Below are 144,179 nucleotides of genomic sequence, written 5' to 3'. Positions count from 1 at the left end.
ACATGCTCTGATTTCTCACTGTCCAAGAGTAGTCATCAAACTCTGACTTTTTCTTGGACAAGGCCGAGGAACACCAGGTCAAGCTTCCTGACTGTCCCAAGCCTTCCAATTCACTTTCCAATCTAGGGAAGTGCCTTGATCTCCGGCAAGTAGCCGGACTTTGTGGTCTACACTCTGAATTTAGTCATGGTCAAAGTGAAACCCACCCTCAAACCTATCCACCCTACCCACCCCACAGCCGAGCTAGGGAGTAGTCAATCCACTACAGTTCATGAAATAATGTTTTGTTTTGTTTTGTTTTTGTTTTTAGCGAGAGAGAGACAGAGCGTGAGCAGGGGGAGGGGGCAGAGAGAGAGGAAGACACAGAAGTTGATGCAGGCTCCTGGCTCTGAGCTGTCAGCACAGAGCCCGACCACGAGATCACAACCCGAGTCACCTGAAATAATGTTTTTTTTTTTTTTTTAATTTTTTTTTTTTTAATGTTTATTTATTTTGGGGACAGAGAGAGACAGAGCATGAACAGGGGAGGGGCAGAGAGAGAGGGAGACACAGAATCGGAAACAGGCTCCAGGCTCCGAGCCATCAGCCCAGAGCCCGACGCGGGGCTCGAACTCACGGACCGCGAGATCGTGACCTGGCTGAAGTCGGACGCTTAACCGACTGCGCCACCCAGGCGCCCCTGAAATAATGTTTTAAAGATGTAATAATCTGAGCTTTCAAAATTAAACACTCGAACCCATAGTATAGTCCCAACATTGTGCAAGAATCGGGTTGAATGGTAGAGTTGAGGTGTCTTTAGAAGTCACCAGATTCAACTTCTCCGTTTCCATTTTAGTCAAATGAGGGCCAGAGAGGCTGATGTTGTCCCCAGTTTCATACATCGAAAGGATCAGGGGGTGCCTGGGTGGCTCAGTCAGTTATTGGACCGACTCTTGACTGCTCACGATTCCTGAGATGGGGTCCCATCGGGCTCTGTGCCAACAGTGCAGGCTGCTTGGGATTCTTTCTCTGCCTCTTTCTGCCCCTCCCCCACTCATGCTGTGTCTCTCTCTTTCTCTCTCTCTCTCTCTCTCCCTCTCCTTCCCCCTCTCTCTCAAATAAGATAAACATTAAAGAAATAATAAAGGAGGGGCGCCTGGGTGGCTCAGTCGATTGAGCGTCCGACTTTCAGCTCAGGTCATGATCTCGCGGTTTGTGGGTTCAAGCCCCACGTCGGGCTCTGTGCTGACCGCTCAGAGCCTGGAGCCTGCTTCCGATTCTGTGTCTCCTTCTCTCTCTCTGCCCCTCCCCCACTTGTGCTCTGTCTCTCAAAAATAAAGGTAAAAAAAAATATTTTTAAATAATAATAAAGGATCAGAAACAGATTGACAGCTTGCATTTTCTAACCGTTCGTGGAGATTCCTGATGCTTCACAATGCAAAGGAAAGAGTCCCCTATTCTGGTTCCCTTGTCTTATTAGATCTGTTTTTCAGTAAGTTCTATTCACCGGAGAACTCTGGAGGAGGGCCATGGTGAAATAGAAGTAGCCAAAATGATCCTATCTCTTTTATCTTGAATATATCTGTGCATTCTTTCTTAATTCTTGTTTCATCGCTCCTTTAGAGCCCATGTTTTAATTGGACATAGTTATTTTTGTTATAATGAAGGCATACATTTTATTTAAAAGTAGCCATCTTAACAGCTGAATCAGCGGTCCGTTGCAGCCAATTTTGATTACACTTTACCTCACTTCTCTTTACTTACCGAGATCTTTCTGGGGTTTGGATGGCTGGCCTGCAAACCAAAAAGCAGAACATCATACGCCATTTCTCTGAAAGCCAAGTTCACCTAAATCGAATAATTATCCACACAGGGTATCATCTATTTTTATACTTTTATAAATAAATAACCTTCCTTTGAATAAAAATCATTCGCTTCTTGATTACTTATTATTCATAATGTTGCCGAACTTTAATATGTTCAAATTATGACTTAAAGAGGCATCATCCCTAAGCTGTCAGTCTTATAATTGCTATCTCATTGAGGGACTTAATTCAGTGCGTATTCAGTAAGTGCTTGTAACAAGTCATAAAATAGGGGCACCTGGGTGGCTCGGCACATTAGGCGGCCGACTTTTGATTTCAGCTAACATTACGATCTCACGGTTCGCGGGATTGATCCCCACGTCGGGATCTGTGCTGACAGTGCAGAGCCTGCTTGGGATTCTCTTTCTTCATTTCTCTCTGCCCCTCCCCTGCTCTCTCTTTCTCTCCCTCTCTGTCTCTCAATCAAAATAAAGAAATAAACATTGTTTTTAAAGTCATAAAATAGAGGACATGATATGATTTCCGTCTTCGTGATGTCTCTCACCAAGCTGGGCAGTCAAGATGTAGACCCACGTGAATGGAAACATCGTTGGGGAGAAACCGGGTAAATTCGGGGTGGTTTTACAGAGGCGACAGTGAACGTGGGTATGGAAGGAGAGAATCTGCGAAGCTGGGGGGCAAAAAAGCACTCAAAGCGAGAGTAGGCCAGCAACCAGAAATAGAGAGAGGGCAGGCGGGCTATTTGTGAGGCTACAGTCTCTGAGAGAGTAAATAAGACCCACTATTGTCTGACAGTCCTGGAAATCCAAGCACTCTACCTGTGGACCTACTTGATCCTATTTAACTCCCCTGAAGACGAGGTATTAGTTGTCACCTGACTTCAGCAGGAAATGGATGTCATTTCCGCCCCTCTTTCACAGATGAAGAGGTTGAAGTTCGCAGAGGGAAGCGACGGGCCGCAGGTGCCACAGCCAATGGCGACGGGGAAGAGGCGGCAGAATTTGAGATCCAAACGCCTCGTTCCATGGCATGTGCCCGAACCACTGAGCTCTCACACGGCTTCTACAAGCGGGGGATCGGAGACGGCCGGAGCCAAATGTTTGTATCTATTCTTGCGAACCGTGTGAGACCTTGGGGCCGCTTCCGGGGGAGTGGTGTGCAAATTTCACTAAGTGCTGCTATTCCCCGCCTTGCAAACCAGAAGGCGGCGAAGACTTATGCCCACTGAATATACTACATTTCAGTTTCCGCTCGGAGTGGACGTCCTTGGACCAGCCTCACTGCAGGCTCTAGCCTCAGGTCTGCCCTGTGACCCACATTATTTTTTCCTAGAGAGAGAGAGAGAGAGAGAGGGAGGGCACAAGTGAAAGGCGCCCATGACCTATGTTATTTTAAGATTACTATTTAGTTGTAGATAAATTCTTGTCATAGCCATGATTATTATAGCTTCCAATTTCGAGTTTCTAACTACCATCGCAGAGGGGAGGTGAGACGGGGAACAGGTCTTTAAGAAGTCAAGTAGAAGGAGTGATGGGCATCGGAGGCCTGAAGGAAGACCCTCAGCAAATCCTGGGGTTGCACCTGCTACGTGAAAAGTACTTTTGCTGGCATTACATTTCTAGTTTAAAGTACATATTTACATTTCGATTCATATGTGCTGAAAATCATTTCTGCTGAAATGTCAGACTGCCTTGTAGTGGAGTCTGAGTGCCTCCAGCAACACTCTGCTGTTCTATTATTATTAATTATTATTATTTTTTAACTGTTTATTTATTTTTGAGAGAGAGAGAAAGCATGAGTGAGGGAGGGGCAGACAGACAGGGAGACACAGAATCCGAAGCAGGCTTCAGGCTCCAAGCTGTCAGCACAGAGCTCAACGCGGGGCTCGAACCCACAAACCGCGAGATCATGATCTGAGCTGAAGTTGGACGTTTAACTGACTGAGCCACCCAACTGCCCCAGAACTCTGCTGTTCCGCTCTATTCTTTTATGATAAAGAATAAACCCTGATACATAATCACATCTGAATTTCTACCTGTTCTGCAGATATGTCGTGTGTGTGTGTGTGTGTGTGTGTGTAAACATTGAACGTTCAGATGGGATATCTAAGCATAATGAGATTCTCAACACATAATATCACCATAGCAACCAGTATTTCATTAGTCTCCGAACGACAATAGATTGGTTAATGCTTTAATCCACCAAAATTGTGGATATTCACTCATGGAACTAAAATATTCTTACTACTTATTATATGCAAGAGTTAGGAGACTTTTCCTATTGGAAAGTATAAAATAAGAGTATCCTGGGACTAATAACAAGCCAACAACATTTTTTGGGTGCCACACAGTGCTGAGACAGATATTTACATTTAATAGCTGATATAAAATGTTTGCACTAACTCTGGCTTGTTAGACTAGCTCTTCGATGGAAAGTTCTGTTATTTCATTTTCTAACTAGACTGAGCCATGGACCATCTATGTAAGTCAAAGTTTTTAACATACCACATACACACACACACACCCCAGAGAGAGAGAGAGAGAGAGAGAGAGAGAAGGAGCACTAATGAAAAGCTTTAGTCACGGATGCATATTCATTAATTTCTCCCTGAGGAACACTCCATCAATCTTTACATACTAATGCCTGACAGGCCAAGCTGGTTGAAAGTTCTCTTTCAGCCACGAAGTAGTATTTTCCTGTGTTGTAAGACATGACGCATAAGGAACTTTCTTTTGTAAGGCTAAGAGATAGTGTGGTCCCCAAATAATGAAAGAGAAAACCACAGTACTTACGGAGTTATAAACAATGGAAATCTGGAAGGTGACGTGAACCGATGTGTTTCCTTTTCTTCTTGGGAGTGAACTTTTCAGGAGCTCCTCGGTCTGAAAGAAGCGAAACAACATTCTAGTTCTTTCCCGGAGGACTTTTATTCTACTCCACTTCTCGCTCAGATCAAATGCCTTTCCAGAATTGGACTTAAGCAAACTCTGCCTTCTTTTTCTTTTCTTTAACTTAATTCTCGCTTTTTTTCTAAGATAATCATTTATAGAAATTGCAGTGCCTGCAAAAGACTTGCCTCTGATCCCCTGTGGGAGACCTAACAAATAGGACCAAAGAGCGGTGAGAGAATTCTTAGGGACACTTGACATGAATCCTCTAGAGTCGGGGGTATGCAAGCACATGGGGGCTGTTGCCAATGTTTGGTCCAGTGGGGTGTTCTGGCCCAGCAAGTCTTGAACCATGAGAGTGGCCTGGGGAGAGGTGGGGTACAGTCCCAACCTAACCAACTTCTCTGTGCTCCTTGAGAGATGGGCATGGATTCTGCCTAAGCCATCATTAGGAGAAGGGAAAAACCCATTGGACAAATCTCCATGACAGCTGCGGTTGGAGAAAAACAATGTCTGTATCCTCAAAGAATGGAAATTCTTTGGTAAATCATATGCATACGCAATTCATTTTAGAAAGATTGCCATCCGAGGTTGGCTGGGTTCTCTTTGTTTTTAAGTTTGAGACTTTAAAGAAGCCAGCTAACTCTATCCAGAACATGAATGTATGAGTTGCTAGAATTTTTTTTCCGATTATATATACAGTATTATTATACTTCCTATTTCAACCTATGTCTTCAAAAATAGAGGGAAATCACTGTAATCAGGGATGATATTGTCATAAGTGGAAGGAACTCTTTCAATAGAAGACATCTTTCTTTTTTAATTCTTTTTTTTTTCTTTTAAGAGAGAGAGAGTATGTGTGAGCAGGGGAGAGGGGAGAAGGGGGAAAGAGAGAGAATCCCAAGTTAGGCACTACACTCAGTGCAGAGCCCAATGTGGGGTTCAATCCCAAGATCCTGGGACCATGACCTGAGCCAAAATCAAGAGTTGGATGTCCAACGAACTGAGCCACCCTGGCACAGTTTTAAGTACGAAGAAAGTATCACTTGTACTTGGAACAGCAGTTTTTCCAGATGGCAACCTCATGACGAAATGCACTCATGTATCTTTACAAACTTGAGCCACTGAGGACCCCTCAACCTGGAGGACTTGTCCCCAGGTGTCACGAGAGTGGGAAGCAGAGCTGATGAAAAACTTACAGAATGAGAGACAAGAGAACGAGAGACAAAAGTCTTCTTTTGTTTTGTATGAGTTCCTTTGTTTTAATAGTGCAGCCACTTTCTTTTTTTTTTTTTTTAATGTTTATTTATTTTTGAGACAGAGAGAGACAGAGCATGAACGGGGGAGGGTCAGAGAGAGAGGGAGACACAGAATCGGAAGCAGGCTCCAGGCTCTGAGCTGTCAGCACAGAGCCCGACGTGGGGCTCGAACTCACGGACCGTGAGATCATGACCTGAGCCGAAGTCGGACGCTTAACCGACTGAGCCATTCAGGTGCCTGAGTTCCTTTGTTTTAATACAGAGATTAACTTGAGCAGTCCCATGCCCACCACCAAGACCAGAGTGAAAATAAACAAATTTCAATCATGTTAGCATATGAATTACAAGTCTGAGCCTCTGTTTTTGATGGTCATTTGGTGAAATTTTCACCTTGGCTTTGTGACTCTTCTCACAATCTGTATTTTATCCTTATCCCATCTGTATTTGGGATTAAAAACAATCTTTTAGGGGCGCCTGGGTGACTCAGTCAGTTGGGCCTCTGGCTTTGGCTCGGCTCATGACCTAGTGGCTCATGTGTTCGAGCCCCACGTTGGGCTCTCTGCTGTCAGACGGAGGCTGCTTTGGATCCTCTCTCTCTTCACAAATGAACGTTACAAAAATAAAATAAAAACGAATGTTTATTATATTGAACCTTTTAAAATAAGCAATTGACATCATCTCTCTGTGGCTTTAGGAGCAAAGTGTAATGCCTTTTAAAAACTGAGTATACAAAATAAAATTATATTCATTGCCAATGCTCTGCCTTAGACTTGGCTAGATGTGCAGAGCTTTCTTGGGATGCATGTTGGGTTGTACAATGAAGAAAGGACGGTGAGAAAGGACGATGGAGTGAGTTGAGCAAAAAGTAGAAACTGGGACAAATGAACACATGAATGGATTTTTCAGGTCAATCACTGATTTGCTCAAGAGTTTGAACTTGAGAGGGGCTGGAATAAATCAGGGACTGCTCACAGCTCTCCGGGACATAGGCTGGTTTTGAATTCAGAATGTGTGTCGAATGTGTATGGAGAGGGTATCAGTGTGGACCCACAGACTCAGAAGGACATGTGGGAAGGCAGGCATGACCTTTATGGCCAGGAAGGCTAAAGCAATAATAAGGAAAACATGAGGGGCGCCTGGGTGGCTCAGTCAGCTGGGCATCCGGCTTCAGCTCAGGTCATGATCTCACAGTCCGTGAGTTTGAGCCCCGCGTCGGGCTCTGTGCTGACAGTTCAGAGCCTGGAGCCTGCTTCAGATCCTGTGTCTCCCTCTCTCTCTGCCCCTCCCCGTTCATGCTCCGTCTCAAAAATAAATAAACGTTAAAATTTTTTTTTTTTAATTAGAGAAAGTCTTTCTTCTGATGAACTGGTATGTTTTCTTTTGCTAGACAACATGAATTTTGCATTTCTCCTATTTGTCTTTGGCTGCTGAAAAGCCCAGGGCCCAATTTCTGGCCTGGTCTCCCATTCTGGAAATTGCCTGGGACTTTCTGGTCATATCTTCCCATTCCACCCATCTAGTCCCTCAGCTTGACTTCTAATTCACATCCTCTAATTTTTGTTGTTGTTGCAAAAGTAGGATTTATTTTCCAAATTTTTATTTAAATTCTAGTTAGTTAACACATAGTGTAATATTGGCTTCAGGAGTAGAATTTAGTGATTCATCACTTACATCACATTCTCTAATTTAAAGTGACATGCAGGGGTTCCCGGGGTGGCTCAGTCAGTTAAGCGGGTGACTCCTGGTTTCGGCTCAGGTCATGATCGCACGGGTCGTGAGTTCGAGCCCCGCATGGGGCTCTGCGCTGGCAGTGGGGAGCCTGCTTGGGATCCCCTTCCTCCCTCTGTCTCTGCCCCTGTTCCACTCATGTGTGCTCACTCTCTTTCTCTCAAAATAAGCTTTTTTTTTTTTTAAAGTGGCATGCAGATCCTAAGCCTTTCCAAATTATTTGTAGAACAAGGTGGCATGGAAATATATAAACAGCAAAAGAAAGCACACACATCACGTTTGACAGCTTTAGAGTTCCAGAGACAGAACTATCACTCTGATTCCTACAAAACAACACCTAACTGTCTGCCTTTTTACCACCACGCGGGTGAATAACAAGCTCGAGTAGAGCGATGTCGCCAAGCATTCGAGCGCCAGTCCCTGACAAATATTTCATTATAACAGCTGTTCTTTATTGAGTGCCCTGAGCGCAGGGCTGCCCTGTGTAGACGCCAAAAGATGCAATCAGGGTCTTCCGGTTCGGATGGGAAGCGTGGCCCTTTGTCTTCAATGCTGAGGAAATTCCCACTGGGAAGAGCTGTAAGTCCAGACTTTCCAAACGAGCAGCCTATGCTCGGAAGGCGCACCCTCGTCGTGCGGTTGCTTTGTCTGCAGACCCCACACCTTTCCAACCTCCTGCCTCCAGTTCCCACCCCTGTTCCCAGCTCCTGTCCAGTCTTTGCTCCGTGAGGTCTCCCTTCTCGTCATTCCTGGAATGCTGAGATTCCTTCTTCCAGCTCACAGCGCTGAAGTGCAGGACCCCGTACCTCATGACCTCCTTAGACCGTGACACACGCCGTCTTGAAACTCAAGGACACTGTGGCCATCACTCTCGAAAACCCCAGGCTCGCCATCATATGTAAAGAAAGCACACGATGTAATCAAATATGCCGAACAATGTCAAGCTTAGTTGTGAAACTGCAAGACAGAACTTGCAACAGACATCAAAATTTACAACTGAATATTTACAAGCCTAGGATGTGTTCATTCCCTCGGTTTTTTTGTTTTGTTTTGTTTTTAAACAGTCTCATCATGAAGAGTCCTACCCAGGCAGTTATAGAGGTGGCCCTTGCTTTGTGGCCGCCATCATGGACCATGACCATGTTAAATAATCAATGAATGAACATGGGCTGGGGCTAAGCTCTTCACTGAGGGTGTCAAACCTTCCAGGCTGTGACTTCATGAGGCTCACGGTTGACGGCATCTTTCTGGCACAAAGGATTGAGCTAAAACTGCGCTCTGAGTATATAATTACACATTAATTACACATATAATTATACGTTAGCTCGCTTGTATTATCAAGCTACAAATCTACAGGGCTTGGGGCCAGTGAGTCAATGGAGAGTCATTTCGATAGAGATACGGGTAGAATTTGCTCTCTCTCTTCCAATTTAAAAATCCTGTGCTACGGGCTCCCGGGTGGCTCAGCTGGTTGAGAATCCCACTCCTGATTTTGGCTCCGGTCGTGATGCCAGGATCATAGGATCGAGCCCCACATCGGGCTCTGTGCTGAGCGTGGATCCTGTTTAAGAGTCTCCCTCTCTCTCTCTCTCTCTCCCTCTGCCCCTCTCCCCTGCTCATACGTGGTCTTTCTCTCGCTCGCTCTCTCTCAAAAAAAAACAAAAAATCCTGTGCTAAAGTGGGCAGTTTAGAAAATAAAGCTATCGTCTACTTCTAAATCTCCTTCCTTGCTTTTGAATTGCTGCATTTAGATCTTAACTCTTTGCTTTTCATTCTTTGTCCCAGATATCTTAGAGATTCTGCTGACTGGGAAAATATTCGGTGTATAGAAAAGGAGAGAAAACAGTTGAGTGTGACTTTATTTGGCTCAAATGCCCTCAATGTGGTGACAGCTGTTACTGGAAGGCAACCCATTTCAGAATCTAGTATTTTCCTTATTCCCAGTGATAATCTCTCCGGGGCACGAAGAAGGCTAACAGTGGAAACTCCCATAGGTTATAAATGAGGGGTCTCTAGAAATTCTCAGAACTGCCCATCTCCTTCAGTTATAAACCAAGATGCTAGTTACCTCCTCAGGAGAGAGTAGTATCGGCTGTGTGCCTTGGTATGCAAAAGTTGGGAAACAAAAGCTAGCCCGAGGGGCAGATTTCTTTAGATTCTAGGTCAGTGGTTCTCAAAGGGTGGCCCCAGACTGGCAGAGTCAGTAGACCCTGGGAACTTGCTGCAAATTCAGAGTCTCAGGCCTGACCCCAGACCTCCTGAATCGGGCCCTCCGAGAGTGGGGCCGGTCGCGAGCAGAATGCAGGCAGTTCTGATGCCCGCTGAAGTCTGAGACCACCGCGCTCTCAATCCAGTGGGAGAACGAGGGCCTTGAGTAGAATCATGCCGTGCGGGCAACGAACACACTTTAGCTTCCTGTGTCCGAGGCATACCCTGGTTTAGCTAATGCAAGGTGGTAGTTAATGGCGGGGACATTAAAGATTGCTTTTCTTTTAAAGTGGCTTGTGGTTTGGGGGGCATAGCTCCTTAGCCCGGTTAATGGCGTAATTACTTGACTGTTTACAATTAGACAATGATGTCAACAAATTGGGTAGTTGGTAGCTAGTCTTCTGAAGAGATGTCTGAATGTGGGCAGAGCCCACAGCTGGTTACCCAACCATGACCAAGGGCGCATTGGAGAAAAAGAAAAAACTAGATCTACACGGGGTGCATTATTTCTTGAGTTGCAGTCAACGGATACTGCAGACAGCAGTGTTTTTAGCACTCGAATTACCAATCCTTGCCTCCTCTCTCTTTTTCCATGTGCTTGAGACACAGCCTCGATGGCTCTCGTCTTAAATGTACATGCGAGTCTGCGTTTTTTTTTTTTTAATGTTTATTTATTTTTGAGAGAGACAGGGACAGAATGCGAGTGGGTTAGGGGCAGAGAGAGAGGGAGGCACAGAATCCGAGGCAGGCTCCGGGCTCCGAGCTGTCAGCACAGAGCCCGACGCGGGGCTCGAACCCACGAGCCGTGAGATCATGACCTGAGCCGAAGTCGGACGCCCAACCGACCGAGCCACCCGGACGCCCCATGGTCTGCGTTTTACAATGGTTCCTATGAAACTGACAAGAACTTTATACCAGAATGTGCCATTAAAAGCACAGTGCTGGCCTCAGCGTTCTTAAGAGATCTTTCTGGGTTTAAACCACTAGGAATGGCCAGGAGAGTGTATATACTCGGCCCGACCGGGAAAGAGTCTTTTCCTTTCGTTGAGTTTTCTTCGGCTAATGAGATGGGTAACTACTGAGGAAAAGGTTGGTGCCAAAGCATAGGAGTCCCTGCCCACCTGCCCCCAGTTCCTCCCTGTGCCTCAAGCAGCCGTCACCACCATATCCTAACCGCGCCCTGGTCTTCCTCTGGAACATGTGTGGGAACTGTTCTTTCTCGGGAAATGTCATTATGCATTCCTCCTAACTTCCCTGCTATCACTGTAAGACCCGGGGACCTCAAATCAAATCAGTTCGCACAAGGTAGGAATTAGCATGTGTCAGATAAGACCAAGGGGTAATCACTGCCTGCGTGAACCTGTTAAAAAAACAGTCGCACTGGTCACATATTTATGTCCTGCCAATTGTCAGGAACCTCCACGTGTCTACGAATGTTACCTAAATGGAAATACCATTCCCAGCTGACTGTGAACTTGAGCCTGTAGCTGAGGAGAGGTCTCTCCAATCTCCCAGAACAAGCAGACAGTTATTAATGGAGAGGTTCTCCGAGCTTATGTGTGTACTGAGATCTGTTAAAATTGCATTTGCCCCGGAATGCATGAATGATTGATACAAGGACATATCAGTTGGCTAAACACAAGCTTTATGATTTCATGATGATGTCTCCTAGAGTCCCAGGTTATGACAAGCTGACTTTAAAAGTTACAAGTTAGAGGACCCTGGGTGGCTCAGTCGGTTGAGCGTCTGTCTGACTTCCGCTCAGGTCATGATCTCAGGGTTCGTGGGTTCGAGCCCCGCGTCGGGCTCTGTGCTGACAGCTCAGAGCCTGGAGCCTGCTTCGGATTCTGTGTCTCCGGCTCTCTCCGCCCCTCCCCAATCACACTCTGTCTCTCTCAAACATGAATACACGTTAAGAAACAAATTTTAAGTTACAGGTTAGCGCAATCTGCTTCGATCCTGGGCTAACTGTACAGGAGGGATTTTTTCAGTGGGAACAATCTGCCATTTAAAGAGAATGGGGGCGGGGACGCCTGGGTGGCTCCGTGGGTCAAGCGTCTTGACTCTCGACTTCGGCTCAGGTCATGGTCTCACGCAGGGGTTGGTGGGTTCGAACCCGCGTGGGCTCCGTGCTGATAGCTTGGCGCCTGCTTAGGATTCCGTCTCCCTCTCTCTGTCTGCCCCTCTCCTGCTTGTGCGTGCAGGCGCGCGCTCTCTTCCAAAATAAATAAATAACCTTTAAGAAATATAAAGAGAACGGGGTCTCAGCAATGGGGAGAGCAGAGTCTGGGGCCGGGAGTCCTCTGGGACCTCCGGGGGTGGGTGTGGGGCCTGGCACAGTGTGGTTCCTCAAAGGGGGTGTGTTAAGCTCAGAGCAGAGAAATGTTCCCTATCGGGGTCGGGTCGTAGGTACTGCCTGGGGTGGGCAACCGCGGGCGGGGAAGCGGGATGCCCAGCGAACAGTGACCGGCTCGCTTGCACCCCCCCCCCCCACAAGGGCCCCCTCCGCGCCCCTGCCCTCACATCTGGGTGTAAACCAGCAGGCTCGGAGCGCCCAGGAGTCAAACCCCAGCCACCGCCGGAGCCACGTGACTCCGGCCGGTGGCTCCTTCCAGGCGCGTCCCCGCGTCGCGCTTTGACTCCGCGGCTGGCGTTTCGCTGTGTTTTCGTGCGGGGGAGCCTTCCCAGGTGCCCTGGACAAACGGAAGGCTGCAGGAAACCGCGCGAGCTCCCGGCCTGACAACTTTCCGCTTGGCGCCGCCGTGTACCTTCTTAGCAAACTGTTTTGGCGCGGGAGGGAGCAGAGGTGGTTTTGTCGTGGGATTAGAACGGGATCCGTATCCTCTGAACCTTCTTTCCCCGGAGGGAAGGCGTCTTTCCCCTCGGGAGAGCGGGGTTGTGGTGTCTGCGGGGTTGGCGCAACGAAGGGCCCACTAGGGGGCGCCCAGCGCCTCGGAATGGCTCACCTTTCTGCAAGGAGCCGGCCCCGGCTGCCAGCCCCGGTGTTGGGATGCCCCCCACCCCTGGAGGCTCTGGAACTGTTCCTGGAAGGCCTTCATCTGGCGGTGAATGGGTTTGACAGAGAAGAGCCCCGCCAGCCCGCGGATGGGAGGGTGAGGAGGGGGATCAGGGAGAAGGGAGTGGTAGCTGGCAAGCTAGTGAGGGGGAAAGGACAGGAGGAGGAGGAGAAGGAGGAGGGAGAGGAGGAGGAGGATGGGGGGGGGAGAGGACAAAGGAGGGGAAAGGAGGGAAGGCTGCATGCTGTGGGACTGGGGAGCTCCAGGGCCATTGGGATATGGTGTTTTTGTGGAGCGAATGGAGGGGCAGTGGGGGCGGGGAGGTTCAGGGAAGGAGCCAGGGTTGGCCTTTATTAGGGGAGCAGGATGTCTCCAGGCCCAGAGGTTGTGGGCATCCGGTGGGCCTGGCCGCCTGGGCCTCTCAGGTCCTCCCAGGCCCCTGTGTCAACCGCAACCTCACGATTTTTCTCTTGCCTTGGAGTCACGTGTCTTCCTCACATCCTCTTTCGGGAAAACAGCGATGATCCATTTCGCCTTCAGGGCCGGACCTGATGGAAGCAGGAGGTGGTGATGGTGCGGAAGGCCAGTTCTGCAGTGGCTTCCAGTCTTTTGGAGTCCCACGTCGTGACTGACAATGTGGAACCGTGAGCTCATGAAAGAGGAAGGAACTTTTCCTGTTGGAAGGTGTTTCAGACGAACAAATCGCGGCTGGCTTTGACGGGGCTCTTGCTACCCTCTGGGAACAGGTGTAAACACTTGGAAAGGATCGTGCAGTGTAATCCTCAGAGCTATCTGATGAACCAGCATTCTAGTTACCTGGGTTTACCAAAGTGAAACGACTCGGCCAAGGTCACACTGCCAGCACGGGTGGAGCCACATTACGACCCCACACAGTCTGACTCCTACCTCCCTTAGGTATCTTTCCTAAAATCAAATTCAGAGAAGTGACAAAACTGGAACTCGGATTCAGAATCCCCACCTCCAAACCCTGTGGTGCCTTTTTGTCACCATTCCCAAATCCTCCTGTCTCAGGACCCCTTTATATTCTAATATTTTTTATTTAAAAAAATTTTTTTTTAACGTTTATTTATTTTTGAGACAGAGAGAGACAGAGCATGAACGGGGAAGGGGCAGAGAGAGAGGGAGACACAGAATCGGAAGCAGGCTCCAGGCTCTGAGCCACCAGCCCAGAGCCCGACGTGGGGCTCGAACTCATGGACCGCGAGATAGTGACCTGAGCTGAAGTCGGACGCTTAACTGACTGAGCCACCCAGGCGCCCCATATTTTTTAAATGTTTCTGTATTTTTGGGAGCGTGCAAGCAGGGGAAGGGCAGACAGAGAGGGGGACAGAGGATCTGAGGCGGGCTCTGCACTGACAGCAACGAGCCCGACGTGGGGCTTGAACTCACCAGCCTCGAGATCAGGACCTGAGCCAGAGCTGGACGCTCAACCAACTGAGTCCCCCGGGTGCCCCTACATTCTATTATGAAGGACACCGAAGAGTATTGTTTCTGTAAGACATTATTATGATTTACTGTATTCGAAATTAAAATGGGGTGCCTGGGTGGCTCAGTCGGCTAAGCGTCTGACTTCGGCTCTCGAAGTTTCTGAGTTCGAGCCCCACGTCAGGCTCTGTGCTGACAGCTCAGAGCCTGGAGCCTGCTTCGGGTTGTGTGTCTCCCTTTTTCCCTGCCCCCCGCCCACTCACACTCTGTCTCTCAAAAATAAAAATATTTAAAATAAACATTAAAGGGGCGCCTGGGTGGCTCAGTCGGTTAAGTTCAGTCGGTTAAGCGTCCAACTTCAGCTCAGGTCACGATCTCGCGGTCCATGAGTTCGAGCCCCGCGTCGGGCTCTGGGCTGATGGCTCAGAGCCTGGAGCCTGCTTCCGATTCTGTGTCTCCCTCTCTCTCTGCCCCTCCCCTGTTCATGCTCCGTCTCTCTCTGTCTCAAAAATAAATAAAACGTTAAAAAAAAATTAAAAAAATAATAAAATAAAAATAAAATAAAAAAACATTAAAAACATTAAAAAAAGAAATTAAAACTGAGGAAGTTAAATGTCTGTTAATACATTAAAAATAACAGCAATAAACCCACTCTGTGTTCATAAGCAACACATTTTTATGAAAAATAACTACTTTCCAAAATAATAAAAAATGAACGAGAAAAAGTGTCATTTTTCTACTCAATGTAAATGTAATATTATTTGATACAGAAAAGCACAAAGAAAAGTAGAAACAAAAATCACCTGAAATCCCACTACCTAAGAGAGAACCACTGTGAATATTTGTGTATATTGGTCCAGCCTCCTAGAAAAACTGTATCTCTCAGATGTTGTGCCTTCCAGACACTAAAATAGTAACCTTAAATTGTAGCAATTTACAAATTCCTGTGAAATTAGTGTAGGAGACCTCGAGGCTCAGCTAAGACCTGGAGGGGAAAGTGAGAGACTCTTGACCACATATTTCTGGATGGAATCAAGGACCCTCCCCTCCCCCCTGCCATTCATTATCCAAGTAACCCTGGGCTTGGACAAGTTCTCCAAATTTCCAGCCTCAGGTTTCATCTCTAAAAGGAAAATAATAATAGCATCGTCAAAGGATTGTAGAGAGAATTAAATGAGCTGTGAATGTGACTACTTGGAACAGTACCTGGAAAGTAAGTATTCAAAATATTATGCTGCCCATTTAAAATGAGTTCTTGGCCCCCTTTATATTCCTTAGTAAATCATATGCCCCCTTTGGCTTTAATATCTATTGTATATTGGTACGTCTAATCTTAAATAATCAGGCAATTCTGGAGACAGAGATAACATCTAACCTGGTACAGTGTTCAACTTCAGAAGATCGTGATTTCTATTCGAACTAGTATCATTTGAGGTTGTCTTCCCATACCCAGAGGCTGCTGTGGAGAAGCTGTCTTCTTTGCAAGGTGTGCATTCAGCGTGGGTGATGCCGGGGGAATGGAACACCTTCCACAAACAATCCATACACCTTGGCAGGCTGGCGAAGATTCCTGCTTGTGACCTACCCGTGAGATGGGGAAAGAGAAAGTGGGTTTCCCAAGGGTCAGTTACTCTACCTACCAGGGCAAGTAACCATTTTTGGCTCTGGGATATGGACGCACACAATAGATCTCAAAGTTTTGAGTGACGTCCCCAAACATTCCATCATTAGCAAGCCGGTCTCTCTCCCTGAGCACATAGTGTGATACCGCGTATCGTTGTCCCCAGACCGTTCCCCCTCTCTACATTCACTCCTTTCGCCCCGTGACTTTGCGATTTTTTTCCACCAAAGGAGCAGAGTACCTTTCCCAACCGCTCGACCTTGTGTTTGGCCATGGAACTTGTCTTGGCCAAAAGAGTGGCGTACAAGTGAGTGTGCAAGTTCCAGACCGAATCTTAAGACACCTTGGGTGTTTCCGCGTGCGGCTCTCGTGAGGTAGCCGTTTCCCGGGGAAGCACAGGCTTGGGCAGGCCCTCTGGGCTGAGAAGGGGCTGAGGGCCACAGAGCACAGCCAGCCCAGGGAAGGCCCGCCTAGATCAGCCGACCTCAGCATGCCCACCGGCCTGTCAGCTCAGTAAGTGCTCAAAGTTACATGCCGCTAGGATTTGTAGTTGCTGGTTACACAGCAATCGCTCGAGGAAACACCAGCTCATCATGGGGCTGGAGTAAAGAAGGCAGACGTGAAAGTCAAAGGAGCGGCCATTTTCTCCACTGGTGGAGGGTGGAAGGTCGGAGAATAAGTAAGATGAGAAGGTCAGATGCCAAGCGTCGTGTTCTTTCAGCTCTTGAGTAGGAGGGACAGGGTAGGCAAGAGGCGTTCTGTAGAGTTTGGAAAACCTGAGCACATCAGGAACCAGCGGCCCGTTTTCCTGGGTACAGGATGGAGGAGGCTGTAAGCCTCCAAAGGACGCCTGCATTTTGCTCAACACCCTGCCAGGCAGCTTTGGAGGTGGGGGGACGCGTGTCTGGGCCAGTGGCCATAGCACTGAGTGCTTCTGGCTTTGCCCAATCTTTTTTTTTTTTTTTTTAACTTTTGTATTGTTCATTCATTTTTGAGAGACTTGGAGACGCAGAGCATGAGTGGGGGAGGGGCAGAGAGAGGGAGGCCCAGAATCCGAAACAGCCGGCTGCAGGCTCCGAGCTGTCAGCACAGAGCCCGACGCGGGGCTCGAACTCACGAGCTGCAAGATCATGACCTGCGCCGAACTTGGATGCTCAGCCGACAGAGCCACTCAGGCGCCCCAAAGCTTTGCCCAGTCTTTACAGAGTTTGTGGGGGGGATCTAGAACCTACCGCATGCTCCAGCAAGAGGGGCCGGAGGGCTCAATGGCTGACAGAGGCTTGGAACAGAGAAGCCAGAGAACACATGGAATTTGTGGCCAGAGGCTAATGGTTGTGACCGCGGTGACAGCTTAGTGTCCCCACCCCCCCTCCCCCTTCCTTGAAAGGCAGGCCGGGAGCCTGCCGTTCTCCATGATCGATCTCACAGACCCGGTGGCTCTGCAGACCACTGACCTCCCGGATGTCATCTTGGGGAGAAGTGGGACGGGAGGGGATGTGGAAGCGAAATCTGTCGCGTCAAGCATTTAACTGAAAGATGCAGGGATTCGCGCCACCCCCCCCCCCGCCCCCCAAAGAGACATCAAATGGCAAGTGGCAAATCTCAGTTGTTTCCTTGCTGCTCCGGGTATTGGGGCGAGTGCTCTTCCGAAGTTCAAACCCACTCCCGAGCGTGGTTTATTCTTTCTCAGAAGCTCTTTCCTTACGATATTGTTTTCTCCAAACGGTAACACATGCCCGGTTTTAGTTTACAAAGAGCGTCGAAAATGCCGTCACCCATCCAAGACCCCAGCACACAAACATCTGCTCGCCAGGACCAGTTGAAACGTCCTCCTTCAGCTGTTGGCTGTCAGCGGCTCTTTGCAGGCTGGGTCAAGTTGGACAGGAACAATTGTAAGGGCGGGCCGCGAGGTATTACCCATATGCCATGTAACCCAAACTGTATTTTCACGGCAGAGAGAACAGAAGCAGGGCTCCAAGCGGATTTCAGACCCGTTCCTGATTCTCATGCCCGTGTCCCATATCCAGTTTCCCCCGCCTCGTTTTACGTTTCGACAAAAGGCAGCGCCTTGCAATCCCAGAGTTTATTTGGCCCGTGTCATCTAAGAATGCAACAAGCTGATTTGTGGTGGCAGCGATGCGTTCACGGGGCCCCAGCCGCTATCCAACACCACCCCCAACGTAAACCTCTTCCTGGGGGCTGAAAGAGGAGCTGGGCCTTTTCGGCCAGTTTACCTTTCATTTTCTGAGGCCTTCCAGTGGCTTGATCGCAGCTGGATGTGCTCTCAGAGCAGAGGAGATGTTCTGGGAAAGAAGAGATTTCCCGGGTGGCGCAGCCCGGCTGGGGGCAGCGAGAACCGGAGCCTTCCCGGGAGGTAGGGGGGGGGGGGGGGGACAGTGAGCCTCCGTCCCAGCTTGGCCGCCCACGGAGCCCAGGGGCTCAGCCCGACGTGAAAGAATCCCGGGTTTGATTGGATTGAAAGAATCCTGGGTTTGAGGCTCCAGGAAGAGCCTCACACAACAAAATCACCTCATACAACACGATTACCTTTCCACTCCTACGTGTTTTATTTTCCCAGCCAAGCACCCTTCCCCAGGCATTTATTAAGCATGAGGCAGACACCGTGCTCAGAACTCAGGACCCGTGGGCCGGTGATTCCTTCAGAAATAGCTTTCGGGCAAAATGAGATGGTTGATGATTAGCAGCAACCCTTCCTTCTGGACTGTGCTTCTTGACTTGTGATCAGCTCTCGTTTGAAAACTAGTTTTGTGACTTTCAAACCGACACCCGGGGTTCACAGGTCATGAGTAGAGTGCTTGCTGTGTGTTCCAAATACACTTGAGGGCTGAAGGGATTTGTGGGAAACGTAGCTTCTACTTCTTTAAAAAATATATTTTTTAATGTTTAGTTTGGAGACAGAGAGAGAGAGAGAGAGAGAGAGAGACAGAGTGTGAACAGGGGAGGGGCAGAGAGAGAGAGAGAGGGAGACACAGAATCCAAAGCAGGTTCCAGGCTCTGAGCTGTCAGCACAGAGCCCGATGCGGGGCTCGAACCCAGGAACCGTGAGATGGTGACCTGAGCCGAAGTCAGATGCTTAACCAGCCACCCAGGAGCCCCAAAACTATTCTTTTTTTTTTTTAATGTTTATTTATTTTTGAGAGAGACAGAGCATGAGCAGGGAGAAGGGCAGAAACAGAGGGAGACACAGAATCTGAAGCAGGCTCCAGGCTCTGAGCTGTCAGTGCAGAGCCCGATGCGGGGCTCCAACCTGCAAACCATGAGATCACGACCTGAGCTGAAGTCGGACGCTTAACCAATTTAACTACTGAGCCAGGCGCCCCTGTAGTTTCTACTTTCGATGCTTCCTTCCCCTCGATAACTGGGAAGAAGTTACAACTGGCAAGCAGGAGTCTCCCCAACTGGGAAAGAGATTGCTGGAGGTGGGGGTGGGGAACAAGGCCCAGGTCCTGGCACCCGGGCTTCCCGGGAGGCATTTGGATGACTTACAGCGAGGGGTACCCAGCAGCCAGTGGATGGCTGCAAATTTATCTCCCTGAACCACGGCCTCCCCATCTGTTCCAGCCTCTAATTACAAATGCAAAAAATAGCTAATTTGCAATGGCATCATAAAAAGGGAAAATATAAATGATTTAAGAGCTACTCTGCACTATGCTGTTCATGTTTTACACACTCCAGGCAGAGAGAAATCGTTCTCTTCCCACGTCTCGAGAGGGCCCTCACGTCGGCCAGTTTCTGATTCGGCCAGACAGTGGGAGTATTCCCATGAAGTTACCAGGAGGAGGGAGGGGTCCCAGGACGGGACATTCCCCAGGGGATTCTGCCCAGGAGGCGGTGGGTCACTGGGGCTACTGCTCAAGTCGAGGAATGCATCCTGATTTCTGGATTATTTGAACTCCTTGGGGAAATCTATAATGTGGACACAGTCCTAGGAGTCTAACTATGATCACTATAAATTATTATTTTAACTGTACCAGTGATGGAATAAGGAGGGTTTATCATGAATCATTGTGGTAAAAAGATTTAGAAAGGTGACACTCAGTGGTTATGTAAAAACCTCCCCGAGGGGCGCCTGGGTGGCTCAGTCGGTTAAGCGGCTGACTTCGGCTCAGGTCATGATCTCGCGGTTCGTGAGTTCGAGCCCTGAGACGGGCTCTGTGCTGACAGCTCAGAGCCTGGAGCCTGTTTCAGATTCTGTGTCTGCCTCTCTCTGACCCTCCCCCTTTCATGCTCTGTCTCTCTCTATCTCAAAAAAAAAGAAACGTTAAAAAAAAAATTAAAAAAAAAACAAAAACAAAAACAAAAACAAAAAACCTCCCCGATCTGAGGTTCTCTCTTCGCTTCTCTTAGGTGTGGATGGACCTGCCTCCCAGGTGTCTGTGGCCGTCCTGTGGACTCCCATGTGACAGTGCTTGGTAAGCCAGAAAGACCTGGTCCGGCCTTTTCATCTCACAGGTGAGACACGAGTCCTCTGCAGAGCGTAGACAAGAGCCTCACCCTTGCACTTGGGTCTAGCACTGACCTCCTCACCCGAGGTGCATTCAACACTCTCTTGTTTCACACCTCCCTCGGGAATGGAAAGCCAACTTCCCTGGGAGTGTGGAGACCTGTATTCACGACGAGCATTGCCAGGAACTTCTTAAAAACCTTGAGTGAATCACTTTGCTTCTCTGAGTCTTAGTTTTCCCCTGTGAAATGAGAAGGTTGAACAAGATGGTCTCTAGGAATTCTTCAAGCTTTAAATCTCTCTTGTCATTATTGAGTCTAACTAGGGCAGTGGCTTTTATCAAGTGTAGATTTGAAATACTCATTTTCTCTGGCACGCTTTGGTTGCCTTAAAGATGTTACGACTCGTCACTTCCTTTTTTTTTAATTTTTTAATGTTTATTCATTTTTGAGAGAGAGAGAGAGAGAGAGAGAGAGAGAGAGTGGGGGAGGGGCAGAGAAAGAGGGAGACACAGAACCTGAAGCAGGCCTCAGGCTCCGCGCTGTCAGCACAGAGCCCAATGTGGGGGCTTGAACCCACGAACCGCGAGATCATGACCTGAGCCAAAATCGGACACTTAACCAACTGAGCCACCCAGGCGCCCTGACGTCACTTCCTTCTTTAACAATGGCATATGTGCAGCCAGAAGGTAATATATAGAAGTTCTTTCAGAAAGAATAAAAACAGAATATCAATGGACTATTCATATACATAAGGTCTAAATAAGCTTTAAGTACTCAGCTATTTGGGTTGCTAGGAAAAAAATCATTCTGGCATTTGTTAAAAGGATAAGAAAAGGTTTATTCGGGACTATTGCAAGGTGTCAAGGCTATCGCTGAGAGGTAGGGGAGAGAAAATCAGGCTGACCTCCAAATACAGTAAAGACAGCTAGAGATTTATAGCCAAGGAACAGAGTGGGGGGGGGGGTCAATGGATGGCAAATCACTAAGAAGAGACATCAAGGGTAGGGGGTGGTAAAAAGCAAAATTCAAATGCATAACTTTTAAAGATCTTATTGGCTTATTGGCTTAATGCAACGATCCATGAATCACAACGCATCCCATCTAGCAGACAGAAACAATCTCTAAGGAGTTGTACAGAATGAAGACTCTCACAGGTTTAGTGACGTGAGTCTTAGCACAAGCAACTCCATTTTGGACCCACTGTCTTGTTTTTAAGAAGGGATTCTTGCTAAACCCATTTGACCAGATGCTCGATGCAGGCAAGATACCAAGGATGGGAGAATCCTTACCAAACCGACTCGGCAGGATTTTTTGCTACAACTGGACGAGGCAGGTCAAAGACAAGGTCCAAGGATGAGGCCTACTTAAAAGAGGGAGCGGAGGATCCTGTCCCAAGTTAGGTCAAGGAAAGAATCTTCGTCAGCGGGAGCAGATCTATTTTCTAGGACGGTGGAAGCCTTTCTGGGTGAATTTTTAGTATGATTGTTGGATAACAGGTTCTTCACAGTTGTTTTATGAATGAATTAAATGATGGAGGAGGGGAGGACGGTATAGAGGAAAGATAGGTTCCGCTTTGGTTAGGGAGGCACAGTCCTCCGATCACCAGTGTGGTTGACACTCATCTTGGCAGGGGAGCTTCTTATCTTGGGGGGGACACTGAGTCAACCGCCTCTGAACATAGCTGCCATTACATTATGTTTACCATGGAGAGATAACTGCTAGACTCTTTCTTGGATTTCTCATAATATAGAAAAAAAGATTTTAATAACCCGGCGTACTCTTGACTGGTGTTCGGAACGTGCTAAGTAAATATCACGGTGTAGACCCGTAACACATTGTCTACACTGCATGCTTCTACACCCTGCCCTCTTTGTTACTGTTCCACCCCCACGCACCACTGAGGATCCCTGGTTCTGGGAGAACAATGCAAAAAGGTGAACGAGTCTTTTGGGTCCCAATGCATGATTTTAATTCAAGATTTAAAAGCGCAAATAATTTTGAGAGAGAGATTTTGACCTGAGAGGACAAGAAAGTGGGTAACCTGTGTGCTCCATTCAAGTTATGAGGCTGGTTTGGACTCAGGATTAGGAAGGCAGGCACACTGGCCCTGCCTTGCCGGAGGGAGTTTTTGGTGAATGTGGGAGTGCTGCCCCTCTGACACCACTGGTGTGTGAGAGAACATTCCGAACAGGAGAGACATTGGCACAAGTAGAAAACCAAGTCAGAGCATAACACACCACCGAAGACTTAAGAAAAATGTCCTCTTCTATTTGGCGTCCTTGGGGGTTTCAAAACCTTCCAGAAGGAAAACAGAAAGAAAAAATGGCAAAACAAAAGAAACAGGGCATCCTCCCGAGAAGGGAGAAGGAAAAATGTTTCCCACTCCCCTCAAATATATAGAGAATGGAGAAAATTAAGAAAACCAAAAAGCGTTTTGCTTTTCATTTGTATGTATGAACACTTTGTCGTTTCCAGGGGAAGAAAGCAGTTTTCAAATTGTGTTCGCAGATTGGTTTTGCTGAATAGATGCCGCTTCATTTTATTCAATCAGAGAATAATTCTTTTCAATTATCACCCTATTTGAAAACAATGTATTTTTAGCCAGCGAACAGAACCTTTGGAGCTGTGACTGAGTGCTTCTTTGCAGCGGTCTGTGAGTTTTGATGTTTGAGTTCTCTCCTATTCAGGCACACAGACTTTGGAGCCTGGGTGAAAAGGCGTCCCTAGGCTGTAAATGGCACAGAAACAAAAGTGAGCTGTTTGCTGCTCACGGTCAAACCAACTTCGAGAGACCGGTCTCTGGTTCATCTGGACACGACGAATCCAACTCAAGCGGATTCTAGAAATGACTTTGAACATAAATTGTACTCCAGTCGTTTCCATCAAAACCGTTCCCTGTTCCTGGGCTCCTAGAATTCCGACTTAGCATTTCCATAACACCTCGGTGAATTTGAGGGCTTTCTGGGTAATTAGCATGCAAATGTGCATTTCAATGCAAGATCTAGACAAGCTTTCACTCTCCTGCTGAGGGATTGATTTTGTTAGAGGGCCCGAGAAGGTGTGTTTTTCATTTAGACACGCTTGTGTGACTGCGGAAACACAACGGGTAAATCCCACGTAGGCTGGAATGGATAAGGGACCTTACGAGAAATGAGATACATCCCCACAGCAAGTGAAAAACATCCGTGCCCTGTACTGGTCTGCATATACTGGCTGAAAGATGAGGCATCAAGGAGTGTTCATTTCCAGCAATTCCTGCTTTTTCTGGACTCAAAATGTTGTTGCAAAGGGGCTTTAAAGAACGCTTCAGTCATTAACTGAAAAATAACTGTATTAGAGGACTTTATTAAGTCTCTCAATCTGCCTTCATTTATTATTTCTAAGAATGACTCCCGTAGGAGTGAGGGAGCAAAGCCTTTGTTCGATCTTCTTTTCCTCCCAGGAAGGAGCCCCACTGGAGAGAAGGTGTAAAGGTTTTCCCCGGGGACAGTCAGGAGAGCGGCCTGTCATTCTCTCTGGCAAACGTCTCCGCCTGGAGCGCCTAAAATGTGTATCTTTAAGATCAGATTTCCAAGTTTTTTGTTTTCTTTCTTTTCTTTCTTTTTCTTTCTTTCTTTCTTTCTTTCTTTCTTTCTTTCTCTCTCTCTCTTCTTCTTCTCCTTCTTCTTTTTGTAGTGGAATGTTCTTTTCTGCCTGGGTGGACATTTTGGGGGTGGTCTGGCACATCCGGTAGTGTCTGGAATAAGACTGAGCGGGGAGGACTCAGCATGTCAGGCATCAGGGCAGCTCGAAGCTTCTGGAGCCATCTTGGGGCAAGACAGTGAGTGGTTGCCGGACATTTGCACTCCCCGCCGTTTGAAGGAGGGAAAGATGAATTGGCCCCCCGGTTGGTGGGGAGGGGAGGGAAGCTTTGTCCTTGAATGGGTGGTGATGGGGCCAGAGGATGAAAATGCACAGCTTTGTAGCATCCAGGATTATGGGTATACCATTTTTTGTAAGCCTGTAAGGGGACAAAATATTAACAGAGGTTAGTTACCCCTGGTCACGGGATTGTGAGTGACAGTTGCTTCTTTATATATTTGTCCAACCTTTTAACAAGTCTCCACAATGAGACGGTATTACTTCCAGAATCCTGAAACACTAATTCCAAAAAAAATTTTTTTAATGTTGGTTTATTTTTGAGAGAGAGGGAGAGACAGAGCGCGAGCTGGGAAAGGGACAGAGAGAGAGGGAGACACAGAATCCAGAGCAGGCTCCAGGCTCTGAGCCGTCAGCACAGACTCCGACATGGGGCTCAAACCCACAGACGGTGAGATCATGACCTGAGCCGAAGTCGGACGCTTAACCGACTGAGCCACCCTGGTACCCGCTAATTATTTTTAAACTCCCCATGCAGGAGAAGGTCGCGAGAGATCACGGAGGTGACCATAGCAGGAAGGCACCAAGGCAACAACTCAGCCCCATTTGGGCTGGAACCCCTCCTGAGGCCGCACGAACCCTGACCTGGCAGCCGCAGCGTGGCGGGAGCGGGGAGCATCTGCTCCCCATGTAGGAGATCTCCATTCTCCGAAAGGTGCTCCAAAGGGGCCCTGCCTCTGCTCCCCGTCGTCACCTCGCGGGGCTGTGGGGCCTGCATTCACTGAGAGCTGCCCTTGACTGTGGTACCAGCTTCTAGCGCGTTGATTTATGGAGCTATTTGGTGTCAGGTAATTGCCCATCAATATCCTATTTATCACCCAGCTTGTCACGGGTTGTGGCTGCTATTCCACAAAGCCAAGGCCTTTGGGAAGGGGCCAGTGGCTCAAAGCACAGGAAGAGGAGGCAGGAAACGTACCATGGCCAAGTTCTTTTCTCCCCACTTTGCTTATTGCTGGGCTTTCCCTTGAACAAGGGGAGGGACGATGGCAGGTGTCCAGGGCACGGAGCTGCTGACTGTAGCACGACTTCTGGACGCCAGAAGGATCCCTCTTGTTCCAGCCCTTCTCCCCCAGTGTCCTTCCTAAATAACTGTGATCTATGTTGGATAGGAACAAAATCTGCATATTCAGTAGGTCATTAAGGTTTTTAAAAAGTACAGATTAATAGGCTGGAAAGAAATCTATCAAAACACAAATACCCTTCTTGATAGAAAACTTCTTTGCTCCGTTTTCCGTATCCCCTATCACGAGCACGTATTTCTCAAGAACAAAGGAATGCACTTGAGGACATTCACTGAGACTTGAACTTCCACAATTAAGGAGTCACTCATTTGGCCTCAAGTTTTTTATACGTTTAACATGCAGATTCTGGGGCACCTGGGTGGCTCAGTTGGTTAAGCTTTTGACTTCGGCTCAGGTCGTGATCTTGCCGTTCATGGGTTCCGGCCCCGCGTCGGGCTCTGTGCTGACGGCTCGGAGCCTGGAGCCTCCTTCGGGTTCTGTGTCTCCCTCTCTCTCTGCCCCTCTCCCGCTCACACTCTGTCTCTCTCCCTCTCAAAAATAAATCAACATTAAAAAAAAAAAAGTAAAACAATGCAGATTCTGAAGAGTTCATCATTCTAGAAAGAAGGCTTTGGAATTAATGGGCCTCCAGAGAGCAGGCTCTGATGAACCTGAGGGTGTGTGGGGGCGGAGGGGGGTGTGCTGGGAGAAAAGGGTGGAAACTGGGCTGGGAAACCAGCTTTTGCCCCCCCCACGAAGTTTGCCACGGGTGCACCTGGTGAGCCAGCACACTGGGAATCTCAAGTACAGACACGAGGACCCTCCCTGCTTTGCAGGACCGAATTCCTGGAAAGCCCAGCTGTTGTCTGCAGCCCTGGAGATCAGGAAACCCTGGACCTTCCGGGCCCTCCCTTGCCCTTGAGTTTCAAGGGCTCTGCCCAGACGCCCTCGCCTCCTCCCACCCGGGGCTCTGCAGGGGGAGCAAAGGAAGCGGGAGCTCGGGTTATTTCACAACAGAAAGTTCCCCGCTCCTGACACTGAGTGATTAAAAGTGATTTTTCTTTTAAGAAAAAAGAAGCCTTTTATCATACTCCTAGGGCTGTCAGAAACCATTCGGGTAGATTTTCCTAGTCTTGTTTTTTCAGAGGCAGAAGTGGGAGGGAGTAGCTGTCCTCACCCCAACTCGCCCTTACACACCCCCGGGGGAGGAGAGAGAGGTTTTCAGGTTTGGTCAGGGAGGCGATTTGCGCCACGGTTCTCCTTCCATCCAGGGCGGCCCGCACTGAATGAAAGGAGGCTGTGGATTGTTTCAATCCACAGATTCCCCTTTATGCGGATCATGTCTGAAAATCTGGGTCCCCAGGCACGGTGTGAAGGGGCTGAGGAGAGCGGACATTCACCGGGTTCATTCTCTGTGCCAGGCACCGTTGTTGACAGCTTGGCGTTTATTCATCTGTTCGATTCTCACAACAACCTGATGAGAAGGGATTATGGTCATTGCCATCTTCTGGGCAAAGAAACTGAGAGCCAGAGTCGCCTGCCCAAGGCCACTCACTTAGTAGCAGAGCTAGGCAATGAACCTGATGACCGCGGTATCAGCCGATACCCCAACACACGTCTCCCACGATGGTCATTTCGGATTTTGCTTACAGCTGTGCATAGAACTTTAAAAAATTATAATGAGATACCTTTCCAGGCGTTATGCTAATTATAATGTGCTCACAATTTACATCCATAATTAGGAGACTGGGGAGTGAGTGATTCTATTGCTCCAAAAGGGAGGGTACAGATATTACTCCCTGTGGAAACCACATACCCAAGTCCCAAGAATACAAATAGCTTACCAACGGGCACCGGGAGCCCATCATCTAAATATTCTCAGGGTCCAAGGATTTCAGTGATTACGTGTCTCAATGGCATGAATCTAAAAACACAAGGAGGGGTGCCTGGGTGACTTAGTCGGTTGGGTGCCCGACTACTGACTTGGGCTCAGGTCGTGATCTTACCGTTCATGAGATCGAGCTCCGTGTTGGGTCAACAGCGCAGAGCCTGCTTGGGATTCTCTCTCTCTCTCTCTCTCTGTCTCAAAATAAATAACCATTTAAAAACAAATAAACAAAAAGACGAGGAGATGAGTCAACCAACTCAAGCCTGCCCCGGTTCAGTGCAGGGGAGGGAAAGGTCTTTGTCCACCTACCCTCGTACGTTCTCTGGCTGGAGCTCCGTAGATGGGACTCACAAAATTCTGGTTCACCAGACAAAAGGACACAAGTGTATTTAACATAAGCTTTACATGACATGGGAGCTTTCATAAGAAAAAGAAGACCCGAGAAAGGTGAACCCTGCATGTTTTTACACTAGGCTTGGAGGACAGTGGAAAGTTGTGGGAGAACACGATAGGACAAAAGGATACGAGTTAATTGCCCTAAACTTGGAGGAAACCTAGCGAGTCCTCTATGTTTGAATTCCTCTCAGCGCCCTGTTCCGTCTTTGGAGATGAGGATGTTCCTTTCCTCTGGGTATAGGGAGGGCACCTCTCATGTGAGGGTCTCATGACCTGTTTTGGGGGCCACCGGGGAGGTCGGGGAGACCTTCCCGCACCTGCCGTTACTCAAATTCCGTCTGCTAAAAATTTCCAGTGTGCCAAGTTGCTGTGAACCCTGTCATCAGCAAACAACAAAACTGGAATAACAAAATGTTAAAGCCGATGGCACCTTGCAACCTAGGCATTCAGCGTAGCGTGGGTGACAAGTTTCTTAGACAACTTATTTCTTATATTTTTTAAATTGTCTCCTTATGGAAATGAATCCATTCATTAAAAAAAAAAAAGTTTGGGGGAGCCTGGCTGGTTCTGTCAGTAAAGCATGCAACTCACGACCTCTGGGGGGGGGGGCGTGAGTTCAAGCCCCATGTTAACGGTAGAGCGTATTTAACAAAAAAAGTTCCGTTCTTTTGTTTCTCTTTAACTTTGAAGAATGGTAACTTGCAAATCTCTGCTTGGATTAATGTCTTCATATCCACACTTAACCCTTGACATTGAAACCTGAGCTGAGGGAACACTTTGGAACACTTGCTAAAGATCCACTCTGACCTTCTCTGTGGAATTTTCTAGTTCGTAGCTGACCTCTGTGGGTTCTTGTGTCCTTTTTACATGGTGTCTCCGACAGAGATGCCAACTGTACGTGAAAAATGATAACAGAACATGTCCTGGGGGAGGCTACTCTCCGAGTGTCCTCTCCCAGGCTCTGAGGCTCGGCCAGCGACAAGCTAAGGCAAGATTTGGTTTCTTCCCTGGAGTGATTTACTTTACGGCTCTGGACTATGTTCCCAGCCAGACGCCATCCCCCAGATGGGGGGATAGAGAGCCCAGGCCTTCGGGACTCTGTCAATAATGGAACGATGAACCCCAGACTAAGCCTAAAAGGAATCGGATGGCTAGGATTTAAGAGATATACCAAAGCCTTCCTCATTTCTCCATTTGCTTTCTATGGGATTTCATATCTGTGAGCATATTCTCTGAATGGCGCCACATGGCAATCCTGAGTCCCAGGGCACTCATTTAGGAAAGAACATGAGCAAGAAGGGAGCGTTTGAGTTATCCCATAAATGTTTTTAACTCACCAGTAATGTCTACGTAGCTAGTAATCATGGCTCCCGGGCATGGAGAGGGCTTTCCTGATGCTAAATTTTGCGCTAATCCCTAAAGCCTTGCTAGGGTGGGTTCCATATTATTACCTCTGAGTGGGGCACTGACGTCCCTCTCTGGCAATTCTGAGCTCCCTTTTTACGTTTTATTTTATGATTGTCCTACTTAGCCAGGGAAAATTCAAACTGAATAAGGAAAATCTCATCTCATTCAGCCAAGTTTTCTCTCTCATCCTAATTCTTAAAGGAATAAATAATTGCATGGAAGGGATACAAGTCAAGCTTTCTGTTCTGTAAGCGTCTATCCTATGTACCTCTCTTTCCGCATTTCTCTCTTACGTGTATTAAAAAAGTTAAAAGAGGGGCGCCTGGGTGGCTCCGTCGGTTGAATGTCCGACTTCGGCTCAGGTCATGATCTCACGGTCTGTGATTTCGAGCCCCGCGTCAGGCTCTGGGCTGACGGCTCAGAGCCTGGAGCCTGTTTCGCATTCTGTGTCTCCCTCTCTCTCTGACCCTCCCCTGCTCATACTCTGTCTCTGTCTCAAAAATAAATAAACGTTACCAAAAAAAATTAAAAAAATAAATAAATAAAAAATAAATAAAAAAGTTAAAAGAGATTAAAGATTTTTTTTTTCTGGGAAGCCAATAAACGAAATCGCCCAGTGATTTAGCAGATAAATGACTTGATAATATAGATATAAATGCATTCATCTGGGTTTTTCAAGGTTTTTTTTTTTTCCCTCTAAAAGTAAAGACTATGGAATATCAAAAAGGAAAGACAGACATTAAGATTTTTCAAAGAAAGGAACCTATAAATAACTAATTGGACGATCACTTGATTTGTATGTCAGATGTGTAAGTACTTAGAACACTGTTTGGTTCAGCTGTTCTCATCAGTATGATTAATGACTACTTAAAAGTGCTTGATTCCATTTGTATGCCAGCTGTTGTTGTGTAAAACAAACTGGAACTTTCTCAAGATAATCAGAGTCCGACTGTCTGCAGGATTTGGGGGCTGATACCTAGGAGCTGGAAAAGGAAATTGATGGCTCTCAGCTCATCGCCCTGAGGTCAGACCCAGACACTCGTGCCTGAAATAGACCCAAAGCAGATGCCGATTACTGGGGACGTGTAAGAACAAGGGCCTTCTCCTGTGCAGGTTTCCGATGACGGAAAGATCTGAGCCAATCTGGAGCTCTACGCACGGTTGGCAAGTTAACAAGGACCTGAGTGGTCCTCACGACGCAAACGGTACGTTGGAAGGGAAACGTGCGAGATGAATCACTCGCAGTCGCAGAGGAGCTGGGCCAAGCAGCAATACAAAGCCATTAAGCCGTGGAAGCCACGCTCTGTCCTCTCCCAACGAAGCAGCCACGACAGGTTGCATCCTGCGGGTAGGCAAGGGGCGGGTTACGTGGGGATGCACGCATGCGCGATGAGGATGGTGTGGGGGGCGGGGGGGGGGGCGTCCGCTCCAAAGACCGCGAGCCTTTCTGAATTTTCACTTCCTGGTGCACAAATTCACAAGCGGCTGTGCGGCCATCGCCTCCCCTACACCGAAGGGGGGAAGGCATTTTACCTGGAAGTGGGAGTACTTCTCCTGACCGCCCCGCTATTTTCGAAGGTATCCAGGGGAAAATGAAAACGGGTGAAAAGCCCATTTTTAGTTTTTAAAGTCAGCCCGTTTCAGGCATCAAGACAGTCAACAAATATCGCTCACCTCATCTCGTGCTAGTAAATCTGCCAGTAAGGTGTTTGCCAGACGCGAAATAATCTCCCGTTTCGTTGGGAGAGATCAAAGCATAATAGCTAACAGTTGTCTGCTTACCGTGTTTGGCCCTGCAGTGTGCAAGTTACAGGCACTTTCTTACTATTTCTTCCGCAGGGCAACCTGGTGAGGTCGCTGGTGTTATTACATCCTCATTTAAAATTTTTTTTAAGTTTTGGGGCGCCTGGGTGGCGCAGTCGGTTAAGCAGCCGACTTCAGCCAGGTCACGATCTCGCGGTCCGGGAGTTCGAGCCCCGCGTCGGGCTCTGGGCTGATGGCTCGGAGCCTGGAGCCTGTTTCCCATTCTGTGTCTCCCTCTCTCTCTCTCTGCCCCTCCCCCGTTCATGCTCTGTCTCTCTCTGTCCCCAAAATAAATAAAAGTTGAAAACAAAATAAATAAATAAAAAATAAATTTTTTTTAAGTTTATTTATTTTGAGAGAGAGAGGCGGAGCACACAATCGAGGAGGGGCAGATAGAGAGAGAGGGAGAGAGATAGAGAATCCCAAGCAGCCTCCACAGCACTGTCGGGGCAGAGCCTGCTGTGGGGCTCGCACTCATGAAACCTTGCGATTGTGACCTGAGCCCAGACCAAGAGTCGGATGCTTAACCGACTGTGTCGCCCAGGCATCCCTATTACATCCTCATTTTAAAGACAAGAAAACCCAAACATTTGCTCAACATCCCACAGTTGAGAATGGTAGAAGGAGGGCTCGCACCCAAGTTCCTCTGACTCCCAAGTTTCTCTGTTGGTCGGAAACAGTACCTGATGTTTCTTGCTTTACGAAAATGGTGGGCCCAGGCGGTGGGCATACGGGGAAAAGCCAGAGTGAGTGCCAAAGACAGCGTTATAGCGGTCATCAGAAGAGCAAAAGGCATCCGGGGAAGCTCAGGGGAGAAAGTGAGGCTTCTCTGAATTTGAACTTGTAAACAAAAGATTAGGGGGGATGATACGGAGGATAACTACCACCCTCTCTCACCAACACTCCTTTAGAAAGAAAATTGGACTCACGAGTCATCGAGCTGATATATAAGTCATTGAGCTGATATACAATTACGGATACATAATAAAGTTTTCTGTATTGGGGCGCCTGGGTGGCGCAGTCGGTTAAGCGTCCGACTTCAGCTCAGGTCACGATCTCGTCGTCCGGGAGTTCGAGCCCTGCCTCAGGCTTTGGGCTGATGGCTCGGAGCCTGGAGCCTGTTTCCGATTCTGTGTCTCCCTCTCTCTCTGCCCCTCCCCCGTTCATGCTCTGTCTCTCTCTGTCCCAAAAATAAATAAACGTTGAAAAAAAAAAAATAAAAAATAAAAAATAAAATAAAAGTTTTATGTATTTATATAAAATGTCATAAAGGGGTGTATCTCAGGGTGTCTGAGTGGCTCAGTCGGTTAAGTGTCCGATTCTTGGTTTTGGCTCGGGTCACGGTCTCACCGTTCGCGAGTTCAAGCCCCGCATCGGGCTCTGTGCTAACGGAGCCCGCTTGAAATTCTCTCTCTCCCTCTTTCTCTCTCTCTGCCTCTCTCTCTCTCTCTCTCTGCGCCTCCCCCATTTGCACTCTCTCTCTCTCTCAAAAACAAATAAACTTAAAAAAATAAAAAAAAACATTTATATATATATATAAACATAGATATATATATCTCTATATATCTATAGAGATAATGGCTAGGGTAGGTTTCCATAACCATGTGTCCACTATCTCTCTATTTTATAGATAAGAAATTCCATAACGCCTTCTATACCGTAAGAATTGATCAAGTGCCTGGGAGAGAATTCTCCGTGACTCTCCTTTGTTTCTGCATGTCTTACACTCAGAGGCTTCCGGACTGCCTTTGTTCTGCCTTGACTCTCTTTTCAAGGATGTTGGCACACAGCCTGGGAAGATAGAGATAGCGTCTCCCTCTGGTGAAAGGGCGGCTATGCTTACTGCCCATTACAAAAGACTGGGTTCTGTAAGAGCACGGTCCCTCTCCCGACGCACAATCCACTGCACTTGCCGGCATGCGTCTGGGTCTATCCAGGTCGTCCCCACGAGACTTGGGAGCAGAGAGAACGGACACACTGTGCTTGGCTCATGCTGCTTGCTGTGCGGTGAGTAACGAAGTCCTTTGTCTTTGACCCAGGAGTCTCATGTCTGATGCCAGCAGCCAAGAAACTGTGGCAGTTAGCTTGCCCCTGGAGTAAACCCTCAGACCCTTCACCCTCCAGAAGTTAGGAACATTTCTTTCCTAGACGGGCCACGTTTGTCCTCATTCTTGTAGAAAACTAAGGCCACTGCTCTGGGGTCCATTGGATTAACATCGAGTAGGTCCATCTTACAGCCAAGAAACCAAGGAAGACAAAATGCCAGCGTGAGAGTCTCCCCTAAATTTTTAGCCAGGTGCTCGGAGACTAAGTGAGGTAAAGCACAACTGCTTGCCTGTCCATACCCTCAAAATGCACGTCACTGGAAGTGAGGGCTGACGGACCGGCCCGGGAGCCAAATAGAATAAAGAATTCCCTCAAAATGTGCTAAAGGAAGAGGTGTGAACAGAACACTGTGTGAGCAATGTGAGGAAAACGAGCTATAAACACACCCACGTACACACATGCACGCACACACGGGCCTGTACTCCCATATCCACACCCCTTCCTGCCCCTAATCACACACACATCGGTCATTTGCACCATGGTCGCCTTTCATCTGAACAGCGGGATTATTAGGCACATACTATTGGGAGCATAGCCTCTGGAAACAAATCAGGTTCAAATTTAAAACTTTGCTGCTTCTTAGCCGAGTGATTTTTGGATAAGTTACTTAGGAAACAATATGCACATATTTGTTATTGTGTCTCCCCATTTTCCAAAAGAGTAAACTGAGGAACAGAGAGGTTGAGTAACTTTGTCCAGGTCACACAGGTAGAAAAAGTTAGATGCACAACTTAACTTCAGCTCTGACCCGAAAATCTGGGCCTGTACCCCCGCTATTATATTGCTTCTCGATAATAAGGGCCTATTGAATTCATTAGTAAAATCACAGCAGAATTTCTTTACCCTTTCCAACAATACTTAATATTTCAAAAATGGTTATTTGTGGGTTGTTTATTGGCAGATCAGTACAGGTCTCCTGTACTGCCTGAGTTCCGTGAGAGCCTTATTTGAATTCATTATATTAATATATTCCCATCTCACACTTTGATGGCTGTCTTTTGAAGTCAGGTCCACTTTTATTATTAAAATAATTATATTCAGGGTTTTAAGAGTATAAGCCCGAGCAAAGCTTTTGCTAGTTATCAATATAAAAATATTCAGGTAATTTTATTTTTTTTTTTTTAAATTTTTTTCAACGTTTATTTATTTTTGGGACAGAGACAGAGCATGAACGGGGGAGGGGCAGAGAGAGAGGGAGACACAGAATTGGAAACAGGCTCCAGGCTCTGAGCCATCAGCCCAGAGCCTGACGCGGGGCTCAAACTCATGGACCGCGAGATCGTGACCTGGCGGAAGCCGGACGCTCAACCAACTGCGCCACCCAGGCGCCCCTATTCAGGTAATTTTAAAGAAGAGTACTTTTAAATGCTAAATTGTAGATAAGTGATTTGTTACTATTGTATTGCTTTAAGATTACACCCCAAGCAGTGATATTTTCCATGTAATTTTCGTAGAGCCTGTTTATCCTACCTTACTAGTGCTGAGTTAGGAAAAGAAAGAAAGCAACTAGTATATGTATTACAGCGTTTCTTTGAAGAGTTCTAAAGGAGGGGCGCCTGGGTGGCTCAGTGGGTGAAACGTCCGACCTCGGCTCAGGTCATGATCTCACGGTCCAGGAGTTCAGCCCGCATCGGGCTCTGTGCTGATGGCTCAGAGCCTGGAGCCTGCTTTGGATTCTGTTGTCTCCCTCTCTCTCTGCCCCTCTCCTAGTCATGCTCTGTCTCTTTCTCTCTGTGTCTCTGTGTCTCTGTGTCTCTCTTTCCCTCAAAAATAAAAACATTAAAAAATTTAAAATAAATGGAGAGTTCTAAAGGAAAACACACCATCTCCTGATGCATCGTATCTCCAGATTACACCTTCTGCAGAGGAATATCACGGTGATAATCTTGTTGAGAAACAAGTTACCATATTTGAAGAATTCTGTGGCAATAAAAAGAAAAGGTCAGTATCCATTTGACTTCGCATAGTGTTTTGAGCATCTGGAAAAGTATTTTTCATGGACGACAATGGTGCTTCTTTGACAAGGAATTAGTGCATTTGAAATCTGATGTGTACTTCATAAAAGTGCAGTGTAGACTCGAATCCTCATTTAGGATACCTGCTCAAGAGCCGGGGAGGGAAGCCTGGGGAGAGGATTCTATTTACCTGTCCATTTCTGTATTCAATTAATAGCTGCTTTTAAAAGTTAGGTATTAATTTTTTTTTTTTTTTGTTTATTTATTTTTGGGACAGAGAGAGACAGAGCATGAACGGGGGAGGGGCAGAGAGAGAGGGAGACACAGAGTCGGAAACAGGCTCCAGGCTCTGAGCCATCAGCCCAGAGCCGGACGCGGGGCTCGAACTCCCGGACCGCGAGATCGTGACCTGGCTGAAGTCGGACGCTTAACCGACTGCGCCACCCAGGCGCCCCAAAAGTTAGGTATTAATTTTAATGAAATGGTTTGACCTCCAGAAGAGAACAACACACTACTTTATAATACATTGTTCTGAAACCTCACAACCACAACACCTGCGGGGTATTCACAGCTTTTAAGTGACAGAGTAGGATTCCAACTCACATCTCCTTGGTTCCAGATATTTCCCCATGTTTCCTGGGTCTAGTTCTGACCAAATAACCTGTTATTTCAGCCCAAAGCACCTAATTCCCGAAAGAGATCCTCAGCACTTTCTGCCCCCACTGCAGTGGCTTGGACAGTCATGTGTTCCGGGTCATACTGCTATAAAGCAGAAGGGCTGCTGTCAGCGTGGGTCCTTGGGTGACTGTGTGAAAACAGAGCCTCCTTTACTGACCTGTGTTTGACATGTAATACGACAAAGGACAGGCTACTGAGATCTGGCGACTGTTTATTACCACTGTATGGATGTCCCTACTTAAACACCGTTGTCTTTGACTATTCTCCGAGTGGATTATCTTTTGCTCATTGGTTTATAGAAGCTCTTTGTTTGTTAAGGACACTGACATGATGTCTGATACCTACGCTGCAAATATTTTACTCCCTGACTATGATTTTGCTTACATTTTATTTTGCTGAACAGAAATATTTTTGCTGATGCTGTATTTTTCCACACAGGAATTTGAAAGATTTACGGAGCCAAACTTGTCAGATATTTTCTTCTGTGGCTTCTCATTTATCTGTCATTATAGAAAGGATCTTCCCTTGGGAAAATTATTCCCATTGTTGCTTACTGAATAGGCTATCACTGTGCCCTGTTCCTGGCGGAAAAGCGATTTTTATCAATACTAAATCCCTATATATATATATATATATATATATATACACACACATATATATGTATATATGTATATATATATACATATACATACATATATACATATATATATATACATATATATAATATGTATCTGTGTCTGTACTCTTAATATTTTTCTATTTTTATGTCCATACCATACTAATTAATTACTGCCTTTTAATATATGTCCTGATATATGATGAAACCAATTCTTTCTTTTTTTACTTTCAAATATTATTGGCATGCATATGCATTCATTCTTCCAGATACAGTTTACTATTTGTCAGTTTCCAGAAAAGAAAGTGTGTCGGGATTCTAAATGAGATCCTAAATGCATATATTAATATGGGAAGCATTAAAATCTTTGTACTGCTGAGTTTCCATCAAGGAAAATGGCGTGTATCTTCATTAATTCAGATCTCGTTAAAATTTTATAGTTTTCCTTGTGTATTTCTTATTAAATCTATTTCTAGGTATTTTATGCCGTGTGTGGCTATTGTGAATGTATTGTCTCGTGGTAACACAAAATAGATAAACTTCAAAGAACTGTCTGAAAATATAATTGAAACTCATTCCTGTTCAGTAATTACCTAGAGCCTCGCTGAGAGAGACATTATACACAAATGTTTCAAAGATGAAAAAAAGGGGAGAGGGGGGTAACCCTTGGCCTGTACCAGGCTGGAAAATGTAATGTCTACCTGGACCGTGGCACAGGGACTCTGAATGGAATCCATTTTGATGTTAGGCCATCGCCTACGAAAACCCTTTTCAGAACTTACTAGGAGGTTGTTTTTCAAAGATGTTATTTTCTATATTACATTTGTCATCTGTATGAAACTCCCAAAGAGGAAATTCCCTGGTCTTTGTTCCTCCTGAGAAACCGCTTTGTGCTTTTAGCGAGCGGACCCTATTATAAATCATGTAACTGATAGCATTTCCCTCTGCATTGTCTGCTGGAGAGCTTAGCGTCAAATTTTCACCCACTGCTAACAAATGCATGGGATTTTCATGGATGCGTTTGAATTCTAAGCTTATTCCTGGCCCTGGTGAACTTTCTTTCCGACACTTAGGCCTGTTTTTCATTTATTTTTACCTTGTTACATCTTATATATCTCTGTAATCCACTTTAAATGCGTTCTGGATCAAAACAGACTTGAAACTGCTTAGACGGGTTTGCATCCTATAATCTATGCTCCAGTTCATGAAATGGCATGATAAATGTAATTGCCCCACCATTTGATATAAAGAGCTTTATTTTGAAATAAGGAAATACAAATTCTTTGAAGTTACACATCGGTTCATACAGAATCATCGCAGCCTTCACTTCTAAAATCAAGCTGACTTTTAAAAACCTTCGAGTAAAACGGTTACAATAAACGTGAGACTCAAAGCCAGACTAAGATATATATATTTGATGAGAGTCATCCCATTACTAGTTTTTATTCATCATTGGAAATGTGTGTCTGTTCCCCATTTTGTTCTGAATACCGAAAACACAATTTCTGACAAAGATTGACTCGATTTCTACATTTAAAAGTTTCTAAAGAAAGAATTTTTAAGCTAAATACATTTAAAACACTCTTTTCGTGACCCAGCATTAAAACGTGTAAAAGGAAATCAGTATTGTTTTGAACTGGAGGTATAGTTTCAAGTAATCCAAGACAGGACAGAAGACAAACAGTTCACGGCAACAGGTTTGAGAAAGATTTTTGGGTCAGTGAAGGATATTAAATGGGGTTATTAACAGAAATACACTTTAAAAAATATGAACACAAATTTTTAGAAAGGAATTTGTAGTACTAAAATCAATCTAGAAATTTTCGAACTATCAATAATCCTACTGTACAAAAGTGAGACCAGGTGACCGAAGACATTGAATACCATTGAGTGTATTTAGCCAAGTGCTCCTGAAGCATTCTGGGCATGAAGAATGACAGTCATGAGGCCACGGTATTGTCCCGGGAACAGCAGCTGGGTGGTTTTACACATGATTCCCAAAGGGCACAGAGGCTCCTTAGGAAACAGTGGAGAGGATTAATTTTGACAATAATAAACTTTACATGAGGGCCAGGGAGCATAAAATGATCCAATCAGACTGAACTCTTGCCAAGAGACTGAAATCAGAAACACAACCAAGTTCAATCCCAGTGTCCTCATTTCTACGCAGACAGGAAGAACATTTCTCGTACTTTTATTTAAAGAAATAAAACCAATGGGTGAACTTCAGAGAAAGCGTATCTAATGAACTTCTCCCGTGAACCCCTGTTTGGTCATTTGATCGTTTAGAGGTATCTGTAAAGATCTGCCTCTCTACTCCTTAACTTCATCAGCCCGCCTGGATGGAACATGAGGTCAACTATGTAGACCTCAGGAGGAGGGAGAGCCCCGATCAGTCCCTTACGAGATTCATTCATCAACTGAACTTCATTCCAAGCTCTGCCATACTCCCCACGAACCAGAGAGCAGCCGATGCCAATTTTATCAGCCAGAGCCTGTGGGAGAAAACACAAGAGCGACCAAAAGTGAGGAGGGAGAGGAGGGGAGAAAAAAAATCCTGAGCTCTAAGACCCATCTTGTTGAAGGTGAAATCTACAACTCTTGCAAAGAAGTGCTTAGAAAGGAGGCTGGAAGAAAAAAAAAAACAAAAAACACGTGGAATATTGTGATAGGAGCCAATAAAATGTGACAAGTTCCCTTCTTCCTCGAGATCCTGTAGCCTCAAAAATCTCTGTGTAGGTCCTGCTGGGAAGTGACATTTTTCAGGCAGTTACACGGCATTGTATCAGCACAAGATTGATAACGTCATTGGAGAAAAGCTATTCCGCGGGTTTTCAACACTAGTGCATCTATCAATCTTTCCATGCTTCTAGGCTGCTCTGGGGGTGTGATATGCAGTGGGACTGAATGGAGGGATCAAATTGGTGGGAACCTATTTCTTGCCGATTTGTTCTGTGTGATGGAAATCGTGCCGTGAGCAGGAGGAGCTGGTTGGCCGGGGACGGTCCTGCTCTGCTGGGGCTGCCTGCTGCCACTTCCTGAGTTGTGTAATGTTCCTTGGAAGTGGTCTCTTCAGTTCGTCCCGGTTCTGAGGTTATTTACAAAGTACCTTCAAAATAATCTGGAAACTGGGGCGCCCGGGTGACTCAGTCGGTGAAGCATCCGATTCTTGACCAGGTCACGATCTCACCGTAAGGTGGGTACGAGCCCCACGTTGGACCCTGTGCTGACAGCTCAGGGCCTGGAGCCTGTTTCAGATTCTGTGTCTCCCTCTCTCTCTGCTCCTCCCCTGCTCACACTCTCCATCTCTCTCTCTGTCTCTCTCAAATTAATAAGCAAACGTTAAAAAATAATAATCTGAAACTTCTTTGCCACATCATGATGGATTGAGAGAGCTGGCTCAGACTTGCCTGGGTTTGAATTTTGGCTCAGCCGCTCCCTGGCTGCTGTCACCACAAACAAAGGGCTCAGCCTCTCTGTGCCTCCGTTTCTTCGCCTGGGAAATGAGGATAACGGTAGAGCCTCCTGCTTAGCAGGTTATAAGGATGAAGTGGATTAAAACGTGTCAAGCACTTAGGGCTGTGAGCACTTAGGGCACTTAGGGCTGTGTGCGCTTAGGGCACAGAGCAGGTGCTCAATAAATGCTCCTAGCCAGAGGAGGCAGGAATCGCGTTGTTTTAATCACCTGGTTATATATTCATGTGGCTTACTGATTACGTACTGTGTCGTGATGGCACCAGGCAGTCTTGGGTGGACCAAGACGATTAAGACATGGTCGTCATTCTTCGGGCCTTACCTCCTATCTAGGCTGAGCCTGCCTGGGAAACCGTCAACTCTCACGTGACAGTATCCAAATGTATGGCACTCTGTGGTATTGTCATTTATGATACGAAATACACGTTTGGTCTTTGCCCGTTTCCGCACAGAACTCCTAAACCCTTGGGATTTCCTAAGTGATGAGCACCATAAAAGTGTCTTTTCTTAATGAGGTGGCTTTTGGACCATCCCCAAGGGTGGGGCTGGTTTGGCAGGCGAACCAATCTCGAGACTGGAGGGTTAGAACTTTCAGCTCCACCTCCTGACCTCTGGGGAGGGGAGGGGGTTGCAGGTTGAATCAGCCCCCGGTGGCCAATGACTTCATCAATCATGACTATGTAATGAAGCCTCTATAAAAATCCAAAAGGAGAGGTTCTGGAGAAGTGCCAGGTTGGTGACCACATGGAGATTGGGGAGAGTGGTGTGCTTGGAGGGGACACGGAGGCTCCAAGCCCTCTCCCCATACCATTCTTTTTTTTTTTTAATGTTTATTTATTTTTGACAGAGAGAGAGAGAGAGAGACAGAGCATGAGTGGGGGAGGGGTAGAGAGAGAGGGAGACACAGAATCCGAAGCAGGCTCCAGGCTCCGAGCTGTCAGCACAGAGCCCGACACGGGGCTCGACTCACGGACCGTGAGATCATGACCTGAGCGGAAGTCGGATGCTTAACCGACCAAGCCACCCAGGTGCCCCTATATAAGTATTTTTTTTTTAATTTTTTTTTCAACGTTTTTTTTTTTTTATTTATTTTTGAGACAGAGAGAGACAGAGCATGAACGGGGGAGGGGCAGAGAGAGAGGGAGACACAGAATTGGAAACAGGCTCCAGGCTCTGAGCCATCAGCCCAGAGCCTGATGCGGGGCTCGAACTCACGGACCGCGAGATCGTGACCTGGCTGAAGTCGGACGCTTAACCGACTGCGCCACCCAGGCGCCCCTATATAAGTATTTTTTAAATCATGCTCTCCCCTTAACAACTTTCAGCGGCCACTCAGATTTTAGATCAAGTGCAAAGTCACAAGGAGCTTTATACTCTGGCCCTTTAGCTGCATCTGACCCGTCCTCTTTCCTTTTTCCAGACAAACTATGCTACATTCCTCAAGTCGACCATGGACTCTCCTTCCTGTCATCTTGTATAAAGTGTTTGCTTTGTTTAGAATGTTCTTGTCTTCCTTCTTTACCCGATGAAATCCTATGTATTCTCTAATACTCAGGCTACACATCACTTCCTCCCCCGAAACTTTCCCTGACATCACCTGAGAACCCACAAGTCTAGCCCTTGTGTGTATGCAGGGGTTATCGCTTTAGGAGATCCATATTCCCAGACCTTAGAAGAGCCCTTGACCTGTATGTAGTAGGTGTATGATAAATATTGAATGAATATGCTTCCGGTAGTCTGACAAATATAAACGTGTGTGTGCGTGTGTGTGTGTGTGTGTGTGTGTGTGTGTACACACACACACAAATAAGTAGCTCTAGGTGGCAGGATTAATATCAGCCAGTTAAATGTTAGCAAGTGGCTCACACTATTATGAGAAAGACAAACATCTTTACCTAAAGGCAAATGAGGCAAAATATCTCAAGTACCTTGAAAAGCAACGCTCGATGATAGAAGATTCCTTTTTTGATCTGTCCAATTGGCACAACATTGGATTTAAGTTGAAATTTTAGTTCACTGATATGGAGCTCCCAGCTGAAATTATGGAGTTTCTCCTTTGACATTTTACCACCCATTTTTTCTGCCACGTACCTGTGTCAATGACATTGAGATCAAATCGATCGAGTTTCATATCCCATTTTAGATGCTTTGGGTGTAACTCTACGTACAGTTGTATGTGTAAAACCTCCATTTCCTCTGGCTTTCTTATTTGCTTTACTTTTTAAACTTACTATAAGTGGGTTAACATTAGGCTCACTGTATTCAAACTATCATATAGAGACTGAAACTCTCCCCATTTCATTCAACACAAAGGAAGAAATGGATGCTAATCTTCGCAGTATTTATAACAAGAAACAAATCATATCACACAAAGTTCCTATCAACACAGTTTTAAAGCTTTACCTTGCCCCTGACAAAATACTCACAAATGCTTCAATCTGAAATCCAAGGCCTCGTGCTAACATACACGGTCCTTCTTTTAACGAATTTGAACTTAGAGATAACGTGCACACATTGGAAATTTGTCCTTTGGATTCCCAAATATTTTCAAGTTTTCTAACTTTTCCCTGTTAAATTTTATGATTTTGGGGGGCGCCTGGGTGGCTCAGTCGGTCAAGCGTCTGACTCTTAGTTTTCTGCTCAGGTCACGGTCCCACAGTTCATGGGTTTGAGCCCTGCATTGGGCTCTGAGCACTGACAGCGCAGAGCCTGCTTGGGATTCTGTCTCTCTCTCCCTCCCTCTCTCTACCCCTGCCCTGGTGGGGCTCTCTCTCTCTCTCTCCAAATAAAAACATAACCTTAAAAATATAGATATATTTGATTAAATTTTTTTTTGATTTAGAGAAAGATGGCGTTTAGGTAACACTAAAGTGAGAGGAAGAGAGGAAGAAGGCAGAAGGCAAAATAAGTTGGGTGAGGAGTTGGAATGGATGTGCCCGGGGGTTTCTCCTCATTGGAGGCTCTCCCTGAAGAGGTCAGTAAACACGTCTACAAAAATCCTCTGTCAACTAAGGCTATACCGCATCTTGGAGTAGAGGCAGAGTTGCACATTTTAAGAAAAACTTTGGTCTTGCTGTACAGAGAACCAAGCGAGGAAGAACAACGGCCGAAAACAGGAGGAAAGGTGGGGGAGAAAGCTGTCGCACGACCCAGCCAGGCAGACCGTGATCAATGCTGGGGACCAACAGCTCGGGGGCAAATCTCAGCATCCCCGTCTTGGTGTGGGCTCAGGTTTAAAAAAAAAAACAACAACAACAACGAAAACCCCACAATTATTTGGGAATGATGAAAAGTATTCCCGATAGGAACAAAGCACGAGGACGTTTGGCAAATGCTGAGATGAGCTAGATCAGAGTTCTGCTTGAGTCATCGCTTCTCAAGGACACCCGAAAAAACGCCAGCAGCCAAAAATGTTCTCTTCCGGTTCTGGCTGACGAGAAGTCAATGATCTGGCGGCTGTTGTTTCTTGCGGTTGTCACATCCAGGTTTGATGAGTGCAGTGCACTTCAACTTGGAGAGGGTACAAGCTCCCGCGGAGGCCCCAGCTGTTGCAGGATCCACCTGCTCACCTAACTCACCCGCTCCTTCTTGGTGCCAGTGGCGAAGGCCACCCTCCACTTGAAGTGATTCCTAACCCCTCACAGCTACCACGTCAAGTTCTCAGGTTTCTCTTAGCGGACTCACACTAAATGCTCCAATTCAGAAGGCAGGATTGGGGGCGCCTGGGTGGCTCAGCCGATTGGGCGTCCGACTTCGGCGCAGGTCACGATCTCACAGTCCATGGGTTCGAGCCCAGCGCCAGGCTCCGTGCTGACAGCTCGGAGCCTGGAGCCTGCCTCGGATTCTGTGTCTCCCTTGATCTCTGCCCCCTCCCCGCTCCTGCTGTGTGTCTCTCTTTCTCTCAAAAATAAATGAACATTAAAAAAAAATTTTTTTAAGGAAAAGAAGGCAGCCTCACTGCCGTCTGCAGGGTGTTGAGCCTGCCCAAATAGCCATCCCTCAGAACACTCACACCCCCACGTTAGAGCAACGTGCAGTGCAAAATATCAGACATAGGACATAAAAATCAGTGATGGTTGTTTGTATTAGAACATAATTTTTGAGTCTACAAATAATTCACAATACGATTCCTTTAAATTGTGAGCACCCCATCTACCTACGGAGTCATTTAATTTTCACACTTGATTCATTCCTTAGGATCACATTGAAGGATGGCTTTAGTGGTTTCGCTGGAGAAAATGACAAAAGCAAAAGCATTTTTCTTGAAGCAATTTCCAGCGCCTAGCTCTGATTCTTGGTGGAAATAGGACGTAAAATAGAAATGGAGCGTTTTTTCAATTGATTGTGTTTCTGCTTCAGAGTCAGCGGTGGGGTGCAGTTATTATGACGGAGTCGCCTGAAAACTGGCTACAAAATGCAAACCGCTAACATCAGAAACTTTTTCTCCGAAACTGAAAATGTGCATGCATAGACAGAGACAACTGACTTACCTTGCAAGGACCTCAATCTGTTCCTTAATATTGGTTATGGGAAATATTGATTTGGTCACTTCATACACGTAAACACGGAAGTCAGGATCGAAGGGAGGATACCACTCTTTCTCGGGGCTTCCTTCTCCCATCAATTTTGGTAATGTCGAAACCTCTTCTTCCTCCTTCACTTTTTCCTCCTCTTTTTTCCCTCGGCCTTTCCTTTGAGAGTACACGGCAGCAATCAACGTCACAAAATGAACCACACCAACTGTGCTCTGAGTAATCTAAAGAACCCCACAGAAATAGATTATTTTAAACCTCAATGACCATATCATATGCCGTTTTCAAATTTTCGATGACAGGGATGGAGTTTTATAGCCTCTACATTATGCAGGAGAAATTAACTTTCAAGGTAACACTGCCTGATTGGTACATACGAAAATCGTACGTTGGTCTTCCGTATAATTGCTTAGCAAGATGTCTGGTGCACAGTAGGTATGCAAGAAGCATTTATTGAATTGGGAGAAAATAGGTTGCTTCCTCAGGGAGTCGAAGCCAGTCTTACATCGTCTCTTGCTTCAGTTGGGGCCTTCAGCAAGACGAGTTTGGATCACCATTTTTAAGAAAAATTCCCCAGGGGCACCTGGGTGGCCCAGTCCCTTAAGCGTCCGACTTCGGCTCAGGTCATGATCTCACGGTTTGTGAGTTCGAGTCCTGCGTAGGATTCTGTGCTGACAGCTCAGAGCCTAGAGCCTGCTTTGGATTCTATGTCTCCCTCTCTCTCTCCACCCCTCCCCTGTTCACACTCCCGTGTGTGTGTCTCTCTCTCAAAAGTAAATAAACTTTAAAAAAAATTTTTTTTAAATTACCCAAAACATGGAAAAAAGCAAACCAAAATACGGATAGCACAGAATTTCCATGTCATGCAGGGGTGAAGACTTACCTGAAGTTTATCTAAAGAAATGTACTTAGTTCTGCACTTACGAAAACTGAAATGTACTTAATAAACAGTAAAGATACTGCTTAATTAAAATCTACTCTTAATTAATAGTTTCAACCCGAGAGAATTTGCTAGTTAACGTGTGTAGCAGAGATGCAAATGATTCCTGTCAGTGGATAAGGCATTGCCAGCGGTCACAGTTTATTGTCCTGGAGGCTGTTAACCAGTTTTTGAAACGTAATTCTTTGTGTTCCTTCACTGGGGAATGTCTTTACCTCCCCCTCTTCATTGTTAAAGGATAGTTTCGCCCGAGAGAGATCACGTGGTTGATGCCTTTGGCAGTTGAGACACTTTGTGCCACTTCCTTGTGGCCTCCGAGAAATGCACCGTCATTCAAATTGGAATTTCCCGATATGAATTCAGATCCCATGATTCAGGTGCACTTCCTCGGGTGGAGCTACCTCACGAGAAAATTGCAGCCCATGTTATGCTAGCAGAACTGGAGGGGGGGACGAGGAAACCTCCATGTGAACTTCTATAAGCCTTTGCTTACGTCTATTTTTTTCCTGCTGTTTCTGCATTGTATCTTTTACTAAAATAAACCTTAGCCATAATTATATTATTTTATATTATATTATATATTATATTATATTATATTATATTATATTATATATATTATATATAACATATTATATATAACATGTTATATAGAACATATTATATATAACATATTATATATAACATATATATAACATATATATAGACAATATATTACATATTATATATTACATATTATGTATTACATATCACATCGCATATCACATATCATATATCATATATTATATATAGACACACGCAGACACACACCCATCCCCTAGCTAAGAAAATGGGGCCCGGCCTAAATTGTGTCTTTGCAACTATTTTGCATTTTGTTCCACTAGCAGTAAATTAGAAGCAGGAATTATCTTTAAATATTTCTCGAAATATTTAAAGAATGAAGGGGGGGGGGCGGTCAACCAAAGGCCATGTGAGTTTTCTCTTTAATTCATTTGGAGGAAGAAATACAAAAAATAATCTTATTAATTGCTTTTGGAGCATTACACAAAACTCTATAATCACCACAAATACCCAACGTTTTGTATTTTTTAATTCAATATTCTATTTACTGCAGCTAAGTAGAGTCTAAAATGTACTCCCCATATATTATGATAAAATTTCTAAGCAAAAATTAATATTTCCAGCTCTATCATCTGAATACCTTTCTTGGGGTGCCTGGGTGGTTCAATTGGTTAAGCGTTGGACTTTGGCTCAGGCCATGATCTCATGGTTTGTGGCTTTGAGCCCCACGTCCGGCTCTGTGCTGAGAGCTCAGAGCCTGGAGTCCGCTGCAGATTCTGTGTCTCCCTCTCTCTCTCTCTCTCTCTCTCTCTCTCTCTTTGCCCTTCTCACGCTTGCACTATCTCTCTCTCAAAAACAAATAACACAAAAATTTTTGAACACATTTCTTTTTTTGCAAGACAAATAAATAGAACATCTTCACATACATAGTAAGATTTTAGTAAATTGGGAGCCACCACGAGAAAGGTCAATTAGAATGGCGAAAAGCATATTTAGATTTACCTGCTCCTAAAGTTACAGGGTAGCTTTATAAGATTGGACAGCTTGACTCAGAGCACCTATAACACAAAGCAGGTGTATTTCTGAGTGTGCTGAGGTACGAGAGGAGAATCATTTGGTACATAGCAGACGAGAGCCAGCACGCAGGACTTAGCACATCATGGAGGGCAATCCTATTGAGTGATTAAAAAGGGATAATTTACAGGAGCCTCTGAACTGTAGTTTCTGCTGCTACAAACAGAAGTACTTCATTTGGACCTCTTTCCCATGAAGCCTACCTGGGTATGTCAATAAGGGCTTCAATACTTAAATGGATTTTATTTCTTCTTCTTCTTTTTTTTTTTTTTTAACATTTATTTATTTTTGAGAGACAGAGCGCAAGCAGGGGAGGGGCAGAGAGAGAGAGAGGGAGACACAGAGTGTGAAGCAGGCTCCGGGCTCTGCACTGACAGCAGTGAGCCTGATGTGGGGCTCAAACCTACGAACCGTAAGATCATGAACCATGAGATCATGCCCTGAGCTGAAGTCGGACGCTTAACCGACTGAGCCACCCAGGCACCCCAAATGAATTCCATCTCTAAATCACTATGGAGACAAGTGCTAAGAAATTACAAAATTAACTCTCGTAAAATTAACCCTCAGAAAGAACACCGGTTTGCGATTAAGGATAGCGGAACTTTTACCTTTCTTACCAAGACTTTAGCAAAACTACCTCAGAAAACAGAGAGTTACTGTGGGAATCCAAAACAATAAGGATATTTTCTATGTTCATCGGTGGATGAGAAGGCAGGTAGCTAAACAGAAAGAGACATTTGTCTGGCTCCAAACTGTGTACTGACATTTTCAAAGTTTAATCACTTGCTCCTTTTTGATTCCATCAACTATTTGGACATAGGAGTTATAAGGCAAGGCTGCTGGGAGAAATGGAAGTCATGAAGCTGGTCCACGTGGGGTTTCAATTTAGGCAGGAAGATTTTGGTCTATGAAAAATTATCACAATACCAGGGAGTATTCGATAAATTCCACATGAGTGGTAAAAATAAGAAATTCGAGATGTTCCAGAAATCTATCCCAGTTGGGTGTCCTGTTCCCCCCAGTCTATTCCAAAAAGATGAGGAGAGAGTATTGTATAAAGTGGAAACACAATGTATTCCGGGTTTAGAAGGATGTATGTGTGCATACGTGTGTGTGTGTGCGTGTGTGTGGTTTATTTTCTTATTTGTCAGTGTCCCCAGTAGGATGTAAGTTCTATGAAAACAAAGGTTTATGTTCACTGCTGTATCTCTAACGTGGGAACAACTCCTGATACCTAATACGATAACTATTTCCTGAACGAATGAAAAAATTCAAGAAAAGAAGGTGAGAAGGTATTTAAACGTGATTAAGATGTTAAATGTGATTAAGAAACAATATCTATTTCTGAAAGACTTTTGCAGTTAGTCAAGATTTGGGAGGAAGGGGGAAAAAACGGCTAAGCGAAGGTTAAAAAAAAAAGCGGTCGAGGGAAATTCTTCAAAAAATAACAATGTTTTAGGAAGTCGTTATGATGAGGATCAAGATTGAGCGGCAGAAATGTTTAAGTATATGTTGTAAATTTCTAAAAGACTCCAGAGATGAACAGACTGGAAGGAAACAAAATAGAGACAGGAAAGCAATAAACTTTTAAGTGTGTATAATAAACTCATGCGCAATCAACTTAAATATTTATGAAATCTGGTCTGAATACAAAAATATGCTACAGATAGAACTTCTGATACACTCACAAATAGGTATAGTGTTTATTGTGAGGGGAATGGTCTTTATAAAGAAAAGCTTTAGAGGGCATATTAGGTTGGTCGGATTCAGTGAAGGCTAGGAAAGTATCAAGATGGCGGCTGGATAAAGGTGAAACCAATCACGTCTCCTATGAGTGTTTTGCCGTGAAGGAGGGAACAGCTGAACGCTTCGCACAGAAGAACAATACAGTTGCTAGTCACCCAGTGAGAGACTGTCGCTTAAGGATTTTAATTTACATGGTACATGGTGATAATAATATTCATGAGAAGAAAGAGACAAATCTTACTTCCCCTGTCTGTATTGGGCCACCACACACATAACTGGTTTGCCTCTTTCCTGTCCCCTCTCTTCCTTTCAAGACTTTGGCCACTTTGTGGTTCTAGATGTCTCGTCATTTTCGGCAGTACCTCTCAGTAACTTTTTGTTAACATCACACATTCTCTACGACATTATCAGATGGGTAGAGTTCAAATGTGTTACTCTATCGTCAGGGGTCCAAAAGTTCTCATAGGAACAAGACAAGAAGGGCTTACCAAAAGATAGACAACAGGGCAACACGATTACGACCAATCTATCCCCCCAGTGGACCCAGGAATAAGGAGGGGAAAGGGACTGGACGTACATGGGTCACTTAAGTATGCCAGGCAATGGTTTAGGCACTCAACAAACACTGTTTCACTTACTCTTACAGCACCTCTGCGAGGAAGGAATCATCACTTCCATTTTAGAGATGAGAAAACCAAGGACCAGTGCTGACCGAATCCAAACGTGTGTTCTCCTGTATGCTAACAACCTGTCTGAATGTTAGGAGCACGTCAGGGCTTATCTCTCAGTGGAGAGTAAGAGGCAAGAGTATGCAGAGACAAGGAGAAGACCAGAAATGGTGTGAGAAGAAATAATGATCCTCACTTGTTTATACTTATTCTCCCCGGGGCATATTGCCAGGGAGTCAAACCGCTATTCCTTTCAACAACAAGCCTTCAATATTTGAAAGAATTTGTGAGTATTTAATCTATAAATTTTTTTTGGTTGTTATTTTTTATTTTTATTTTTTCAGGCGTTTGCCATGCCTACGCAATTGCTGTTCGGACTTCATCTGGAGGATGATAGGAAATCGTTGTTTTGGGCAGAGTAATATGATCAGCCTTTCACTTTGGGAAGTTAATTTGGGGGGGGGGTGGTCGCATGGAGGATGGGTTTCTGGAGGGCTAAATAAAATGCAGGAGGATCTTACAATAAGGGGGTTAGTGTGCTGAGATATAATACAAAGGCCTGAAGAGGGGAGGTAAAGGTGAAACTGAAGGGAAACAATGACTTAAGAGGCACTGAAGACATCGAGTGCATAGGGCTGAGGCTCATTCAGTGAAGGGGAGTAAGGAGAAGAAGGATTTTAAGATGATGCCAAAGCTTGAGCAATTGCATGGGAGGTAACATTCATCGGCATTGGGAACAGAGGAGGAGAAGGAGGTTTGGGAGTTGGGGGAACAATGAGTTTCGTTAGAAACTCACTGTTTCCAAGCCAGCAGGATAGAGAAGCCAGGACTCAGGAAAGGGGCACATAAATGTCAACGGTAGCTTTATTTAAAAAAAAAAAAATTTTTTTTTTAATTAATAAAAAAAAAGAACCAGACAGGCTGTAAGAAAAATAAGATAGTGCGAAAGAGCCAAGAACAGCAGAATCAGCAAAGATTTAAGCTGATGTGATATCAGAGATATCAGAGGGAAGATACACTTTGATGATGATAGGTACAGTATACGCATAACGGTCACTCATCAGACAAGTGCCTACCCTCCCCGATCAAGGGGGCAGAAAGCTGATTCTTCCCCAGGGCCGTGGCTGGGTAGACCAAAGGGAGACACCTGCCCCAAAGCCAGCCAATGCTTTGGCCACTGAAGAGAAGGTGGTCCCTCTTACAAATTTGCACCTGATAGTTGTTGGGCTTTAGAACGGAAAGTTTGCTTGGAACCGGAGCCAGGTCTGTCCCATGGCAAACGAAAGTCACATACGCTACAGTTATGGGTGAGGCAATAACCAAAAGAGGGTCCAGGATAACAAAGGGTCTGTAAATAAGATACCACGCACGTGGAGAGAGGGAGAGAGAGAAAGAGAGGGAGAAAGCCAGAGAGACCCTACAGTTATGGACTTCATCCCAGCTCCTGTCCTTTTGGGGATGGCTGCATTTCCTACATTGGACCCTGGAGATTCCTCTACGTCCCTTCAAGGGTTGAGTGGATTTGGGCTCCTTGTAACTGTTTCGCACAACAGTACTAGCATTTGTTGAGTGTTTACTTTGTGCCAGGCACTGCTCTATGGACTGTTCATGTGCCAATTTATTTAATCGTCACAACAGCCTAGGTTACGCCCGTTTCACCGATGAGGGGACTCGGGCAAAGAGAAGGTACCCAATTTGTTCAAGACACACGGCTTAGGCGGGTGGACCTTGTCAAAAATAACCCTTTCCTGTCAATTTCAGATTTCTGTTCTCCTGAAAAAACACGGAGGCCTATGTGTGCCAACCAAGCGCTAGGCTAAACACTGGGGATGAAAAGGGAAATACTCCAATCAGCCTATGGTCTTGTCCTCAAGGAGCTGCCTGTGCAGTAGAGGTGAGGCTGAGAAGCCTAAGGAGGAAAGGAAAGCCGGGAAGAAAAGGGAGGGGGGAAAAAGGGAGGGGAAGAGAGGGGAGGGCAAAAAGTATCAGGCCTAGAACGACAGGCGCAGATTAGAAGCAGAGATGAGAAGAATGAGCCACGGAGACTCACAGCAGAGAATGAAGTCCGAAACAGAAAATAAACAGCTCTGAGGTCTGAGGAAGAGAGCAAACCGCTGTCTGCACCTTGGGAGACCTTCGGGGGCCGTCCCCGTTTAGAAAGCGGATGCTGGACATGTGTGCTAGATGGCCTCCAATACCACAGTGGTTCTGAAGGGCTTAAGTCAACAATAATTAAAGGGTCACGGAGCGTGGCAAGAGGTCCACGTGGGTTTTTGAGGAATCCAGGAAAGTGCTCATTAGAGAAATAATATGTTTAAGAATACGTACACATACAGAAAGCATGTTTAAAACACGCCAGGCCTAAAAAGCATGAAACCACACTGTAATCGTTCCATCATGTAAACACTTGATCCAATGTCCCTCTCCCCCCTCTCGCTGCCTCCTGAAGGGTCAGAGGTTTCTCTGGGTGAGCTGGATGGGGAGGGGAGGTGGAGGCATAAGGCAGAGAGAGAGAGAGGAAGACAGAGAGAAAGAGAGAACCACACACCAGCGTGTGTGGCTCACCACCCACAAAGGCAGCCGTGGGGGAGGGCACAGGGTTCATTTTACATCGATCTCTACGCCGGGCTGGACTTGTAAATGAGTCACTTGGACGGCTGTTTCTGTGGTCGTTTTTGAATTAAAGTGCCTGTAGGACTGTATCGTGATCAAAGTGACCCGAGTTCTCACCCAGAGGCAGAAGAAGAAATTCCCTCCGGTTAAGTTTTAAAGAGGTTGCAAGAGACAAAAACGAAGGAAGTTACTTTTTAATTACAGCTCCCGAGTCTCGCTTCGCACAACGTGCCGATTCCAGAAGCAAAGCTTCCTATTTAAAAGCCACCGCTTCCATTCCCCAACTCTGCTGGGGACTCAAAGCCTGACATGATCACAATTAGGAAGAGAACGTAATCACACATCCCCTACCTTGATCCTCTTTCTTTTGTGGTGCCTTTGCTAAGAGCAGTATTTCGTCCAGAAGGAGGCTCGGATTTCTCTTCTGTGGGAGATCCAAATCCGGTACTAAAATGATAACTATTTTTTCTGATTGTATGAAAAAACTCATGATCGATTTCGGTCACATGAAAAATAAGAAAACATTACATGTGCAAGGCGTCTCATAAGTTAGAAGGCATTTGTCACTGCCGTGACATGCCGCGATCCCTTTCCCGTCAAGGCAGGGGTGAAGCGGGGCACGAGGCACTCTTCCATCTACAAATAGTAACACGAAGCCTGCCCACGGCCACTGTGTCCCGTGGTCCAGAGCTCAGTGTGTGTTCATGGCACACAGGACGTAAAGCCAGTGTCACTAGCTACTTTTCCAGAGAGGTTTTCCGTGGCAATTTGAAAAAGCAATTACGAGGGGCACCTGGGTGGCTCAGTCGGTTAGGCATCCGACTCTTGATTTCGGCTCAGGTCGTGAGCCTGGCTCACAGTTCGTGAGTTCGAGCCCTGCACCTGGCTCTGCGCTGACAGTGCAAGCCTGCTTGGGATTCTCTGTCTCCCTCTCTCGGCCCCTCCCCTGCTTGCTCTCTATCTCTCTCTCTCAAAATAAATAAACATTAAAAAAATTTTTTTAAGCAATGATGGAATTATATGACTATAAGGATGAAAAGAATTACGTTGCCAAGATCTAAAACCTAAATTTTTTTTTTTTTTTTTTTTTTTTCTCCCACGTTGAGGGGAGAATTGAGTCCAGACAAAATACCATTTTCTTACTTGGTCTTTTCTTTGCTTGCTCTTCTAAAGGAAGACGAAGAAGAAATGCTCCGACCATAACCAACATCTGATGATTTATCTTCCGTAGATGGAGGCGGAGAGCTAAAATTTTACATATTTGAAATTATACACAAGTTAAAATACTTGATTTGTCAATATTGGATCTGCCTAAAAAAGACAGGGGTTTTTTTTGTGTTTTGTTTTTTTTTTTTTTTGAAAATCATATTTGGAGCTGACTTTTAACAGTGACCTAATAAACGCATAAAGGTAACACAAAGAATATTGTAAAGGTTTTCATGAACTGGAACAGGAAATATTTTTATTAAATGTGTCCCATAAAATATGTAGATATATATAGGTATCCGTGACCATTTTTTAAAATTCTGAAGCCTGCATTTTTAGCTTTATTATTTACTTCTTATTTTATATTTTTTAAAAGCCCCAGGCAGCATTATAGTCCTGCATACAGTTCTGGAGCCCTGTAAACACAACTCGCTTCGGTTTGCTCCTGTCTATTTATACTTTCTTCAATTAACTTCATGTTACCGGGAAGGGAACAGGCACTGACTACAGAAATACATCTGGAATTGAGTGGTAACGGGGAGTCAAAGGAAAAACCACGTTGGTGGTGATTTCATGGTCTTTACTAGGTCAGGCTACAAATTTACGGGCCAGTGTTGATTTTCAGGGTGACGCTAAATACAGGGGACAAAAAGGTGCCATCCTGCGAATCTTTACATATTCACATGATGATGGACAAACAAAAACCATTATGCTTCCCTGCATCCTTCCACCCCCGAGAGACTCACACATCAGATGATTTACTGTTCACTAAAAGTACAGCACGTTGATCACTCGGTTCTTGTAAGCAGAGATCCTTCAAAGGCAAAAGTTTGGTGCCAGGATTTATCTGTAGATAATTTAAGAACTGATCACTCTGGGAGAATTTGTTGTCTGTCAGAGTAACTAATTACTAAAGAGATCACTAAAAATATTGGGAGGATATCTAAAAATAGGCTAGACAAAGTCCTATATTAGCAATTTCACCAGCCTGGTGAGGCGGGTTAGACCACACCATTTTCTGAGGTCTTTTTCCAATCATACTATAATTAGATCCCTCTCTCATCCAAGACACTTTTTAGGATCCTTTAAAGACCAGACAGATCATGGGGCGTCGTGGTGGTTCAGTTGGTTAAGTGTCCGACCTTGGCCCACATCATGATCTCATGGTTCGGGGGTTTGAGCCCCGCATCGAGCTCTGTGCTGATGGCTCAGAGCCTGGAGCCTGCTTCCAATTCTCTGTCTCCTTCTCTCTGCCTCTCCCCCACTCATGCTCTGTCTCTCTCTCTCTCTCTCTCTCTCTTCCTCTCAGAAAGCAAACAAAAACAGATATATATCAGACAGATCATGCCATTTTTCTGCCCAGAACTCTGTCTGCCAAGTTTTCCCACTTCATTCAAAGTAAAAGCCAAAATCCTTCCAATGGTCTACAAGACTTAACACGATCTGGTCTCTCTGTATCTCTCTGATTTAGTCCTCACTATCGTGCTCCTTGGTTCATTCAGCTCTATACTGACCTTGCTGTTTCTCAAATCTGCTAAGCATGTTTACATCTTATGGCTTCTGTACAAGCTGTTTCTTCTGCCTCGAAAGCTCTTCCCCGAGCCATCTCCATGGCTCAATCCCTCACCTTGTAGTTTTTGCTCAAGTATGACCCTCCCTGTGAGGCCTACCTGATCACGATTTCTAAAATTATGAACATCAACCCCAGCAACCCCCAGCACTATAGAGCCCCCTTATCTTGCCTCTGATCTATTTTTGCCCCCAATGCTCTGATCATTTTGATCGTGTGATATAATTTATTTATTTGTTATGTTTCCTATTTATTGACTCTTTCCTCTCACCGGTGCCACGGAAGTAGAGATATGTCTCTTTTATTCACTGACTATTCCAACCTACAATATTAGAAACTTAATATTTACTGAATGAATGAATCAGAGAATTCTCCTTTATTTTTAAAATAAATTTTTTTGAATATTTATTTTTCAGAGAGAGAGAGAGAGAGAGAGAGAGAGAGCATGAGCAGAGGAGGGACAGAGAGAGAGGGAGACACAGAATCTGAAACAGGCTCCAGGCTCCGAGCTGTCAGCACAGAGCCCGACGCGGGGCTCGAACTCGTGAACCGCGAGATCATGATCTGAGCCGAAGTCGGACGCTCAACCAACTGAGCCACCCAGGCACCCCAGGGAATTCTCCTTTATAAAAAATATTGTTTCATTAAATTTTTTTAAAACTCGTGAGCGAATACATTTTGTCACAGTTTTATCTGACCCATGGCAACATTTTCCTGGTAAGTGTTCTCTGTTGGTTTTTCTGCCCATTTCCTCATTTTTCTCAAAGCATCTTTGTACTAATAATGTGCTAGGGGAAGTCAGAAGGAGGATCAAGAGTCCAGTTTTAGGCTAGCCATTTTCATTATTCGAAATGCCTCTAGGGGCACCTGCCTGGTTCAGCCGGTAAAGCACGTGACTCTTTACCTCAGGAGCATGAGTTCGAGCCCCACATTGTAAAGATTACTTTAAAAATAGGGGTGCCTGGGTGGCTTAGTTGATTGAGTGCCCAGCTCTTGGTTTCAGCTCAGGTCATGATCCCATGGTTTGTGAGTTCAAGCCCCACATCGGGCTCTGTGAAGGCAGCGTGGAGCCTGCTTGGGATTCTCTCTCTCCTCTCTCTCTCTCTGCCCTTACCCCACTTGTGTTGTCTCTCAAAATAAATAAACTTAAAATAATTAAAAATTAAATAAAATAATAAAAATAAATAAAATAAAATAAAATAAAATAAAATAAAATAAAATAAAATAAAATACAACTGACTCTAGATTTCTGTTCAGGTCGTGATCTCATGGTTCGTGAGTTCAAACCCCGTATCAGGCTCTGCACTGATGGGATTCTGTCTCCCCTTCTCTCTGGCCCTCCCCTGTTTGCTCCCCTCCCTGCAAAATAAATAAACTTTGAAAAAAATTTAATAAAATAAAATAAAAAATTTTTTAATGTCTCTAGAACTGTTAGCAAGGCAGAGTGTTTCTTGCAAATACAGCTCGGCTATGTGATTCCTTCATGGCCCTGTCTCCTCTGCCTTTTTGAACCACACTGATCCAAGAAGGCTTCCGCTGCCTGCCTTGCTCATCCCAGGTGCTCGGGTCCTGCACCTGCCCGGCAAACACAGCGTTTGGCTTGTGCGCCCCTGAGCTCTCCCATCACCTGAGGCAGTATGGATTGCTGATGGTGCTTTCTGAGGCCTGCCACCGCTGGCTCCCTCGTCCCTCTCTGTGCTTATTTTTTCCCCTTTTCATTTTTCTCCTGCACCCCTTCTGCTTGATCTCGGGGAATTTCAGTAACTCCTACTTTTTTTTTTTTTTTTGTAATTTTAGAGAGAAAGAGAGAGAGTGCCAGCACACACACAGGTGCAAGAGGGGGGCGGGGGGGGGGAGAGAGAATCCAAGTAGCCTCCACACTCAGCACGGAGCCTGACGCGGGGCTCAATCCCATGACCCTGGGATCATGCCTGAGCTGAACACCAACCAAGAGGACAACGCTCAGCTGCCTGAGCCACCCGGCACCCCCTTATGGTTTTTTTTTTTTGAAGTCTGTGGATCATATCTGCTTCCTAGGTTTGCTTAATATGGGATTTGTAGATTTAAAAAAGTTCCCCTATTCTTCTCATTGCTGTTGGCCTCCAGAAGAAAGGAAGATGCTAACTTAAGCCACAATGCCAGAAAGTCCTCAAGATTCTAATTTTCAGCTTCCCATTTCTCTGGACGTCCACCCTGCATTACACTGTATATTGGTTTTAAAATCAGAATCAGAAATGCAGCTTAAATAAATTCTTCTATATTACATTTTAAAATCTGGTAATACACTTTGGTTAATTTCAATTAGATCATGACTAATAAAACAAGGGGTGCCTGAGAGGCTCAGTCGGTTAAGCCTCTGACTTCAGCCCAGGTCCTGATCTCAAGGTTTGTGTGTCCGAGCCCCTCGTCGGGCTCTGTGCCGACAGCTCGGAGCCTGGAGCCTGCTTCCGATTCTGTGCCTCCCTCTCTCTCTGCCCCTCCCCCACTCACGCTCTGTGTCTCTAACTCTCTCAAAAATGAATAAACGTTAAAAAAAATTTTTTTTAATTAAAGCAAAACACTTATACTTCTATTCTTATCGCTGAGCTGAGCCCTGGAAATAACAGAACCCCCACACAGAAAGTGCTCCTTCTTTTATATTTTCTCTGAAACTCGAGAGTAGCAGTAGCAAGCTGATTTCCACTACAGCTAATCAGATTCTAGGTAAAACTGTACATAAATGCAAAACCTTACAGCAGACAGAGTTAAGAGCAAAGCTCTGATTCCCAAGTTTCTGTCTATAAGAATATACATTCTGCTAGGTGGTTATAAAATTGCAACGTAATGGCATCGTGACTAAAGAAACGATCGCACATACTGAAATACAAATTAGTGCTGTCACTTACCCGACCGTAATCATAGAATCCATCACTAATTATGTCACTTGATGACAAGTAGCCAGTCAGGCTATATTTCAGAGACAGGTTGTTGTTGAGCAATTTGTTATAAGCTGCCTCACTGAATTTATTTTTTCGACTTACTGATAGATTAACTTCTTCAAGGATATCTAAAGCCCTGTCAATAAAAGAAAAGAGCATTATTTGCTCTAAACAAGCAATCCAACATTAAATTCCCATGTATATCCGTAGCTAAGACCCTGAGTGAAGAATTGAGATGGAAAGGTTAAAGACACCTCACCCTTTTTTTCTATTTATTTATGTTTTAATGTTTGTTTTTTGAGAGAGGGACAGAGCATGAGTGGGGGAGGGGCAGAGGGAGAGGGGGAGACACAGAATCCGCAACAGGCTCCAGGCTCCGAGCGGTCAGCACAGAGCCCGATGTGGGGCTCGAACACACAAACCTTGAGATCATGACCTGAGCTGAAGTCGGACGCTTAACTGACTGAGCCCCCCAGGCCGCCCCGACATCTCACCCTTTTAGATAAAGTAATGTTGACAGAATTATTAAGACCAATCAGTCCTTTCTGAGAATACATATGCCATGTAGTGCCTCATGTTCAAACAGTTGAAAAGGATACTCTGCAGGGGGAGAAAGGTCTTCATTTAAAGCAAAAGCAGTATCGGGCTCCAATTTCTCCAGCTAAGCAGGCAATATATACATACAAAAATAAAGATGGTTAGGGGGGCACCTGGCTGGCTCCGTCTGTCAAGTGGGTGACTCTTGATCTCAGGATCCTAAGTTTGACGCCCCGTACTGGATGTGGGGGTTACTTAAAAATAAAATGTTTTTTAGGGGTGGCTGGATGGCTCAGTCGGTTAAGCGTCCGACTTCAGCTCAGGTCATGATCTCACAGTCCGTGAGTTCGAGCCCCGCGCCAGGCTCTGGGCTGATGGCTCAGAGTCTGGAGCCTGTTTCCGATTCTGTGTCTCCCTCTCTCTGACCCTCCCCCATTCATGCTCTGTCTCTGTCTCAAAAATAAATAAACGTTAAAAAAATTTTTTTAAAAGATGTTTAAAAAAATAAAAATAAAATGTTTTCAAATAAATATTAAATATAAATATAAATGTAAATATAAATATAAATGTAAATATAAATATAAATACAAACAGAAATATAAATACAAATATAAATAAAGATGGTTAGAAATGGGGAAACCTGTCAGTGGAACCTTAAAAAGCCTGTTTGTCGGTTTGGTTAAACGCAGAATTCTGAGGCGGTCACAGCTCACGAATTTTATTTTGGCTTCCAAAGTGGAGAGACAGGGGCGCCTGGGCGGCTCAGTCCAGTAAGAAACGGACTCTTGGTTTGCTCTTAAGTCATGACCTCACGGGTTGGGAGTTCGAGCCCGGCGTCAGGCTCTGCACCGACGGCGAGGAGCCTGCTCGGGATCCTCTGTCTCCCCCTCTCTCAAAATAAATAAATAAACTTAAAAAGAAAAAGAAACTTAAAAAAAAAAAAAAAAAGTAGCCAGGCAGAGGTGTCGTTTCGCGATTGCAGAGTGGAAGAGAGGTGTTTATCAGGATGAAAAACGGACAGGGAGACAGTCGAGATGGTTTTGTCGCGGAGGGGGGGGCGGGGAGGGAGGTCTCCAGGGGTTGGGAGGAGCCCAGGTGATCCTGCTCCCACCAGGCGGTCCTTTCTGGGAGGAAGGCTCGCGGTGCCCAGCCCAGCTCCCCAGGGCCCTGCCTGCCCTTCTTTGGGCCTGAAGACTGTCCGCCTTCCTCCTCTGCTCTCCATCTGAGCCAGAAACTCGAGGCAGCCCCACTCACCCGAGCTTGCAAAGTTCGACAGCCGTGAGCTCGTCGTTGGCGCAGACCATCACGGCCCAGCTGGCGTGCCTTCTTACTTCATCATGCTTCGAGCGCAGGAGCTCGACCAGCGGCTCCAGGCCACCTGAATTCCTTAACTGAAAGTAGAAACTGCAAGTGTACGCGTTGGGAGGACACAATATAAACATTCGTGGGGGTTTTTGTTTGTTTCTGTAATCGCCTTGTTTGGTGGTGAAGAGATTTTAACTATGTACGAGCATTTTAGGATCTGTGCATAATTGGAATTTTTACATCCCGGGGTGAAAGATCTCCTGTAAAACCTTATAGACAGGAGCCCAGATTTCTGTGCAAGGTCAAGAGGAGGCCCCCAGGGAAATCATGGAGGGAGGGCGTCCTGATCTTTGGTGGGATGGAGACTGGGCGGACAGCCTATTATCTCGCCGCTGTACTTTCATTGACTCTGCTCCTCAACCTGAATGGTCACGTGGCCCTGGGGGAGGTAGGATGATGGTCCCCCAGAGGTGTCCTCTTCCCTGGAAGGGATTTTGCAGATGTGACAAGCTAACAATTTTGAGATGGGGAGACTGTCCCCGATCAACAGGTGGGCCCAATTTAATTACAAGGGTCTTTAGAGGATGGAGAGGAGGGTGCCTGGAGGCAAGAAAGGGGGTGTGGAGAAGCAGCGATTGGACAAATACCCTTTGAAGACGGAGGAAGGGGCCACAGCCCAGCGATGGAGGTGGATGGTAAAAGCTAGAAAGGGCCAGGAGACACATTTCCCCCCAGAGTCTCCCAAAGGAACACGCCCCTGCCAACACCTTGATTTTAACCCTTAAGACCCGGTTTTGGCTTCTGGCTTTGTAAACCGTAAGATGATAGGTTTATATTACTTTAAGCCACAACGTGGTGGTTACAGCGGCAAGAGGAAACTAACACGGTCCCTAAGGCTGGGCAGGGGGAACTGATACACTACGGGCCACCGTATACTACCACCAGACCATCAGTGTGGCCAGGGCAGTGTTGTAGCAATTCCCTAGAAAAAGAGCAATTTTTGTTATCACTGCACAGCGTCTTTTCGTCATTTCTCCAAAGAGTGAAAAAGAGACGAAGAAAAGAATAGAATGAAAATCGGGCAGAACTAATCACGGTATTAAAGGAAATTCAGGTACTGAAGGTAATTACTCATGTATAGAATTAGTCCAAGGAGGGGGGAAAAAAAAAAAAAAGATCCGACAGAGCTCTTATCTACTGCCTGAAATGCAATATTGCATTATCTGAGCCTAGAGGACCAAAGAAAAAGAATAGTCTATCAGTTTCTGTGTGCAGTATCTGAAGACGAGAGCCCTTGTGGGAGAAGAGCTACTTGATTCGGTCATTTTCGGTCAGTGTCCAGTGGTAGTTTCCTCTCAGAGATGATACTTTAGCACGTGCAACATGGACGGCTTAGAAAAGTTTCCCTGAAGCGTCTCACGCAAGTCAAACTTCGGAACATCTTTACTTCCGAGTGTAACACACGATCGTCTGCGTCCGTGTGTTCTTTCGGCAAAGATCTCATTTATGAATTCCTACATTCGTTTCCTCATTCATTCAACTACTGCTTATTAAGCATGCACTCTGCGTCAGATATATGTTAATGACGTCGACACAGGAAAGAAAAACTCTCAGTTCCCTTCCCCACAGCCTCGAGGAGCTTATAGTCTTTCACACAGGAACCACATATGCGCAACAGACAAGGGAAGCATGCATGGGGGTAACGGGAACAATAGCAGAGGATACTCCCGGGTTCGAGGGCTGTCACGGAAGGCAGGATGACGGAGATGGGTTTTGTGGGAAAAGCAGGATTTTAGCAGGCGGACAAAAGTGACACTGGTTTTCCAAAGGGAGAAATCAAAGAGGTGAAACTAGGAGAGCAGAGCATATGGACAGAATTACAAATGGAATGGTGTTTCTGGAGTATGGAGTTCCGCCTGGGAAGAGGCGTTAGGCACAGGTGGGTAGGTGCGGGTCAGTGACCGCCGTTGCACATCCCGGGAAGCAGCTGAACTTTTCCCCCGGGGTGGTGGGGACTTGCAATGAGGCGGTGAGGGTCACAAATTTGAAAGATCAGCCTGGAGGCAGTGTGGGAAGCAGGAGCCCGGAGCGGGGGGGAAGCGGTAGACTGATCTGCGGTATTCCAGGAAATGGATGGACTATTCTGCAGACCGCATGGAGGTGTGACCAATACGCTTTTATCGTTCTGTTGCCGAAGCCCAGCATAGTACCCGGCACACAGTAGACATAAAATAAATATTCGGTAATCTTAGTGCCTTGATGGATGAATACAAATGAACCGAATCAATGGGAACAAAGACACAGGATAGAATAGATACCTAAGGGACTGAGGAGAAAAGATTTGTTAGTTGTCTGGGCAGGGAGCACAGTGCAGCAGCTTGGGGTCTAGATCGCATCCCTGATCTTCCAACTTACGAACTCTGCTTTGAGCCCACTACGTCTTTAAGCCTCGTCTTCCACATCTATAAAATGGGGATTACGAATCAGCCTGTCATGAGGGAGGCTAAATGTCTGTCAAGTGCTGAGCACGGTGCCCACCCCATAGCAAGTGTTAGCTGTTGTTATTTATATTATTGGCAGGAGAGGAACAAAGTCTTAGGCTGTTTGAGTGAGTGCCAGGTGACAAGCAAATATGGGAAAAGCAAGAGAAAAATAAATACGATCCACTTGTAAAAAAATGAAATTCTAGGTTTTACAGCTTTGAAATATACAAGAAACACAAGAGTGTGTGGAATCCATATGTACGATATAAAGCGTCATAGTAAAGGCACACCTGTCTAACACTCAGCTTAAGGAATGACACATTCAGATGACCTTGAGCCCCTGTTTGCTCCTCTGAAGTGCATCCACTCCCTTGAGCCCCCAGGAGGATTTCTTGCATTGGGGGTTAATCATTCTCTAGCTTGTCTCTATAGTTTTAACTTCCGTGTCTGTTTACCTAAACAACGTATTGCTTAGATCTGCGTATTTCCGAATGCCACATAAATAGAATCTGGAACGTGTATTCTTTTGCAATTTGATTTTGCTCGGCATTGTGCTTGAGATGCATCCCTGTTGCTGTCTGTAACTACAGGTCATTCATTCTCACTGACGTGAAATTCCGTTTTGTGAATATACCACAAATTTATTTGACCATTCTCTTCAAAACTGGACAACTGGTGTGTTTCCCGTCGTGTAGATATTATAAACAATGCTTCCTGGCGCCTAGATACTGCCGATTTGTTTTCCAAAGTATTGCCCCGATGTAGCAGATTTTGGTCTTTGTGGAGCAGTTTTAGGTTCACAGCAAAACTGAGCCGCGGGACGGAGATTTCCCACACTCCCCGCCCCACACGTGCGGCTTCCCCATTATCAAGTCCCCTACCGGATTGGGACACTGGTTACCACCGGCGAACATACACTGACACGTTATTATCACCCAGAGTCCATGGTTGAAGGGTTGCACCACTTTTGAAGGACCTAAAGGATGGGTAGGTTCAAACCCTTGAAAGTGTTTCAGAATAATCCACCGATGGGTGGAAAAATGAGAGACTCCAGGTCAGCAAAAGCTCTCACCTCTGTCCGGGCCTCCACATCGCACGCAGTTGCGGCCACGGTGAGAGCCGCTTTGCTCTGCACGACCGTGTTCGCGGAACGCAGCGGGCCCAGGAGGGCGCTCGAGACGCCGTGGCTCTGGAGGCCGGCGCGCAGAGGCTCCTGCATTGCCACGTTCGCTAACACTGTAGCCGCGTTGGCGACGGCTCCGTCCCGTCTGCTCGACAGGATGTTTACTAACGGATCAACACCGTCAGCTTCAGCAACAGCCCTGGGGAAACGGAGGAGAAATGAGCGTCATTCATCCGAGTTCAGGACGTCGTCCTTGGCGTGTACATCTGAACCTCTGCCGCAACTGAGTCCTGATACATACCGTTTGGGAAAGAAATTAATTTGCGCGGCGCTGAACCCGGCATGGAGGTCCTAGTGAAAATGTCGGTTAAGAATGAATTTCAATTACCCCTTTCCCACTTCTGCAGCTTGCAGTTAGAGAAAAAGGCATGACGACATCTTAGAAATCCTCTTACTGCTGTTCATTTTTGAACTCAGTGATACTTGTAAGATCAGGAAGTTCTATTCGGAGAAAGTCGATCAAGATATTCCCATCCGGTAGGAAAGCAAAGCTTTTAATTTTTAATTTTTTTAATGTTTATTGATCTTTGAAAGAGAGAGAGAGAGAGAGAGAGAGAGAGAGAGAGAGAGAGTGTGGGGGAAGGTCAGAGAGAGAGGGAGACACAGAATCCGAAGCAGGATCCAGGCTCTGAGCTGTCGGCACAGAGCCCCATGCGGGGCTCAAACTCATGAAGCACGAGATCATGACCTGAGCTGAAGTCAGATGCTCCAATGACTGACTCACCCAGGTGCCCCGCAAAGCTTTAAATAGTAGGAATGGTCTCACGGTCCATGGGTTCGAGCCCCCCGTCGGGCCCTGTGCTGACAGCTCAGAGCCTGGAGCCTGTTTCGGATTCTGTCTCCCTCTCTCTCTGCCCCTCCCCCGCTCATGCCCTGTCTCTCTTTCAAAAATAAACATGAAGGGGCGCCTGGGTGGCGCAGTCGGTTAAGCGTCCGACTTCAGCCAGGTCACGATCTCGCGGTCCCTGAGTTCGAGCCCCGCGTCGGGCTCTGGGCTGATGGCTCGGAGCCTGGAGCCTGTTTCCGATTCTGTGTCTCCCTCTCTCTCTGCCCCTCCCCCGTTCATGCTCTGTCTCTCTCTGTCCCAAAAATAAATAAACGTTGAAAAAAAAAATTTAAAAAAAAACAAAAAAAACAAAAATAAACATGAAAAAAAAAATAAAAATAAATAAATAGTAGGAATGAGTGTGGAGGGAATGCTCCTGGTTTAAGTTAAGATTCTTTAGTTCATCTTCCCCGTATTTAAATGAGGCTGTTAATTGTGGGCAGAGGGTAACACATTTGGAGCCCGCAAAACATTTTGGAGGTGAATGTTGCTTTTACAGATTAAACATCAAAGATCAAAGTCATACTCCTGACATGATAACTACTAACTACTGTCAGTAATGTTGGCATATTCAGTTGGTAACTTTCCTATTTCTGCTATAAAGAGACCACAGTCATCCGTAACGATATTAACAGTCTGACAAGTAATAAGCCAAAATCTCTTTTTAAGAACGCCATACTTTCTATAGTCTTTGATTTCTAATTACTTAAAAAGCTCATAAAGGAGCAAAAATAAAAAAAGAAATCATTTTAACAAGTGGACGATGATTTAATTATGCTCCTTAATATTCGGAACTGCTTCAGACGAGAGATGTTCCAAACAGTAAGATATACAGAGCATCCTAGTTTCAAAGGAAGACCCCGAATTCTTGTTAAAAATCCGCTTGCATCATCGTGGGAATGGAGGTAATCAAGACAACAAAAAACATACCTGAGACTTCAATAATATGAACATCTCTTTAAGGTTTATATTTGACCCATTCCACTTAGGATCATATTAAGAACCAAAAGTGGAAGGAAAAAAAAAAGTGAGGCTATATGATTCAGCCCATCACCCTGTATTCTGATGAATTAAATTTAATTTGGTCGTCACTTAAATTTGCTGATTGTGAAGAAGTGACAACCTCAAGAATAGGAGTTATCCGGGCACCTGGGTGACTCAGTTAAGCGTCCCGCTCTTGGTTTGGGCTCAGGTCAAGGTCATGATCTCACAGATTGTGAGTTTGAGCCCTGTGTCGCGTTCTGCGCTGACAGTGTGGATCTTGCTTGGGATTTTTCTCCCTCTCTCTCTGCCCCTCCCTAGCTTGCTCTCTCTCTCTCTCTCTCTCTCTCTCTCTCTTCCAATAAATAAATAAATATTTTAAAAAACTAAAAAAAAAAAAAAAAAAAGAATAGAAGTTATCACAATTGCCCAAGAGAGTAACAGAATGTAAATGAAATATCACCGAGGAGAAAAGAAGCTATGATTGTCACACAGACCAGCTCAGAGGTGGACGGAACCGACAGCAACTAGGTGGGGACAAAATGACTAAGGCTCTGGAGAATGCCGGGTCGGTTGGTACTAACCCTCAAGGCACCTCCCACCCCTGATGTGAATAAATCCATCCGGGAAACACACCATATTGATACGAAGGCAAAGTCAAGAGTGTCTGTTTCCACTTCTACCCATGCTCTAGTCCTTGGTACATATTTAATCCTTCTTGTGGTGTCTCCCATTCTTTCTTACTGCCAGCAAGCATTTGAAATTACACACATTTTCTAATCATCAGAGACGTAAACCTGCTCCAAACTCATTTTATTTCTATGAGTTGTTTTTCAGGCACCTAATGCAATCGTTCAGTCCCTTCAGCCGAATTACTTTGTAGTTTTTAATCATTGCAAACTATGCCTTGGTGAGAATGCACAATTCCTTTGCCACTTGGCGATTTTTCCTTTGACGGGATTCACCTTTTAAAACATCCCGGAGAATAGAGGAGGAGCTGACAGTGGAGGTATTTCAATGGCAACCTAGACAGAAGGTACGAGTGTTTTAGGTAAACGCATACCAGTCAATTCTCAAGGGCTTTGTCTTTTGTATGGAAAATTTAAGTAAATACATAGGATCACACTCCATCGTTTCGATTTCTCTTATTTGTTTAAAAAAAAAAAAAAGGGCTACGAGATACAGGAATTTTCATCGGATGTACCTCTGCCCACAGCCTTTGTGTTTCATTTTGGCTTCTTCCTTTTTCCTGGACAAAGGCATATGTTGCCTTGGTTCCTTTGTATCTCTATCTTCTGCTCTTTTCTGTGCTCTTTATGAGCCAGTAAAGAGAAGTACATAAAATCCTAGCTGTTTAAGAAACCAAAGATTCTAGTACACAGTGGAATAGAGCTTTTACTAAATGGAACATAACTGCCAACGCTGAGAGACAAATCGCACGCGTGCAGCTGGGAGAACTACTTGCATTGTGGGTAGATCCCTGCCTGTAATGTGCTGTGTGCACTCCGTTCAAGTGTAAAAAGCGTAACCGAGATCAAATTATTATGGTGAAAAAATAATCCAGCTTATTATTCTTACCTAAAAAAAAAAAAAAAACAACCAAACCTTAATTTCATTTATAGAAATAGAGCACAGAATTTATATTTTTCTTAAAAAAAAAAAGAATGGCATTAATTTTGTGATTCAGACCCAAGACGTTCTGTTTTATTTTTCTGTGTCTAATGTGCACACAAGCTGAAGCCTGTCATATTTTAAAAACACATTTCCGTTTCCTAGATAGTCTATAGCATTCTCCAAATGAATGGGACGGAAGTCAAACTGCTTTGTTACAAAATCCAGAATTGTAGGGCCATATGTCATCATGATAATCGAAAATATTTTGATTCTTACTATCATGAACCTCCACCAGTTGGAGTTTAATCAAGTAAGAGTTGAAAATGGGCATTAAAAAAAATAACTAAAACTCAAATATGGGAATGTATAAAAACATCTGTTTGTATCACTTGATATATGTAAACAGAAGTGAAGTTCGACACGTCATGTGTATCCAATTTATTACCAAGTCCTGACTGGTTTCCTCCCCCATATTTCTCGAACCTCTCTCTTTTCTCCAGCTGTATCTCTCCGATCCAATCCAGTCCACATCCTCTCTTGTGAATTGATGTGCTCTTCTAAGCGGTCTCTCCTCTCCCTCTCCAATCCTTTCTCCAATTTACAGCTAAAGCGAGCTTTTAAAATAATAATCCAGGACACCTGGGTGGCTCGGTCGGTCAAGTGACCAACTTGGACTCGAGTTATCATCTCCCGGTTCCTGAGTTCAAGCCCCCTGGGCTCGCTGCTGTCAGCACAGAGCCTGCTTCGGATCCTCTGCCCTTCTCCCCTCCTCTCCCTCTGGCCCTCACCCACTCACACTATCTCTCTAAAAAATGAATGAACATTTAAAACTAGATAAGTAATCGGATTATTATAATTAAACATGCAGTAATATACATAATACATAAAATCAGAATCAGGTTATTTTTTTTAAATTTTCTTTTTTTAACGTTTATTTATTTTTGAGACAGAGAGAGACAGAGCATGAGTGGGGGAGCGTCAGAGAGAGAGGGAGACACAGAATCTGAAACAGGCTCCAGGCTCTGAACTGTCAGCACAGAGCCCAACACGGGGCTTGAACTCACGGACCGCGAGATCATGACCTGAGCCGAAGTCGGACACCTAACCGACTGAGCCACCAGGCGCCCCAGAATCAGGTTATTATAATTATATATACAGTGAAATATATAGTACATACAATCAGATGTCTCCCCTACTTAAAATGTTTCTGGTTTCCCATTGCTCAGGATGAAGTTCCAAATTTCTCACTTTGCCTCCAAGTCCCTGCAGGAGCCAACCTGCCTCTCCCACCGCTGCCGGAGGCCTCTCACCTCTTCCTGTGGCTCTGTGCTCTGGGCCTCTCTGGGGACCTGCATCAAGCTACCGCCACCGGGCTCTGTCACCCCTCTGGATGTTCCAGAACGCCGTTCTGACTTCCTATCAAACTCTTCCCCCGGAAAATTCCTATTCACCTGCCAACTTCAGCACAAATGCCTCTTCCTCTAGGAAGCATAACCCCCCAACTGGATCAGCACTCTTTTCCACGTGAGCTCAAGATCATTTGTTTGTTAAACATAGACACATTTTTTAAAATGATGTTTTGGTACAAATGGTCACACAGAACAGCAGCAATCTTGAAATACTATTTTATAGAAGCTTGTTGTGGGAAGGAGCTTAGCACAAAGTTTCTCGTTTAAATCCTGGAGCCCTGGGGCGCCTGGGTGGCTCAGTCGGTTGAGCGTCAGGCTTTGGTTCAGGGCACGATTTCACAATTTGTGGGTTCGAGCCCCGCATCGGGCTCTGTGTTGACAGCTTAGAGCCTGGAGCCTGCTTCAAATTCTGTGTCTCCCTCTCTCTCTGCTCCTCCCCTGCTCATGCTCTGTCTCTCTTTCTCCTTCAAAAATAAATAAAAGCATTAAAAATAAAAATTTAAATCCTGGAGCCCCACGATGAAAAAGCACTTACGGGCATGGGCACTAAGAACATTGTGCTCAAATAAGTGTCTCTTTATGGCTCCCTGAAAATACTATGCTATTTCATGTCTGTGTGTCTTTGCACTCATGTTTTCTCTGCCCAAAAGGCGGGTCTCTATCCCTCCACACCTCTGCCTGGGGGACTGTAGCTCACCCTTCAAAACCTGCTCAACTGTCCCTTCCTGTGTGGAGTCGTTCTTGTCCGTTCTTGTCCATCCCTGCCTCCCTTTGTTATTCACTCCCTCCTCTTGCTATGTCTACACCTGGCTCCCCCTTCTTAGAGGCAGGGCTTGAGTCCTATTTATATCCCCAGGGCTGAGAAGATCAATATATCTAAACTGACTTGATTCAGCTCAAGGGGAGCAATGAAGAAAACCTCAGTAGGAGTCGCGAGAGGGTGAGGGGAAAATGCCCGGCTCAGCTTTAAGTTTGCAAGAAGGCATAGGACCCAACCAAGTTGAGGTCTCTGCTCATCACCTACGGCTGCCCTCCCCACCCCCAATGCTACTCTAATTATTTCCGTGAAGTAATTATCATGTGGGGTTTAGCACATGGCATCTTACGCTTTAGACAACCTCTTAGGGATATATCCATTTCATGTGCCAAAGGGTGTCTACGTTTTGTCTTTGCAGACATTGTTGACCTGTTTGCTCGGGTCCCATCATCAGATGACGCTATTTGGTACTTCTCAGAAAACCCTCGCTGCAGTTTGGAGGTTCACGTTTAACCCGTCTGCGAAGGCTGGTTACGTGAATCAAGGGTGACCTTGGGCAGTGCAGAAATCTGTTTAACAGAGCCCACATACAGGGTAATATGTGGAACCCGATGGAACAGATGGTGATATTGGCAATCAGAACCTTGTTTGTTAACAGTGATTACAACCATTCTCACCAGCGTGACTTTTCATATGTCTCTGAGAGGTTCATCACACCAAGGAAGACATATTGGCAACAGACACACCGCAAGTGGTCAGGAGAGGTGCATATGCCGCCGGCTGAGGGCTGGCGCGGTTAAGCCTTGCGGGCTCCCAGTGAGGCTGTACAGGTGCCTGGGGATGGGACGCTGGCCGTTCTGATACACGGGTCTCTCGGGTATCACAGCCAGATCTGGAATGCTGTGAACAGGATTCCTGACTCTGGTTCCAGCCAATTTTTCAACAGAAGTAATGATCCAAGAAGTCGAGCGTATTCGTGAAGTTGATCGATTTCTGAGCGCATCGAAAAGAACTATGACCCCGCTGCAGCCCCACGGTTGCAGGAGAACAAGATACGTGCCCCAGCTCTGGCTGAGCTCCAGGATAGACAAAAGTAGCCAAGAGAGAGTTCTCCTTTTAAAGGAATATTATTTAAAGAAGCTTATCAGCAGTAAGGGAGAGAATCACAACGAATTGTAGGCAAATGCTCAAAGTGAAGGGTTTTTAAGCAACATACAATTATTAAAATAAAACCCAGCCACAAAAACAAACGCACGACGTTTTACACTCCACAGCAAAATAGGAAAAACGCAAAAAAAAAAATTTTTTTTAAAGGATGCGAAACCAAATTGCTTCTATCACGTTGGTGTATCTGAGTGGCATAATTTTGAGACCTTCAGAGTGTGCTTTTCTGCTCTAGTTGCTATGACATCATGGTTTCCAAAGAGATAATGGCTAGTTGCAAAGCACCTAGTGGAGGCTGACCCAGCACCTTCAAAACAGCATGCAGGTTTTTGTTACCAATTACGAGGCAGTCAACCAAAGTCTAGGGATTTCAAATGCAATTTTCTTACGAGTGACATGGAATCCTTATTGACCTATCTGTCCAATCACAATACTTCCTTCCATACATGCCACCTTCTGTTTCAAAAGCTGGAACGGCTGCCAATAATTAACTAGCTGCCATCAGGAAAGAACAACTGTCTTCATTTTACATGGCTGACTTGTCTCCTGATAAAATAGGAATAATGGTCAAGGTGTTCGAATATTCGCAATAAATGGCTTTTGCGGTTACCAAATGTTTCCGTTTAGCCTGGAAATCAGTCTCTTTGCATATCTGCACATGACAAGGGACGCAATCCCAAAGTAATTAGAGGTACCGTGTTGTTGGTTTTCTTAACTAAATCATAAGGACGCTGCGTGCTTTCGTGTGACAGCACTTGCTGGGGCTGCCTTATTCTCATCAGCTCTAATGTCACCTTCTGCTGGAGAGGCCATCTTTGACGAGCATTATGTCATTCCCTCAACCCCTTTCACAACCCTGGTGTCATGTGTGCCCCTCTCTCTGACATTGTGCTGTTTTCTTTAACTGATGCTGTTATCACTTCTGAAATTACCTTCTTAAAGTTACTCGTATATGGTCTCTGTCTCCCATCCAACACATAAGTTTCACGACAGCAGTTTCGTGGAACCTTTGTTGTGTTCCCTACGGTATCCCTGCAGCTAAGAATAGACATAAAGAACACTTGGGTACCGGTGAGAGAATTTCAAAAGAAACCTAAATTCATAAGTAATAACCTCCTTCACCTTTGAGATAAAACAATAAAAGAGGTCAAGAGCAATCCCATCCTTCCTAGTGGAAGCTTTGTTCCAAACGCCCTAGGATACTAGACAGAGGGTAATTATTCAGATACCCAAAATATAATAGGTAATCTAGGCTCACTTTTCTTTGTTTTATAGTTAAGAGAGAGAAAATTTAGAGAGACTAAGACTTAACCACCAGGCAAGTCAATCAACCAACACAGGATTAAAACTATGGTGGTCTGACTTATAGTCTATAACCTTTTATAACCATCGATCTCTGAAGCTTTAAAAAAGTACGGTGGGTTTTTTTTTTCCAGGAAAAAGGAAAAAAAAAGCGCCAAGATCTACCTGGTTCATTTCATCATTCCTCAGGGAATGAGAAATGAGGTGGGCCATGGGCCATTCTGATATGTCGCATAGTGGGAAATTCTCAGTGACCATTGGATATATTTTTTCCCTTTTCTTTATTCCCTTTATAGAAGGAGGGGGAAGAAGAGGAAGTGGAGGGGGGATAATAGGGAAAGGAAGCTGGGAGAAGAGGAAGGAGGGGAGGAAGGAAAGGAGGAAGTGAAAGCTCATGCCTCCCAAGCGCCCTACTGGAGTTCAAGGAGTCATGGCCGTTCCAGTCTGGAAGAATTCAAAGAGATCAGGAAAGCAAAGAAAAGCATTTCAGTGATGATCTGGAAAAGTTCAGACTCAGATACTGAGCAGGAGGCAGAGAGAAAGAGCAGTTGCAGGAGTGCAGACTAGAAGTTTCCACTGCGGCAAACTCCCTAGGGATGTACAGAGCAGTCCGCCTCGGCGTAGCTCGATCCCACCGCCGTGACCCTGAGTGAAGACCGTGCCTCTGTTTCCTCATCTGCAACGTGGACCTAACAATTATCCCTGCCTCATGGCACTGCTTCGAGGATTTAGTAATATATTCCATTTCAGGAACTTAGCTTAATGCCTGGCCCAACGGTCATCACCACCATTGTCTACTCCTGTTCAGTGAGCCTCGGTGCAGGGATTTTCCCATATCCTGTCTCGATTTCTCAGACCACGGAAAAACACCATATTTCCAAATTTAGCCTGTGTGTATGAAATTCTCATTTTCAAACAACTTTTCGGCTAAGTGGTCAAATCTCCAACACTTGCAGGGCTGGAGCTGGGACATTCTCAGGATCCCACCCAAGCCTTTCCCAGTTAGGTGCAGTCAATGATCAAGAAAAGCCATTTCCAGAGAAGAAGAAAACACACAGAAAATGATTAATATGAAACGTCAAGGATAAGTAAAAATGGAATTTATGTAGGTTTTAACTACTGCTTCAAACTGAGAGGGCAAGAGAAAAAAAAATCGCACAATAATTTGATAGTTTCTTAGGAAAATCAGTACTGCTGGGAATTAAACTGGAAAGAGGTACCAGCAACTTTAAAATCAGGTTAATGCAAATGTTAGCGTCTGCTCTCTGGGTAATAAAAGCAGCATAGATAATTTTCTAATTGATCACTTCATGGGATTCACAGAGCTTCTCAAAACTGGTAGCCAATAAAGTTTAAATCGTTTGTGAAAGCTGACTAGACAACAAGGAACACAAAATGGGGATGTGGCATCAACTTGGTTTACTGCAAAATCCAACTTTTCATTCTTTCTTCAAATCCAGTATGATTTTTTTCCGGCCAGAGAAGGAATCAAGGTAGAAAAGAAAAGTATCCATTCAGTAAACTTGGATGGAAATAACACAAGAATAAATTTTAAGGGGCGCCTGGGTGGCTCAGTCAGTTAAGTGTCCAACTCTTGGTTTCAGCTCAGGTCATGATCTCATGGTTCCTGAGATCAAGCCCCGTATTAGGCTCTGTGCTGTCAGCATGGAGGCTGCTTAGGAGTCTCTCTCTCCCTCTCTCTCTCTCTCTCTCTCTGCCCCTTCCCCGCTTGTGTTCTCTCTCTCAAAATAAATAAATAAACTTTTAAAAAAAGAAGAAATTTTAAGTTTACCTCAAAGACTCTTCCCATTTATTTCATCTGTTAACTTCAGAAGTCTTTTAAAATGGTAAATAACACATTTAGTTCTTTGAGGGATCAGCCTTAATACAAAAGTTTAAAACATCCTTATGCACAAAACTGAATTTCCTAAAAGGTTATGAAACTAGCTTATTTATCTTGTAGGTCGCTCATATTGTGAGCATTCTAATTCAAAGGAGGTAGCATCTTACGACAAAGTGATACTAACAGGCATTTTAAAACAAAATATTCTTTTCCAGGGTACACAGTCAAGAGCGAAAAATCAACTCTAGAGTAATTACGATAACGATGCGATTAACTGATGCTGTCCAAGCATATTATATTAATCCTGTGTGGTTATATGGCACGGCACATACTCAGCCACCAGAACTATGAATGTGTCAGAACATTTTTAAACGACTGCCCCTTACAAAGGACCAAAGACAAACTCAAGCATGAACACACTGTTAGTGGTAGAATATTCTCTCTTTAAAAGCAACACAATGAAATGCTTGCCAGATCACAATATTTTAATAATGCTTTAAGCTATTACGTTAGACACACCAGAGGGTGTTTCAAATTAAATTAATGTGTCTTCCACGAAAATACAGAGCAATCTTTCCATTGCCAATTTTTTGCCCCTCCCCCAACTTCCTCCTTAAGCACCACTAGGGGTCAGTATAAAGACACGGTTCCCTTCACTGCTCGGCGGGGAAAACAGAGCCCTGGAAACATTTTCCCAGGGAAAAACCCTCGCGCAATAAAGACAATAACTGTACAGCTGCAGCATTCTTAAGTCTATCTTAGACTGGACACATCGAGTCTATGACATGAGTTTGCATTTTTCGTGAGACCGCATTTTAATTTTGTAAATCACGGTGGATTCGTTCTGTTGTCAATGTTTCTTTAGTAACGAAGCAGTCACCGTGACGAGATTACTTCTTCTAAGTGAACCTGTGTGTATTGGGCACACAGTATGCTCTAGAACAGACGTTAACATTTCAAAGGGTGGGGGGCGCCTGGGTGGCTCAGTCGGTTGAGCGGCCGACTTCAGCTCAGGTTTCGAGCCCCGCGTCGAGCTCGGTCCTGACGGCTCGGAGCCTGGGGCCTGCTTTGGATTCTGTGTCTCCCTCTCTCTCTGCCCCTCCCCCGCTCGCATTCTGTCTCTCTCTCTCTCTCTCTCTCTCTCTCTCTCTCGAAAGTAAATAAACATTAAAAAAAAATTTTTTTTTTTTAATTTCAAAGGGTGGAATGACACAACTCCAGCCATCTCAAAGCCATACATCCCACCTCTTCCCGTAGAAGGGCGGAGATGGAGGTGAACTTTGTGGCGTTTTGCCAACTTTAAGAGAGACTGTTTTTTCTCCTTCAAAAGGACTCTCGTCATTCGGGGCAGCCCCACATGCACAACACAGGCCATTCTAAGAAACAGCGTTGGTCTATACTTGAGTCTACAAATAAAGAGGTATTTATAAAAATAAATATGTATTACCTTCTCCTCACTCTATTTAATGGGATGGGAATGGGAAAAAAAAAAAAGCTTTGAAAGTGCTTTTTATACACACTACAGAGATTTAACATTCCAAGAAGAAAATCACTTCGGGCCAGACTCTTCCCTGATCACGCCAATGCCAAATGACTGACAGGGAGTCGGGTCACTGTGAATAAATGAAGTCCTTTTCTTGAAGTTCTGTGTTAAGTTCTGTCCATGACATACCTTTTAAATGGTTTCTCTACACGTTACATGGCTTTCTTAGGCACGGCACTCCACGAATAATTCTGCTAGGCCTTAGAACTATTCAGTCAATGCTTTATTTCTCCGTTAGTGAAGAGTAATACGAAATGACAGGTTATCCACAGATAATAAAAAAAACATTCAAAAGTTCCCAAACTACTCAAACATACACCCGTACAACTTGGGGGCACTGTGACTCTTTCTGGGATCCCTTTGGGGTATACTCCTTACTTATAGGTCACACAGCAGTAGAAGGGTCCCCACAGAAGAGCTCTTTGACCCTCGTGTCATGGAGACCAGCAGTGGCCCAGTAATCAATCATTTTGGGGGGGGAGGGGTGGGTAACCATTATATGCGCTGTCATTTAGAACTCTCTTAAGTCACTGCTGTTGTGGAAAGCCCAAGAAGGGGTACAAAAAAATTTAAAAAAAGAAAAGAAAAGAAAAGAAATGGAGATAAGAAGGTCTCTAAGCTTAAGGGAAATCACCCGGTTCTTCACGGAGGTAACACAGAATAAGCAGGAAGAATCAGGAGTTAGTATGATCTGTGAACAAACAACGGAGACTAGATTATGTGTTTTCTATGGCAAAACCAGTTATTACCTACTTATCTATGGGTATTAATTGTATTATTACTTTTCATATTTTTTTAAATGTTTTTATTTATTTTTTGAGAGAGAGCGCAAGTGGGGGAGGGACAGAGAGAGAGGGGGACAGAGGATCCTAAGTGGGCTTTGTGATGAGAGCGGAGAGCCGGATGCAGGGCTCAAACCCACGAACTGTGGGACCATGACCTGAGCCAAGGTTGGAGGCTAAACCAACTGAGCCACCCAAGCGCCCCTACTTTTTGTATTTTTATTTTATTCCTTGTCTTATTTCCTAAAATAACTGCATCGTTTGAAAGCTATCCTGCCAACAACCATACTATGTTCTAATCTTTTCCTAGTTTACTAATAGCCAAAATTCACTTCGTGTTGGAAAGGAACATGAAAAACATGAAAGTCTTTTTAGTCTTCAGATAACTCAAAACCTCTAATTCTGATCAGATCCAACAGATGGCAGTGATGTTATAAATTAACAGTTTAAAATATTCTTGTAATGTGTGGAATCTGCTCCTCAGAAGAATGTCAACCACGGGTAATAATTCCCTCACTATTTGCGTAAATCATGTACAACTTTAATATGAATAATTGGACAGGAGAGCGCAAGTAAAGATCACCTGAAATTTCGCTGAGATGCTATTTCCTGGATCAAAAATCAACAACTTTCTCCTTTCCAAGAAGTATTACAAATGGAGAATTGTCAGAAAGATTAGCAGTGAACGAAGCAAGGAGAAGTGCCCAAAGTGACTAAATGGGTTACCTTTTCATATGGAATTCATTATTGCTCTTAGGTTTCTATTTTCATCTATTTCTTCCTACGAGGGTTGTCTTAGCCTTCTCACTTTTTATTTATTCGCTTAAACATGATTTCACTTTTCTTTCTCCTTCTATCACTTTAAATAAGCAAATATGGTTGGGGCGCCTGGGTGGCCCGGTCGGTTAGGCGTCTGACTCTTGGTTTCAGCTCAGGTCATGATCTCACGGACCTTGAGATTGAGGCCCACATCGGGCTCTGGGCTCACAGTTCACAGCCTGTTTGGGATTCTCCCTCCCTTTCCCTCTCTCTCTATGCCACCCCCCAACGTGCTCGCTCATGCTCTCGCTCTCTCTCAAAATAAATAAACATTAAATAAAATAAGTTAATCTGGCTGTTCTTGTCCTTTTTTTCCTATGCCTTCAAATTGTTATTTTTTTTAAATGTTTGTTTATTTTTGAGAGAGAGTGAGAGTGTACGAGTGGGGAATGGGTAGAGAGAGAGGGGGAACAGAGGATCTGAAGCAGGCACTTCACTGTCAGAGCCCGACACAGGGCTTGAATTCGCCAATGGCAAGATCATGATGAGCCCGTCGGCCACTCAACCAACTGAGCCACCCAGGGGCCCCTCAAATTGTTAATTTTATTTGTGTTCATGGCCTTTCCATATTTTTATCCACTTTAAGTGATCTTTACCCTGCAGATAATAAAGAATGAATAGTACAAATAGAAAAGTCTTAGAGGTAAGTTTCCACTGTTGCTTCTGTGATCCAAATCATGTAAAAACACAACAATACAAACGATCACTTTCTGTTCTCAATTACGGGCACTGGTTGATGTCAGACCTGCTGGTTTTTCACTGTCCTTTCACTTTCCGTCGCGTTTTCGGTGTAAGTCCACTTTCCCCCCAAAATCCGTTGTTACATAAAGGAAATTATGCCAGCATTACGTGTAATCATAACATACCAGAGATCACTCAATGCATAGAACGGGCCTCCAATTCCAGAAGGTGCCCTGACTTTAAGAATTAGAAATCCAGGGGCTCCTGGGTGGTTCCGTTGGTTGAGCATGTGACTCTCCACTTCTGGTCAGGTCGTGATCTCACAGTTGGTGAGTTTGAACCCAACATCAGGCTCTGTCTGCACTGGCAGCAGAGAGCCTGCTTGGGATTCTCTTTCTCTCTCTCTCTCTCTCTCTCTCTCTCTACCCCTCCCCTGCTCTCTCTCAAAATAAATAAATAAACTTGAATAATAAAAAAATTAAAAAAAAATAATTAGAAATCCACTTTAGGCACATTGAGATATGAGTGTCAGAGAAGAGGTTGTCTTCTAACAAACAAAATTAGTATTCACAATGCTTAATTGCAAATTTTTCTTTTTAATTAGGCTGGCAATTATCAGGTATCCGAACCGCTACCCAGCGCACCTGGAAGACATTAGCTCTGGGTTTTTGCCTTTTCTTACTACTTAGGTGTGGCAGAAAAGCAACATTCTTTCTACCCCCCAATCTCACCCCCGCAGCAGCAGTCACAGCTCAGTCCTTCCCCTTCCCCACGTGCCCCCCATGCCCCCACGCGGCGCCGCCCCCCCCCCAGCAGCTAGGAAAAGTGATCCAAGGCCCTGCTTCTAAAACGTGATGCCAGAAATATTCACCAATGCAGAGTTTAAGCTAATATGTTTTTAAAGAGAATCTGGGTAGAATACACTTTTGATTAAAAATAATCAATCGTGGTTATTGCCTCTTCTGTTTTGGTTCTAATTAATGCTCTAGGAGGCCTGCTAGAAGGATGGGCAATGTGGTTTATTTGTTTTCATTCCTTGTGGTTGACTGTAGAACCTTTGCCAACTCCAGTCTTCAGCATTTGGCACAAATATGTCAAATCTGACTCCACTTCCTCCCCCAAAACATTCATTTTCAGTATCTTTTAGCTCGAAAAGTCCAAAGTAAAAAGTACCTAGGTCTCAAGAGAGACAGATATCCATAGCCATAAGAGATATCTCAAGAGACGACCATTGTCATTCACATCCCATTTCCCATTCCAAACACATATTGAAAAAAATGATCAGAATGGACAGTGTACAATAGGTTAAAGAAACACCTGCCATGAAAATTTTACAAAAATCAAAATAAATCACAAAAATAAAGAGATGCGTGGCATCGTTTAGTCTTAGTTGACCTTTCTATGTTGACAACATGGAACCATAGAGTCGGATGACAAAGTTCTGTGTTAAGAGATGACTGAATTGCAAGAGGAAGACTGAAGCGGCCTCTTTCAGAAGCTACTTAACATCCTAATTTTCTATGATTTTGTATAAAACTGTGAAATTATATAAGCCAGGCAAACTCACATCAAATTAAGACATCTATACACTCTGGAGGCCTATTAAAGTATTTTAGATAATATATCAATCTAAATGCACCCAAGATAGAAGTGTTTTAATGTCACTGGTAAGACTTTTCACTGGCACCACTATCCTGGAACAATGCTATTTTCAAATTGCTACTTATTATGACTCAATATTCTAGAAATTTGTGTACTTTCACATAGATAATGATGACCCTGAATTTAGGAAATTGCCATGTCAAAGATTGGAGCTATTAAAGGAACACAGTTTTGTTCTGATGCTTATCCTATTTTGGCTGTATTTTAATCGGGCATTGTTAGATTTTTAGTCATTCCATTAAGATCTCATAAAATACTGTGTGGGAGTAGAGAAAGGGAAAGAAAGGGTAGGAAGGGTAAGAAATAGATTAAGTATATGATGGCGGTAGAGGAAGATCGATTTCAAGTTAGAAAAGAGTAATCTCGGCCACAATGCCATAAAGCAATAATACACAAAAGTTAATAACTTACGTATTGTGATGGTGGATTTTATGTGTCGACTTGACGGGGCGAAACAATACCCAGAGAGCTGGTAAAATATTATTTCTGAGTGCATGTGTGAAGGTGTTTCTGGAAGAGGTTAGCATTTGAGTCAGGAGACTGAGTAAAGGTGGCCCTCACCAATGGGGGTGGGCATCATCTAATCCGTTGAGGGTCCGAATGGAATGAAAAGGTGGCAGGGTGAATTGCTCTCTGCCTAAGCTGGAGCATTCATCTTTTCCAGCCTGGGACACTGGCTTCCCCGGCTCTCAGGCTTCCAGATTCACGCTGAATTATACCAAGAGATCATCTTTCCTGGTTCCCCAGTTTACAGATGGCAGATGATGAAACTTCTTGGCCTCCATAATCACATAAGCCAGTTCCTATAATAAACCTTCTCATATGTGTATATTATGTCCTATTGGTTCTGTTTCTCTAGAGAATCCTTAATAATAAACATACCAAATGAGATACAGGGAGGGTAAATAATTATTTTATTTATGAACGTTTCTTTCAAGAAGTTCTCGCTCTTTTATAAGGCAATCTTCTGTGGAGGAAAGAACACAGATTCCAGATTTAATTTCCAGCTCAGCCATTTTAATAAATGTGTGTACCCAGGAAAATTAGGTAACCTTGCAGAGCCTCGGTTTCCTCATCTGCTGACAGATTATCTTGGTAATTGAAGTTTGTGCTGAATACAGATCACACACCACAGTGCTTAGAATATAGAGGGCACTCTTTTCCAATCTTTCCACATAGTGTTTACCCATAAATATATTGTTTTCCATTGACTTTTTTTTTAATTTTTTTTTAATGTTTATTTATTTTTGAGACAGAGAGAGACAGAATATGAATGGGGGAGGGACAGAGAGAGAGGGAGACACAGAATGGGAAGCAGGCTCCAGGCTCTGAGCCATCAGCCCAGAGCCCGACGCGGGACTCGAACTCACGGACCGCAAGATCATGACCTGAGCTGAAGTCGGACGTTTAACCGACTGAGCCACCCAGGTGCCCCTCTACTGACTTTTTAAAATGTTTCTAGATTTACCTAGTATTTACGTCCTTTTAAAATGGGTCTTGTAGGGGCGCCTGGGTGGGTCAGTCGGGTAAGCGTCCAACTGCAGCTCAGGTCATGATCTCACAGCTCGTGAGTTCTAGCCCCCATGTTGGGCCCTGTGCCGACGGCTCAGCCTGGAGCCTGCTTGGGATTTGGATTCTGTGTCTCCCCCTCTTTCTCTCTCTCTCAAAAATAAATAAATAAACTCTAAGAAAGAAAGAAATAAAACGGATCTTTTAAATTTTCTCTAGATTTGTCAAATGTTTCTACAAAGTTGCCTTTAATATTTCCCGTTTTGTTTCTTCTGGAATCGTCCACAAAAGTTAGACTGTGAGCTGAACCAGATGGCTCACCCATTTTCCCAATCGGCCCAGAAGAGTCAAGATTTTGTAGCATCTTTGAAAATCAGGGCCATCTGATGACTGTGACTTTCATAAGGATTCCTGAGGAGTAACCCAAGAGAGAACATCTGAAAGAATATGTAAATTGCCTGGAAAGCCAAAATATTAAAATGAGAACATCTTGGACTGTTAGATACCCCTACACAAGTCAGCGTTGAGTTTCTCCTTACTTTGCATTAGCGGGATGGCATGTGGTTAGATTGGCCAGGGCCAGGGAGGCGGCTTCCCTCACTTCCTCACTGTCACTCTTCAGCAGCAGGATTAACTGTGGAATCCCTACAGAAAAAGAGAGGGAAAGATGTGGTTTTGTGAATACCCAGCTAAACTACAACTGGGGACCGAAAAATGTTCGAAATGGTTTTTTTCTGCTTTGCTTACCCTGGTTATTGAAAAATTCCTTGCTGCCCGTATTCTCACACATTGCCGAGATCGCTTGGGAAGCGGCAATTTTAGTTCCGTCGTTTTCAGAACCCAAAAGGGCTACGAGGCATTTTTCAACCTCTTGTTCGTGAAAAAGTTTTCTATTTTCAGCTTTCATAAACCAAAAGGAAAAAAATTAATCAGGATTTTGCCGCAAAAAAACATGCAAGGGTAACTACTTCCTCATCTAAAATGTGACAGGAGGTTCCAACTGTTTCTTAGCCTCAGTCACAAAGCTCTACACTAAATAAAATATTCCCCCACTCGACCTCTAGAACACAGTGACTATGCAAAGTGACTTATGAATATTAAAACTTAAGCTCCTGTTCCCTTGTATGACATCAGTACTAGGGCAAAGAAAATTCTACGATAAGAAAGAGGCAAGTTTCAGATTCAGCGAAAATTTATTTAACGCCAGTCATGCTGCCTGGCACGGTGCTGTGTTCACACAATGCTGTCTTCTCACTAAGGACAAAACCCTGTTTGGGGCGCCTGGGTGACTCAGTCGGTGAAGCGCCTAATACTAGATTCGGGCTCTGGTCACGATCTCCCAGTTTATGAGTTCGAGCTCGCACGGGGCTCCGTGCTGGCAGGGTGGACCCTGCTTGGGATTCTCTCTCTCCCTCTCTCTGCCCCTCCCCAGCTCTGTCTCTCTCTTTCTCTCAAAGTAAATAAATAAAGACTTTTTTGGGGCGCCTGGGTGGCGAGGCGTCCGACTTCAGCCAGGTCACGATCTCGCGGTCCGTGAGTTCGAGCCCCGCGTCGGGCTCTGGGCTGATGGCTTGGAGCCTGGAGCCTGTTTCCGATTCTGTGTCTCCCTCTCTCTCTGCCCCTCCCCCGTTCATGCTCTGTCTCTCTGTGTCCCAAAAATAAATAAACGTTGAAAAAAAATAAATAAATAAAAAATAAAGACTTTTTTTTTTTTTTTAGAAAGGACAAAACCCTGTTTATTTGATGTTTATTTTAAATACAAAACTCAACATTTGAAGAATGCCTAAGACATACAAACTGGCATGCTGGAGACTCAAGAGAAAAGAAGAGAAGTAGAGACAGTAAAAATGAGTGAAAGAGAATGAGCCCAGGTCTTCGGGATTTATAACCTTATATCAAAAAATCATAATCATTTTTATCTCAAGTTACAATAAATGCTGTTGCAGCAAAAATTACAATAAATATTTAATTGCTAAATTACCATTGATATAACCTAAACATACATTAGCATGGTTTTTTTTTATTTGAAAACAAATAAAATTGTGACTCTAAGAACGTACCATGATATTCACCCCATTATGAAACAATTAAAAATCAAAGTATTTTCAATGTTCTTTCTGTTCCCTACTGTTTTTCTCTTGATTTCCTTTCATTTTTTTAAATAAATGACAACCTCATTACTATACTAAGCAAGCACTGCATTAAACTAAATTAGAACGTTAAAACCTCATTTTTTTGTTTTGTGTTCTCCAGCTATTTTTTAAATTTAATTTTTATTATTTTAATGTTTTTATTTTTAGAGAGAGAGAGACCGCACAAGTGGGAGAGCAGGGCAGAGGGAGAGGGAGAGAGAGAAAGAGAGAGAGAGAGAGAGAGAGAGAGAGAGAGAGAGAGACGGAATCTTAAGACAGAATCTCCATGCTGTCAGGTCAGAGCCCGACGTGAGGCTTGATCTCACAAACCATGAGATCATGACCTGAGCCAAAATCAAGAGTCACATGATCAACCAACTGAGCCATCCAGGCATCCCGTAAGTTACTCTTTATTAAAGGCATGTACTAGAAAAAAGATATATTAAACCAAACTCAATTTTAATGCCGTAAGAGGAATCAGAGACTAGTTTGAAAAGAACCAGCTTACAAATAATTCTTTGCTAATTTGTTTACAGTCCTCCAAAAAGCCTCATCGTAGGTTTGACTTTCCATTAATTACCCTTTGAAGTCAATTTACGTGGTTAAAATAGAAGAACGTGTAAGATATGCTCTTAGGATGTTGATATGCGTAAGAGGAGACTTCTGTTAGAATAAAAAATCTCTGCAAAAACCGCCCTACTCATTTCGATCGTATGTGACTTCTGCACGAGGAACTAATTCATCGTTTACACATATTACAACTAACTTGTGTTTCTAGGAATATTCTCAGAACTTATCATAACTGCTTGTCCACTTTAAAGTTAATAGAGGATCTCTGTCTTCTTTTAACCGTGAGTTTTTTCAAATTGCCCCCTTTTGCACAGAAGCGGAACCACACTCACGTCACCACCTTGGCAATCACTTTTGGCCTTTATTCATTCCAAACACAGCAACCTGGTCACAACTGGCACTGGCTACATCACTAACACTTCTGTTCATTTGTCTTAAACCAATTATGAACCATGTCCTGTAATCCTATCGTTTTAATCCCTTGTTCCTTTCACTTAAACTGAGGATTCAGGCAGGTCATGACTGTTTTACTCTTGTAAATGGTGCGATTAATACTTAAATCTCAAGTATGTGGCTTCTGAAAGGTTTTAAAATATATGTAGTCCTGATTAGTATTCCCTGAATAAAAAAGATCTGAAACTCTTCTAGAGTCTTTGACCTAAAATGCTTAGATTTATAATTAAGATTTCCCTGATAGCTCTAAATTAACTTTACTAAACAGAACACTCTGAGCATAACTTCTACCAGGAAAATCAGCCAGAAGAATTAGTCAAGACTAACTTTGGAGTATGTGGTTGTCGCATTCAAAAACCAGTATATACGCAATTCTTGGAAATATTTTTTTAAAAAATAATCTAAATACCACGGGCAATTAGTTTCTCAGCCCTGCTGGGAGTGTTCTCAAAATCCAGCTGCGTTCACCAAACCTCAAAAGTGCTGACTGCAGTGTGGCCATAATAGATTTAAAAGATGAATTAACATATTAACCAAGTACCTTCACTGAATTGCTGCACCGAGAAGTAAAGTATTTATGTTTTAATTATACAGATAATAAAGATGGCAAGGTAATTATGCTACTAATAGAGTAATGTCCTTTAAAGATAACATTTGTGCAGTATCACTAAAATAAAAAGCGTGAGGCTTTGCAACTGGAAATAAATCTGCATGTAATGATGCTTTTCTTCACCGCTCTCGGGAAGTTGCTATGGCGCCACCTTTGCTCCTGCTGAGATGTTAATGTCAGTTCATAAACCTCCTGGCAACGTGGTAATTAACACCTTCCTCCTCTCGGTCCCAGGTCAAAAACTGACTGATCTGGGCTTTCGACTGTGGGGACGCATGTTAAAAAGTACTCAACAAACAAAACTTAAAGACTGTGTATTAAGGGGCGCCGGGTGGCCCAACGGGTTAAGCGTCCGTCCGATTTTGGCTCAGGTTATGATCACACGGTTGTGAGTTCGAGCCCCCCATTGGTCTCTGTGCTGAAGCTCAGAGTTCAGAGCCTGGGGCCTGCTTCGGATTCTGTGTCTCCCTCTCTCTGCCCCTCCCTTGCTCTCTCTCTCTCTCTCAAAAATAAATAAACATTAAAAAAAAATTTTTTTTAAAGAATATGTATTATGTGTCTGTGTGTTTTTGACGTGCAATGACAATGCATTCCCTAACTTACAAAACATTTTTGATGATGAAAAAGTAAGAAAGAAAGTTTTACGTGAATACTGATGGTTACATTATTCTTAATAACAGAAGGAGCAATATTTGTGAAAACCTACTTATAAATGGAGTTCTCTAACTGTGCAAATATCTTCTCTCATTCAGTAGGTTGTCTTTTAGTCTTGGTGATTGTTCCCTATGCTGTGCAGAAGCTTTTCATTTTCATGTAGTCCCAATAGCTTATTTTTGCGTTTGTTTCCCTTGCCTCAGGAGACATCTAGAAAAATGCAGCTACAGCTGATGTCAGAGAAATTACTGCCTGTGCTCTCTTCTGGGGTTTTCTAACTGTGGAAAATTATTTTGAGACTTCATGATTATTTACTTCCAATACAGAAATATTAGGAGAGAACTTTGTTATTCCTCAGTAAGTTTTTAGTTTTTCATTGTCACTAGTTAATATAAAATAAAGCATCCTAGATCTGGCTGGGTCTGGCAGAGAGAAGTCAAGGCAGGCAACATTTGGTATAAAAAGGGGTAGACAAGAAACACAGGTAGGGCTTGAAGAGAAGGCACAGTACAGAAGGGAGGCAGGGAAGAAGAGGTGCTTATTGTCGATCTGGCCAAGTAAACAGCGTAAGGAAGTAAATAAACAACAAATAGAAGAGATCATCAGGTAAACGGTGCGGCTGTAGGATTTAGGAGTTGGGAAGTCGATGTAAATCCTACAAGGACTGTTTGGGCAGAATGGGAGAAGCTGAAGTCACATGCAGTCGGTCGAGGGATGGAGATGAGATGAAGAGGTAAAGTTATTTAAAATTAACTAGTCTTTCAAAGAAGTCGATTGAGAAGAAAAGGGGGGAAAGAGGGGGCCGTGGGTCAGGGACAAGTCGGGAAGAAACAAATTTCTGTAAACTACTCCTGGTCAATGAACAATTATGGGCGCCTCAGAATGTTCTAAATTTGTATCGGTTTCCTCCTATATAACCACTAGGACCAGGAGAAAATAGCACCCCAGTGTTGTAATGCCACATTAGTGGGAAAGCCTCATCATCATCCAAAACTGGGTTAAAGGACTCCATTGCCGTCTCAGTTGACGGGGTAAATAAGCAAGGCCATCCTGCAGGTCTTGTCTGATTATTGTAACTAGGCCTAGTTGATGAAAAAAAAAAAACATCAAAACATTAAAAACCACAATTAGGAATGTGTAATAGGTATGGAAGAAAGAGAACAGAGACGGGCTAAAATAATAAATATTCCTGGGGGGAAAAAAAAACAGTAAATAAAACAAAAGTAATAACCAAAAGTATAATAGGAAAAAAGTTTCCTGAGTTAGAAAACAAAAAACAAATCCCAAACCACGATTCAGTAGATGACAAGACTTTTCTGTTTCAGGCAGAGAGAGAGGGTGGGTATGTGTCGGACACATTTTGACAAAGTTTTTTTTAACTTATAGGATAAGGGGTTCAGCACAAATACAAAAAGAAAATATTTTCTATAAAGAAGAATGGAAATCAGACTGCCCTTAGACTCAGACGCTACAAAAACAAGGTTCGTAGAAAATTGGAGAAAATGCTGTGATGTAACAGTTCCAGACCCAGCCAAACTGTCCTATGTGCTTTTTTCCTAAATAAAATCTTAAGAATGGGCATGTTTTATCATGAGAAATTTACAATGTACATTGAAGCGGATTCAATATGTAAATAACGGTAAGTGTGGAAAAAATTGAGTGTATAACGGCAAACTGATTCATAAAAAGAATTATATAGATTTTTAAAAATGTATTTATGTATTCATTTTTTACAGAAAGAATGCATGGGGGAGAGAGGCAGAGGGAGAGAGAGAGAAAGAGAGAGAGAGAGAAAGAGAGACGGAATCTCAAGCAGGCTCCACACTCAGCCTGGCGCGGAACTCGATCCCACAACCCGATCGTGACCTGAGCTGAAATCAAGAGTCAGATGCTCAACTCACTGAGCCACCCAGGTGCCCCCAAATTACATAGATTTTTAGAGAGGAGAATCTATAACCCCCCTATGAAATTTACAAACATCAGGAAAGGGAAGAGTTATGGAAGCAAAAAAGTTAAATGTCTTCAATAACTATAGCCACTCTATCTTTAAAAAAGTCATTTAAAATTTGCTTTCATCTATATAACAAAAAAAGGAAGAAAGAAGACAACATAGAAAAATGAAAAGCCGAAAACAGCAAACACAGTCAGAAAGAAGGTGAAACAAATACAATAGTTGTAGATATAAACCTAACAATGGTTCATCCCCTTGCCTCTGGATCTAGCAAGTGATGGTTTCACAATATTGCTAATCTGTGGGGACCTCGCTATCCCTTGTTTGTTCCCTTAACCCTGACTGTACTTCTGAAAGTAGTCCCTTCATGTGTCTCTTTATTTAACTCATCTGGAGTTTAAAGAGCTGGTAGTACACCTTTTTGTCTAGTCAACAAGTATCTATTCCCTTATTGTATTCATTGTTTACTTTTATCTTCTAGAACAGTGCCTTGCATATAGCAGGCATACAATAAATATTTGCTAAGTAGTGGGCAAAGAGCATACTTTTTCAAGATCTCATAGAAGACTCGTATCCATAGATCATATACTAGGCCTCGGTGACAATGCAATATTATTTTCAAAGCAAAACTTGCATTTTTTAAACTACAAATCAAAAAAAATGTTAGAATTTAAAATGGGAGACTTTGAACTCTGGGTCCTGCTGGAGAAATGGGATCTGGGGCTCACTGTAGGTCTTTCACTCACGGGTTGGCCCAGTTTGCTGATACGGTCAAAAGGCTGATTAAAATCCTTGCTTCATAAAACTGAAATTGAAAATAATCCTACGATAACCAAATCTTTATATTACATAAAATGATGGTGCATGTTTCTAAAATGCTGTTCGTAATATACATCACCCCACTTCAAAGAGGACATCATGAATAAGAGAAAATCCAGAAAAAGTAAGAGAATGATTACAGGATAGCATAAGGACATGGTGTATGGGGAAAGGCTAACTAAAGACTCTTCAGTCTGGAAAAATAACGGTTAAAGGAAACATGAAAAAAAAAATCACAAATGGCATAGATGAAATCAATACAGATTTAGTCATTTGATTCTAAAATAGTGAGGAGACACAATTTGGAACTGGGATGTAGTCATTTTAGAACTAACATAAGGAAGTAGATTCATAAAACATTAAGTGCCAGATGGGATTTAAAGACTATCTGCTTGAGTTTCTTTGTATTACAAATAAAGAATGGATTTCACCAAATGGTGCTAGGAAAACTAGATTTCCACACGCAAGAGAATGAAGTTGGACCCTCACCACACCATACACAAAAACAACTCAAAAATGGACCAAAGACCTAAACATAAGAGATAAAACTATAAAATTCTTACAAGAAAACATAGGGGAAATTTTTCATGACATTGGATTTGTTAGTGATTTTTTGGATATAACACCAACAGCATAGGAAACGAAAGAAAAACGAGAGAAATTGGACTCCCCCAGAATTAAAAACAGTGCGTCAAAGGACACGATCAATAGTATGAAAAGGCGACCCACGGAACGGGAGAACATGTTTGCAAACCATACATCTGATAAGGAGTTAATATCCCGAATATAGAAAGAACTCCTACAACTCAATAACAACCTGGTTTAAAAAAAAAAGGGGGGGGGGCAAAGGATTTAAACAGACCTTTCTCCAAAGAAAATAAGCACATGGAAAAAAAAAGCTCAACGTCACTGATCATTAGAGAAATACAAATTAAAACACAGTGAGACACCACTTCACATACATGAGTATGGCTACTAACTAACTAACTAAATAAATAAATAAAACAGCAAGTGTGGGTGAGAATGTGGAGAATTGGAATGCTTGTGCCCTGTTGGCGGGCGTGTAACATGGGTGCAGCTGCTGTGGAAAACAGTATGCAGTTCCTCAACATATTTAACACAGAATTACCATATGATCCAGCAATTCCAGTCATGAGTATATACCCAAAATAACGGAAAGCAGGGACTTGAAAAGCTATTTGTGTATGTGTGTTCATAGCGGCATCATTCCCAATAGCCAAGCAGTAGAAGAAACCCAAAGTGTCCATTAACAGATGAACAGGTCAACAAAATGTGATGTATACATACAGAATACTATGTAGCCTTAAAAGGGAAGGAAGTTCTTTTTTTTTTTTGAATTTTTTTTTTTACATTGATTCATTTTTGAGAGACAGAGCACAAGCAGGGGAGGGGCAGAGAGAGAGGGAGACACAGAATCCGAAGCGGGTTCCAGGCTCCCAGCTGTCAGCACAGAGCCCGACGCGGGGCTCGAACTCACAAACCACGAGATCATGGGGCGCCTGGGTGGCGCAGTCGGTTAAGCGTCCGACTTCAGCCAGGTCACGATCTCGCGGTCCGTGAGTTCGAGCCCCGCGTCAGGCTCTGGGCTGATGGCTCGGAGCCTGGAGCCTGTTTCCGATTCTGTGTCTCCCTCTCTCTCTGCCCCTCCCCCGTTCATGCTCTGTCTCTCTCTGTCCCAAAAATAAATAAACGTTGAAAAAAAAAATTAAAAAAAAAAAAAAAAAAAACCACGAGATCATGACCTGAGCCGAAGTCCGATGCACAACCGACTGAGCCACCCAGGCGCCCCGAAGGGGAAGGAAGTTCTGATGCATGCTGGAACATGGAGGAACCTGAGATGGGTCACGCAGAGTGAAATAAGCCAGTCACCAAAGGACACATATTTTACAGTTCCACTTGTATCAGTACTTAGAATAGTCAAAATCACAGAAACAGAAAGGGTGGTGGTTGGCGGGGACTACAGGGAGGGAGAAGTGGGGAGTTCTTGTTTCATAGGTACAAGCTGTCTGTTCTGCAAGACGAAAAGAGCTCTGGAGATGGATGGTGGAGACGGCGGCCCAACAGCGTGAATGTACTTAATACCGCTGAGCTTAAAAATGGTTAAGACGCTAAATTTAACATTATGTATATCGTGCTACCATTTTTTTTTTTAAAGAGTAGAACTCATTTCCTTTCCTTTAATCAAAACCAGCTTCTCTTCTTGAGTTCCCCCATTTCTGTGAATGGCACCATTCTACTCCCAGCTGTCCTAGCCAGAAACCTGGTCTTGTCCTTGACATCACCTTCTTCCTCCTCCAACCCATGTGGTCACTCATCGAACACTTATGGACCCTCCCGATGTGCCAAGCACGGTCATGGGGGTTCTCCTTGCAAATGTCTGTTTCAGGAAACTTTCACCTTCCACCTAGATGACCACAGCAGTCCTCTTCCTGGTCTTTCTGGGTCCGGTCCAGCACACTTCGAATCTCTCCCCCGCTTTGCAGCAAGAGAGCTCTTTCTTTTCAAAGTGAGCATCTGCAATGGTCCCTCACCTTTCTAAGCCACTTCAATGGCTCTTTGTTGCCATCAAAATAAGGTCCAAAGTCCTTCCTTGGCTTATATCGCGCATTAGCATCTGGCTCCTCATTACTTCCACAGCCATCACTTTCAATTTTCTGCTGCATTCTATTCACTAGCCGTTCTGAAAACTTTCAGTTCTAGAATTTACCATGCTCTGTCCCTCCTCTGGCCTTTATACCCTGTTCCTTCTCCTTAGAGCACTGGTGATCCTTCCCCATCCCACCAGGACCTTCTTTGCCCAGACAATTTCTATTATTTACTTTATGTCCTGGCTTGTAAATTACTCATGTCGGGAAAACCTATGTGATCCAACCTGACTTTAGGTGGCCCTCCCAGGTGATCCTGTCCTTCCACCATCAAGCACAGTGTGATCATCTGCTTCCTTGCCCCTTCTGGGTTTATTGACCCAAAGTGGGGGGCTCAATAAATAATTAGTAAATGAATTAGTAAATAGGTCCAGAGAGGCTGTGGTTCCTTCATAGTTACAACTTAGGTCATTGCACTGCAGGTAGCGGGACCAGTGGTAAAACTAGACCACCAGGGACTCCCCACCCAGGGCTCTTCCCACTGCTACGTCACACGATGGGTCATAAATTCATGAAACTCACTATCCCAAGAGGGGCTGTGACCGGCTTTAAATGGTCCAACCACACAAAAGAGAAGTCGCAAAAATTTTGGCTTTGATATCGTCTGTCTCTTGCCATCGTCCTCTCTTTCGGTCTCAGACAGCTAAGAAGACCTGGGAGAGCTGGAAAACAGAACTGACCAGGCGCAATAAGGTCGAAGTTCCATTTGATAGAACACCGAGCCAAGCAACTTTTGCCAATATTAAAAACCTTGATTTTACAACCTGTCTAGATTTGGCATTCATAACGCAACGCACAAGTCCCCTCTATATTAACTCCGTACTGGACGGTGACATTCGGCTTACTGCTGTAAAACTCTGCCTTGAAGAACTCAGTATGGATTGAAAAGGAAGTGGGTCCCATAATATACACAAAGGCATATATATGTACAGATGTGGGTGTCTATGTTTGGAAACAAATCATTTAAACTAGTCAAAACTGTCATCATTTAGAAGAGGAGTGATGTGGAAGGAGGAAAATAAAATCACATCTTTTATTAAATAAAATACTCCAAATATACATAAATTAAAACTATAATTTCATCTTCAGTGCTTGTGATGTAATTAATCTCTCATATTTTGCAGATTTATGCCAACATAGCTTGCCACTGAAATGAAAATTGTATTATGTATACAGTGTGAGCATATTATTTTTCCCAGCCGTATCACATGGCTATATCACTGCCTGTCTCCAGCCGAAGTTGAAATTACTGTACGGATATCATTCCGAATGTGGGTATATTGAAACAACGTTTTTCAGGATCACAAGCAAGGCATAGATTCTGTAAAATTCCAGAATCAAGGGGAAATAAAGGCTTAACTTAGGAATGAATTGCTTTAAAAAAAAAAGATTCATAATTAAATCATATCGAGTTAATTATGTCCCTGACAAAGCAATTTCTACTTTCACTAATTGGCATTGAGATGAATCTTGACCTTAAATAGTAAGCACTATTCTCCAACGCTCATTTAAAAGCCGACAAATACTGGGGTGCCCGGTTGGCTCAGTTGGTTAGGCGTCCCACTCTTGATTTCGGCTCAGGTCATGATCTCATAGTTCATGAGATCAAGCCCCGCGTCGGGCTCTGTGCTGACAGCACGGAGCCTCCTTGGGATTCTTTCTCTCCCTGTCTCTCTGCCTCTCCCCCACACGTGCACGCACGCACACGCTCTCCCTCTCTCTCACAAGAAATAAACTTTAAAAATTAACTAAAAGCAGACAAATACTCTAGTGCTTGTTAGTACTAATCAAAACCAAGAATACAAGAGGAAGCATGTGTGCTTAGTTCATATAAAATGAGACATACGATCATAAGCTGCTTTAGTAATTGCTTTTGCTGCATTCTTCTGAATATCAGGAATTGTAGAATTTTCTGCAAAGGACAGGAGCTTCTTAAGACCCCCGGTCTGCTGAATCAGCACCAAAGTATCCATATCTTCAAGGCAATTGGCTATCACGGAAAGTGCTTCTATATGAAGGTCATTCAATTCCTAATAATAAAAGCAAATGCAACTTCAGAAAATTGTAGTGAAAGAAATTGACACTTCCCAAATTTTACTACAAGATGAAGGTCAGTCAGAACATAACCTTGTTAACGTTGTTCTGACAGATGCCCAAGGAAACAGTTCTGTTTAATTATCATAACATCACTCTCCCTCACAGTTTGCCCCATCTCTTCTTGCTCCCCCTGCTCCAAAATGTTTCACAGATACAGACAGGATCATTTTTTCACAGATAAAGACGCTTGCAGCAATAGTAGCCCGGTGAAGTTGCTCATACAACCTCATACCGCCAACGATTTTAAAATCCGAAGAAAATATTCTTTGAAAAAGCAGACAGGAGCTGATGGAAAGCATATTCCCTAAAATCTCCAGCTGGTAGAGGGAGGTGTTGTAAGTCTGTGACTTCTTGCCTCCACTATCATGGGCTCCGACACAGCAATGCTTCTGGTCAAGGAGCTCTCTTCACAGCAAACCAAGGGTGACAGTGGGTCCATGCCCATATCCCACCATCCCGAAGCAGCTGGCTCAACAGAGTGGCCTTTTGAAGACAGTTACGGTGCCAGTGAAGTGGGTGGCAATACCTGGCAGGGCCGGGGCAAGGTTCTCCACTTTATATACGTTCTGAATCAGTGGCCAATATACGGTGCTGGATCTCCCAGAGCCGGTGATGGTGGGTCCAGGAATCAGGGGGTGGAAACGGGTGTGGTAGCATTGTTACCCCCTAGTGGCCCATTAGCCATATCTTTGCTTGCTCTCTCCCAGAACTCATGCTCTGTTGGCCTAGAGGTCTTAGTTCCAAAGGAGAGAATGCTTCCACCAAGAGGCACGACAATGATTCCACTGGACTAGAAGTTAAAACTTCCCCCAGCCACTTTGGCCTCCCCATGCCTCCACATAAGCAGGCAATGAAGGAAGTTCCTGTGCTGCTAGGGTGGCTGATCCCAACTACCAAGGGGAAACTGGACTGCTACTCCACACCAGAGTGTATCCGGAATACAGGAAGAAGAGTATATCCGGAATACAGGAAGAAGAGTATATCTGGAATACAGGAAGTCCTTCGGGTATCTCTTAGTATTACCATGCTCTGTGAAAAAGGTTGAAAGAAAACTACAATAACCTAATCCAAGCAGGCCTCCTGAATGGCCCAGACCCTCGGGTATGAAGATATGGATCACCCCACCGGGTGAAGAACCACATCCGGTTGAAGTCCTTGCTGAAGGAAAAGGAAATGTGGAATGGGTATTGGAGGAAGATAGTTATCCATACCAACTACCACCATGTGGCCACTTGTAGACAAGAGGGTTGTAACCGCCATGAATATTTCTTCCTTATTTTGTTATGAGTGTGTGTGTGTGTGTGTGTGTGTGTGTGTGTGTCTGTGAAATAGTGTGGGTATTTTTTCCCTCTCTTATCCCCTCAGGCAACATAAGATGTATTGACTTTACAAGTTAGTAGTTATTCGTAACTTTACTTCATAGTATTTAAGTTACAGGATATCAAGGAGAAGACTAAATATCCCCCAAGGACATTGCATCCTCTTCTGGGGAAAGGGTTAGTATATTCTGGTTGTACACAGGATAGTTATATCATGCTAGGCATGCAAGGACCTTGTTATTGCCTTGATTTTGAGATTAAGTAGGATTTAAGGAGATATGTAGGGATGCCAAATTGACTCGTGATGATTAATTTTCATGTTTTAACTTGGCTAGGCCACGGTATCCAGATATTTGGTTAAACATTATTCTAGACATTTCCATGAAGGTATTTCTCTAGATGAACATACTATATAAATCAGTAGACTAAGTAAAGCAGATGATTCTCCCCAGTGGGGATTAAATAACCCTTCCTGCTTTATCCTAGAGAAAACTATGGCTGATAAAGCCTAAAAGACTAATTCTAGGTATTTCAGGAAATCATGAAGAAGATCCTAAACAAGAATTTAAAAATCTTAAATTTCTAAACCAGACGAATAAAATTATTTTATTTTTTTAATTTTAATTTCTTTAGAGAGCAAGTAAGGGAGGGGCAGAGAGAGAAGGAGACAGAATCCCCAGCAGGCTTTGCACTGTCAGCATGGAGCCCGATGCGGGTCTTGAAGTCACAAACCGTGAGATCCTGACCTGAGCTGAAGCCAAGAGTCAGACGCTTAACCAATGAGCCACCCAGGTGCCCCTCAAAAAAAGTCTTTTTTTTTTTTTAACAGTTTGGCTGCTTCTTTTTTTTTTTAATTTTTTTTTTTAACCTTTATTTATTTTTGAGACAGAGAGAGAGCATGAACAGGGGAGGGGCAGAGAGAGAGGGAGACACCGAATCTGAAACAGGCTCCAGGCTCTGAGCGGTCAGCACAGAGCCTGATGCGGGGCTCGAACTCACGGACTGTGAGATCATGACCTGAGCAGAAGTCGGACGCTTAACCGACCGAGCCACCCAGGCGCCCCCAAAAAAAGTCTTTTATAATGGCCTCTATCATTAATCTGATTTAATCATGCTGATAAACAAGGTAGAATAAACAAATTAATTAATCCATTTTACTGAACACTATGCTTAAATATAATAAAATTTTATTTTAAAAAGCATTCTACATTCGGATTTTATAGCAACATGTAGGAGAGGTACATTTCCTCATAGAAAGTTGAATGAAAGTGTCAAATACCTTAGTTTCTAGGATTTTAATAAGGTGGTCCACTCCTTGATTGTCTCTCAGCGTTGTTCGTGCCTCCTTATCATTTGTAATAATGCCTAAGGTTTTGAGAGCCAACAACTGAATAACTGGATATTCTGACTTCAAGAGATCCAATATAGGGGGGATTGCATTTAGTTCTTGAAGTGCAGCTCGACACTGAAAATCCTGCCATGAGATACAAATGATCAAATAAGTAAAATTTAAAGCAAAATACAGTCAGTCACAAGAATGGAGAACCTCTATGGTCTAACAAAGGACATTACAAGTTTTAAATTTCCCATCTTTTATTCCAGATTCCCTTCCAAAGTCACTCACACAGTAAGAAAAACCCTCCGTCGACAACACCTAAATATTCATTTTAACTATGCAGACATTGTCAATAACAGGAAGTAGATGTGATCTATGGTTTTTGCAGTACCTATTGTTTCTTTATTATCCAGCAAAGTCCTTTTGTTACTAACAGCACTACAATAAATCTGCACATAATCAAATTCTTTTCACACTCTATACCCTGTTTCAAATAGTATTTGATAAAATGAAATGATGCCATCAATTCCTTATTATCTTCATCCAAATGGATTATTTATGAAATGCTTACATGCACACAGTGCTGCTGGCAGGCCCTGTGCACGCAAATTTATACCAGGTTGAGTTCAGACACATGACCTTTATACAAGACGTTTATAATATCAAGGGGTCGTTAGAGTCTCGGTGAGTCGCTCTCCCCTGTGTGTCTGCAATTCTGTGTATGTGAGTGGTGGGGAGAGGGCTAGTTGGGGTGAGCAGTGGAGAAAACCAAGCAAAAAGTCATGAAAAGCCCCCAAACTCTGACTACTAATCGTGACACTTAAAATCAAAATATCATAAATGTCAAATAGTATTAAGGTGGAAAAGGTCCCATTAACAGCTTAGCTTTTCTCTATCCATCCTTCAGTGCATGCTTCCTACAGGCATAAAAACTGTAGAAAGTTGTTTGCTGTGGGTTGAATTGTGTCCCCCCAAAATGTATGTTGAATTCCTAACCCTCGGTATCTCAAAACATGACCTCATGTAGAAACAGGGTCAGTAGAGATGTTATTAGTTAAGATAATGTCATAGTGGAGCAGGGTAGGTACTTAATGGTGTCCTTAGAGGACTGGGGTCTTTAAAAGAAGAGGAAGCATGGGGTGCCCTGGTGGCTCAGTTGGTTGAGTGTCCGACGTTGGCTCAGGTCATGATCTCAGTTTGTGAGTTCGAGCCCCGCGCTGGGACTCAGAGCCTGCAGCCTGCTTCGGATTCTGTGTCTCCCTTTCTCTCTGCCCCTCCCCTGCTCACTCCCTGTCTTACTCTCTCTCAAAAAGAAATAAACATTAAAAAAAAATTTTTAAATACATAAGAGGAGGCACAACAGAGGGAGAGATTGCAATGATGGCAGCTGTATACCAATGACCGCCAGGGATTGACGGCCGCCACCAGAAGCTAGGAAGAGGCCGGGAGGATGCTTCCCAGAGCTGCCGTGGGGGAAGGGCCCTGCTGACACCTCGAGGTCGGACCTCCAGCCTCCAGCACTGAGAGAAATTCCTGTTGTTTTAAGCTGCTCCGCGTCTGGGGTAGTTTGTTACGGGCGGTCGGAGGAAATTAACATGCTGTTATTCACCAGTACTTCTGTTGTGAAGAATAGTGAAGGCAAGTCTTTTCATTTCTCTTTGATTAAAAAATTATAGGGAAGTAAGAGCTATGAGGAGTCTTGGGATGAAAGATACTAACCCACTGACCGCGTTATTTAGGCCTGTGGGATAAGAGAAGGGGGACAGTGGAGCAGGGAGGAGCCAGGGTAGAGGCCAGTGAGTGCCCAGCCTGGGGCAATGACTTCTGAGGCCCGGAATGCTCTTGCCGCCTTCCGGCATAGCCCATTTGTCTCTCTTTCTATATAATTTGTCTAGATACTCCACCTCTCAGTGAACCCTCCTTTACCTTCACTTCACTATCTCTTCCTTTTATATTCTACTGCTAGCTCTTTCAAATGGCATTTTGGTATTTTCAGTTGATCTAAGCAAAGCTAATCAAATGTGTGTGCGAATTGTTCAGGAACCTGAGCAGCAAAAGAAACAGAGAAAGCTGTTCAAAGTGTCAGGAAGCTGACCTGCTGTGGGGGGGCGGTGCCTTGAGGGGCTGCGGGAGGGGTGGGGACACAGGACAGCACAGGTAGAAGAGGCCAAGGCAGGCTGTTTCTTTCCATAACAAAGGAAAAACAGTTCAGTGACAAAGCACCTCGCAATTATAAACAATGAGCTCTGTTCAGCAGACTCAACTCATTGGGTCTTCACCAATAAATAAGTCTAATCCAAAAATCTTGGTACACTGAATACGGCATGCATTGCACCCATGTGCTTAGATCACCAAGGTTAGGTCAATAAGTCTGCGTGGGTGAAACCTCGTTCAATGTATTAGATTCCACGTTTCAAGAAGAAATACATTTATCTACTTTCATCCTGCCTTAATTTGCAAGCCATTCTATTCTTTGAAAATTTACATACACTTCTAAAATGGCCTTTCATAGACCTGTACTCTGAAAACGATGAAACATTGAAGGAAATTGAAGGCAACACAAAGAAATGGAAAGATATTCCATGTGCATGTATTAGAAGAACAAATACTGTTAAAATGCCTATACTACCCAAAGCAATCTCGACATTTAATGCAATCCTTATCAAAATGCCAACAACATTCTAGAACAGGCAATCCTAAAATTTGTATGGAACCACATAAGACCCCAAATAGCCAAAGCAATATTGTAAAAGAAAAACAAGATGGGAGGAACCACCCCTCCAGGCTTCAACGTGTATACAAAGCTGTAGTAATCGAATAGGATGGTAACTGACACAAAAGCAGACACCCAGATCAATGGAACAGCATAGAAAACCCAGAAGTAAACCCACAATTATATGGTCAATTCATCTTTGGCAAAGGATGCAAAAACATCCACGGGGAGAGAGAGTCTTTTCAATAAATGGTGTTGGGAAAACTGGACAGTAACATGCAAAAGAATGAAACTGGGCCACGTTCTTACACCATACACAAAAATAAACTCAAAATGGATTAAGGACCTAAATGTGAGACAGGAAACCATAAAAATCTCTGAATAGAGCACAGGCAATTATTTCTCTGACACTGGCCATAGCGACACCTTTCCAGATATGGCTCCTGAGGCAAGGGAAACAAAAGCAAAAATAAACTATTGAGACCACATCAAAATAAAAAGTTTAGACAAGCAAAGGAAACAATCAACAAAACTGAAAGATAACCTTCCGAATAGGAGAAGGTGTTTGCAAATGGCATATCCAGTAAAGGGTTAGTATCCAAAATACAGTATATAAAGAACTCATACAATTCAACACCCAAAAAACAATCCAATTAAACATGGGTAGAAGTATGAACAGACACTTCTCCAAAGAAGACATCCAGATGGCCAACAGACACATGAAAAGATGCTCAACGTCACTCACCATCAAAGAAGTGCAAATCAAAACGACAATGAGCTATCACCTCACACCTGCCGGAACGGCTAAAATCAACAATACAAGAAACAACAGGTGTCAGCAAAGATGTGGAGAAAAAAGAACCCTCGCGCCCTGTTGGTGGGAATGCAAACTGGTGCAGCCACTGTGGAAGGGAGTCTGGAGGTTCCTCAAAAAGTTAAAAAAACAGAACTACTCTCTGATGCATTAATTGCACTCCTGGATATTTACTCCAAATATTCAAAAACCCCAATTTATAAAGGGATACATGCATTCCTATGTTTATTGCAGCATTATGTCTAATAACCAACTTATTGAAGCAGTCCATTCACCTGTTGATGGAGATATAAATAATGAGATATTATTCAGTCAAAACAAGAATGAAGTCTTGCCATAATGCAACAACACGGATGGAGTTAGAGCATTCCGCTAAGCAAAATAAGTCAGTCCGAGAAAGACAAATACCGTATGATTTAAGAATTTAAGAAACAAAACAAATGAACAAAGGCAAAAAAGAGAGACAGAGAGAGACAGAAAGAGAGAGAGAGAGAGAGAAACCAAGAAACAGATTCTTAACTATAGAGAACTGATGGTTACCAAAGGGGAGGTGGGTGGGGGGTGGGTGAACTAGGGGATGGGGATTAAAAAGTTCACTTTTGGTGATGAGCCCAGAATATGTATATCATTGTTCAATCACTATATTGTATACCTGAAACTAGTAAAAAACTATACACTAACTGTACTGGAATTAAAATGAAAAACTGAATAAAAAAAAAAAGAAAATGCCCTTTCATGGGACACAATTGCTTCTAAAATGTGAAAGTTGAAAGGTATCTACACTCAACCTCCATTCTTTTTTTTCCCCAAACGATAACTCCTAAATAGTACCAGAAAAAAAAAAAAAAAAAAAACAACCAGTGAATCAAAACTGAGGAGTTTTTAACACCTTTCAGCCTTTTTTATTGGACAAATCAACTCTATAAATAGCTTTGGTCAAAACCCGCTTTTAGAAATCACCCTCACCTGGGTCAAGTTGTAAATGCACTCAACAGAGTTCTTCTTCACGTCAGGGTCTGGGCTGGCCAGCAGTCTGACGAGTGGCTCTAACCCGCCGTGCTCCAATATCTGCACTTTGCTGGTATACTCTGCAGACATGTTCGCCAGGCAAAGACTGGCGAACTCATGAATCACCACCTCCTCTGCACATCAAAGATAAACAACACAAGTGTGCGGAAGGCTTCCGCAACCACTACTTTAAAACCCGTTTTGAAAACCAAAGCTTCACGAATCCTAACTTTGGTGAGAGCCCCTCTTGGCTTGAAAGACCTCAAGGACAATTCACAGTTGATATTACATAGGCTATTTCCGAGGAGTAGCTTAATGAAATGCGAAAAACAAACCAGTCCCATTTTTGAAACAGATGCGTGATGCAAAACTACCTTCTGGAGCAAGCTGAGCGATGACGGAATTCATGACATCTAGTTCCCTTAACAATTTTTTAACATCGTCTGCAAAAGAAGAAACAGCGTATTAATGTTTCTTATTATCAATAACAGCGAGGTTGTTTAAACAGTCCCTTATGAGATAGGCTTTATTATTACCTAATTTTACAAATAAAGAAACTGAGGCTCAAAATCAGCAAGTCAGTGGTGAGATCAGGTAGAATGGTCAGGTCTGTCGGACCCTAGACAGACTCTAGCCCCTCTCCTTGATCACCGAAATATACTACCTTCCGACAACACTAGAAAACATAACCAGAAAAGTGCAAAGTGTACCTAGAACACTAATCAGTAAAGCCGAGTTACTGCTCCCTACATTTGTTTACCGTATAGTAGAAATTCCTTTTGGTGTTGTTTTGTTAGAAAGGGTATTTTTAAATTCTGATTTTAAGAAAACTTGTGCAGAATGCAAATAAGAATTATCCTCAGCCTTTTCGATTACTATATCTTGGTTGTGTTCCATTTGATTATCAGAGATGCCAAAAATGATTAAAGACAAGTATATTGATGGGGCGCCTGGGTGGCGCAGTCGGTTAAGCGTCCGACTTCAGCCAGGTCACGATCTCGCGGTCCGTGAGTTCGAGCCCCGCGTCGGGCTCTGGGCTGACGGCTCGGAGCCTGGAGCCTGTTTCCGATTCTGTGTCTCCCTCTCTCTCTGCCCCTCCCCCGTTCATGCTCTGTCTCTCTCTGTCCCAAAAATAAATAAACGTTGAAAAAAAAATTTTTTTTAAAAGTATATTGATTTGTTTAAAGTTCACTTCTGTACTAGTCACGTGAGCCTAATTAAGGCCGGGCAGACACGCCCCTACTTCTCCGCTGCCATCCTTAACCCGTGTTTTCTGAGAAATAAGGCATAAGAAATAAGGTACTCATTTAGTTTTTGCAGTGGTTCTTGGTCAGTTATCTTTGTAAGCCAAAATTAGCATCATTAGGATTTTGGAAAATTTCACTTCGCGGCAGAGAGTCTCTGGATGGATTTTTCCTCATTAACCACTGGGTATACTTGACTTTTATTAGACACCTTTTGGTCTGTTTCTGTTCAAAATGGTGGAAGAGGGCCAGCAAACTTATCGCTGGCTTACACGTATGTGAATAAGCTCGAAGTACAAAAGAATAGTAGAGCTTCTGGAAAGGGTAGCGTCCCAAAGTGGAAGGCATTATTTTACAGTCAACACTGGTTCAAAAAACGGGGGCGCCTGGGTGGTTTCGTCGGGTGAGTGTCCAACTCTTGATTTCTGCCATGATCCTAGGGTCATGGGATCCATGATCCTAGGGTCATGGGATCCAGTTTTTCAGCCCCGAGAGATTCTCTCCCTCTCTCCCTGTCCCTCTCCCTGACTCATGCTTTCTCTTGCTCTCTCTCTCTAAAATTAAAAAAAAAAAAAAAAAAAAGTATACCTTGACAGGTTAAACGAGTGAAGGCATCCTACTCAGATCTTTCCAAGTGTGCTGGTGCACCTTCTAGAAAACTTGTGTTCTTGGTATTCCTCCTGCTCTGAGGAGTCCAGTGTCTGTATTTCCAAATGAGAAGGCCACACCCGTCTATTTTTACATGCTTGATGCAAAATGTTTCTGGGCTTTTAGATCTCCAGTTCATTCTCCATTGGGTATCCAAAAGAACCTTCCATATATTTCAAAGTTTCTGCTGCAACACTGACCACGAGGTCAAGAACACCGACGCTCCATGTGCCCTCTGCTTCTCTCGTTTTCCTGCAGGAAGGAAATGCTCCCGCAGGCCAAGGCCGCCTGGCTGGGCCCGTATGTGACACCTCACGTTCTTCTGCCCTAACAACTCAAAAGTCTTCATCACAGAAACCCGTGCCACGAAATTCCCTTCTAGATAGGAAGTTAGCCAAATCTGTCCAGTAACAGGTCTAGTAGAGCTCTCCACTAAACCATTTTTCTCTTGGCTCAGAGGAGGGCTCAGATTCTGTGGCAGTGCCTATAAATCAGTGGCATAGCGGACCAGTTTGTTATTCTGCTTTTTGACCCCAATTGTCCCTAAAGGATCTTTCTTTTCCTGAGGGTAAGTCAGCAAAACATAACGGATAAGTGCCTATTTTCGTCACTTGAAAAACAATATCGATCTCTGCCCCCTTCTTTCTCCACAGAGAACACGCTCATATAGGGCAACTGAATAGAAACTCTATTGTGGTTGGTCCACGCAAATATGTTCTAGTTGGGGGCGCCTGGGTGGCACGGTGGGCTAAGCGTCTGACTCTTGATCTCGGCTCAGGTCACGATTTCACAGTTTGTGAGTTCAAGCCCCACATCGGGCTCCGCGCTGATGGTGTGGAGCCCGCTTGGGATTCTGTCTCTCCTCTCTGCTCCTCCCCCACTTGTGCTGTCTCTCTCTCAAAATAAATAAATACATTTTTAAAAATTTGCTTTAAATATGTTCCAGCTAAACTCTAGGACACATACAATTTTAGGTGGTTCGGAACTGCCAACACCTTCACTTCCTGGAGTAACTTCATGCAATCTGGATTTTTTTAAAAAACATTTTTTTAATTTTTTACTTAGTTTTGAGAGCGAGAGAGAGAGCAAGCAGGGGAGGGGCAGAGACAGAGGGAGACACGGAATCTGAAGCCGGCTCCAGGCTCTGAGCTGTCAGCACAGAGCCCGACATGGGGCTCAAACACACAAACTGCAAGATCGTGACCTGAGCTGAAGTCAGAGGCTTAACCGACTGAGCCACCCAGACATCCCATGCAATCTGTTGTAACTGCATTCTTATTTACACTTTCTGGTTGCCTAATATGAACCATCCAATTTATTTTAGACCTTATATACTCTTTTACATCAACCTTTTCTTAAGATGGCAAGGTCTTCAGATCGCCATAAGTAATGTAAAATCTGGGCTTCAAGGATGGCAATGAACTCTCTCTTTAGCTGACTTCATTAAATGAGCCTCTGTTATACGGCCTCATCAAACTAAATACAAACCGGGGGCGGGAGGGGGGGTGCGTAAGAGACAGCAACTCCATTTTGATTAAAAGGTTTAACACAGTAATTTAAATGCTTGTCTTGAATGACCCAGGATTAGCATAGGCTCATAACTCAATCACTTTAGAAAAAAGACAAAGAAGAAAAATCAAGAATTTGTTTGCTCTCACAGCAATCCTTTTAGCACCGGGCATTCTGTTGGAACATCATACTGGTTCATCCACTATGAACATAGTGAAAGCATTGAGTACGTGAAAGGCATGTGAAGATACAAATCTCTAAAGAAAAAGCGGTTATTTTAAGACAGTCTAAAGATGATTTAACCATGCGGCACCAGAGGTGCGTTTGTTTACAAATTAGTCTGGATACATGCCTTTTCATTTAAAAAAATTTCTTTAGGGGCGCCTGGGTGGCGCAGTTGGTTAAGCGTCTGACTTCAGCCAGGTCACGATCTCGCGGTCCGTGAGTTCGAGCCCCGCGTCAGGCTCTGGGCTGATGGCTCAGAGCCTGGAGCCTGTTTCCGATTCTGTGTCTCCCTCTCTCTCTGCCCCTCCCCCGTTCATGCTCTGTCTCTCTCTGTCCCAAAAATAAATAAACGTTGAAAAAAAAATTAAAAAAAAATTTCTTCAACGTTTATTCATTTTTGAGAGACAGAGACAGAGTGTGAGTGGGGGAGGGGCAGAGAGAGAGGGAGATACAGCATCCGAAGGAGGCTCCAGGCTCTGAGCTGTCAGCACAGAGCCTGAGGCAGGGCTCGAACTCACGGACTCTGAGATCATGACCCGAGCCGAAGTCAGATGCTTAACCGACTGAGCCACTCAGGTGCCCCAGGCCTTTTCATTTAGAGTGAATGACTAGCTTAGTCGCCTTGGACATGGATGGACAGTGAAGCAAAAGCTATTCATGTACTGGCTGTACTGACAAAGCAGGAACACGAGCCATTGAGGACGCCAAGCAGGTTATCATGTCATCAGATTGTTCACGTAGAAAATGAATCAATTCCCATAAATGGCTTGATTTTTTTTTTTTTTTTTTTACCCAATTCGTGGAATCAAAAGAAAGCTCTTGGTCAGGGGGCGGGAGGGTTCATTCATCATATCTAAGACCCACGGGCTCGCTGGAAACCGCCAAGACAGCAAAACTCTTCCCAGTGTTATGCTTCGTGGTAGCAGATTGCACCCCAGCACTGGTCGCCGCCCAGCCAGCCGGCTCCCAGGGGGTGGCTCGACGGGTCTGAGAGCCATCACACTGAGCACTCAAATGCAACGGTCATTCTCAATATTTTAGGGTCACAGACTCTTTTGGAAACTCGTGAAATGCGACATACAAACCCTGCTCGGGAAAATGTGGCAAACAATTTGGAGGGCTTCACAGATTATAAGCTCCTCGTGTATTGGAAGGTGCAAATTCTAAATAAAATGAATACGAGAAATCAAGAACAAAAGTAAATAGGAAAAAAAACTCATAGAAACCTAGACACTAAGTTAGAAGGCAGAAGTCTCCGCAGAAAATTATGACTTTCCTTTCCAAAGGACAAGCATTCTCCTCCAGAATCACGTAGTAGGAGAACCTGAGTTAGCATGTGCACTCATGTTACGGATCGGAGAATACTTGATGAATCCAGTCCACTAAAGCTAGGAGCCAGAGAGTAGAGTTCTAATTCTAGCTCTGATCTGATTTCTTCTATTAACCACCCGCATGAATGCACAAGGAACCTAATCCTTTCAGAGCTCTTTTCTATTTTTAAAACGAGGAGTTGCATAAGAGGTATTACAAAGCACCCCCGCTTCTCAAATTCCGTGGCGTGTAAGTGGAATAAAACATAAGAAAAATTTTCATGTTCCCTTTTTTGATTCTAAATACTTTCAAGGTGGCTCATTCAACATGGCGGAATTAGTACACAGACAATTAGTACACAGACAGTACTGAGACAAATTCATGAAGGCCCCACGATACAAATGATTGCTACCTTGTTTAACTTCTCTGTACCTCAGTTGCCGCACATATAAAGGGAATGACCATAGCACCGACCTCATTAAATGACTGAACGTACAAATAGCATGTAGGACAGCGCCTGGCACACTGTAAATGCTGTGTGAGTGTTGACTAATGTTACCAAAATCTGGGTTGGTAGAGCATCCACTCCCCCACGACTGTCCTCATCCTGCAGCCAGAAATACCCCCAGAGCCCCTGCCTTCCAGAACAGCCGCCATTAGAGCTCCCGCACTTGCCTCCAGATCCCCTTCCACTGACAGCCCCAGCGGAGCCCCATCAGCCCCCCCAGAACAGCAGGCAGTGTTCACGCAGTCTTGGCAGCGTTGGCTGTAAGGGCACAGGTGTCACCTAAAACTCTCCTTCCCCGTCACTTCCCATCTTCCTGTCTGTGACATTAATGCCACCGTCCCTGCTGGACAGCGTGGAATAAGGAGCCCCCCTTCCTCTCCCGTCCTGTCTCACCCCAGGGTTCAGGAAAGTGAGGTGGGGGGGAGTCAGGAAGTTGAGGGAGGAAACTGAGCTTGTGCTTTTGCTGAGACTGGTGAGGGGGGGGGAAGTATGATAACTTTAGCCGCATGCCATGAGACAGACAGATATGTTTATTCCTAACTGCCTGGGTTTCGGTTTAGAGTTCATTCAGTCTTCACCAAGAATGTCATGTTTTATTATAAAGTCACAAGGCCTTTAGTGGCTAACTCAGAAACCTACCGTTGTAACATGAAAATGACTTTCAAGTGAAACAGGCCTCCTGTTCATTAATCAGGGACTGCCTTTATTGGCAGAGTTTTCGTCAAACCGGTATTGTAACAGACATAATAGCATATTTTAATACTATCATTTCACCATATTAAACATATGAAAATATTCAAGCCATAGATCTGATTTAAGAAATAAATACATGTCTAAAATTATTTTTGGCAAAGTATATTTTGCAGTTTCAGAAAAATAAATGTATCAAACCTCTTTGCCCTGGGTTACTTTCACTATGAAATACATACGAAGTGTAGCTTACATATGGGCGGACAAATTACATCATGCTAACTCCAGAAAAGAGCTATTTTAAGAGACAATGAGTGCCCTTCAACTTGTTAGACTCAAACCTACCACGTCACCAACTCTGAGAGTTTTACATGGATATATTTGCATATATTTTTATATTTTAAAAATATCTCGGGGCTCCTGGGTGGCTCAGTCTGTTAAGCATCTGACTTTGGCTCAGCTCATGATCTTTCAGTTCATGAGTTCAAGCCCTGCAACAGGCTCTGTGCTTTCAGTGAAAAGCCTGCTTCCGATCATCTGTCTTCCACTCTCTCTGCCCCTCCCGCCACCTCAAAAATAAACAGTAAAATAAAGAAGAAAAATATGTTCTTAAAATATGAAATCATAATCTGTTGTATTATATTTATTTAACTTTTCGTTAACATCAAAGTCAGCTCAAATAAAATTAAAAACAAACCCCTTAACGTTAAATTTTAAAAAAGGATAATGCATTACATGAGGTTATGAGATTCTGTCTGAGAGTTGATACTTACTATTAGAAGCCAGGATTCCAAATATCATGGTAGCATTTCTTCTTACAATTTTGTCTTCATGGGTGAGCAGCTTGGTTAAAGGTTCCACAGCTCCAAGTTCAAGGAGGGTAGCTTTGTTTTCTTCACCTGATATCACAGGTAAAAAAAAAAAAAAAGCATGCATGGATATCATCAGTCTCATCAAAATTCTCCTTGTGCCATTTTAATTTCTTATTTGCTGTTTGCCTTTCACATCCCTCTTTGCTTCCGCATATACTTGTCTCGCAATAAACTTTAGAGCGCAGGGATCCTCGACATTTGCTGCTTTCCTTCCTCCTGATGCTTATTTCAAGAGCTGGCTTCCTCTTGTCTTTCAGTTCTCAGTTCACACTGCACCTGCTCAGAGGGTCTCCCCTGACCACCCTATCTAATGTTACCACTACGCCCAAGCCTTTCTTCCTCTTCCCTAGTCTATTTCCTTTATACCACTTAGCCACCTCCTTGCCTCGTTTGCCTGTTCCTCTAGAACTTAATTTTCCACCAGGACAGATACCCTTTCTGTTCTATTCTCTCGTATCCTCAGCGCCTAGCATAGAGCCGGTCATGTACTGGCGTAATTAATCACGAGACTTCATTAACATACGCGGACCCCACTTCAAGTTAAAGTGGGATGGTGGGGTGAGTTCAGGGGGCTCGTTTTTCACCCACTGGGGTTACAGCACCTATTTTGTCATCCAAGATGTGTCTGCAGCTAACATGAAGGTTCACGCACAGAGGGGAGCCGCCAGGGTGACTGGGGACTCCTTAGCTGTGGCAAGAAACCCCAGAAAGCCACGTAATGCCAGAGTCTTGCTTAACTATAGAAGCAATTTAGCTATATCTTGATGAGTGGGATATCGTTCTACAAAGTCAGGAACAATGTTTAGGTCCTGATTAATTTCAGCTTTTTAATTTCATGGGCTACGAAAACATAGATCTCACTTTCAAAATTAATTTGAGATATAATAAAGTCCCTTTCACTTGTCTTGCCTCAGTTTTCTCATAAAATTAGAGTATTTTATATTTTAAGTTATAGGTCCATATTCTGATACCACGCGGACTATATCTTCCTAATGAAATTGCCCTGTCTCTAAATGGTCAAATTTGTCGCCTGCTAAGAACATGTTGAAATATGCATTGTTGACTACCACAAACGTCTCTTCAAATCTTCCAATATTTGTGGCTTAAGGAAATTCTAAAACTTAATTTCTTAGATGAAAACATTTTGTCAAATGAATCTTTAATATAAATTTTAAGATACTTATGCTTAAATAAAAAAGATATTTTACATATCATGTTGTCATAAAAATTAAGTTTGTCTTTAAATTTTTGTTCTGAGAATTTTATTACATAACTTGAATTATTTCTTCATCAAAATACATTTCTTCTCAGTTTATAAACAATGCTGTGTATTATAATTTTATGACCAGCAAAAGAGGATTTGCAAAATTAATAGCTTGTATAATCTTTACATCTATTTTTATTCTTTTTTGACAGTTTTTATGAGGCATCATTGACATACAATAGACTGTACAAACTTAAAGAGAACAATTTGATAAATTTTGACCCATGTTTAACACCCCTGAAACCAAACAGCACCATTAAGGAAAAAAAAAAAAACGTATCTAACAGCCCCAAAAGTTTCCTCTTGACACTTTGTGACCTCTCCCTCCTGTTACTATACATTATTTGGCATTTCCCAGAACTCTATATAATCATAGAGTATGAATTTGTTATTGTCTGGTTTTGCTCAGTCTGATTATTTTGAGATGAATCCATGTGGTAGCACGTATCGTAGTTCATCATTTTTATCGCTGAGTCCTACACCATCATATGGATATACCACACTTTGTCTGGATCATATGGTAGATGTACATTTAACTTTTTGAGAAACTACCAAACTGTTTTCCAAGGTGATGGTACCATTTTACGTCCTCATAAGCAGTGTACGAGGGTTCCGATTTCTCCATATCCTAGCCAGTATTTCTGTCGATCTTTCTGATTAGAGTAATCCCGGTGGCTGTGAAGTAGTATCTCTTCATGGTTTTAATTTGTATTTCCCTCATGACTAATGATGTTGAGCCAAAGGCACTTTTTTGCCATCCATATGGCCCTTTAACCAAGTGGCTATTCAAATCTCTTGCTCATATGTATGTTTAAACTTGGTTTACTTTATTACTGAGTTTTGAGAGTTCTGGACACAAGTCCTTTATCAGATATATGACTGACAAAGATTTTCTCGCGATCTATAGCCTATCTTTAAAAAGAAAATTACTAGACCTTTTTTTGAGCAGTTTTAGGTTTATAAAAAAAAAATGAACAAAACATACAGAGTTCGCATACTCTCCATCTCTCTTCCCTCCCCCACTTCCCTGATTATTAACATCATGCGTTAGTGTGGCACATTTGTTACCATTGATGAACCGATATTGATACGTTGCTATTAACTAGAGTTGGCAATGTACATTACAGTTCACTGACTGTGTGGTACAACTCTATGGGTTCTGAGAAATGCATAAGATTATGTTTAGCTTTCCGAGAAACTACCAAACGGTCTTCCCAAGTGCCTGTACTATTTTGGACTTCCACCAGCAATGAATGAAAGTTCCTGTTGTTCCACATCTTCACCAGCACTTCATGCTGCCATGAATTCATGCTGTTTAGAATTTTAGCCATTCTTCTAATAGGTGTGTGGGGATATTTCACTCTTGCTTTAATTTCCTGGTTAACATACGACACCTTCTCACACACTTATTTGCCATCTGTGTATCTTTTTTTGGTTAGGTGTGTGGGTTCAGGGTAAATTTGATAACATCTGGTCAACTGTCCTCTTATGGATTATGTTTTAGGGTCATACCGAAGAAATTTTTGGCTAACCCAAGGTCAGAAAGGTTTTCTCCTATGTGTTCTAGAAGTTTTATAGTTTTAAGTTTTATGTGGATATCTCATTCTAAAACCATTTGTTAAAAAGACTGACTTTTTCTACTGTATTGCTTTTGTACCTTGGTAGAAAAATTGTCCATATATATGTGGCCCCATGTATGGCTTCTTTATTCTCCTTCTTTGACCTATTTGTTTATCTTGGTGCCAATAACGCTATCTTACTGTAGCTTTATAATAGTCTTAAATCAGGAAGAGTATGTTCTCAAGGTTGCTACTTTCTCAAGATTGTTTTCACTTTCAGGGTGTCTGGGTGGCTCAGTTGGCTAAGCATCTGACCTCGGCTCAGGTCATGATCTCACTGCTTGTGAATTTGAGCTCTGCATCAGGCTCTGGGCTGAAGCCTGCTTCAGATTCTGTCTCTGTCCCTCCCCTGCTCGTGCTCTCTCTCTCTCTCTCAAATAAAAATAACACAAAAAAAATTTTTTTAAAGATTGTTTTGACTTTTACTAGAAGCTTTGCATTTCCATATGAATTTTAGAATCAGCTTGTCAATTTCTACAAAAAAAATTGCTCAGATTTTGGTAGGAATTGCATTAAATACATAGATCAATTTGGGGAAAAATGACATCTTAACAATTGGCATCTTCCACGCCATTAATACAGTATCTCTTTCCATTCATTTAGAACTTCCTTAATTTCTCCCAGAAATGTTTTATAGTTTTCAGTGTACAGATTTTTTCCCACCTTTTGTCAGATTCATCCTATGATCTCATACTTTTTGGTGCTATCGTAAATAGTGTTAAATTTCATGTTGATTTCCAATTGGAAACCTGGAATTGGAACTTTGCTAAACTTCCAATTGGAACTTTGCTAATGTATTATTTCTAGTAGCTTTTTTGTAGATTCAATAGACTTTTCTATATAAAAGATGATATCATAGTCTATAAATCAAATATAGTTTTGCTTCATCTTTTCCAATCTGGATGCCTTTTGTTTCTTTTTCTTACCTGATTGCATTAATTAGAACTTCCCATAGAGCCAAGAGCAGACATTTTTCTCTTGTTCCTGATCTTAGGGGGAAAGCATTCAGCCTTTCACTATTAAGTGTTAGTTGGCCATAGAGGAAGTCTGTAACTACTCCTACTTTGCTGAGATATTTTATCAGGAGGAGACACTGGACTTTATAAAGATAATTCTTTGCATTTATTCAGATCATAATATGGTTTTTCTTTTTTTAAATATAGTCTATTCATATCCTAATGCTGCTATAACAAATTACCCAAAAGTTAGTGGCTTAAAACACAAATATATTATCTATGGTCTGGAAGTCAGGAGTATGTAGTTGGCCAAGTGGGCTAAATTCGAGATGCGGACAGGATTATGTTCCTTTTTGAAGTATTAGGCAAGAACCCATTCTCATTTCTTCCCATGAACATTCCTTGGCTAATGAGCATCTTCTATTTTTAAAGCCAGCAATCACATCACTCCGATCTCTGCTTCTACTGTCACATCTTTTCCTCTGACTCTGACTCTCTTGTCTCCTTCTGCCACCTGTAAGGACCCTTGTAATTACGTAGGCCCCACCTGGATAATCCAAGATATTTTCCTCTTCTCAAGATCAGCTGATTAGCAACCTTAAATATATCTACAACCTTATTTTGCCTCTGCCATGTAACATAACATATTCACAACTTCCAGGGATTAGGGGAGTTATTATTCTGCCTACCACACATAGTAAAATACCTTGATTGATTTTCAAATGTTAAAGCAACCTTGCAATTTGGGAATAAATCTCGTTGGTCATGATCTTTATCTATATCTATACCTATACCTATACCTATACCTATATCTATATCTATATCTATGAGGTATATTAACCTGCAGATTTATTTTCCTATAATGACTGTCTGTTTGGGGTATCAGGGTAATAGTGACTTCACAGAATGAATAGGGGATTATTCCATCTTTCTCAATTTTCTGCAAGAGTTTATATATAACTGGTAGTACCTCTTCTTTAAGTATTTGGTAGAATTCAGCAGCGAAAATATCTGGACCTGGAGCTTTTTTTGTGAGACAGTTTTGAACTACAAATTTTAATTTCTGTAATAGATATAGGGATATTCAGGCTATCTATACTTTCTTTAGTGAGCTATGGGAGTTTATGTCTTAAAATAAATTTGCCTACTTCATCTAAGTTGTAGAATTTATTGGCATTAAATTGTTCATAATATTAATATTATCCTTTTAATATCTGTAGGATCCAGAGTGATGTCCCCTCTTTCATTCCTGTATTGGTAATTTGCCTTCTCTCTTTTTAGCAATCTGGCTCAAGAGTCATACACACACACACACACACACACACACACACACATATTTCACTTGTTTATTTTATAATAGAAAGTTCATACCTCTTCATCGCCTTTACCTATTTTACTCATCTCTCCACCCACCTCCCCTCTGACAACTACCAGTTTGTTCTCTGCATTTAAGACTCTGTTTCATTATTATTGATCTTCTCAAAAAACCAGCTTTTCATTTCATTACTTTTGTCCATTATTCTGTTTTCTATTTCATTGATTTCTGCTCATATATCCTTATTACTAATAATTGGGTTTAATTTGCTTTTCTTTTTCTAGTTGCTTAAAGTGGAAGTTGAAGTCATTGATTTGAGACTTTATTTTCTTTCTTTTTTTAATGCTTATTTATTTATTTGAGAGAGGAGGAGAGGCAGAGAGAGAGAGGGAGAGAGAGAATCTCAAGCAGGCTCCATGATCAGCATGAAGCCAAATACGAGGCTCGATCTCATGACTGCATGTTCACAACCTGAGCCAGCATCAAGAGTTGGATGCTTAACTGACTGAACCACCCAGATGCCCCAAGACCTTATTTTCCGGCTGGCGTTTAGTACAATAAATTTCTCTCTAAATACTCTTCTAGTAGCATCCCACAAATTTGTATATGTTGTGCTTTCATTTTCAATTTGGATTTTCCTTTTGAATTCTTTCAATCACAGATTATTTAGAAGTGTGCAGTTTACTTTCTAACTATTTAAGGATTGTCCAGAGTCCTTTGTGTAATTGATTTTTAATTTAATTCTATTGTGGTCTGACATGTATGTTATATGATTGGAATCCTTTTAAATTCATTCAGACTTAAAAAGAAATTTATTAAGGCTTGTATTATGGCTCAGAATATTGCCTACTTTCATAAATGTCCTCTGTGCATTTGAAAAGAATGTACATTCTGCTTGGAGTATTCTATAAATATCCATTAGGTTAAATTCATTTATATTGCTCTTCAAATCTTTTATATCCTTACAGATTTTCTATCCACTTGTTCTTTCATTTATTAAGAGGTTATCAAAATCCTCAGCTATACTTGTGGATGTTTATTTCTCCCTGCATTTCTAACTTCATGTATTTAGAAGGTATGACATTAACGACATAACTGCTCAGGTTTTTTTCATAGCTTCTTGATTAATTGACTCTTTCCTTATTATTATAAAATGAGGTTTTTTATCTGATACTCTTCTTTTTGCTGTTTATTTTTCTGATAATTAATACAGCCACTCTAGCTTTCTTTTGATTAGTGCTAACATAGGATATCTTTTTTTTTTTTTTTTTTTTTTTTTTTTTAGAAAGGCCGACTGCCACGTGCCGTGTCACATTTGGATGTGTCTGGAGTCATGGAAACTTGACTGCCCTACGTTCTCCTACAAATGGACCTTGAGAGCCTGTTTACAGGTTCCAGGAGGGGAACACAGCTACTCGTATACCCTTGACCAAAGAACAGTCCTCTTCTATCGGGGAAGGTCGTCCTCTTTGACAGAGCTCACAACTTCAGGAGGGGACGCACGTGGAGCGGTGAGGCAGGAAGGGGACACCCGCCTAGCCAGCCAGATCAGCCGATTCAACCGTGGCGATCAATGGAGTGACAGATGTCGCAGCCAGATCACCCTCACGTCCCAGATAGCTTTTTTTTTCATCCTTTTACTATCGTTACCTGTGTCATTATATTCTAAGTGCATCTCTTGAAGGCAGCATGTAGTCTGATCTTGCTTTTTATCCAATGTAACACTCTCACGCTGGTGACTGAAGTGCTCAGACATTCACATTTCGTTTGGTCATCTGTTTAAGGTTTAAGCCTACCACCTATTTGTTTTTTGTGTCTCATTCTTTGTTTTACTCTTCTTCATTTCTGCCTTCTTTTTATGAACTGAAGATTATTTTTATGATTCCGTTTCGTTTCCTTTGTTGGCTTATTTGATATTACCCTTTGTTTTGTTATTTTAGTGTTGTATTGGGGTCTGTAGTATACGTCCTTATCACAGTCTACTTTCAAGTGGTGATATCCCACTTGACAGACAGTAGAGAAACCTTATAATAGTACACTTACATTTTTCCCTTTTCTCCCTTGGTTCTGTTGTTGTCATATACCTTATTTATACAAATGTTTCATGCTGCACAGTATATGATTATTACTTTTGTTTGAAATAACCAATTTGAGGGGCTCCTGGGTGGCTCAGTCGGTTAAGCATCCGACTTCAGCTCAGGTCATGATCTCAAGGTTTTCGTGAGTTTGAGCCCCACGTCAGGCTCTGTGCTGACAGCTTGGAACCCGGAACCTGCTTTGGATTCTGTGTTTCCTTCTCTCTCTCTCTCTCTCTGCCCCTCCCCTATTCCTGCTCTGTTCTCTCTCTCTCTCTCTCTCTCTCTCTCTCTCTCGCTCTCTCACTGTCTTTCTCTCTCTCTCTCAAAATTAAAATAAACATTTTATTAAATGTTTCATTAAATTTTTTTTTCAATAACCAATTTGATTTTTAAGTGACTTAAATAATAAGGAAAAACTTTATATGCTAAATTTCTAGTGTTCTACCTTTATTGTTATTGTATTGTGTAGATCCACATTTCTATCTGGTGTCATCTTCCTGAAGGACCTACTTTACCATAATTAGTAGTGTGGTTCTGCTTGCAGTAAACTACTTTGGCTCTTGAACGTCTGAAAAAGACTTTATTTCACTTATGTTTTTCAAAGGTATTTTTGCTGGGAATAGAATTCTAGGTTTAAAGTTTTTATTTTTTCTTTCAGTTTCAGCTTTAGTTAAAGATGTTTCTCCACTGACTTCTTGCTTGCATAATTCGGATGATAAATCTATTGTCATCCTTATTTTTGTTTCTCTGAACGTAATGTGTTTTTTCCTCTGACTGCTTTTAAGATTTTCTCTTTATTACTCTTTTTAAGCAATTTTGTTTTGTTAGACCTTAGTATATAATTTTCTTCATATTCATTGTGCTTGGGCTTTTATGAGCTTCTTGGATCTAGAAGGTTGGAGTTTTCATTAAATTAGAGGAATTGGGAACTCTTATTTATCTAATTCTTTTTCTGGCCCTCTCGCATTTTTTTCAATGACTCCGGTTACACATACGTTGCGTCAGTTTTGATTTACTGATGATTTGGATCCTCATTATGGGTCGAATTTTCTTGCTTCTTTTCACGCCTGGTAATTTTTTATTGGATGCCAGACACTGTGAATTTTACCTAGTTGGTAAATGGTTATTTTTATATTCTTCAAATTTGTTTTGGGACACAATTATCTGGAAACAACTTGATCCCTTCAGGTCTTGCTTTTTAAATATTCATTAGATAGTACTAGAACAGAGCTCGATCTAGCACTAATTATTTCTAACTATTGAAGTAAGACCCTTGTGTATGTTCCATACAATCGTCCATGAATCTTGCAGTTTTCCAGTCTGGCTGATGGGAACGGGCCCTATTTGTGGCCCTGTGTGAGCACTGATCCTGTTAGGTCCTTTGTCCGACTTCAAATAGTTCCCATACATACACACCCTGATCAGTCTTGAGTTGGACCCTTTACCAATCTCCAGTTCGCTTTCTATGCAACTCTTTCCTCTCTGTTACCGTCCTGAAAACTCTTGCTTCCTTTGTCTCCCTTAACTTTCGGATCTGTCTTCTCAACTCCGTGTCCACCAGACTCTGTACAGGTTAACCCTTCCCGTGATGCGGTCTGGATATTCTCTGAAATTAATAAGCTGATGTAATCATACAGTTCATTTCCTTCATTTCCTGTCTCTCAATGGTCACTGTCCTTCATCGCCTAATACTCAGTGTTTTGCCAACTGCTATTTTGTATGTTTTTGTTTTCTCACTTGTTTCAGTTGGGAAAGTAAATTTGACCCCTTACTCCTTCATGGCCGGGGGGAAAGTCCCATCATTTATCTTTAAAAAATAGAAAATACTGCTCTAGTATAAAACACCAGACTTACAATATCTTCTGTGTTGATTTCACATAATCTACCCGTTTCTTTACCTCATGTCATATGCAAGGAGATGGTATTGGATGACTCTGTGGCTGAGTGAGACTCGTGCTGCCGTAACTGCATGATCCAGTCTCCCTGAAATCTAGCCCAGAATTCCACGCAATGACTCATGGACCATTTCTGCCAGAAGCCATGATTCTGGTTTTTATCTGGATTCCCAACGATGACTATAGTGGGATAGCAAGGAGAATATTTCACCATTTGCTAACAGAATGATTTGTTGTTCTCTCCAACAAGTCCCAAACATAATGTTTAAAGTATCATTTCCTTAAAAATCAAATTGCGGGGCGCCTGGGTGGCGCAGTCGGTTAAGCGTCCGACTTCAGCCAGGTCACGATCTCGCGGTCCGTGAGTTCGAGCCCGGCGTCGGGCTCTGGGCTGATGGCTCAGAGCCTGGAGCCTGTTTCCGATTCCGTGTCTCCCTCTCTCTCTGCCCCTCCCCCGTTCATGCTCTGTCTCTCTCTGTCCCAAAAAAAATAAATAAACGTTGAAAAAAAAAATAAAAAATAAAAAATCAAATTGCTCCCTTCTTAGTTTAAAAGTTTTTGTTTGTTTGTTTGTTTGTTTGTTTTTAATTACAAAGTTACCCTAAACTCTCCAAGTATTCTCAATACCAGACTGGGTAGTTCAGTCGGTTAAGCATCGGACTCCTGATTTGGCTCAGGTCATGATCTCATGGTTCATGAGATCCAACTCCATGTTGGGTTCTGCGCTGACAGCATGGAGCCTGCTTGGGATTCTCTCTCCCCTCTCTCTCTACCCCTCCCCCTTGCTTGCACACTGCCCCTCCCCCCCCAAAAAATAAAGAAACTTAAAAAACTTACACAGTATAATAAAAGTCTCATTTTCTCACCACTTGGAATGAACTAAAATATAATTATCATTTGCGTTTATAAACCCTCTATGAATAAACCTTGCAATAGAATCTAACCTGTAACATTTACAGTGTTTAAATAAACTTTAGTTTTTTACAACAGTTTTAGTTTTGCAGAAAAATGGCGAGGAGAGTATAGAGTTACCACATATCCCATACCCATTTTTCCATTATTAACATTTTACATTAGTAGGTACATTTGTCACAATTAATGAACTAATATGGGTACGTTACTATTAGTTAAAGTCTATGTTTATTCAGATCTCCTTACTTCTAGTCTAATGTTCCTTCTCGGTTCCAGGATCCTACCCTGGGTCTCCTATGACATTCAGTCATCGCATTTCCTTAGCTGCTCTTGCCTATGAGAGTTCCTCAGACTTTTCTTGTTTTTGATGGCGGTGACCATTTTGAGGAGTACTGGTTAGGTATTTGTAGAGTGTCCCTGACTTGGAACTGTTCTGATTTGAGGGTTATAAGTTTTGGGGGAACAAGTAACGGAAGGGCCACTTTCATTACATCGTGTCAAGATCACCTATTATCAATATGACTTATCACTGTTGATGCTGATTTTGATCACCTGGCTGAGATAGTGTTTGTTAAGTTTCTCCACTGTCAACTTCCTCTTTCTTCCCTGCTTCCATATTGTAACCTTTGGAAAGAAGTCACTATGCCAAGTTCATACCTAAAGAGTGAAAAGTTATATTCTGCCTCCTTGAGGGCAGAGTACATAAATTACTTGGAATTCTTCTGCGTGGGAGATTTGTCTTTTCTCTCCCAATTATTTACTTATTCAATTATTTATTTTTATCAGTATAGGCTCATAAACATTTACTTATGCTTTGGGTTATAATCCAATACGACTTTCTTTTGCTGCTCAAATCGTGCCAGCTTTGACCCTTGGGAGCTCTTTCAGCTCCCGTGACTTACAATCTTTTAGACTACAATCAAACCTTCAACATGACTCTTCTATGCAGCGACTAAATTACTCCTTGAGATTAAGTTAGGCACTTAGGGAGATATATCACTTTCAGGTAATGCATTAAGTGATATTCTGGTTGTCTGAAAGAATTCATCTGACAAGAAGTGAATTAAAGACTAAGGAGAGTGCCCATTATGTAGTAAATATTTTAGGAAACTAATGAAATAGAAAAATAAACTGAAAAAGCCAAACCTTTTAAAGCAAATCTATAAATGGCTTCACATGCTTTCGCCAAAATTTCTTCTTCTGGAGAATTAAGCATTAACACCACAGTCGCCGCTTTTTTGCTCTCAATCGTTAGTGGATCAAACTGAAATGTAGAGAGAAAACGATCAGGTTCACGTACGAGCTTTAAAAATCACACCAAAAAAGGGAATGGTGTCTAGAAACCTGAAGAGAACATAATCATACAAAAAGGATGTGGTCACTGCCCACTAAGTGCATTGTAAAGTTTTTATTTAAAAAAACATCACTGATAGAGATACGGTTGCCAATATTGGTGGCTTTGGAATTCCTGGGGTGATGGCAGGAGGAGCAGAGTATTTTGGAATCTGACAGATCTAATTTTTCAACTGAGCCATGTGCAATCCAACAAGTTACTTAAGCTGCAAGAATTTCACACAGTTTCCCTTTCTGTATAAACAGCATAATAATACCTATCTCCTCAAAGGAGCAAGGAGAGGATTAGAGATCATGTGTGTAAAGCGTTTAGCACATTGTCTGCACATAATAGAAGGTCATTAAATAACATATATTGGCATAATTCTTAGTCAATACACAAGAAGCCTTTAGTACCTGTATATATTTGATGCCCTGACCGTCTCCAGAATTAGTACCTGCTTCTAATCACTACTCTTTCTGAGAAAGCAGGAATTACATACGTGAAATCACTAAAAAGCAATAGAAAACTGCACATAACACAGTGTAAGACTGGATAAAATCTGAAACAGGGCAAATGGTAATATGCCATAAAGAAAAAGTAGGGGTGCCTGGGGGACCCAGTCGGTTGGGTGTCCGACTGCAGCTCAGGTCATGATCTCACGGTCAGTGAGTTCGAGCCCCACATCGAGCTCTTGGCTGACAGCTCAGAGCCTGGAGCCTGCTTTGGATTCTGTGTCTCCTTCTCTCTCTCTGCCCCTCCTGCCACTCGCACTCACTGTCTCTCAAAAATAAAATAAAAACACTAAAAAAAAAAAGTATAAAGCTCTGGAAGACCTATATCCCGCTCTGAGATGTTCAGAATTCACGGGTAGCCAAAATACACAATAACAAATGCATGACTCCTGTGGGTTTTCTTTGGTCAAGGAGAAAACGAATTGTTACGCTATTTTTCTTCCATTTCCCGAGACTGCTGAAGGTGGGTGTTCTGCTTATGTTAAAGACAAAAAAAATTGAATTTCAAAGCTTTAGCTGGCTCTTCGTGTTGGTCCCTTTCTAAATGAACATCTTATTGTGTCTGGAGATATTACAAACATTGGTGTTCAGTTTCAGGCAGAGAATGGAGAGACAGATCACTCTGAGTAAGGAGGCATAATTGTGTGAGGCTGGAAGAGTACAGAAGACAGAGAAGGTAGCAGTAAGCTGTGACCTAAAAGGGCACAGCTGGGATAAAAATAGCCCTCGCAGGGGAAACGGCCATTGGATTTGGGGACAGCGTTATCTAACATCCAAATTAAAGCCATTGTTTGTATATGTCTAACTCTCTACTAGAAACTGTGAGAGTTACAAAAGTCATGGTGTTTGTTCTCAAGCCTCTTAGACTCTTTCTGGGGAGACAAATCTTCGTTGAAAGTCTGCCACAAGCACCAAGCTTATAGTACTTGTGGGTTTCCAGTGACGTGAACCAATGGGACAAGATGGCCTCCAGCAGAGCAGACAGCAGTGGCGGAGACACTGGCTCCAACACTGATCGGGAGAGCACAGCGACCTGGAAACCCAGAGAAATTTTAAGGGAGGAAAGCATTTGGGGATTGAGGTTTGAAAATCAGCAGGCACTCACAAACCCAACAAGTACATTAACTATATCCTTAAAGAAATTACTTGCTAAATGCTCCAGCCAACACTGGGGAAGACAAGACATAAAAAACAATAGTACTATCTCAATAAATACAATGAGATATATAGTAAAATTGAATGATAATGATGTTGTGAATCACGATGTAATTCTTAAGGATTTCTGAAAGTAGTGATAACACATTATAAGGGAAAAAAATAATTTGGAATTAAAATTCTAGATTTTTCTCAATAAAGCTCAGGTAAAGGAAACCAGATTGTTTTGGTAAAGAGAACTGGGTTATTGCCTAGTTATTATTTATTTTTTCCTTGATATAAAAAAACAGGTTTAAATATGTGTGTTTAATAGGCTACAGAAAAATAGTAAAGGTTCCAATTTACCAAAAAGACAAGGTTACAAAAGAAAGTTGCTCAATTCAGAAAAAGGGAAGAAAAAACAAGAGAAACACAACATGAAAATATAGCAAAGAAAACCCAAAAACCTAAAAAATGATAGGAAGAAAACCAAATATCATCAGTGGTCAAAACAAACATCTGTAAGGCAAATAGATCTCAGTAACTAAGATTGTCAGCTTGTCAGAATTTGTTTTTTGTGTAGTGATATATACGTCTTCCACCTGATCTTACAGAATACAAATTCAGATCTATCTCTCTAAGACATAGAACATTCTTATCACTTCTGAATATTTCCCTTACGCTCCTTTCCCCTCCAAAAAACACCCCCAGAAAGATAACCATTCTATGACTTTTAAAATCATCCTTTAGTAAAAAAAAAAAGTAAATAAACAAATAATAAAATAAAAGCATCCGTTAGTTTTTCCTCTTCTTCAACTTCGTATAAATAGGCTCATATAACATGTATTCTTTCATGTCCGCCTTCTTCAGCTCAGCACAATGTCTCTGAGATTCAGTCACATTTTTGTATTACTAAGTCATACTTCCTCTGGCTATATATTATTGCATTTTATGAATATACCAGTTTAGGTTCTTGTCTTTCAGCTGGAGGCTATCATGAACAAAGCTGCAATGAATATTCTTGCACACGTCTTTTTATGGATATATGCCCTCATTTCCCTTGGCATATACCTAGGAATGGACTTGATGAGTCATGGCGTAGACACGCGTTTACCCTTCATAGACACTGTTGAACAGTTTTCTGAAGTACTTTTATCAATTTTCATTCTCACTAGTTAAAGATAAAGAGTTCCAGTTGTTCTACCTCCTCACCAATCCCTGGTATTATTTTTATTTGCTTTTTTTTTTTCTGTATTTGCTTTTTCCACTTTGTTTCTTATCTTGCTTAGGTTATGATCTATTATTTTCATAACACTCCTGCGAAACCCTAAATAAACTTTTTTTTCATCCTTCTGTCTTGTCACCAAATCAATTCTAGAATATGGACAAACACTAGAATTTTCTTTCTTTGCATTTGTACCCCGACATCCAAGCATTCTTGGAGAACGTTAAGCTACAGGGAAAATTAGTATTGCTGTAAATTCAAGATCAATAATTTCACAAGCGTCTCAAACCTATCTATATCTTCTTCTGTTACTTTAGAGAAAATGTTTCTCCTACTATCTAAGCCCAGTATCTAATGTGTGCTTTGGATTTTTAACCCATTCACCTTTAATTCTCTCATTGATTCAGTAAACACTCATTCAACCCTAATAATGCCACACACTCAGAACAGCATACTAAACATGATAATCAAGTCCCCTATTCTCATAGAACTTACACATTGTCAGTTACGTCATACCATTAATCATCCTTTTTTTTCCTCTTGAGTAGTCAACTTCTTCCTAACAATTGGATTATTCCCATTACTTCTGAGTCCACTTTGCAGAGAGCCAATTTAGATTCAATACAATGCACCTAAGTTTAAGTCTGATGAGTTTTAATAAATGTATAGGTACCTCTAACTAACCTCCTCCAAACAATATGTGGAACTTTCCATTACCCCAAAATACTCTCTCCTGCCTCTCTGCAGCTGATTCCCTTTCCCATATCTCCTCTAGGCAACCACTGATCTGCATCCTTTCACCGTAGGTTAACTTCAACTCTTTAAATATGAAATTATTGCACAGGTACCCCTTACGTATGGCCCCTTTCACTTGGCAGAATGATTATGAGATTCATCCGTATTATTCCACGTATCTGTGGTTCATTCCTTTTTACGGATGAGTAGTATCTCATTGTATAAACAGAACAATTTGTTTATCCGTTCAGTTAGTGATGGACCTTTGGGTTATTTCACTTGGGACCATTATGAATGAAAGCTGCAATGGGCTTTTCCATGTAAGTCTTCTTGTAGATGTGTATTTTCATTTCTCTTGAGTGAATACCTAGGAGTAGAATTTCTGGCTTGACTTGTAGTACAGGTTTAACTTTCCAAAAAAATAAGGTTTTTCCAAAGTAGTCTTACTATCTTGGTTCCCACTAGCCATGTATCTGTATCCAACATAGTCTATCTCTTCGCTTATTTAGGTCTTCCTTAATTTGTCTTGGCAATGTTGTATAGTTTTCAGCATATAGGCACTGCATTTATTTTGTTAAACTTATCTCTGAATATTTTGTTGTTTCTGATGCTATGGCAAATGGGATCTTTTTTTCTTCATCTATTTTAAACAAGTGTCATTAGGTAAACAATATTTAGGACCATTTCTCCTCTTACAAATGAACCTTTTCATTATGATGATATGGGTCTCTTTTTCTCTGGTAATATTATTTGCCCTGTTATATAATTCTTCTAGTATTAATATAGGCACCCTAGCTTTCTTATGATTTTAGTTTGCAGTATATCTCTTTCCATATTTTGACCTTTAACCTAGCTATATCTTTATATTTAAAGATTTCTTATAGACAGCTTACAGTTTGGATCTTGTTTTTTTATTCAGTTTGACAATCTCTCACTTAAAAAAATTTTTTTTAATATTTATTTTTGAAGGAGAGACAGACAGAACATGAGCAGGGGAGGGGCAAAGAGAGAGGGAGACACAGAATCCAGAGCAGGTTCCAGGGACTTGAACTCATGAATTGTGAGATCATGACCTGAGCCAAAACCAAGAGACTGACGCTCAATTAGCTGAGCCACCCAGGCACCCTTGTTTTCTCCTTTTCTTATTTGTTCCCTGGTTCCTTTTTCCATCTTCTTTTGGACAACTGAATTTTTTAGTATCCAATTTTATCTCCTATACTGGTTTATCAAACTGAGTTTTCTTCTGAATATGAGTCACATTTTTCTTCGCATATATAATAATTTTTACTGGCAAGTGAACATTGTAAAAATTATGTTGTTGAGTGTCTGGATTGTATTGGGGGCCTTCTCTTTTTTTTATTTTTTTTTATGTTTATTTATTTTTAAGAGAGAGAGACAGAGTGTGAGTAGGGGAAGGGCAGAGAAAGAGAGGGAGACACAGAATCTGAAGTAGGCTCCAGGCTCTGAGCTGTCAGCACAGAGCCCAATGTAGAGCTCAAACTCGTGAACCCCAAGATCATGACCTGAGCTTAAGTCAGACGCTTAACCAATTGAGTTACCCAGGCACCACTGGGGGTCCTTCTCTTAAAGGATGTTGAATTTTGTTCTGCTAGACGGTTGTCTTATTTATGGTTCACCTTTATCTATGTAAGGCCTACTTGAAAACATTATTCCAGCAGTTCTGAGGAAGCCGTTGCTCTAGGGCTGGGTTAGCCATACTACAACTAAGGCATGACCCTGCTGGGGGCTCTACTTAATGCCCCAGATGTTCAACAAGATCTCGCCAATCTTTTGGATCAAAAGTAGAATGTCCTCCAGACGGGTCTGAATCTTAAAATTATTCTTGTAGCTGATACTTGTTCATGCCTGTTCTTTGTCATGAACATGAGTTTCACCCTGTGCAGCTTAGACTTCAAAGAATCAAGGGAATCATTAACTAAATTTCTGGAGCTGTTTTCCTAGATATTTCCCTCCTCTCTGGCACTCTGCAAACTTCCACCACTTTAGCCTCTCTACACTCTGATGTCTCAAAACTCTCTTATTTTAAAACAAAAGTAATATTTCCCTAGATATTAATCATCTTCCAGGTGCTGTCTTAGCTCTCCTTCCCTTCCACAGTCAAAAATCTTATGAGCTATTGGGGCGCCTGGGTGGCTCAGTCAGTTGAGCGTCTGGCTTCAGCTCAGGTCATGATCTCACATTTTCTGGGTTTGAGCCCCGCGTCGGGCTCTGTGCTGACAGCTCAAGCCTGGATCCTGCTTCAGATTCTTTGTCTCCTTCTCTCTGCCCCTCCCCTGCTCGCACTCTGTCTCTCTCTCAAAAATAAACATTAAAAAAAAAAAAAAAAACTATGAAAAAATTCTTAGGAACTATTGATTTTCCTCCATTTTCTCCCCCTCATACTTCCTGCTAAACATCTCCACTCTGACTTTCATCCTCATTGGTTCACCAAAATATTTCTAAGACCATCAACAGTGAACACCATGTTACTTATCACTTCTTGACATTTTAATCTCATTTCTAGAGAATTAAAATAACAAACAATGCTTGAAACTGTAGAAGCTTATGGCTTACTTGAATTGTCAGGCCTGCATCTTTCTGGATGAGTTTTTTATTGCTTTTTTTCATGATAGCTTGGGTATTAAAAATCCTTGGGGCGCCTGGGTGGCGCAGTCGGTTAAGCGTCCGACTTCAGCCAGGTCACGATCTCTCGGTCCGTGAGTTCGAGCCCCGCGTCAGGCTCTGGGCTGATGGCTCAGAGCCTGGAGCCTGTTTCTGATTCTGTGTCTCCCTCTCTCTCTGCCCCTCCCCCGTTCATGCTTTGTCTCTCTCTGTCCCAAAAATAAATAAACGTTGAAAAAAAAAAATTAAAAAAAAAAAAAATCCTTGGTGGGAGTGCCTGGGTGGCTCAGTCAGTTGAGCGACCGACTTCAGCTCAGGTCATGATCTCACAGCTCGAGAGTTCGAGCCCCACGTCGCGCTCTGTGCTGACAGCTTGGAGCCTGGAGCCTGCTTCAGATTCTGTGTCTCCCTCTCTCTCTGCCCCTAACCCACTCGCATTCTGTCTCTGTCTCTCTCAAAAATAATAAATATTAAAAAAAAAAAAATCCTTGGGGTGTTGTTGTGGTTGTGGCAGTTGTTGCTTTGAAGGTTTTGTTTTGTTTTGTTTTGTTTTGTTTTGTTTTGTTTCACAGCTATATTCCTCTGAACTTCTCTGTAACAGCACTTAATGCATTGCGTTGTTTCTTGGGTTTACGTGTCTTCTTCAGTATGTTTACCATCATTTCCTGGGTTGCTCAAGCCCAAAACCTGGAACCATCTCCCACCCCCTCTCCTCTCACACCCCACATGCAATCCAGCAGCAAATCCTGTCATTTCTGCCTTCATTATGGCTGCTTACTCAGGCCACCGGGCTGCATAGCTCTTCGCTCCTCCGTAATAGCCTCCATATTGGTCTTCCAGTTTCCACTTTTCCCGTTGTAGCCGGAATGATCTTAATGCTTTTCGTTTCAAATATAAATGAGATGTCACTAATCCTCTACTTGTAACCCTCCAATGGATTCCCCTTTTTGCACATTAGGAAAACATCCAACCTCCTTAATATAGCGGAAAAGGCCGTGATCACCACCAGCCTCCCACCTTTAATCCCTATCTCCTGCTCCCTGCTTTCTAGTCTCCAGTCACATCACCCTTCTTGGCATTCCCCAAGTATACTAAGTAAGGTCTTAGTATGGCTACAGTGCTCTCTAGCTAGGGTGCGCTCTCCCAGATATTTGCATAGCAGACTTCCTCATTCCATTTGTCTTTCTTAAATGTGACCCCACTGAGAAAGCTTGCCCTGACCTGGATTCTATTTAAAGTAGCCCCATCCCTCCCCATCCTTATATCCTACTTTATTTTTCCCCATTGATCTTATTACTACCTGAATTATATTATTATTTGTTAATTGACTGCTTCCTCTAACTAGCATATAAGCTATGAACTTTGTTTTGCTCCCATGTATATGCCCAGGAGGTAGAAAAACACTTGTACGTGGCATTCACTCAATATTTGCCTAATAAGTGAATGAATTTCTTCAGGCAAAGGACTGTGTAATTTCTCTACCGCCATTACTTAGAATAAACCCAGGATGTGGAAATACTCAATAAATGTTTATCAAGAAGTGCATGAAAATACCTCTGGAAACTTCTGTTTTATGCTTGTGGCCTGAAAGGGCTTTAACCGCGTACTGTCTCTTGATGTCAGAAAAGAAGGTTCTAAACCTGAGGTTCGTGGAGCCATCAATGGGCTTCAGGAATATATCCTTCCACTAAAATTGTATGTAAAACTTTTGGTGGGCATTTTTGTGGGGAGGGAGTCCACAGTGGCCATCCCACCCTCATAGGGCTCCCTGACCGCACCCCCCCCCAACCCTTGAGAATCACAGCCTTAAATCGTCTTTGCCGCCCACAACAGTTTCCCTGGCCTTCTGCTGGCTGTCTTCTCTATCCACCCCCACTCAGGACAAAGTTCCCTTCCACTTCAGAACTTGCACTTCAGAGACCACTGATAGTTCAAGATTTTTAAAGCTGATTTTATAAGCATGTGAATAAAGATGCTCTGTTAAAACATACTTATGTCACGATCTCCACACAGTGACTGCAGTTGTCAAAGGAGTACCTGAAAATATACTTAAACCGAACCCATCGTAAAGATTTGTAACCCTTCTTCAGTGGTGGAGAAAACACTTTGGTATTTTGACCTATCTTCTGGTCGTCATTAAGAAAAAGGTAACATGGGGTACAAGAAGCTTGAAGGGAAGGTTCAGACTGTGAGAGTTACAGTCTAAAGAGCTGTTAAAGGAGGAGAAATACCAATATTTGGCAGAGAGCGGAGAAAACTTGGCATGACATCTGTTTCTCCTACAGAGCCTACAGCATTATAGTAATTTTTTATTTAAAAAGGTGCTGAGAATCAAATGATAGCTAGAACAGAATGCCACACAACTAAATAAATAATACTGTGCTGTAATTACATAGCCCATCTGCCTTCCCGTGAGGAACTCACAGTCACTCACCAGCAAGCTGGTTGTGAAATTATAATTTCACGCTGTATACAAAACAAATGATGAACCAAAGTTATTTACAGAAAGGGTGAAATAAAGGGGAAGCGTTTTGGCTAAACTCTGGATTTTAAGTTCAGTCAATTAGCGCAGCCATAGTCTCACAGAGATACTTTTACATCTCTGTTAAGGACACGAGACCTTCTAGAACAATGCCGTCCAGCACAAAGTTCAACACTGCAAATGTTCTGATTCTGCTTTGCCCAATATAGCGGTCACAAGCCGCATGCGGCCTTTGAGCACTTGAAGTGTAAGGTGACTGAGGTGCTGAATGTTTCGTTTTATTTTTAGTTGTTAATTTCAATTACTATGCCTTTAATCATCATTAATTTAAATTTAAATAACCGCAGGTGACTGGTGACTACTACATTAGGCCGGGCCTAAAAGAATACAAAGTTGTAAAGTTGAACTCAGTGAAAAGAGATAAATCATGAGAGTCTCATAATTTTTATGGTACCAAGAAGGGCAAAGAAAAGGCTTTTTTGATGGCTATTGGAGCGTGTTTGCTACATCATTGGTCTCAGATCGGGGGGGGGGGGGGGGGGAACCAATTATACATGAAAAGAGAGACAGATGAACAGAAATGGACTGTCTCACTCTAGCAGGGACTTTTCGTAGAGAGCATCTAGACATCAGTTAAAATCCAGTAAAAAGTGTCAAGGTTAAAATGAAAACAGCTAAAATGGCCTCTAGGTTTCTTTAGAACTTGAATTAAACTTTTAGAGCAAGATAAGCAAGATTTTTTTAGAATACGGTTTTGTGGGGGCGCCTCGGTGGCGCAGTCGGTTAAGCGTCCGACTTCAGCCAGGTCACGATCTCGCAGTCCGTGAGTTCGAGCCCCGCGTCGGGCTCTGGGCTGATGGCTCGGAGCCTGGAGCCTGTTTCCGATTCTGTGTCTCCCTCTCTCTCTGCCCCTCCCCCGTTCATGCTCTGTCTCTCTCTGTCCCAAAAATTTTTGAAAAAAAAATTTTTTTTTAAAAAGAATACGGTTTTGTGCATGTTTCTTAATTTATACTAATTTTTCTTAAATCATGACTTTCTAAAATCTGTGATGTAGGAGAAACGTCGGAAAATTAATTCCCATGAAGCTTCATTTCTGAAATAAGTCCAGGCAGTTCTGGCAGCCCGTGACAACGTGTTAAGGGTTGCATTCTGAGGTTGACGGGAGCGTCCGGGGAAGACAAGTCACTGGAGACATCCCACTCTTCCAAGGAACTGGGTTTGGTCACCCACGTGAGGAAGCAGATCCTGCTGTCGCCTGATGCTCTGACTCAACACTCAGCGAGCTTAGCTCCCCCCATTTGCACCTAACTATGGACAGAAGGTGCAGAACCATTAACGTAAATACATAAACGTTCAGTTAACTTGACAGTGAGATTCCAGAACCAGGTCACAGTCCCTTGTGACTTTAGATACTGTGGATTTAGTCCACTGAAACTCAGTTGCCTCTGACATATGAAGAAAATAAAAGTTCCATGCTCATGAACTTGAAAACCTGACCATGAAGCATGAGGGCCACACTCCAGGCCACCAGGAACTTTAGTGGCCAGCTGGTCTTCCACAGCTGATCTCCCTGCCTCCTTTGACAATGCGCAAAACTTCTCAAGATTTGTGGGATGATCAACAGTACCCTCAATTACATCACGAAGAATAACAACTTTGACCAAGTTCTCATCTAGTGCCAAGCGCTGTTCTAAGCATCTCATATTTACCTAACCTTGCCTCCCCACTGTGAATATGAAGTGGTTGTCGTTATATCCTCACTGGAGTATACAGAGTTCGGGAACTTGGCCTCCAGATGGAGTGAGGATTCAGTCTCTGGCGGTATAATTCCAGAGCCTGGATCCTTAGTCCCTAAATATCTTGCCTTATAGTAAATATTGCCTTCTAAGGTTGTTTCTATTAGTTATTCTCTTATGCAATCATTCCATAGAAAGTTTTCCTTTTGTTAAAGCATCACAAACAACCTTTCAGCCAGACGTGGAAATGTGTGGGGAGGTAGATCATAGTTTCATCGGTCGTTCAAGCTGTTATCTTCCCCGCCTCTAAGCATCTTCTTAGCTAGTGGTCGCTTTCACGAGAAGGAATGGAGGTCAATAAACCACACGGGCATATATTAAATGTATGTTTTGACGATTTGAAAATTAAGAAAAGCAAGGGGAGGGGCGCCCGGGTGGCGCAGTCGGTTAAGCAGCCGACTTCAGCCAGGTCACGATCTCGCGGTCTGTGAGTTCGAGCCCCGCGTCAGGCTCTGGGCTGATGGCTCGGAGCCTGGAGCCTGTTTCCGATTCTGTGTCTCCCTCTCTCTCTGCCCCTCCCCCGTTCATGCTCTGTCTCTCTCTGTTCCAAAAAATAAATAAATAAACGTTGAAAAAAAAATTTTTTTTTAAATAAAAAAAAAAAAAGAAAGCAAGGGGAGCTTTTTGTTTTAACCATATAACTGAACATTCTTCTTTCTGTCCCCATTACCCATTTTAACTAGTATACAAAAAACTAATAACAACACGAATCTTTGGAAATAAGAAGCCAGTTGTTATTAGTTGGCACAGGAAAGTTAATTTTTTAAAGCAGTTATACATCCATCTTTGAAATTTGGTTTTCTTTTATACTCTGTACAAGAACCCTTTCATAGACTTTGAAGAGGTATACCTTAGCACAAATGCCAAGTTCAGACAGTTGACATTGTGGTATACTGTTTTGAAGTATTTGAATTCACAAGATAGAAAGTGGTTACATAGTTTAACACTAATCTGCCAGCTTTATTAACATATAGTCAGAGTAAGAGAAGTATGGAAGGACTAAGAGGAAAGGCCATGGTCAAGGCCCATTGGTAATGGTTATATACATCCTTTTCTTTTTGGATCACTCTACTTTTTTAAAAAGCATAATTAACCTACGGTGTTATACTAGCTTATGGTGTACAATGTAATGATTCAACAATTCTATCCATTTTTCAGTACTCATCACAGTAAGTATACTCTTTTTTAATATTTATTTTTGAGAGAGAGAGAGAGAGAGAGAGAGAGAGAGAGAGAGAGAGAGAGAAAGTGGGAACAGGGGAGGGGCAGAAAGAGAGGGAGACACAGAATCTGAAGCAGGTTCCAGGCTCCGAGCTGTCAGCACAGAGCCCGACGCGGGGCTAGAACTCACGGACCGCAAGATCGTGACCTGAGCCGAAGTCGGACGCTTAACTGAGTCACCCAGGCGCCCCACTATAAGTAGCCTCTTAATCTCTCCCATTTCCCACCTATCTCCCCTCTGGCAACCACTAACTAGTTTTTTCCCTGTATTTAGAGTCTGTTTGTTGTTGTTGTTTATCTCTTTTTTTCCTTAAATTCCACTTTTGACTGAAATCAGGGTATTTATTTTTCTCTGACTTACTTCCTGTAGCATTATACCCTCTAGCTCCATCCATATTGTTGCAAACAGCAAGACCGCATCCTCTTTATCTCTAGGTAATATTCCATTGTATATATATATATATATATATATATATATATATATATACCACATCTTCTCTACCCATTCATCTATGGATGGATACTTAGTGCAATCCCTATCAAAATACCAACAACATTTGTCACAGAACTAGAACAAATAATACTAAAATCTGTATGGAACCACACAATATCCCAAATAGCCAAAGCAACCTTGAGAAAGTAGAACAAAGCTGGAGGTATCGCAATCCCAGATTTCAAGACGTACTACAAAGCGGTCGTCATCAAAACAGTATGTTTCTGGCACAGAAATAAGGCACATAGATCAATGGAACATAATAGAGAGCCCGGAAATAAACCCAGGCTTACATGGTCACACAAACCATGAAACTGGACCACTTTCTTACACCGTACACAGAAATAAGCCCAAAATGGACGAAAAGATGCAACTATGAGACCTAAAAGCATAAAGCTCCAAGAAGAAAACATAGACAGCAATTTCTTTGACATTGGCCACTACACATGCTTTGGCTGTCCCTAAGGCTCTCATGAACTGAGAAAGAAGAGCTAGTTTTCTGTTAACGCTAGGTTTAAAACTGTTTCTCAAGTCCTTGATTGTGCCCCCCAAGGACTGGAATACAGAGGACAAGCCAGCAAAACATTACAAAATTATAGGAAGTGTATTAGACAAATATACCTATTGTTTAATGGTCCCTTAATTCTAATTTTAATCAGAAAATGTTTGTCATCAAGTACTGTGTTCATTAGTCCACTTTCTGGTAATAAGAGGTCAATAATGATATTGACCGGGGAAAATGGCTGGCTCAGTCGGGGTTGTTGAGTTCGAGCCCCATGCTGGGCGTAGGGATTACTTAAAAATAAAATCTTTTTTCTAAAAATGCTATTTTGCAGCAAAAAGGGATAATTCAAACTTAAGTGGCAATGAAAAAAAATAAGAGAATTTGGAACATTTTAGGAGGATGTCCAAAAGAGAGCAAATGGAATGATGAAACTGTACCGTGAACCACAATGGCCATCTATCTCTGCGAAGTGTTCCTAGACCTGAGCAGACAGATGCTTCTCCTTCATCTCGTTTTATTTTTTTAAGTTTATTTCTTTTGAGAGAGAGAGTGCACAGAAGCAGTGGAGAGGGAGAGGGAGAGCGAGAATCCCAAGCCAGCTCCACAGTATCAGCACAAAGCCCGTCGCAGGGCCAGATCTCCGGAACCGTGAGATCATGACCTGAGCCGAACTCAAGAGTCAGACGGTTAACCGACTGAGCCACCCAGGTGCCCCCAGACAGATACTTCTGGAGTCTTCGTTCCCAACTGTACTGAAGGATCAAACACAGGAAGTTACATAGGTGTGTGTCTGTGTGGGTCTGTGTATCAGAGTCGAAAGGAGACCCGCAACATTAGGTCTTATTTAGTAGTGTTAACTATGTGCCAGGCACTGAGAACCGTGATGAGCTTCACTTCATTTTAATTCACACAACAACCAAAACGAGTTGGGCCTCACAATTCACACTGAAGAAATTTCAAACAAGAACTGAAAGAACATGGCCACATTTGGCAACGCTGTGCCAAATAACACAGGTCAGGAGACGCAGGGCTGGGACGTAGCTCACATTTGTAACCGCAAAGCTCCAGCGCTGTTGGAAAGACCTTGCACTAAGCCCAGCTTCCTTCAAACTGTAAAATCCCTGTGAGTCTACTGACGGACCATAAACACTTTTTTTCAGTCACATTTTACTTGAAGAAAATCAAGTAATTTGTCTGTTTCAAAATGAGTTTCTTTTCGCTCTTAAAGATTTTTCATCTCTTCATTTATTTTAATGTTTATTTATTTTTGAGGGAGCGGGGGAGGGGCAGAGAGAGAGGGAGACACAGAATCCGAAACAGCCTCCAGGCTCCGAGCTGTCAGCACAGAGCCCGACGCGGGGCTCGAACTCGCGAACCGTGAGATCATGACCTGAGCCAAAGTCGGACGCTCAACTGCCTGAGCCACCCAGGTGCCCCTAAGATTTGATTTTTGAGTAATCTCTATACCCAACGTGGGGCTCGAATTCACAACCCCGAGATCCAGAGTCACACGCTCCACTGACTGAGCCAGGCAGGTGTCCCTCAAAATAAGTTTCTAATCTGAAAACTGTCCAAGTTCATTTTTTATTTTTAACATAATCTTTTGGTAATTCATAAACCTTAGAGAAATAAGATAAAAACATACTTTGAAAAGAGAGACAGGGCTTTGTGTTTTAGGCAATGTATTACTCAAACATCTGGAACAGAAAAAGATGATGAACCCAGACTTTTCTCTCCATAGAACTGGAAAATACAAGCCTTCTGATGTTCAAATGGTCATTTCAGACAACCTCATATACAGAGCTAATAGCTATAGCATAAACTCCTAGTTATTTTTGAAAACGCACTTGGATGATTAACATAAATGAGGGACCAGCAAATATCAATTTAAAATATTTAAAAGAACAAACCAAAACTATTTGGTCATTAACTAGGCCCATAAACACGCCATCCGCATCCTGGAAACGCTAATAATTACTCTCTAATTGTGCTGATTATGTAATGACAACGTTGTAAATGTTTGTTTATATAATGTTAGATTTCTCTAACTAATCTTATCATTAGTCAGACTTTGGACTTCTGCCAATGTGTACTCATGTATATGCTGGTACATGCCAAACAGTTGGAACAATTTATTTTTAAAACTGGTTGTTAACGGGCTACTAGTCTTAAAATCAGAAACTTACCACATCCTTAGGAGGGGGTTCCGCTTCCTTCTTTACCTTTTTACCCATTCTGGAAAAAGATGCAGTAATTAGTTAAAGTGTCATTTGTACCTTGTATATGCACAAATCTCTCAGTTACCTATGCATGCCCTTCGAAGGAGATTTATTTCCTCATTTAAATTTTACCATGGGGCGCCTGGGTGGCGCAGTCGGTTAAGCGTCCGACTTCAGCCAGGTCACGATCTCGCGGTCCGTGAGTTCGAGCCCCGCGTCAGGCTCTGGGCTGATGGCTCAGAGCCTGGAGCCTGCTTCCGATTCTGTGTCTCCCTCTCTCTCTGCCCCTCCCCCGTTCATGCTCTGTCTCTCTCTGTCCCAAAAATAAATAAACGTTGAAAAAAAAATAAATTAAAAAAAAATAATAAATTTTACCTAAAAAAGAGATGATGTGATATAGGTAGAAATGGTCGTACATGTACAAATATGTTACCTGCAGTCTTATTTCAAACGCCACAGTTTTTAAGGAACTTACTGTTAAGATTGTTGGGCATCAGTCCTGGCTTCCAGCTTGTAAGGAAGAGAACACATCCATGGCATAACTTTCACTTACATAACGGGAAACAGTCTACCATGCATATAGCTCACTGATGGGGTGCCTAGGAGACTAAATCCAATTTACTTTTGAGAACTCCAAGAATGTTCTGCCACAAAGGGGTGGATTTTTGTCTGCTTTCCTGCACTGATCTATCCCAACAGTATCTGGTACATGGTAGCTATTCGATATGCATAAAAATCATGAACTCTGTTTTTCCTGGGAGTATGACTTTGTGACTGATACCCAAGACAAGGCAACTCCAAATGAACGTTGGTGTCATTTTCCCAGATAACCAGAAGTTCTCTCTAATATAATCCATAGCTCAATAAAAAAAAAAAAAAGTAATTGAGAATCTGAAGAGATGTATTCTGGAGAAGTTGGGGTTACTGCTTACAAGACCTGTTTCTACCTGCCCTCGTAGGTCCATAACTGTGCAGACAAAAAGTCAAAGGATTGGTACTGACAGCTGATAAACCACAGAGCAGTAACCCCATCTGGGTACAGAGGACTTTCCAAGTTGTTGGGGACGGTTAGAATAAACAACTCTAGAAACCTTTCGAGTTTTCTCCAATGGGAGTTTATGTTTGGCATTTGGGCAATCTCAGATGCTACAAACCTGTCTCGGGGAAATTAGTACAGTTTCCAGAAAATTCTGGGAAGTCAAAAATCTTTGGTGAGAATCTACAATGTCAGGATTGGTTCAGATGGTCTCTCAAGGGACAAAAGCAACTCTTAGCACTAGAGGCACTAACCAGAATTTATCACATGTTTTAAAACGCCACATGTTCACAGAAGCTCCTAGGGGCTTCTGAAAGACATCCAGATCCCTCAGTTCAGGTCACATAAATTTCAAGATCTTTGAGGGTCCGGGCAAGCTGACACTGTGATGCCCTCCCTCACATCCAGTATATTAAAACATTAAAATGTACCCACATTCCCCATTAAATACGATTTTCATCACATAAAGTTTTGAAATCAAGCATTTGAAATTATTCAGCAGGTTGTATGCCTCAAACTTCTTGCAAAATGAGAAAACTGTTCTCAAATATAATTTAATATTAAAACATTTCCATTAATTTTTCAAGTTTCTTTTCAGATTTTAGAGGCAATACTTTTTTCAAAACTCAAACATCTTTCATAGGTGTTTGAAAAGCACACAGACCCTAGATTTTGGGTTTATGATATTCCAGGCAGATGGACAGAAACCATTCTGGACAAATGCAAATCTATCTTGCGATTAATCTCTAGGAAAAAGAAATTTTAGAGTGCTTCGTAATCGACTCCAAGGTAGAGCAGCCTTTGATTTACAGAAGAACTCCTTATGAATAATGTTTAAGAAGAACTGAATTATACTTGCATTAAATTACTGTACATCATCTGATTTTCACTCAGGAACTGATTTTTTTCCCATTTCAGGACAGTGGCTTTGAGTAACTGCATAATGAAGAGTACAGAGGTTAGAATTGCCTTAACACAGGACGACAGCAATGGAGTCGATCCCAGGCAGTACCATAAAGTAGGAAGCATTTAGTTTGTGTTTTTATTACCAAATTGAGTATAGTAGTTAATGGGGGACAAAGTATTTAGCTGACATAGATCAGGGGCGATGAGCCTCAAAGATGACCGTAAGGTGTTTTTTTTTAACGTTGTAAATTCAACATTTCACTTAAAATCAACACGATACAACCACATTATCTTATGTTCGTTTATTCTTTAAAGATTTGTTTGCCTCTAAAGCTCCAGAGACGCCACATTAAGAAAACAAATCCTGGGGCGCCTGGGTGGCTCAGTCAGTTAAGCATCTGACTTTGGCTCAGGTCATGATCTCTCAAGTCTGTGGGTTCAAGAGAACCCGCATGGCCCTCTGTGCTGACAGCTCAGAGCCTGGAGCCTGCTCCGGATTTTGTGTCTCCCACTCTCCCTGCCCCTCCCCTGTTCACACTCCGTCTCTCTCTCCTTCAAAAATAAACAAACACTTTAAAAATTAAAAACAAAAAATCCCTTTGACTTTTTGAAGCACACCTGCTTTCCTTGACTATTTTACCACCCTTCCCAGTGATGTTTTCGATTGTGCTAAAATACACACAACATAAAATTTACCATTTTAACCCTGCTTAACTGTATAGTTCTGTGTCTACTGTCCAGTTATACAGACTACATTTCATTACAGCAAATTTGGAAAACAAGGAAGGGCACATGGAATAAAAAAAAAAATCACTCAGGAATAAACTCAGGGAGATTAGCACTGTTTCAGGATAGTTCCTTTTTGTGTGTTTTCTATAGGGATTGTACCATGCTACATGGGTTTCGATCTCCTTATTCTCAACTTCCTTTCCTGGAACCATTTGCCTACTATATTCTTTTTTTTTTTTTTTTTTCTGATATAATTTATTGTCCAACTGGCTAACATACCGGCTGTACAGTGTGCTCTTGGTTTGGGGGGTAGATTCCCGTGCTTCATCACTTAGAGACAACACCCAGGGCTCATCCTCCCTTCCTGCTGTTTTTTTACACTAATGGACAGGTTCGTGAAATCTCTGTGTCCATTCATTGCTCCAATCATCTCCAGTGAATCAGCATATCATGTCATTTAAAATACTATTGTCAAATCCACTGTGTATCTAGACAGTCCCCTATTGTTGAACATTTGTTTCTCATTTCCTGAAATTATGGATAAGGCTGCAATGAACCCCCTTAGACATAAAATGTTCATCCACGTCCTCAACTGCTTCTTTAAGAGAAAGGCAAATAACTGGATGAAAAGGCATGAACTTCACCGCCCTGAGCACAAAAACAAATCTGCTTTAAATGGCCACCTCCTCCGTCATTAGAAAGGAGCCACGCTTTCCCCCCACAAATTTGCCGACCGTTTGTACTTCTTTGTGAGCTTTCAGCCTGTGCGATCTTAAATGTTTTCTGAGGAGGAGCCTTATTTTAAAAACTGTGAAGGAAGGGGGAAGACTACAGCCAGGGGGGACTCGTTTCCTGAGTTGCTGGGAGGCACGGAACCGCATCTCAGGCTCTCAGATCCCCTCTCGGGGCCTGTTTTGTCACCTGTTAAACGGAAGGAGGCCAGGATGCTTAGGAAACCCACCCGGATCCCCGGCTGATACCGGGCGCACAGGGCAGGGACCGACAACCCCCAACGAGGCATTCGTTCCGTCGGTTGTCCCAGAGGCGCCCACGCGCTGGGCACCTCCCCCTTGCCCAAATTCTGCGGGGACCTCGGCCCCGGGCCCCTCCAAACCGCGGGAGTAGCCGCGCAGCCGCACGCCCGCCTTTACCTGCCGGCGGATCCCGCCGAGCGGCGGCCCCTCGCGCCCGGAGAACCGCACCCGCCGCCGTCCGCGCGCGCCTCCGAGGCCACTGTTGCTCTTGGTTGCTAGGCGACACCGGCCGCGCCTGCGCGCGCCTCGGCCCTGAAAGCTCGCGCTGGGCTGCGCGCGCGCCCCCCGTCCCGCCTTGGGTAAGCGGTCTGCAGCGAAGGCTCCTTGAGCTCCGAGTCCAGAGCTTTGCGCGGGGTGGACACGGGAACCCTGCTCTTCGCGGCCAGTCCGGGTGAACACTGGAAATCAGCAGGCAGTCCAGCCTCAGCCTCTGGCCCGCGGACCGGCTCTGGATTCGCGTACTCTGGGATGCTAGCGCTTTCCCCCAAAGACAGGCCCCAGCCGGAATCTGGGCCGATGGCTGCCGCATCACCGCCCCCTGTCCAGGCTCCCCTAAGCCGCACCCCTGCGTGGCCCACTTTCCAGGCCCTAGGGCGTCCAGTCTGCCCTCACGGCACTTGTGTTGGCCCGTCAAAATCTCCTCCTCTTCCACCTTTCTTTCCTCTTGATGCCACCCTTCCCAACGGCCTAAGACCTCAGTTTCCCTTCTTCGTCCTCCACCCTCCTCCACTCCAATCGGCAGTGAGGTCAACGGGCCCTCTTCATTTTGTCTCCTAATCTATTCCTCCTCTTTAATCCTTACGGTCACCCCAATCCGGGCCACCATTTTTGACGTCTGATGGCTTCGGTTCCTCTCTGCCTCCTATTCCTGCATCGATACGAGAGACCATACCAGAGGCAGATCAGCCTTCCGGAACTTCTCATTCTAGGCGTGTCACTCCCCTATTCAAACTTCAGTCGGCTTCCTAAAAATAAAGTCTGAACTTATTAGCCTGGTATGCAAAACCGTCTGCCCATTCCCTATTTGGGCCGCCCACCTCTCTCCCCCAACACAAGTCCCAGCCAAGCCGACTGTCACCCCCAATTTTTCCATACTTTTCTCCTCTGGATTTCGCTCACTGTCCCTTCATCGTTGCGTCTATTCCACAAATATTTATTAAGCACCTACTGTTTGCCAGGTCATCCGCAACTCGTGTAACCCCTGGAATACTCTTTTGTTTTACTTAACGAAGCCCAGCTCAAATGCCGTCTTCATACAAGACCCTTTGATTGACTTTAGTAAAAAAACAAAACAGAACAAAACTCTCCCTCTCCTGAATTCCTCTCATACTTTCCAAACCCCGTCCCTTGCCTGCCTCTGTCCGTCCCCCAGCCTTGGTCCTTTTTACTTGAACATATATGGCTGGATGAGTTTGGGCAAATGTTTACAGCTGTGTAACTGTTATCACAATGAAGATGTACAGCATTTCCACCCTCCCAAATTTCCTTCATGCCCCTTTGAAGTCAGACCTCTCCCTCCAGCCCTCTTCTCCGGGAAAAACTGGTCTGTTTTCTCTCCCTATAATTTTGTATTTTTAAGATGTCTTATCGGTTGCACCATGCAACATGCTACCTCTTGTGTCTGGCTTCCTTAATTTACCTTTTAAGATTTGTTCATGGTGTTGCATATATCAGGAGCTTGTCCCTTTCTGTCGCTGAGGACGACTGCACTACGCGGATATACAACATCCAATCACTGGTTGATGGACACTTGGGTTCTTTCCAGTTTTGGACTGTTATCAATAAATCTGCTCTAAACATTTATACACAGGTTTTTGTGTGAACATATGTTTCTCCTTCCTTGGGAAAATACCCAAGAATGGGATTTCTGGGTCTTATGCCATGTGTATGCTTGATGTTATGAGAACTTGCCAAACTGTTTTTCCAAAGGATCTATACTGTATTTGCATACTCACCACCAATGAGTGAGCCATCCAATTGCTTCCTATGTTCTACAGCACTTGGTATTGGCAGGCCCTTCAATTTTAGCCATTCCAGGAGCCCGGGTGGCTCAGTCAGTTGAGTATCCAACTTCGGCTCAGGTCGTGATCTCACGGTTTGTGGGTTCAAGTCCCATGTTGGAGCCTGTGCTGACAGCTCAGAGCCTGGAGCCTGCTTCGGTTTCTGTGTCTCCCTCTCTCTCTGCCCCTCCTCCCCTCATGCTCGCCCTCTCTCTCTGTCTCTCTGTCTCTGTCTCTCCCTCTCTCAAAAATAGACATTAAAAAATTTATAAATTTCAGCCGTTCTGTTGGATGTGTAGTGGTGTATCCTTCTGGTTTTCATTTGTATTTCCTTCATGACTAATGATGAGCTCATTCTAGGTTTTTGTTAACCATTTCTATAACTTATTTTGTGAAGTATTTGTTCAAACATTTGTCCTACTCATAACGGGTTGTTTGTCTTATTACTATTGACTCATAATAGTCCTCTATATTTCTGGGGACAAGTCACTTACCATACATAACTTGGAAAAATTTTCTGCCCGGGTTCGTCATGGTGGAAAATTAAATTTAGAGACCATAAGTTAAACACGAGGGCTTCTCATTGCTACTGGGTTGGTCGCTGCTTCTAGATCTTTTCAGAAACCTGGTGAAGCTATGAGTTCGGCACACATGATAAATCAGAAATCTACAGATCCAGACTGTGGTTACAAGAGATAAGATGTCATCGTATGGCAGTCGTTGGAACTAAGCCATGGCTTAAAACTGAAAACTCTAAGGCTGTCATTTCCTGTCTCCGAACTACTAAATATAATTAGAAGAATTTCACCCATCTCACATCCCTGGTGGTGCTTTTGTCCATGGCCATAACTGTGCCATGTCAGTAGCGGCTTGGTCTGTCAAAATTGTCTCCAAAAGTTACTTCTCTCTAAGAGACCACATGTGAGTCCCATAAGACATCCTCTCAAGGTAAACTCAAGATCTCTTCACTGTTTTCAGATCCACTCAGATTAAACAACCAGTTCCAGATTTATGTCTTTGAATTTCTGAAGTCAGCAGCCACTTCTGGTACCAGTCATTGTATCATTTGAAGTTCTACTGCGGACAGCAAAATCTAGTCTAGTTGGCAGGGATTTAGAGATTTATAGGATTGTTGCAAGGGCTGGAGTGACAGGTTCTGGACTGAACTGTCAGAGATGACTTTCAAAACAGTGTTGCAAAGCACTATTCACAATAACCAAGACATGGAAACAAACTAAATGCCCATGGACGGACGAAAGGATAAAGAAAGTAAGTGTACACAATGGAATACCATTCAGCTATAAAGAAGAAGGAAATCCTGCCATTTGCGACAACGTGGATGGACCTCGAGGGCATTATGCCAAGTGAAATAAGACAGAGAAAGACAAATACTATATGATCCCACTTATATTTGAAATCTAAAAACATTGAACTCACAGAAACGGAGTGGAATGGTGGTTGCCAGGGTTGAGGGGTCGGGAAAAATGGAGAGATGTTGGTCAAAGGGTACAGACATTCAGTTAGAAGACGCATAAGCTGCAGAGATCTAAGATAAAGCATGGTGACTGTAGTTAATAACTGTACTTGAAAGTTGCTACGAGAACAAAGTTTCAATCTCACCACCACCACCACCACAACAAAGTAGTAATTATGTGAAGTGAAGGATATGTTCACTAACCTTGTGGTGATATTCATTTTGCAATATGTATATCAAAACATCACGTGGTACACCTTATACTTAATACAATGCTGTATGTCAATTATATCTCAGTAAATCTGGGGCAAAACACCGCAGACGTGGCCATCCAAGAAAGCCAAGGAATCAGGAGGCTTAAATCACTTTCACGCAGAATAATGAGGATTTATCTCAAATTCACATTAATGCTCTTCATTAATTCTTTTAATCCTCAGCCTTTTTTTTTTGTCATGGAAAAATTATCAAACGAAGCAACAATGCCTAGCACATCAGACCAGCTCCCTTCCACAAAGCTTATCTCTTCAAAGGGAAAAATATTTGAACTTCTTAAAGCATCTGCAAGCTTAAATTTTTAAAAAGAAGACATTTTTTTATGACGTCAGTTACACTTGCGTGAGATAAGACTCAATTTCATAGCTAAAGCCAGCTCACAGACCAAAGTATAGGATTATTCAACTTAATAGCCTGTGTTAAAATTGTCTATGTTTGGGGCAAGCAAAGTAAAGGCATAGAAAACACGTCACTTTTGAGTAGTGCCACAAATAGATGCATTTGTGACGTGTGAGTCGCCATGGAGCTAACACTAATCTAGATATCAAAAATGATTGCTGAATCTACAGGCATTACAAAGTGTGCCCAGTTAATAGATCCAGTTGGGCCACCTAACGAGAAACGCTACAACAAAACATTGTTTATTCTGCAAAGAGTTACCAAAACAAAGCGCTTGAGATAAGCTACTTATAGTGCTGAGTCAATGTACCAGAGCAAATAATATATATCAGGTACAACGCTTAGATGTCTATTGACAATTTCATTGTTAAGCTAATGTTGGTCCCCCCAAATCCCATCAAGGAAAGCCTTCGTGTTTCAATTACAAATGCAGAGAAATGTTGGCATAAAGATTTTCCATGGTTCTCTATTCCACATTAAATGATATTTTCAAAACGGTGAATTCAAGCCACTACAGTCGCACTTGTTTAGAGCTTTATGCAAAAAATTGAGATCAGAAACATATACTACCAGTTCATACCCAAGAGGATGACCAAGGAAAAATTTCTGGAGTCTCTGAGCTGAAAGAGCCATTGAAATTGTGAGTGTAAGTGTGGGTGTAAATGATTCTTACTTTGCACATATGAGGGTTGGTATGGTGGCTTCAAAATGTGTTAACTAATGTTGTTGAGCTTCTTAAAGAACTTGACCCAAGATTGGGAGGACCCCATGAAATAAATGAACGTGTAGTGTCAATATTGATGCATTCAAAGAAAAAATACCATGACTGATGTTTAGTAACTGTTAGAATTTGAACTCGAAATTATTAGTAAGACCAGTGGGGCAAGATCTTTATGCTGGAAGAAAAACTTGATGAAAACTTTGAAATATTTAGTATGAGAACATTTTAAAGGCTTCAAAATCCACTCATTATCACAAAACATTTCAATGTTGCATTTGTCAAAGAGGAAGGACTTCCATTCTTTAAAAATGATAAACCTACGAAGGAAGATTTTTAGGGTTTTTTTTTTTTCAATAATAGCTTTCTAAGACCTGCGAAGGTTTATTTATTTTGAGAGAGACAGAGACAGTGCAAGCAAGGGAGGGACAGAGGGAGAGAAAGACAGAGAGAGAGACAGAGAGAGAGAGAATCCCAAGCAGGCTCTGCACCATCAGCACAGAGCCCAACGTGGAGCTCGAATCCACAGGACCACGAGATCATAACCTGAGCCAAAATCAAGAACCAGATGCCCAACCAACTGAGCCATCCAGGCACCCGCAAAGTAAGATTTTAAAAGACCAAAGATCAGGGGCACCTGGGTGTCTCAGTCAGCCAGTCAAGTAGCCGACTCTTGGTTTCTGCTCCGGTCAGCATCTCATGGCTCATGAGATCGAACCCTGCATCGGTCTTCACATTGACAGGGAGGAGCCTGGTTGGGATTCTCTCTCTCTCTCTCTCTCTCTCTCTGCCCCTCCCCAACTCATGCTTTCTCTTTCTCTCTCTCTCTCTCTCTCAAAATAAATAAATAAACATTAAAAAAATAAAAGATCAAAGATAAAGGGCAAGAAAACAGTTTCCATTCATGGAAGAAAAAGTGATAATCTGCTATTTGGTACCTCTGCTTCTGTAAACATAATTTCTGACCAAGGTAACTATGAAGAACGTGAAAGGTTCGGATCAGGAATTACATGGAACGGTTTTGAGCTGCAAATCAGGTGTGTGTGTGTGTGTGTGTGTGTGTGTGTGTGTGTGTGTGTAAAATATTCTCAGGACCCAACTCCACTTTTCACGTAAAAGAGTGAAGCCATTTTATCTGTAAGTTTTTTACAAACTCGATATGCAATATTTTCGACTAAGTTTTATTTTCTTGCCTTATCATCAATATGTAACATAAAGGGAATGCAATCTTTTTTGCACAAAGCCCCATAGTGACTCCTCAAATGCCCTCAAGTTCACCTCAGGGGCACTTACAAATATTATCATTTCCTCATATGCCATGATGTGGAAACGTTTGAGAACTGCTCATCTAAAGACTTGCTGGCCGATAGAAGTTCTGGGTTGAATGTACAGGATTTTGTTTTCAACAGTCCTGGTCCAGGAATTTGCCACTGTCCACACCTGCAGAGATCACCAACTGTGTCTATTAGTTTGTAACGAAAACCACTGTCACTTCCTCTAAACCAGTGGTCTTCCTTTCATGGTCTTAAGGCACTTGAGCAGCAAACTAGCTATCAGAATATTGTGGGTGAACGTGAACTAGGGCCAGAGGAGATGAGACATCTAATGGATTCTCCTACCGTAGCGTAGATGACACTTCTTTTGCATCTGGATTATTACTCGCCTCAGACTCACCATCTTTCTTCCCTGGATGCTGTTACGGTCTATGTGGTTATTTCCGTGGCTAGGAGACGTTTTGTCCCTTCATATTATGCATGTTCAAAAATCAGTGTCCTGGGGCACTTGAGTGGCTCAGTCGGTTGAACAACCTGCTCTTGGTTTCGGCTCAGGTCACGAGCTCACAGTTTGTGGGTTCGAGCCCCTTGTTGGGCTCTGCGCTGGCAGGGCGGAGCCTGCTTGGGATTCTCTCTCTCCCTCTCTCTCGGACCCTCTCCTGCTCTCTCTCACTCTCTCTCTCAAAAATGGACAAACTTAAAAAAAAAATTAGTGTCCTTAGGTGTTATTACCCTCACGCACTACCCGTAAGGACTGTGGTGTTGGATGCTAATTGTCAGCTCTCCCATGTTAACAAGTTGAGAGTCTTAGCATAACAAACCTCATTTGATTCAGTGGATATATTCCACAAAACATGTTTCTGAAAAGGATTTTTGAACACTAATTAGACTTTAAGAACATTAAGAGAGTTCACTATTTAGGGAAACCTGAAGGTAAATCACCTTATACTGAAAAGGAAAAGAACCCGTCAGTACAAGAAAGCAATTATCTATTATAAGTCTGAATCCGTTTCAAGTGAGGGGGTACAATTGTATAATTTAGATAATTTCTCATTGTATGTTTCTTCTAATGTCGTCTTTGAATTCATTTCCATTCAACGTGAATGAGTCATATGGCTGATTGTTGTAAATCAATTGAACTTGGTTGAAGATAAATAATAAAGATGTAACTTCTGTCTGTAACCTTCAAGTCAGTGTTCTCGATGAGAGAGAACCCATAGGCAGCGTGGTGACCTTCCGCCTTTCCTAGAGCCTAAACACACACAGTTTGCCAACACTTTACTGTAAATAGTTGCTGTTTTTCTCAAAACTAGATTGCCACAAGGCAGTTTCTTCCACCACATCGTGTTATTTAAAAGTTATCTGCTTTTTTGGCTGCTGTTCAAGGGAGTTCTTTGCCTGTAAATCCTCTTTATCTCATGCTATGGTTGAAGTAAAACCTGGGCACAGTTTCAGTGCATTCGTCTTGTTGTACCAGGAGAGGGAAAAAAATTAAGGACCCCAGAGACTGATCCTGTTCTGCAAATGGTCATGAATCAGCGGGGGGCCCTGTTGGCTATTCAAAAGGGTAATACTCCTGAGCACCCACTGGGAAGGTGCGATCCCCTCACGGGAAAGGCAGCCACACCATTAAAAAGATCATTTAAAAGCCTGAGAGCTGGAGTTTCAAAGTAAACAATACCCATTGTGTACTTGACTCCAGGCCTTTAAAATCAGCCTCACTTAGTGGTGGGGGTCCATGTTCCCTTAGCTCTTAGTTTCGACTTGATAATCCTTTGACTCTGAACTCAGTTTCTGTCATTTGCACTATGGAGATACCAGCTTGTTTGCTAGAGGTTGTGAGGTTTAAAAGAAAATAGGATGCATCCCACTTAAAGAAAAAGATGGATTAAAGGTGTCTGAGACAATATATCCCTTTGAGATGACATCTCCTTCTGTGAAGGATGCCTTAGAATGACCTCT

General features: G+C 43.1%; 1 protein-coding gene and 1 long non-coding RNA gene across 30 annotated transcripts; both read right to left on the bottom strand.

Moving 5' to 3' along the window:
* Positions 1-23,764: 23,764 nt before the first annotated feature.
* LOC111561291 lies at positions 23,765-29,440 on the bottom strand. The gene is made up of 4 exons (XR_002743679.2): positions 27,365-29,440; positions 27,203-27,282; positions 25,274-25,453; positions 23,765-24,439 (listed from the first exon to the last, which is right to left on the bottom strand). It is a non-coding gene; the product is annotated as an uncharacterized LOC111561291 (long non-coding RNA).
* An 8,945-nt stretch (positions 29,441-38,385) lies between these two features.
* Positions 38,386-136,291, bottom strand: ARMC3 (armadillo repeat containing 3). Of its 29 annotated transcripts, XM_045061010.1 has the most exons (21): positions 135,967-136,173; positions 132,342-132,390; positions 124,437-124,536; positions 117,241-117,358; positions 115,186-115,362; positions 105,957-106,082; positions 99,423-99,491; positions 99,007-99,182; positions 94,457-94,651; positions 91,608-91,791; positions 80,654-80,806; positions 80,446-80,551; positions 62,904-63,153; positions 59,298-59,434; positions 57,474-57,642; positions 53,765-53,865; positions 52,956-53,057; positions 52,164-52,280; positions 44,172-44,372; positions 41,610-41,772; positions 38,386-38,702 (listed from the first exon to the last, which is right to left on the bottom strand). In XM_045061010.1, the coding sequence occupies exons 6-21, from the start codon at positions 105,982-105,984 to the stop codon at positions 38,493-38,495; spliced, it is 2,361 nt and encodes a 786-aa protein (XP_044916945.1). In that variant the 5' UTR covers positions 105,985-106,082; positions 115,186-115,362; positions 117,241-117,358; positions 124,437-124,536; positions 132,342-132,390; positions 135,967-136,173; the 3' UTR covers positions 38,386-38,492. The 29 variants fall into 29 exon arrangements, 26 of the variants coding, with proteins under 26 accessions (XP_044916945.1, XP_044916938.1, XP_044916935.1 ...); XM_045061003.1 differs by lacking the exon at positions 115,186-115,362 and having other exon boundaries at positions 135,967-136,172; XM_045061000.1 differs by lacking the exons at positions 115,186-115,362; positions 124,437-124,536 and adding an exon at positions 134,270-134,346 and having other exon boundaries at positions 135,967-136,170.
* Positions 136,292-144,179: the final 7,888 nt, after the last annotated feature.

Source organism: Felis catus, chromosome B4, assembly GCF_018350175.1.
Source record: "Felis catus isolate Fca126 chromosome B4, F.catus_Fca126_mat1.0, whole genome shotgun sequence".
NCBI lineage: Eukaryota > Metazoa > Chordata > Mammalia > Carnivora > Felidae > Felis > Felis catus.
Note: the sequence above shows the minus strand (reverse complement) of the source record. Positions and strands in the feature narration are given on the sequence as shown.

What these genes read in the sequence shown, in the direction of transcription:
- ARMC3 (XM_045060996.1), bottom strand. Translation starts at nt 134,439, where the DNA reads ATGCTTCCTACTTTATGGTACTGCCTGGGATCGACTCCATTGCTGTCG. An exon ending in GGAATTTTTCAATAACCAGG is followed by an intron (nt 80,552 to 80,653) that starts GTAAGCAAAGCA and finishes CTTTTTCTGTAG; the next exon opens with GGATTCCACAGTTAATCCTG. An exon ending in ACAAAAGAAAGAGGATCAAG is followed by an intron (nt 44,373 to 52,163) that starts GTAGGGGATGTG and finishes GTACTCTCAAAG; the next exon opens with GAAAGGCCGAGGGAAAAAAG.